This window comes from Gobio gobio, assembly GCF_949357685.1.
Source record: "Gobio gobio genome assembly, chromosome: 4".
NCBI classification, from domain to species: domain Eukaryota; kingdom Metazoa; phylum Chordata; class Actinopteri; order Cypriniformes; family Gobionidae; genus Gobio; species Gobio gobio.
Genome location: NC_137100.1, coordinates 51303052 through 51447230, shown reverse-complemented (window position 1 = coordinate 51447230; position 144179 = coordinate 51303052). Strand labels below are relative to the sequence as shown.

The 144179-nt window shown below is 40.2% G+C and overlaps 5 protein-coding genes across 9 annotated transcripts; 4 read left to right on the top strand and 1 right to left on the bottom strand.

Moving 5' to 3' along the window:
* The first annotated feature begins 6136 nt into the window (after positions 1-6136).
* LOC307124691 (chemerin-like receptor 1) lies at positions 6137-9834 on the top strand. 2 transcript variants are annotated; one of them, XR_013816288.1, is made up of 3 exons: positions 6137-6212; positions 6495-6674; positions 7293-9834. XR_013816288.1 is itself a non-coding variant. In XM_079814094.1 (2 exons), exon 2 carries the CDS (start codon positions 7303-7305, stop codon positions 8302-8304), a length of 1002 nt encoding a protein of 333 aa, XP_079670220.1. In that variant the 5' UTR covers positions 6495-6674; positions 7293-7302; the 3' UTR covers positions 8305-9833. The 2 variants fall into 2 exon arrangements, 1 of the variants encoding a protein (XP_079670220.1); XM_079814094.1 differs by lacking the exon at positions 6137-6212 and having other exon boundaries at positions 7293-9833.
* A 10459-nt stretch (positions 9835-20293) lies between these two features.
* cmklr1 (chemokine-like receptor 1) lies at positions 20294-23604 on the top strand. Its single transcript, XM_079814495.1, has 2 exons — positions 20294-20445; positions 20832-23604. The coding sequence occupies exon 2, from the start codon at positions 20851-20853 to the stop codon at positions 21910-21912; it is 1062 nt and encodes a 353-aa protein (XP_079670621.1). The 5' UTR covers positions 20294-20445; positions 20832-20850; the 3' UTR covers positions 21913-23604.
* A 31-nt stretch (positions 23605-23635) lies between these two features.
* Positions 23636-26212, top strand: LOC307124974 (chemerin-like receptor 1). The gene is made up of 2 exons (XM_079814496.1): positions 23636-23977; positions 24697-26212. Exon 2 carries the CDS (start codon positions 24731-24733, stop codon positions 25745-25747), a length of 1017 nt encoding a protein of 338 aa, XP_079670622.1. The 5' UTR covers positions 23636-23977; positions 24697-24730; the 3' UTR covers positions 25748-26212.
* An 11026-nt stretch (positions 26213-37238) lies between these two features.
* On the top strand, positions 37239-45958 carry LOC307125740 (chemerin-like receptor 1). The gene is made up of 2 exons (XM_079815820.1): positions 37239-37340; positions 44514-45958. The coding sequence occupies exon 2, from the start codon at positions 44540-44542 to the stop codon at positions 45482-45484; it is 945 nt and encodes a 314-aa protein (XP_079671946.1). The 5' UTR covers positions 37239-37340; positions 44514-44539; the 3' UTR covers positions 45485-45958.
* Positions 45959-52423: 6465 nt separating this feature from the next.
* On the bottom strand, positions 52424-130566 carry wscd2 (WSC domain containing 2). 4 transcript variants are annotated; one of them, XM_079815538.1, is made up of 12 exons: positions 130059-130511; positions 115875-115978; positions 87914-88028; positions 85355-86238; positions 75694-75723; positions 74411-74525; positions 64969-65153; positions 61348-61469; positions 61073-61247; positions 58384-58548; positions 58092-58292; positions 52424-54569 (listed from the first exon to the last, which is right to left on the bottom strand). In XM_079815538.1, the coding sequence occupies exons 4-12, from the start codon at positions 85779-85781 to the stop codon at positions 54217-54219; spliced, it is 1773 nt and encodes a 590-aa protein (XP_079671664.1). In that variant the 5' UTR covers positions 85782-86238; positions 87914-88028; positions 115875-115978; positions 130059-130511; the 3' UTR covers positions 52424-54216. The 4 variants fall into 4 exon arrangements, with proteins under 4 accessions (XP_079671664.1, XP_079671663.1, XP_079671666.1 ...); XM_079815537.1 differs by lacking the exon at positions 115875-115978 and having other exon boundaries at positions 130059-130566; XM_079815540.1 differs by lacking the exon at positions 75694-75723.
* Between the last annotated feature and the right edge of the window lie 13613 nt (positions 130567-144179).

Sequence of the window (144179 nt, the reverse complement as noted above, 5' to 3'; positions counted from 1 at the left end):
GAGAGAGATAATGAGCGAAGCATAAGGATGAGCGTGATGAGTGAGTGCGTGCGTGAATGACCACAAGAGGGAGACAGAGAAAAGAAAACCCAGGATCATAACAGTACCCCTCTCTCAACGAGCGCCACCCGGCGCTCCTAGGGGCACCTGCCGAGACCGGAGGAAATCAGAGATGAGGGAAGGATCCAGGACATCCCGGGAGGGAACCCAGCTTCTCTCCTCTGGACCGTATCCCTCCCAGTCAACCAGATACTGATGACCGCGTCCCCGACGGCGCATGTCCAGAATACGGCGAACCCTAAAAACGGGGATATCCTTAACCATACTAGGACCCTGAACAGGGCGGGAGGGCGAATGGCAGGCTTAACGCAAGAGACGTGAAACACAGGATGAATCCGACGTAATTTAGGCGGGAGGTGAAGCTTAACAACGACAGGATTAATCACCTTAGAAATGCGAAAAGGTCCGATAAAACGGGGCGACAACTTGCGTGAATCGGACTGGAGAGGTAAATTAGTAGTGGATAACCACACTCTCTGACCGCAAACGTAGCGAGGGCTCTTAATCCTGCGTTTATTAGCGGCAATGGTCATGCGCTTTCTAGCTCGACAAAGGGCGGACCGCACTCTTCTCCAGGTACGCTTACAACGACTAATAAAGGACTGTACGGAAGGAACGTTCGATTCAGAGTCCTGGGAAGCAAACAGCGGCGGCTGGTAACCGAGGCAACAATGGAAAGGGGACAGTCCGGTGACGGAGGATGGAAGCGAATTATGGGCGTACTCGGCCCAGGAAAGATGCTGGGACCAGGACGCAGGACTCTGGTGAGTGAAACTGCGCAGCATGCGGGCGATGATCTGATTGGTTCGTTCAGCCTGACCGTTAGTCTGGGGATGATAACCGGACGAGAGACTAACGGATGCCCCAATCAGACGACAAAACTCTTTCCAAAACTGAGACGAAAATTGAGGACCCCTATCTGAAACTATGTCAAAGGGAAGACCATGTAACCTGAAAACCTGATCGACCATGATCTGGGCGGTCTCCTTGGCAGAGGGGAGTTTAGCGAGAGGAATGAAATGGGCTGCTTTAGAAAAGCGGTCTACTACGGTAAGAATAACGGTATTACCTGCCGACGGAGGAAGCCCAGTGATGAAATCGAGAGCCAAGTGGGACCATGGACGCGAAGGCACCGGTAACGGCCGAAGCAGACCGGCTGGAGGAGAATTTCCAGCCTTAGTCTGCGCACACGTAACGCATGAAGAAACAAATCTACGCACATCACGCTCCAACGAGGGCCACCAGAAGCGCTGGCGGATGAACGCGAGTGTGCCCCGAACGCCAGGGTGAGCAGTCAATTTAGAAGTGTGTCCCCATCGAAGGACTGCCTGTCGTGAAGAAACGGGGACAAAAAGAAGTCCCTTAGGAACATTACGCGGAACGGTGGCTCGACCGAGAGAATGCTTAACCAACCTCTCTATTCCCCAAATAGACGCGCCAATTACCCGACCCGAGGGAATAATCTCCTCCGGTTCAGAAAGAGGAGCTGACTCGAAAAGACGAGACAACGTGTCCGGCTTGACGTTCTTGGACCCCGGGCGAAACGAGATAGTGAAATCGAACCGGGTGAAGAACAGAGCCCAGCGCGCTTGACGAGCGCTGAGTCTCTTAGCCCCACGGATGTATTCGAGGTTACGATGGTCAGTCCAGACCAGAAAAGGAACGGAAGAACCCTCCAACCACTGACGCCACTCGCCAAGCGCTAGCCGAATGGCAAGCAATTCACGATTACCGACGTCATAGTTTCGCTCAGCGGGGGAGAGACGGTGCGAAAAGAAAGCGCAGGGATGTATCTTACCGTCAGCGGCGGACCGCTGGGACAGAACAGCTCCAACTCCCACCTCGGAGGCGTCGACCTCGATAATAAACTGCATAGCAGGGTCGGGAGTCAGAAGAATCAGCGCGGTAGTGAAACGGGATTTCAGAACGTCAAAAGCTGACTGCGCTGCCTCTGTCCACTTGAATTGAGACTTAACTGACGTAAGAGCGGTAAGAGGAGCGGCCACTTGACTAAAACCAGGTATAAAACGGCGATAAAAATTGGCAAAACCCAGAAAACGTTGAAGCGCCAAACGAGACTCGGGAACGGGCCAATCAGTGACTGCCTGTACCTTAGCCGGGTCCATACTAATCCCCTCTGCCGAGATGACCGAACCCAGAAAAGTAACGGAGGAGGCGTGGAACGAGCACTTCTCAGCCTTGACAAACAGTCGATTCTCTAATAGCCGCTGAAGGACGCAGCGAACATGTTGGACGTGTACCTGGAGAGACGGTGAAAAAATCAAAATATCGTCTAAATAGACAAAAACGAAAACGTTGAGCATGTCCCGTAGGACGTCATTGACTAAGGCCTGAAAAACCGCGGGGGCGTTGACTAACCCGAAGGGAAGGACGCGATATTCAAAGTGTCCGAGGGGCGTGTTAAACGCGGTCTTCCATTCGTCCCCCTCCTTGATACGCACCAAATGGTAGGCGTTACACAAATCGAGCTTCGTAAAAACCCTAGCTCCCTGTAAGAGCTCGAAAGCCGATGACATCAGTGGCAATGGATAACGATTCTTGACAGTGATGTCATTCAGACCCCGGTAGTCTATACAGGGACGCAAGGAACCGTCCTTCTTCTTCACAAAGAAGAAGCCGGCTCCCGCAGGAGAAGAAGAGGGAACGATAGTCCCGGCGTTTAACGAACCGGACAAATAGCTCTCTAGCGCCTTACGCTCGGGAGCGGATAAAGAGTATAGTCTTCCCCGAGGAGGCGTGGCCCCCGGGAGAAGATCTATCTTACAATCATACGGGCGGTGAGGAGGAAGAGAAGTGGCCCGAGAACGACTGAATACCTCCCGTAAATCGTGATACTCCTCCGGCACCCCAGTTAGATCACCAGGCTCCTCCTGAAAAACAGTCACAGACGAGACAGGGGGAACAGCAGAAGACAAACAATCAACATGACATGACAATTTCCAAGACAAAATAGATCCCTCCGTCCAGTTAAGCTGGGGATTGTCGAGAACTAGCCAAGGATGGCCTAAAACCACCGGGGAAAAGGGAGACTGAAAAACGAAAAATGAAATAGTCTCACTATGATTACCAGAAACAGTAAGTGTCAATGGAACAGTTCTCCTCTGCACCCTAGGAAGGGCGCTACCATCGAGAGCGTACAGGGGGGTGGAGTCTTGTAAGTCAGAGAGAGGAATCCCATGTTCCAATGCCCACCTCTCATCAACGAAGTTCCCCTCCGCCCCAGAATCAACCAATGCTGAGCACGAAACTGACGAACCCCGCCAGCGCAGGTGCACAGGAAGAAACGTGCAGGAATTGGATGGACTGACCCTTGATGTAGCGCTCGTCAGTAACCCTCCGCCTACTGACGAGCGTTGGCCCTTTACCGGGCACCTGGAGACAAAGTGATCAGCGGCAGCACAGTACATGCAAAGGCGATTCATAATCCTGCGTTGACGTTCCCGAATGGAAATTCGAAGACCCCCAAGCTGCATTGGCTCGGGATCAGCGGGTGAAGGAAGTAACGACTCTCTCGGTGTGGAAAAGGGGAACAAAGAAGCCTCCAATCTGCGGGCCCTTCGTCGCACCTCGAACCGTCTCTCCACTCGCAGAGCCAGCTCGATCAGAGAATCCAGGTTATCCGGGACCTCCCGGGCAAGGAGGAGGTTTGTCCTTGACCTCCGAACACAGACCCTCGAGAAAGCGGGCTTGCAGGGCAGGACCGTTCCATCCACAGGTGGTAGCCAGAGTACGAAACTCAATCGAGTAATCAGTGACTGACCTCTTCCCCTGGCGCAGAGTGGACAGAAGGCGAGATGCCTCATCCCCGTGAGCAGAGCGATCAAAGACTCGGATCATCTCCTCTTTGAAAAGAGAAAAGTTCTGGATACAGTCTGTCTCAGCAGCCCAGTTAGCCGCCGCCCACTCTCGAGCCCGTCCGTCAAGGAGAGAGATAACGTAAGCCACCCTAGACCGTTCCTTGGCATAAGTCGAGGGCTGGAGAGAAAACACAACCTCGCATTGAGTGAGGAATGATCGGCATTGCGTTGGCTCACCCAAGTAGCACGGCGGGTTGTTGATGCGCGGCTCAGGCGGATCGCGACCACCAGCGGAACCCGTGGCCTCCTGGCGATAATAGTGGAGCTGCTGGGTCAGGTCAGAAAGCTGGGCGGTCAGGGAGTCCACAACACGTCCTGTGGCAGATAAATCCACTGCATGCTTGCCCAACAGGACACCCTGGAACTTGACGGCGTTTAGAACGGGATCGCTATTCGCCTGGTCCATACCTCTTGGTGGTCGGATTATTCTGTTATAAGGTAAGGATGAGGGGAAACCAGGGTTATAGCAATCAATAGTCTTTAATGGGTATGACCTCGTCCAAGGAAAAACATCAACGTAAATGTAGGCAACAGTCAGCGCCAAAACAGAATCAGCCAGCAAACTGGAAAACGGAAACACAAGTCCCACGAGGACCGAAGGTCTGGTACCCAGAGCTGCCTATAGCCAGGCAGAGATAGATCAGGCCGTTGAGCGGGTACAAGCCGTGGGTTGGGGTAGATCAGGTCAGAACGGGTCTCTCTGCAAACAGGCACAGCTCGATAATTCACAGTCTTTAAAGTACACGTACTCACAGCGCTTTAACGTATAACCACGTATAACCACGTAGAACGGACAGGACAAGACAGGAGATACGTAGAAGTCTCTAACACTCAGTGAAGGAATAATCCGACAACAAGTCCTAGAAGGGGAGGGAATAAGAAGCAGTACAATCAAGGGAACAGAGAGAACAGGTGGGGAAACGAATTGGACAAGGAGACACAGCTGAGAGAGATAATGAGCGAAGCATAAGGATGAGCGTGATGAGTGAGTGCGTGCGTGAATGACCACAAGAGGGAGACAGAGAAAGGAAAACCCAGGATCATAACATGGGAAGACTTGTGTTTAATTGATGCTTCCTCATCTGTTTATTTATTTTCACTTTTATTTATTTATTTTTCTCCAAACTCAAATTATGTAATGTTTCTCCGTCCCTGAACCTCTGGCTATGTTTTCTGGTTTATGGCTTCCCCTTTGCATATTGTAAGTGAATGTTTAATAAAAAAAAAAACAGAACCCAGTTAAAAATAAAATAAATAAATAATAAAAAAAAAAATTCTGTATTTTACGGGACGGGTGGCAACCCTAGTCTGACCTGCAGCACAAACCGTAACGTTAGCATCCTCAATGGAAACCGCCGCCGCCGATTCTCCGTCTTCAAGTTCATCCCCAGGATTTTCTTGTTCCTGAGGCTCTGTGACCACGAGTGTTGTGTCTGCACCTTCACAGTCTCGTTTCTCGTTTCAGGATGTGATTCAGAACGTGGACGTTTAGAGAGCAAAAACGATCCATTTTGGTGTAACGTTATTTTACTTTGCTAAAACTCGCTATCAAAAACAAGCTGAAATGAGTTAAGGTCAGAGGTTTGCGGGCGCCGAGCCCATTGGCCAAAGAAGATCACCTGTTTGGGCCTCATGTTATTTTAGACTAATATATATATAATTTTAAATTATTATTTAATTACTATTTTAAAAACATGAAAAAGAATATTCAAACATGACATTAAAATATAAATATAAAAAAATTACAGACATTTCTTGAGGGTGCTGGGCAGGTGCTATGGCTATTATAGGGGGAGCTGCAGCACCACCTAGCCCCCCCGCCGCCACTGGCTATTACGCAACTTCTGAAAGAGTAGCCTACTGAATCTCCTGATCAAAACAGAAGAAGTAGAAACAAGTGGGAAAAAAAGCATTGCATGTTGTAGTCATTGAAAAATAACTTTTTATTCAAAATGTTGAAACTTACCCACATTCGAGTGTTGATAAAAATGCATGAAGCTAGAATAAAACTTTTTTCTTTTTTTTCTTTTTTTTAAAGATGCCTGTTCTTTCTTTTGATAGGCATATATTGCATGTTCAGATATTCACAAAACAATACTGGGTCCATGAAAAGTTTGTGAAAATAAACAAAAATGCTGGTGGTGGCTGGGAACTTTTCTTCATTTTTTAATGGCGAGGAAAGAGTTAAATATTTATGAAACCAATAAAGCCCCACGCAATACAGTCAGCTCAGTTCTCACATGTACTTTGAAGAGGACAAAGTAAAACATAAAGGTAGGTTGCTTTTAATTCCTTACTGAAGCTGGACTTTTGGGAATCTTGGAATTTAACAAAGTGAATGTTGAATGGTTACATGTTTCCACATGTAACCTGGTGGTACTATTCCTACTATAACAACATGTAGCAACTTGTTATACAAGTGCAAGTCTCTCTCTTTTAAGCTTAGAACCACAAACGTACATGTCTACTTTTAGCATAAATTACAAGACATTTTAAATATGGTTACATAAAACTCCTTTTTCCACATGCGGTTGTGTAACAACATTAATCCCACAGGAACTGTTTGGATTTCTGGACCTTGTCCAAAGACCAAGACTTCCTGAAGCTCAAATTGCAGCCGACGTAAACAAACGTGTCCTGCAGCAGTCGAAAAGAAACTTTTACTTTCATATTCAGAGTTCTCTCAGATGGACACAGTCTTCTGATTTTCTTCATTCTGCACTGTTGCTGTCAAAGGTAAGAATATTTAGCAGAAAATATGCAGAAATCAAAATGCAAGAAGAAAATATGCAGAAATCAAAATGCAAGAATTTGTTTTGCAAAACATGCAGATGTAATTTGATTTCAAAAGTGGTGTGCAATAATTCACAAAAATATATATATATTTTTAACATGCATGCAGTGTTGTTTTACATATATTGCTCTTGTACTCCAATACATTTTTTTGTGTTATATTTGAATTACTAGAGTTTTTGCTGTTGACTTCCTATGGCTAAGATATTTCTATAAGATGGTATTTTATCCTTGAAGAAAGTGTAGAACAGGAAAATATTCCCTGTTTTCATTGGTGAGTCATTTGGAAAGTGAAAACTTTTTTTCCTTAAAGGAACAGTTCAGTCAAAAGTAAAAGTTCTGTTATTGCTCGGCCATGAACCTGTATGATGTTAATGTTTCTGCTGGGCATGAAAATAAAATCATCACACAGCTCTTTTACATGAAAATAGTTCATAGTGACACCTTCTGTAAAGCTTTTTGTCTGCACTATTCTTTTAAGAACAAAACAAAACATGAACAGAACCCTTCCCCTTCCAGGGCAGTGTATTCAGTGAAATAATCCATTTCATTTTGTTTCAGGATTTACAAGATGTCTGCAAATCACAGTAATGGGACCAATACAGACTATGATTATGTCATTCTAGAACTTCAAAGTGTAGACAATACAAGCAGTAAGCAGTACCAACATGAGATCAGGATGACCTACTTCATTTCATATTGTATTGTTCTCATCCTTGGTGTCACCCTCAACTTCATCGTCATTGTCATCAGCTGCCGGAAATACAAGAGTTTTCAGAAGGTTGCCATTTGGATTATGGCGTTGGCTGTAACACATTTAGTCTCCTGTACATCAGTTGTGTTTCAGCTTCTGTATGCTTACAATAACTTTGAATGGAATTACGGAAGTGCGAGCTGCAAGCTGTCATCCTATATCACCTACGGCAGTATGTTCTTCACGGCAACCATGCTGAGTCTCTGGAGCATTAAACCTATTATTTTAAAGATCATGTGCTCAAAAAAGAGCAATAATTGTAACATCATTCTGATTTCACTCTCTTGGACCATTGCAGCGGTCTTGGCATGTCCTTCGCTGTTTTCCAGAGAGGTCCGATATCTTCAGTGTATTGATGACTATGACTTTGATGATTCCAAAACAACTCAAGACGGGGCTATAAAGCTGAAGGCTGTCGTTGTCATGCGATTTCTCCTCGGGCTAGTTGTGCCAGCTTTGGTAATGTTTCTCAGCTGCTGTGTGACATCATCTCACACAAAAGAAAAATCTTGCAGGAAGCAGGCACAGATCATCTGTGCTATAAAGATTGCCTACTTTGTTTGCTGGGGCCCTCAAATCTTCTTAACTATGCTTCAAGCCACTGTAAGCGACAGCCTGGGTACAAATATGTCAGAATATGGACTTCCAGCAGCTACTGTACTAGCCGCAATCCATCTCTTTACCAGTCCACTCATCTATATGTTACTGGGATGCAGTTTTAAAATGAAGTGGATGGAGCATGACCCAGATCACAATGATAATAGGGTGTGTAAGGAGGGAAATGAGGCTCTTGCATTGAGGCTCTTGAGAGGGAAATGAGGCATCTTGAAGCAGTAGAAAAATAAAGTAACTCTAAAATACAAAAGCAAGGATTGCAAAATATACTGTCTACAAAAATCAGGTTCTATATATTGAAACTGAAAAGTGGACTGTTTCTTGTAACTGTAATCCGAACTCTGGAATGTCAAAACCAAGATTCTTCTTAAAATTAGCCTTGTATGGTCTAATTTAAATGCCACAGTCAGTACCGTCGCAAGGGTGCGACGCACCCAAGGGTGCGATGCACCAGGGCCTCGCGCAATAGTAAAGTGACATCTGACTTGATGATGTAAAGCCAATAGTTAAAGTTCATGTTTTTGTCCTTCAAAATACTATAATAGTTTAAAAAAAACAGCTAAAAATGTGTATAGTGATGCTTTATTATCCAGCTTGTTAAAAATGTATTATGCAGTAACTTGCAATAGCCTATGGAAACATAGTCCTTTCAAATTCTGATTTTGGCCGCCTCTAAAATTGGTCAAACCAGTACCATCGCAAGGGCTGTGTCTAGTGTGCGACTGCTCAGGGCCTCGCGCTTCACCAGGGCCTCGCGCAAAAGTAAAGTGACAGCTGACTTGATGATGTAAAGCAAATAGTTAAAGTTCATGTTTTTGTCCTTCAAAATACTATAATAGTTAAAAAAACATATCTAAAAATGTGTATCGTGAGGCTTTAATATCCAGCTTGTTAAAAATGTATTATGCAGTAACTTGCAATAGCCTATTTCTCTGTGCGTGAGACAGTGATTCATGCGCATGTCAGTCAGTGCCGCATCGCACGTCAAGTTCATAGAGCTTTATTCACAGTCCATTCAAATTCAGATTTTGGCCGAAATGGGTCAAAATATAGATATTACCTAAGAAGTTAAAGTAAATAGGCCTACGCTAGAAATGCACGCTCATTCAAGGATGTGCATTTATTGCATGGACGGAGAAAGCGCGGAAGCCTGCATTTAATCTGAAATGTTTTTTATTTAACACCATTAAAGTTAAATAAGCGTAGCATAACTATTACTCACTATTCGGAGCAAATAAATCCACATATTAAATATCCACATAAACAACAAATTGTTCGTCACTAGGGACTCGCACCCCCCTTGCGACAGGCCTGGCCACAGTTAAATGCTTCATTTGTTGAAGAACAACAACAAGTATACACTTACATGACTATTCTCTTATTGGTCTCATTCATTCTTACCAATCAAATCATTGCTAGAATAAGCATTGCTACGGAACACTATTAACCCAGTATATATTTCCTATTGTATACATGAATCAAGTTTATATAGCAACCTTTTGGCCATTGTTTTTCTGTGGAGGTTTTTTTATATTAATGGTGCATTTTAATATTGTTGCTGTGTTGTCATACTTTGTTTCTTTTATATTCAAATGTAACTATGTATAAACTTTGTATATCTAAACATGTTTATGGTGTAATGAATATAATACAAATGAATATATTATTATATCTTATGTTGTTTTTCAAATGAGGAAGCGAGAATATAGTTATCCAGAATAATAATGGGATACTAAATGTGCATCGGGACTCATTTATATGAAACATAAGCAGATTGATTTTGCACAAGAGTAGATTTAAATCTGATTACAGAGGATTTCATTCATGTGTTACATGAATGAGGCCCATGATGCAAGAAGCAGACACAGTTATACACACACTGTCACCTTGCAGTTGCTCTAAACGTGCATGGAATACAAAGTGTTTTAAAGCATTCAATATAGTGACAATTCATGTGGTAATCATCATAGCACTTCATAGCTTCTTTAATATATATATATTTATTAAATACCTATATGTAACATTTACATTATAGCTAGCTAGCATTAAAAAAAAAATACATTTGCTGAATAATTGCATTGCAAAAAGTGGGTTATGAATGTTGACATTTGCACCATGTGTTCTGCGGTGAGCACAACATTGCAAAAAGTGGGTTATGAATGTTGACATTTGCACCATGTGTTCTGCGGTGAGCACAACATTTCAAGAATGAACTTCTTTACTTCTATTATTAGGTTGTGTTTTGGGCAAAGTGTAATAACCACTATGGGACACTATGTTAAGCCAAACTTTTTGCTTGTCTTTTATCACGAATTGCAGTTCAGGGCAGAATAGAAATCGCTCCGAGGGGTAGGGTGGGGATGGGGGGTTATAAATCACTTTGAGGCCTCTGCTAGCTCCCTTGCATACAGTGTACAGGGGTACACTGATAGAACAGGGGTGTCCAACCCTGCTCCTGGAGGGCTGCCATCCTGCTGAGTTTAGCTCCAACCCTGATCAAACACACATGAAAAAAAATCTAACCAAAGTCTTCAGGATTACTTAGTATATGTTGTATTATAAATACAACAATTATACATACTGTATCATATATGATTGATTAGGGATGGAGCAAAACCCTGCATGACAGTGGAGTGAACCTCATTTGATTTTGTGAAGCTCAACAAACTTTTGCTGCACATCAGAACTATATTCTTTGGTTTAACACATTGTGATGAAAGATTAGGCAAGGCACATTTATTTATACAGCACATTTCGTACACAGTAGTAATTCAAAGTGCTTTACACAGAAAAGGAATTAAAATATTCATAAGAAATAAAAATATAACCTGAATCACCCCTATCTGAAGTGGAAGAATATGGAGAGTCAGGTTCGCGATTTTACTGCTTCTTGAAATATTTGTCAGGTAACTGTGCTTAAACAGTCCCTTGCAGACGAATTCCTGGACTAACTCCAGGGATAACTTTAAAAAATATTTGTCAGGTAACTGTGTTTAAACAGCAACACATCTATCCATCAGAGCGGATCTAAATAGATCTTTCTCACATTGGAGGGACTTCTTTTTAAAGAACCCACAGTGACACGGGTGTCACAAACACTGGTGATTATCTGGAAAGGTCTTTTTAAAGCAATATCCCTAAATTTCAACTCAGGAAGTCCCTAAGTAACATATAAGGAACACCCAGGTTCAGTCATGTGACGATTTGTGCATTTTTTGTTGCCATGGCAACATTTCCAAAATGGTGGTCTGTCTGGTTAGCACATGTTGCAGTGTGAGCAATTTTTTAATACACTTGTTTTTGTTACTAAAGGTATGTTTCAACCCATGCAACAATTCTAACATTTTAATAACTTATCATAGATTACACTTAACCTGATTTTAATACATTTCTTAAACAAATTGATATAAAACAAGTTACGAAAATATTGTGGTGACATATATGTCACATCGGGCTGTTAACCTTAAAACAGTTGGTGGAATTTTGATGTTATGTATTTGTCATATTAAGAAAAATATTAATGAGCTACTCAATTAATTTAGCAGATTCAATATTTTTTTTAGTGTTATATATTTTCTCTATGTTTTATATAAAATCTGGGACTATTAAACAGCACTGTTTAATATAATTGAAATATTGATTGGTATTGATCTGCGCATGATCTGCACCAAATGTCAGGAAATCATGCATACTTGGGAAAATGACAAAATGACAGCCTCGGGCTAGTTGTGCCAGCTTTGGTAATGTTTCTCAGCTGCTGTGTGACATCATCTCACACAAAATAAAAATCTTGCAGGAAGCAGGTACAGATCATCTGTGCTATAAAGATTGCCTACTTTGTTTGCTGGGGCCCTCAAATCTTCTTAACTATGCTTCAAGCCAAAGACGTAATGACAAAATGACAAAATGTTTTCAGACTCTACTAGCATGTCTACATTTCACTGACAACAATGATTCTTAAAATCAGCAAGCAGGGGATAAGTGTTGGAAGATCCGTCTATGGCTTGATATGTTTTGTTAATAATGTTTTTATAATATGCATAATTTTGATAAATGTTGTGGAAAAGAAAAGAAACAGAAAAAAAACTGCTATTTAGCAAAAAAATTATTAATTTTTTTTTTTAACTGAGAAATAAATGCCCAATGTGACATATATGTAACATAAAAAATGTATCATAAATGCTTAATGTCACATATGTGTAACATTACAGATCTTTCACAAGGAGGGGTTGTATTTCAAAAACAACTGCAGAAACATGTTACAAGTGGTCCATTAACCCTTTAAGATCTAAGGGTATTTTTACAATTAATTTTCCGCCTGGTGTTATGTACTAAAAAAGCTTGTAAAACATCAACCCTGTTGTGCACAGACAATTGACACACCTCTTTTTTTTCAAGACAAGTTGCTCTGTCAGTATATTTGTGTTGCATTGATGTCACCTGAATATAAAATAAGTTATGGGACCATAAAGACAAATGAAAACATAAAACGGAAATTGAATCACTCAAATATTTATTGAAAACACACACAAATAAATAAAAGCTAAGCATATTTCCTCTGGAAAACAGTTTGTTCAAGTCTTTGGAGTCCTGGAACTCAGGAATAAACATGATAACTTATACAGAACCAAAACTATTTACATTTTTCCAAAAAAAGTCCAGGCGCTTTTGGCCTCTTTGGATTTTGGATATTTACTGGTGCCAAGCCTCAAAACAGTTCCTATCAGGAACTTCTCCTCAAACTTTTTCCTCAAACTTTCTCCACAAAACTACTAAAAACTGCAGCGCCTCTCTCTCTCTCTCTATCCTCAACACTAGCCGTGCGGCTCTATCTCTCCACAATAACAGCTGTGGTTCATGCGTAATGACGCACACCAACCCACGTTGACGGATCAGCCGGTCATTGGTCAAACCCTCATCCAAAATGGCAGCTAGCATCGCGCTAGCGGCAAAAATGACAGAAAATGTATAAATTATGGACATCAAGTGGATATATCTTGGATGTAAGCGTTTTGATTTATTGCTGAACAACTCCAAAAAGATGCACATGTTCCAGGCTGGATAGAAAACCTTCTGTAAAGGCTACAAAGACACCAAAGACACCCCCGTGATGGCTAGCTCGTTAGCTTTCTGCTGGAAAAAACGGTAAGAAAATCGATAAAAGTTTCATGAAATAATATAGATATTTATCGGAGGTGCCGTGTGACGTCGTGGGCGATGCCGTCGGGCTCTGTTTTATATGCCCCATAATTTTCCTATAAGGATACATTGGTCCGGATTCTTATGGGTTAAAAATGTTCTGTTAAAAAAGATTAAAGGAATTTGGCCTTTGTGTTTCCTCATATTTATACTCCTCAATTCATGGATGGACAATTTCATGCTCCTAGTCACCCTGGTGTGCTAAAAAAAATAATTATGAATAGGAATATACTTCAGAGATATTTTACTCATAAGAATTTCTAGGGGTGCCAATAATTGTGGCCAAAATGCATTGGAGAAAAACACATGGGGTTACTTGACTTTAACCCTGTTCCCTGATAAAGCGGAATGAGATGCTGCATGAAGTATGCATATGGGAAACCATGGGCATCACTAGGCCCTTTTTAGGGGGGCTACAGCCCCCCCTAAATTTCTGCCCAGCCCCCCTAAACAAATGTGTGATTAACCTTTCAAACATATGAAACTGGCGGGAGGCTTCGGCTTCATTCCGTCTTTCAATCAGCGTGTTCTTCGATCCGTATTGGCGTCGAACAAAGCACATGTCAGAAGCAGAGGTGTGTGCGTTCATCTGAGCCTCATTGGTCTGTCACCGCTCGTCAATGTCAACATATTTGAGAAAACCAATCAAATCAGAGTAGGCGGGCTTTATGTACGCAAAGAAGCAGCTGCTTCTGTAAGTCAGAAATGATAAACAAATGACAAAAATATTCAGGCAAATTAAAAAACTTTTGTCTAATTTTGCCCTTTTTAATTGAAATAGGCCTATGTAATGTCATTTATAACATAATTAACAAACAAAAAATATTAACAAAGCCGTTCTTCAAATTAGGCATATCATATTAGGCATGAGACTAATAGGAATGAATGTGTGCATATTGAACATTTATATAATTCAATTTGTAGCATTCAATAAATAAAAAAGCTCAGCTTTTTTCAGCCTGTATTGGGCATAAGATTAGTAATGAATGTCTGCAAAATTTGAATTAATTTAATAAAATTAGTTACCTAGCTTTCCTGGTAGCCTTCAAAATGATTCATAAAACATAAATATATAAATATCAGTTAAACATATGTTTACTGTCTTCACTGACGAAAATGGAAAAACTTTATCAGTCATATCTGCCCACTGACATGGTTTTCAAGTTATTGTTATCAAATTTTTTGCCGTTCAGAACATTTTAAAATGCACATGTAGATCACGGAAATCAACATTTTCTCGGGAGATCAAGGAAGCCCCCGAATCCCCCTAAATATACCTCACATTTGGGATCTCAGTGATTATAAACCTGCCTACATTGTATGATTAAGGGATATTCAATATGGTAATGCAGAATAAGGCATTAATATATGAAGTAATAATAAACAGCCAATATCCTAATATGCATACTAATATGTAGTGATAGACCGATATATCGGCCAGCCGATATATCGGGCTGATATTTGCGATTTTTACGTGTATCGGCATCGGCCGATACAAGGCTGCTGCGTTGGCCGATATTTCTTTCCCTGCATTGTTTACAGACAGGCGTCCACAGGGCAGCTCTCACCGTCTTCAAACTGTCTTGCTCTCCCTCCCTCGTGCATATTAATCAAAATTAATTGAGAATTGACACAATGGTAAAAGGTCGAAAGAATGAAGTTTCATGTGGAGCATTGGGAGATTTTTTCCTGAACCGCTGGTGTTGCTCTACAAGAGATTAAGTTAAGTGCACCTATAACCATTAAATGACTAGTTTGTAAATAGTTTTAAAATTAAGTATAGTACAGTCAGCATACACTTTATTATGCTGTTTGCTTGTTGATACTGTGTGCAATAGTGTAATTATTTTTTTTATGCTTAAATATTTATTTTCAGAATTTATTTTCACCACTGAACTCTTTTTTTTTTCTTGTTCTACATCACCTATTTTTACTATTTGTTAAATATAGTTTTTTTTAGTTCAATAAATGTTCCTTTTTTAAATTGTAAATTTTAAATTGTTATCATCATGATCATTGTGTCATTTTTATGATGTAAATTGAGGGAGCAAAAGCAGTATCGGCTCAAGAAAATCGGCAGCCCGTATCGGTCATCGGCTAAGGCTGATGAAAAAAAATCGGTATCGGCATCGGCACAAAAAAATCCACATCGGTCGATCCCTACTAATATGATACTAGTTAATAGTGAGAATTGGACCCTAAACTAAAGTGTTACCATTTTTTTTTTCATACCCTCACTTGGGGGCTGAGCCCCCCTAAAATGAAAATCCTACAATTGCCTCTGTGGGAAACGTCTTTATCGTGGCCAGCTGTGAATAGTGTGTTTATGATGAGATGAGAATTGTATGCATGGACTTTTCTAACTCTGCGGGATACGGTGAATAAGCTAAAGTCCCAAAAAGTCGGCGTGTTCCTTTCAGTCAATCTCATGTCAATCTTGACTACCTATAGAGTAGTATTGCATCCTTCATATCTCCGAAAAGTCTTTAGTTTTATTATATTTATAAAAGAAAGACACGCTGTACCAAGTCTTTCTCAAACCATTGAGATCAATCAGATTTAGCCATACATATATGATCCAGAATCAGATCTAGAGGCTGAAATTTAACAGGAGAAGCAGCAACGATGACTACTGCTAGACGTCTCTATGGTATATACTGTAACTTATATACTTGCTTAGCGGCTTGTCATGCTCGCAAGTTTTACAACATTTTTGTGTATTTACTCATGGTTTATGAGGACATCATTTGGTTTAGTGTTTAGCAAATGGCTTTGCATGTCAGACTGGTGCATGTTTACATCGAAAAACAATGGAATAGTAGCACATTTGAATGAACGAATCGATAGCTAACAACACAAAGACATTTGAAGCAGTTTTACTCACCGCCTGCTTCCAACATACGACCGTGAACCTTAAAGGGTTAGTTCACCCAAAAATGAAAATTCTGTCATTAATTACTTACCGTCATGTCGTTCGACACCCATAAGACCTCCGTTCATCTTCGGAACACAAATGAAGATATTTTAGTTGAAATCCGATGGCTCAGAAAGGCCTCCATTGGCACAATGTACTTTACACTCTCAAGATCCATAAAAGGTACCAAAGACGTCGTTACAAAGTCCATCTCACTACAGTGGTTATACAATAATTTTATGAATCGACGAGAATAGTTTTTGTGCGTCAAGTCCGAGCTCGAAGCCCTCCCCCGGACAGCACGCCAAATATGCATTTAAATGTAAGTGTGAACTCGTGAAACGCACAAAAACTATCCTCGTCGACTGGGAATCCAAGTCTTTAACAGTGTAAAAAGCTCAGTATGCATGAAACAGCAACCCCCCCCAGTGCAGTGGTCTGTCGGGTACAGAGCCTTAACGCATGGTGCTCGGCCGCTCGCTCCCTCTAATGATATGCAGTGCCCCACCTCAGAGCGAGGGATCCGTCATGTATGGAGCACAAAGCCACTCAGTCAGTCGCACAATATAAGCAGCCCCCTGTCTCAAAGCGGCGGTCTGTCCTATATAAATGCTGCTTGTGTGAGGAAGTGTGCTGCGTATGCTACTGCTGGTGCTGCGCTATTCTTTCCCTTGGCCATAAAGATCAATGTGCAGTGCCTCTGCTCACACTGATAGCTAATACATATGCAAACTGATGCATTCACAACACTTTCTTCTGTGTTTTATTATTTCTAAGGCGCTCCACAGTCTGCATTTTATTAGTCCAGCATTGCTCGACAGTGTGTTGTAGGACGGTGTTCAAGACGCTGTCTTGGTCCTCTACCAGCTAGATGTCTGGTGTTTCAACTAGGTCTGGTACCCGGCCGAAGTGTACCAGACGTAGGTGTGCATTTGTAAAAATGCATTTGTTTATAATGAGAAAAACGTTTTCATTCATTTAACACCATTTTAACTGGTGATAATAACCATAATTTAATATTACATTTATTAAATAATTTTTTTATACTGTGATGCTGTGAAACTGATGCTGTCATATCGTGAAAATCTCATTCTATTACTGTTACGATTACGAACTGCTCTGAGACTCAAAGGTTAAGGATCCAAATGTAGCTTTATTGAAGGGTAATCCACAATCTTAGTCAAAAACAGGCAAAAGGTCATACACAGGCATTCAGTCCAATCAGGCAAGCAAAACAGGAGAGACAGGATAAAAGGGTAATCCAAGACCAAGAGACATGCAACCAGGGAAGAACGCTCAGAAATGCAGTGAAACACTAAACAATACTTCGCAATGAATGACTGAGATAACCAGGCTTATATAGGGTGAAGTGAACAGGGAAATGAGACACAGGTGTAAACAGTGAGTGCTAATGAGTCCGGGCAAAGGATAATGGGTAATGTAGTCTATGATAGAATGACAGTCCGGGTTGGAGTGCCCTCTGTTGGTGATCACGGGCACTCACACTGGTGAATTGTGAAAATTACAACCCTACACGGGAGAGTCCCCCACCCCCGCTGTTAAAGCTACACTGTGTGATATTTCCCTCCATCTAGCGGTGAAAAGGTATATGACCATCCAGTGAATATTAGTTTCTTTTCCTCTCAATTCCGATTTTGTTTTAACTCCTACAGTGGCCGATTTAGTCCAAGATTAACATGGCTTCCAGTTCGACCTCGTCCACATTCGACACGGTGCCATCGAGTGTTAAAACGCGAAAGGCAAAGCTTGAATTTACGGGTATGTCCCTCTTTGGCTAATGTACTTTCAAGATGGAGGGGGAACATGGCGACCGGCATTCGAACCCCTCACCCGTATGTATTTTCAATGGCATATTATAAACTTACGAGAATACTTTATTACTTGAAAGAAGTAAATATACATTAATGAGCACATATATTTTTGAAAGAACTAAGTGTTTTTAGCTAAGAATAAACTAAAAAATTTACACAGTGTAGCTTTAAAAAAAGTAACTCAGTAAATTTTACTCTGAGTACATTTTAAATGAAATACTTTTTACTTTTACCTGAGTAGATTTTTAGACTGGCAATTTTACTTGTACTTAAGTAAAATTGCAGTAATAGTACTTTTACTTGAGTAGAATATTTTGTTACTCTTTCCACCTCTGGTAAATGAACAGGATGCCACACAGTATGCCTAACGGGATATAAATAAAGAGCTAAAGTTAGCCATTGCTCAATGATGGTCTTAACAGTTAATATCTTTGACCATTTTAACCCTCTCTTGAAATTTGGATATTTGTAATACTGTCAGATAATCTATCTATCTATCTATCTATCTATCTATCTATCTATCTATCTATCTATCTATCTATCTATCTATCTATCTATCTATCTATCTATCTATCTATCTATCTATCTATCTATCTATCTATCTATCTATCTATCTATCTATCTATCTATCTATCTATCTATCTATCTATCTACCTACCTACCTACCTACCTACCTACCTACCTACCTACCTACCTACCTACCTACCTACCTACCTACCTACCTACCTACCTACCTACCTACCTACCATCCATCCATCCATCCATCCATCCATCCATCCATCCATCCATCCATCCATCCATCCATCCATCCATCCATCCATCCATCCATCCATCCATCCATCCATCACATAATTCATTAAATCCATACTTACTGATACCAAAATGTTTTCTTCCCAAAATAATGTCACTTTCCTGGTGAGGGTGAGCTGTCTCACATCAGCCCCGCAGCTCCTCCTCAACCTTCCCTCTGTGACGTGGATTCACCTAGGGCCTTCCGGCATTCGGCTCCTCCTGGACGGAGGTAACCCCTGGCTCCCCCTCCAGCCGCTGATCCCATCACTCCACCTCGGTCCGTTGTCCAGACTCCTCTGCCTTGGCTCCTTCCTCCCTTGGCTCCACCTGGGATCATTGGACTTTCGGCTCCACTGGGCTCCCTCGATCCTTTGGCTCCACTCCGGTCGGACGTCGCCTTGGACGCGCCACAGACTTGCCACATGTCCCCACCCCTACGGCTCTGTCTGGCTCCGCCCTCTTTCCAGCTCCATCTCGGCCCTCAGTAGGTCCGACTCCACCTCAACCCTCCAGTACAGTGGTTTCACCTCAAAGGGGTCTTCGCTACGGCTACGTTGTGGCCCCCAGGATCAGCGGTGTCACCTCGTTCCATCTGCTCGCCATCTTCGCCAAGGGCTGCACCACCTTCGGCTTCGGCTTCATCTCCATCTCCATCTCCATTGTCCATCCCCATGGTTTCATTGAGGGCTTCTCCGACTTTTCTGCCTCCTCTCGCGACGTTGCCGTGGGCCTCCTTCCTGGCTGGACTCTATGTCATCATCCTATGCTTCTGACTCCTCCATGGCTCCTCCCTCCCTTCCTCCACTTCCCCATGAACTGTTTTGCTGCCCTTGACTGTTTTCGTTCCTCTACTGTTCCTTGTCGTCTTCCAGAGCCTCCCTCCTCAGGACTGTTACATGCTCTGTTTAGGGCTTAGTGTCATTGTGTTTTATTTCTGTTTCATTGTGTTTTAGTTCTGTTCCATTGTGTTTTAGTTCTGTTTATTATGTGACCTAGTTTTCTACTGTGTTCCCTTGATTAATGATTCCGTTCACTTGTTGTTCTATTAATTATCTCATTTAGTCTGTGTACTGTGTATATATACTACCTGTTTTGTTCAGTTCTTTGTCCGGTCTCGTCTTTGTGTAGTGGATGTGTTTCTCCCATTATTCTGTGGATTATTGAATTAAAGACTGTTTCAGTGAATTCTTCATCTTTGTAAGCTTACTTAAATACTACAACCTGTGACAACTATTTAAATGAAATTATTATTTATGTCTGTGACCTCTGGGCTGTGACCTTCTACTCACCCTAACTCTTACCCATAGCTCAGCGTCAGATAACATCACTGAATTACGTCTGATCACTGTAGACGGCCAAAGCTTTGAGTTTGTTTGCCTATTCTCCAGAAGAACAAAATCAAGAAGTGAAAATAGGGGATCTTGTTGATGAGGAAAACAAAAACAGTTTTGGAAGTGTTTTGTGGAAGTATAGCACGTGCTGTCATGCACAATATTGCCCAAGAGAAGGAAAGGACACCAGTTCTTTATAAATGCAAAAGCAACACAGTTGTCAGATGTCAAATGGGTGCTGGTGAGGTAATGCTGGAAACTCTGTTTGCTGGCCAAGGTGAGAGACTGCTATTTATTGATAAGACTTGTGAACATTTACTCCAAACCACATTGAAATGTTTACCTTTGAATGTTTCTGTCCACAGAGACGCTTATAATTATTATAATATTTATATATTATATTGAATCTATGTATTTACATATTACAAGTTGTATTTTACTTTATTTATTTAGTTCTCAAATCTTTTGTTGCTAAACTAACTTATATTTTAGTTTTAAAAAGTTAACTTCACAAACTTTTAAACTGTGAAAATTTCCAAACATTTAGTTTGAAATGAAATTGCTGAGCAATGTTAATCTGGGAACACTGACTGTGTTATTACTAATATTAATACTTGAAGAACAATTTAACCAACAAATGATCTTTTTGTTGTCTTCTTACAGGGAATCAACGTAAATTACAATGGAGTTAGCAGATTTTCAATTGAACTATGATTCAACTATTGATTATGAACCTGGCATTGATTATGATAACTCCAGTAATATAACTTACGATGAAGTTTATTTCCACACAACAGTCCACACATGTTTCACTCAGGTTCTTTGCCTGTTGTTGCTGGTGATCAATGTGATTATCTGTTTGCTGGGCCTTGGAGGAAATGCGGTGGTTATCTGGATTGCAGGGTTTGGCATGAAGAAGTCCGTCAATACTACCTGGTACCTGAGCCTGGCTCTATCTGACTTCATATTCTGTGCCTGTTTGCCTTTTAACATTGCCTACGGTGTCACCTCGGACTGGATCTTCGGCCTCTTCATGTGCAAGTTCACGTCCTTTGTCATGTTCCTCAATATGTTCAGCAGCATCTTCCTCCTCGTCATCATCAGCATGGATCGCTGCATCGCCGTCATGTTTCCTGTTTGGGCACAGAATCACCGCACTATTGGAAAAGCATCTGTCTTAATTTTACTTGCATGGATCATCTCTGCAGCTTTAAGTATCCCTTCAATTGTATTCCGTGATGTCCAGAATCACCTGGGCACAAACCGATGCATGAACAACTACACGTCCAGCCAGTACAGCCACAAAATCATTGCAACGAGCCGCTTTGTTTTTGGATTTGTGATGCCGTTCATCCTTATCATATTTTGTTATTCTGTCATCATCCTCAGACTGAGAGCCACCCAAATGGCAAAGTCCAACAAACCATTTAAGATTATGACGGCTCTCATTCTGACCTTCTTCCTGTGCTGGCTGCCGTATCACACATTTGTGCTAATCGAACAAAATGAAACCTTCAACACTGAGGTCATTTCTATCGGACTGACCATTGGCACCACTGTTGCTGCTGCTAACAGCTTCCTAAACCCTGTTTTGTACGTCTTCATGGGCAATGACTTCAGGAAGAAGTTCAGGAGCTCCATCTTATCAAAGATCGAGAATGCTATTGGAGAAGATGGCCGAACGATCAGTCGCTACCTGTCTCGCTCTAGCTCAGTGGATGCAAGGGCATCTACTCATATCTAAAGAATAAACTGGAAGTAAGTTATTTTGCATTAGGGCCATCAATTTAATGCAGGGGTGTCAAACTTAGTTCCCGGAGGGCCACTGTCATGCAGAGTTTAGTTCCAAACATAATTAAACACAGCTGAACCAACTAGAAAAAAAAACTAAGGACCAGATTTTCTAACAGCTTGTGCCAGTGCAAGCCCTCTTTGTGCTTTAGCGCTGAAAAGGCATGGACACAGTTATTTTTGCAGCTGACCTTATTGCAGATGCATTTGTAGGAGTTTCCATTTCAGATGCAAAATTTATGAAGGAGAGTTTTAAAATTAATAAATCAACGTGATTTACTTAGGTTTGCGGTAGTCAATTTGCGAGAGTTGCCAGTCTTGTGGTAATTTCCTCTATTTAGTAAATCTGGCCCTTTATATACACTGTATTTAGTTGTGCACTGTTAGAAAAAAAATCGTCATAATCTGCTTACACGTTAAGTTTATATATTTCCTTTAATCAGAATCAGAAAGAGCTTTATTGCCAAGTATGTTTGCACACACACACACAAGGAATTTGTTTTGGTGACAGAAGTTTCCAGTACACAGAGACATATAAAGATAGTAAAATAAAAAATTATCTATTTTGTATTTATATATAAACTTGTATGTGCTATATACAAATATAATAGAATAGAATGAACAGAAAATGGAATAAGAGGTAAATACTTGGAATAAGAAGTAAATATAAGTGATATTGCACATATTATAGCACAGTGGGGAGAACATTAACTGTTCATGATTGCCTGGGGGAAGAAACTTTTCTTGTGCCTGGTTGTTCTGCTCAGTGCTCTGTAGTGCCGGCCAGAATGCAAAAGTTCAAAGAGAAGGTGGCTTGGATGTGAGGGATCCAGAGGGATTTCCAACCCTTTTCCTCACTCTGGATGGATATAGTTCTTGGAGGGTGGGCAGTGGAGCACCAATAATCCTCAGCAGTCTGAACCGTCCTCTGTAGTCTTCTTATGTCTGATTTTGTAACTGAGCAAAACCAGACAGTTAATGAAGCGCAGCCACAGAGGACAGACGCAATGGTGGATGATTAGAACTGCAGCAGCAGCGGCTGATGTGGCAACTTCCTCAGCTGGAGAAGGAAGTACAATCTTCCGGGCCTTTCAATGCGATCGACTTCAGGTCTTGAGAGACTACTAACCCTAAAACACAACATAGCCTAATGCAATGCATAATTTTGAATACAGGTAAAACATCTTTGAAAAATCACCACGGAACAGTACACAACGGTTTCAAGATGTGTTACCAGTTAGAACTTCTTAAAATCTTAAAATGTGGTGCAGCAACCAAAAATATCTGACCAAAATCATGTACATAGATCAAAAGACTGTGATAACCCTGCCTGTGTGAATGAAACCAAAGGGCAGACCAACATGATTTTAGGCCAGTCATATACCTATTGTAAACTACATGGAAATAAACAACATACTGACTTCTGATGCCACTTTTTTGTAATATATATTTACATGTTTGCCACAATAATGTAATGTCTATGAATTATCTTAATTTGAGGCCATCATTAGGCCAAATTAAACCATCATTATGCACAATGCAAATGGATTGCTGATGTAAGCAAGCATTCTTTAATCTTTATAACCATTTGTATGATGACTTAACTGAACATTTCTGTAACTAATAAACAGCATTGTTTGACTGCAATGATTGTGCTGTGAGCTTCTCAACATACCCCACTTCAGCATCCTCCCACAATGGTAAAGGCAGCAGAGTTTGACACATGTTGGCCTGTTCACTGAAATGGCGCTATATTCTCGGTTTTTAACCTCAAACCACCATATCGCTATAACTATCAGATGAACGCTTTGAAAAGGGTACTGGATAAGTGTGGCCGTCAGTCAACAGTCTCAGTTCTCAGAAATGAGTTTGCATCTTACAGAGGAACTAGGTGTTAAACAAATTTTTACAATAGCTCAGTCTGCCCTTAAATGAAAAAAAACAACCCACCAACAACCCAGCAGCAGAAGTACATATCTGAAGCATTGCAAACGGCAGTGTGAGGCTTTCTTCGTGAGGTAAGTTATTCTTTATAGATGTCATATGAGCCAGTGCATTAAAGATATATAAGATGTGCATTTGACCATGCGGTGAACACTGTACCGTTCTAATGACAGAAAGCAGTAAAGGAATTAAGATGCATGTGACTAATTCTATGCTGCAAAAGAATCAACTAAGATACTTTATGAATTCAAGATTGCAAAAACCTTTGCAGTTTCTAGATATCAGATATGACAAAGGAAGAAACGTAACATCCTCCTCACTTAACAAAGATACTTGTCAGTCATAATTTTTACATGTTGAAGTTTCAAAGTGAGTTAGTTGGATTTAAATTTGAATGCGAATAGCATGTCTCTTGTGTAAATTGTTGTATGGTTTAAACACTGAAATAGCTTCTTAAGTAACATATTAGGCCATTTCCTTCATACAAATAACCCATTGGAGGTAATTTAAAGTCACAAGGATAAACAGAAAGTGCAAAAAGTTTACATGAAAAAAATAAGGGAAGTGACCGGAGAATTCTGGAGGTGTTATGCTTTTTATTGGCATGCCAGAAAAGGGCTGATCAAAAAGAACTCCGTTTCATTAAGTAACCTGATGGAAATTGTTGGGAAATGCAGTTAATTGCAAACCAAGTGTCATGTTTTTGCTTAGCAACTGCATTCATTTTAAGATACATGCAAAATGGCTTTACTTTAAATATATTTGGATAAATTGCCTATTGCTTTCATTACAGAACTCAACTTTCTATTCAGTTCTAACAAGACATAATGGATTCAACTACAGAAGCAGATTATCCCGGGGACTACAATGATGTTTTAAAAGAGCTTGAAATTCACTCTGTGGATTTACCTGCTGGACACTGCAGACACGCAGCATGTGTAATCACAGTTATTTTTAATGTGATCATATTCCTTCTTGGCACCATTGGAAATGGAGCGGTGATCTGGATTGCTGGTTTTAAGATGAAGAAGTCCGTGAACACCACCTGGTACCTGAGCCTGGCTTTGTCTGACTTCATTTTCTGCTCTACTCTCCCTTTCATCATTAGCAGATTAGTTACGGACACCTGGATCTTTGGGCTCTTCATGTGCAAGTTCACCTCTTTTGTTACGACCCTCAATATGTACAGCAGCATTTTCATCCTGGTCATCATTAGTGTGGATCGCTGCATCACAGTCAAGTTTCCTGTCTGGGCCCAAAATCAACGCACTGTAAAGAAAGCTTCTGCAGTTATTGTGATGGCTTGGTTCGTGTCTGTTTTGCTCAGCATTCCATCTGCCAAATTCAGAGATATTACGAAAAATTCAACAACAGTCATCTGTTATGGCAACTATGAGCATCACCACACAACCGTCGTGTTCCTGCGCTTTACTTTTGGGTTTTTAATTCCACTCCTGGCCATTTCCACCTGTTACTCCATCCTGATCTGTAAACTTAAAGCAAACCAAATGTCCAAATCCACCAAGCCCTACAAGATCATGACAGTACTGATTACAACTTTTTTTGTCTGTTGGTTGCCATTTCACATTGTTTCTATTATAGAGTTGGAACAAAAAGAGCACGATCCTGTCTTTAACACGGCTGTACAAGTAACTGCTGCTCTTGCCACTGCAAACAGCTTTATAAACCCATTCCTCTATGCATTCATGGCTAAGGACATGAAAAAGAAATGCTATTCCTTTCTGTCAAAGATTGAGAGTGCCATTGATGAGGAGACCCGAAGCGCTTTCCAAAGAACTTCCATTACCAATTCTGTGGATAACAGAGTTTCCACTGTTGTCTGAAATTAAAACAATTCTTGGATAAAATATATTTCACTTTATTCGCTTCCAGGTCTGACTGGAGAATGCTGGCTTATAGAAAAGACTCAACATTAACAAGTTGTACAAACGGTTGTCTGTTGCATGTAACACAGCTGGAAATTCAAGAATAAATTAATGTAAATAGGCTCCAAAAAAGCTACTTTCTATAAAAGTTTTGTATATTAAAATGCCATTTTGCTTACTGATTTTGCAGAATTAAATCATTACTATTGAATCTTTACTGCATTTATCTTATCATTTGTGCATGTTACTGATCAACACATATACATAAATATATGGAGTGGGGCATCAAAGAATTTGGGAATTTATATATTATTGAATACATTGAGCATCATTTGAGCTAGATCAACAAATCTTGTCATGCTCCACGTCTCTCTGTTTTGCTAAAATATACATACAAAATATACAATAAAAAAAACTTGTTCTAACAATTTCCCTCTAGTGTTGGTAATTTTCTTAATTATATCACAGGCTGATAAGTAATTCAATCCATACACAAAACATTCAGAAAGATACTTCAGCTTTATTGTATTTTTATATGGTAAGTATAAAGTGATACTTTCTGTCTTTCAATACTTCCTGCTTAAAAGCTTTACAAATGTTTTTTTTCTTGGAAAGAAAAAAGAGGTGATTTGCAGTTTTACTTCAAAAACGCTTCCTAACACTAAAATAGTCAGGGATGCATGGATGCAGGGATGCAGCAGACTGCAACTCAAATGGTTGCAATGTGACAAAATATAAAGGTTCATTAGTTAACTACATTAGTTAACATGAACTAATAATGAACTGCACTTTTAAAGCATTTATTTATCATTGTTAAAGTTGATTTTAACATTTACTAATACTTTATTATAATCTTGTTAACACAGTTACCTTTGACACAGTTGAAAAAAATTCAACCGCCAGACCACTGGAGAACTCGAAAGTTGATCGCGGATCTATATATTTATTCACTCATGTGAAGAATCTCGCGACATAATATGTTTGACGCAAATTAATGCAAATATTGTTTACAAATAGTCCCAAAAAGATTATTTCCCAAATAGAAATAGACCTAGCTTTGAATTAGTCTATTATTTAAAATAAAATTAAAATCATTCATTATTTCATATTACATAATTTAATTTCTATGGGCTATATTTAAAAAAATAGAGTAGGCAAGAGAAGTCTATGTTCTGAAGAACTGTTCATGTTCAGAAGGAAAGCTCAAATTCAGAGGAACAGTTCATGTTCAGAAGAAACATTCACGTTGAAGAACTGTTAAAGGGGTGATGAACTGAGATATCAACTTTCCCTTGAGCTTTTGATATATAAAAGGTCATGGTAATAAAAGCATATCCTGTAAGTTTCAGAGCTGAAAACTTCCTTGTTAGTCAAAGAAAAGCTTTTATTGACACCAGGCCCAGAAAACGAGAGCTCTCAGAATATGCGGATCTCTTACATAATAGGACCTAGACGCCGCCTCTACAGATAAATATGCTTCTGTAGCCCCGCCCACCAACTCGTGAGCTAAGAATCGTCCCTGCGTAAGCTTCCTTCTGAACACACATGTGAGTAGGCTAAAACATGTCTTTTTATATGCGTTTGTTTTGCAAATCGATTACATACCTTAGCAAGCTGTCACAGGGTGGAGGTGGTGTTATTGAATTGGTTCACTTGTGATCGGACTTGTAACGTTATGGGCCAGGCGCGAGTGTGTGTGTCTCCGTCCGCCTGCGTGAGTGAGTGAGTGTGTGTGTGTGTCCACCTGCGCGAGTGAGTGAGTGTGTGTCCGTCCGCGCGAGTAAGTGAGTGAGTGTGTTTGTGTGTGTGTGTGTGTGTGTGTCCGCGCGAATGTGTGTGTGTGTCCATGTGAGTGAGTGTGTGTATGTTTGTGTGTGTGTGTGTGTGTGTGTGTCCGCGCGAGTGAGTGAGTGAGTGAGTGTGTTTGTGTGTGTGAGAGAGTGTGTGTGTGTGTGTGTGTGTGTCCGCCCGAGTGTGTGAGTGTGTGTGTGTGTCCATGCGAGTGAGTGAGTGTGTGTATGTGTGTGTGTGCGAGAGTGTGTGTGTGTGTGTGTGTGTGTGTGATTTAATCATTGTGTTTGTTGATATCTGGAGTCCTCTGAGCCAGAGTCCTGCACGGGTCAGATTTTGTAAACCTGCACCCGGAGTGCTTAAAACGGCATCTGACCCGTTTTCCGACAACAGCACTAAATAAAATCCGCACCCGACCCGACCCGCTTAAAATAGAACCGACACCCGACCCGCACCCGCAATAAAATCAGTTTAGCATATTACATTATAGACACACTTACAAAAATGTTTATTGCCAGCATACATAAATTATTACACAACCATTAACTTAAGGACAACTTCGGGACATTCTAAAACGCTTAACCTGGCTTAATGTAGGTAAGACACTGTTATTAAGAGACCAAACTCAGTAAACATAATACTAATAACGTATACTATATACAAAAAATCAGATGAGCCCAAAATTTGAACGCAACACGTTTAATTACACGTTAAGCGTTTTCCTCCCATAGAAAACCATTATAAGAAAACGCTTAATGTGGCTTAATGTAGGCTACTAAGACAGTGTTATTAAGAGACTAAACTCAGGAACCATAACAAAAATACTGTTCGATAGAACTGCGTGTGCTTGGTTTTGTTACCACAGTCAGCTGCGTGCTTCCTCAGCGATGAACTTCCACATTTGCGGTTATCTTTTCTTCAACTCCTCATGATCCATCTCGACGAGTGCAGGCAGAGCGCGCGCGGTTGTGATTCTCCTGGGAGGGCGCGCGCAGCACGGCCACAAATAAACTGATATGGATTTGAAATTATTTTATCAACTTGAAATACAGGCAAGGCATATTTTTGTATATACATATTTTTAGGAACACATCTACAATATACATGCATATATTTTTATATATAGGCCTATATTCGTTTGCACGTGACTGTTTAAAACCTGTGTTTAGACCCGTGTTCTCCCTTGTCCGACCCGAACCCGTATCCGACACAGCAGGATGTTTTTCACCCATTTCAGCAATATTCGCGGGTACCCGCACCCGTGCAGGACTCTGCTCTGAGCATTTCCCCCAGACGAATCCTGGGACTGAATATAGCTGAAGCTCTAATTAAATATGCAAATCTTATCCAATCCTAGCCGTGGGCGTTTACTTCCAAGTGTTCAGTGCGGAAACGCTGTTATTTTTTTATCCGGATTGCAGGTCCACTTTGTTCAGCCGTCCTAGGGACGGGGGAGTGTTGCAGTGCGTTTAACATACAACATGTTATATGCATGTGTGTATGAGACAGAGGGGAACACGGTCGCATTTGCAGCAGATATATGCTGCCCATCATAAATAAAAGCATGAGACAGACAGGGGTCGGAGGAGAAGACCGGGAAATGTGACATAATGGACAATATTCTGTATTTGCAGTACACGAGCCGCGGTTCAGCTGCACGAGACAAACACTGCCAGTGTGAATGCACAACGGGCGCGCGCGCGCGGCTCCCGCTGCACATTTCACGGAGGAAAGCTTCCACAATCATCGCAAGTTCAATGCAGGATTCGCACAACGGCTTGTCCTGAAAGATGGATTTAAAAACAGAAGCTGTTTACGGGCCACAACCTGTAAGTATGATTTATTTTTTGTCTATGTGTTTTCCTGTAATAGTTTGTATTGTTAATTGTACGTTGTAGCAAGGAAGTAAACAGATGACAACGCTGTTTGGCTCTGCAAACCAGTTTGTTAAATGCTCATTCATACCTAACGTTATCCGACAAACACTTAACGTTACAAACTTTTTTTAAATCTCAACAGCGAACTTGGAATTAGTGTAAATTATTCTTTGATTGGAGCTTTTATGTATTGTTTATCTACATGCTTGTTTATCTACGGGCATGCTAAACATGGTTCTGTGTTTGATTTGGCTACTAGTAAAGCCAATGTTTAGTGTTCGTTTTGGGTTAATAGTTCTTGTGACAGATATTAGGCTATAATCGTTCTAAAAATACAAAAGTAACAGTGCCATTCAGTAGCGATCACTATAGATCCGCAGTCTTTACTCTTGAGGACTGAACAGGTTGAACAGGTTCTGCTTGATCATCTTCACCAAAATGTTCTGGGTCCGATTCGGGCTTAAATAGGTATGGTTTTATTGACGCCATTGTTTATAATACCACCAAAGTACAGTCTACCGGTAAAGGTAAGGGGCGTGACATTTCTGAAAAACATGCACTAGACGGTTAGCGAATCACAACACACTGGGCCAGCTAACCAATCTGAGCCCATTGTGTATTTTTGAGGGACCAGCTTCATGGAACCCGGAAACCATCAGACCGTTTTTACAAGGAGGTAAAAAAAATTAAAAATAATGCAATTTTTTAAAAACGAAGCATGAACACATGTTACAGTGCACCCCACAAACACAATCAAGCCTTCGAAAGAATGTGTTTTACCACCCATTTAAATGATAAGCTGTTTTCCCACAAAAGCAATACATTCAGTGAAGTGAAGCCTCTACTCCAGTGGTGGCGAACCCTGGTCCTGGAGAGCGGTCATGGAGAGCAGAGTTTAGCTCCAACCCTGATAAAACTGATCCAGAGCCATAGAAAAAGAGAGTTGCGACACTCTTTGATCTCGCCACCACATGGTCACATGGTTCATCGAGCTCTCAATAGTTCCAAACAACTCTGCGCTGTCAATCTGTTTGAATAGGATTAAGCAGGATAGACCGCAGTTTCACTATATTTGCAGCAATTTCTGGTAAATGTTAACACAATATGTGCATCGACTTCGACTAGTTTCGACTTTGTTTGGAAACAAAGATGAAATTCTCAAGGTGAACGCATACCTTGAAGCTAGGGGTAAAACAACTAAAGATCAAGTCAGGAATCTAGGTGTGATTTTGGAGTCAGACCTGAGTTTCAGTAGTCATGTCAAAGCAATAACTAAATCAGCTTACTATCATCTCAAAAATATATCAAGAATTAAATGCTTTGTTTCCAGGCAAGACCTAGAGAAACTCGTTCATGCTTTTATCACCAGTAGGGTGGACTATTGTAATGGTCTTCTCACCGGCCTTCCCAAAAAGACCATTAGACAACTGCAGCTCATACAGAACGCTGCTGCCAGGATTCTGAGCAGAAACAGAAAATATGACCATATCACACCAGTCCAGTCTTTACACTGGCTTCCAGTTACATTTAGAATAGATTTTAAAGTATTATTACTGGTATATAAATCACTTAATAGCCTAGGACCTCAATACAAGGCAGATATGCTGATCGAATACAAACCCAACAGATCACTCAGATCAGTTAGAAATTCCAAGGGTTCACTCAAAGCAAGGAGCGTCTGCGTTTAGCTATTATGCCAGCCGTAGCTGGAACCAGCTTCCTGAACAGATCAGATGTGCTCCAACAGTAGCCACTTTCAAATCCAGACTCAAAACACATCTGTTTAACTATGCAGTTACTGAATGAGCTCTGTGCTTTGTCTGAACTGCTTGCACTTTAATTTATATGTTTAAATTTTATTTTATTTTTAATTATACTTTTTATTTTTATTTTTAATTATTCTTTATTTTGTTGAGGCTGTCTGGGTGGAAGAGGTTGAGAAACGGGGGAGCGATTAATCAAAATCTCGCCGGCGCGAGGACGATCCGTTTAGATCTACTCTGACGGATAGATCTGTATAGCCTTGGTGGTAAGAGGAAGGTGTAGATCCATTCTGATCGTCAAACAAAGTAGAGATAGCCCTGGTGTTCCTGTCCAGGAAGATTTGTCTGTAAGGGTAATGTTTAAATGTTTAACTTGACAAATATTTTTCTGAGTACTCCCTCCAGTGCAAAGAAGACCCATTTAGATCTGCTCTGACGGGTAAAACATCTAGAGAATGCTCTGACGGGTAAAACATCTAGAGAACGCCCTAAAGTTAGGCCAAGAAGGTTTGTCTGTAAGGGTACTGTCTAAACGCACAGTTACCTGACAAATATTTTTATAGTAAACCTGACTCTCCATTTTCTTCCACTCCAGAAATATTTCAGCATTTTTTTTATTTATTTTTTCACCTACGAATATTTTTATTTAATTTCTGTAAAGCACTTTGAATTGCCACTGTGTATGAAATGTGCTATACAAATAAACTTGCCTTGCCTTGCCTTTCTTTGCCTTGCCTTTCCTTGGAAGTCTATGGGAGTGTTGTAACTCTGAACTGATCTGCATGTAGCTTCCTTGTAACCCTTCAGACCTTGATTAACTTGTTCAGGTGTGTTTGATTAGGGTTGAAGCAAAACTCTGCAGGGCTGTGGCTGTCCAGGAACGTGGCTGTCCAGGACCGGAGTTCATCACCCCTGCTCTACTCCATTGACATTCATAAAAAAAAAAGGCCTCTTGTCTCCTTTCCTGTGTAACGCTGTGTTGCACTTTTTTTGCTAACCTTGAAGGCTTGCCTTATACTGCCTTCCTGTGCTACGAAAAATGTCCTTCCTGAAGTAGTGATTATGAGCTCATCGCATTCAAGTTATTTGTTGTCGGAAAGAATAGGAATCATGGAGGACACCAGGTTTATCCTTGCCTATTTATTGGGAAAATCTTATTAAAGCCAAAATTATATTTAGCGTCACGTTTATTGACAACCTTAAAAACATTCACCATGCTATCTAGATTATCAGCTTGCTGACGATGCATTTGCCAAAAGCATAGAAGGCCTAAGCTCACAAAGCTTTTGGGACACGCAGCCCTGTAATTTCAGTCAAATACAGGCTATATTCGCTGTGTGTAAAACAAACAATGTTTCAAATGGCTATCCATTTCTTTCTCATTCATGATATTCATTTATTAGCTGTTTTGAACTTGTTTATCATTTTGATAATAAAATGTATTTTATCACAGTTGTGTTGTGTGTCTTCCTAGTGTTGATAATACAGAATAAGCTCTACAGGTTAGTCTATATATCACAAATCCTTCAGATTGGTCAGATGGCCAATTTTTAACTAGGAAACCTGTATTTACAATAAGGCTGATAGCATGTGAAGGCAGCATTGCAGCTTTGGTGCAGCCCAATTTTTCTAACCATGCGTACTTGTATGCACAGTTAATACACGCAGCAAGAGAAACTGGTGGAATGACTTTAGTTTATTGTGTAATATATGTGTCACTTTGCTCACAGTCTGATTTCGGTTTGAGATCTCTTACCCAGTAGATAACTGCCCCAGAGCAGGTTAGCCGCGGAGCGTAAGTTGCCACTTTCTGAGCCACTTTCATGGTGCCTAAATCCCAGGGTTGACATTAACTAAACTGAAACATACCTGGCTATCCACCTAAACTGTCTATGCCCCAGCTTAACTGCTCTGTAGGTTACTGTCTATTGCAGACCAGTAGGGGTAGTGCGCATACATTGACCGCCTGTGTATGCGTACATCAAACAAGGGGGTAGGTTGGTTTGATGTGAACTTGAAATTGGTGGGGACATCCCCAGAAGCTGAGGATTCAGGAAATGAAGTGATGTTTTATTAACAAATTTAAGGAGGAGCACGTGCAGATAATTAAACCTAATTAAACACAAGTGGAGCACGCTCAGATAATTAAACCTATTTAAACACGAGTGGAGCACATCAAGCTAATCAATTTCATCAACAATAAGAGGTGTACATATACTGCAGATTTACCTTCTTTCGTTGACCATTTTTATTTTAGCATCCCTCCACCACCCTATCTCCTCACTTTGATTCTAATAAACTCTTATTAGACGTCAACACAATCCATAATACACTGAAAAAAATGATTATGGCCCGATTAAATTAAGCCTAATTATTTTGTGCTCGTTTAAATAATTTAAATTGAGTTTTTTTATTTTAATATAAAAAAATGAATTGGTTTTATGGGAATTGCATGTGTTTTTGTTTAAATTGAGATAAAATAAATTGATTGCGACCACTTACGATACATTTTTTTTAGTAAATTCAACAAATCATTTTTTTCAGTGTATAATACAGTCTAGTTCTAGACTATCTCTATCACGGGGGGATACTCTGGGTTCGGGCCAAAATTCCGAGTCTGGAGCCCTCCCCTGGACAGCTCGCAATATACGCATAATCTTTACTCTATTTAATTTGATGTAAGTGTGAACTCGTGAATAGGATAATGTATGAAGGTTTTTAGTCTATTCTGATCTTAACAATGTGTTAATTAATGAATTCTGTAATGTTACAGGTAACTAATAATGACAAGGAGGCAGTTTAACAGAGACTTAACTTTAACTCCTTTCATAGTGCAATGCAATTGTCAATCTCAATGTGTCTACTCTTTTGTCCCTTGCAATTCGAAGAACACATGTCTACGTCTTTCATTAACAGAAATGAATTGTTGGCATGTTTGTTTCACATCAATATTGTCCAGGCACACAGTAGTACGGTTAAGTCTCACTTGTGCCATGGTTGTTTTGAGTCATGTTTTCAGTCTCCTAAGAGCACTGAAACTTCTTTCAGACTCCGCTGATGAGACTGGGATGACTAAAAGCAGTCTGACAACTCAAATAGGCCTCTCACTTCAACAAGACCACCTTAGTGGAAAAAAACCTATACCAAAATGTATTTAAAATACATTTATTTCATAATATGTATCCTACAAATCCAATAACATTCTGATTATCATTTGAGACTTAATTATATAAAACTTTATTTGGAGTACTTCTTTATTGCACAATGCACATTTATCACACACTATCAGTAAGGATGATATCGCAGTAAAATAATTTTAGCACAAACAAATATACTTAAAGGACAACTCCGGTTAAAAATGAACCTAGGGGTAATTAACATAATGGTTACAGAGTAGATCGTTCTCTGGGATGCGTTTTCATGAAAATCGAACGTAAATAGTAACTAAAAACAGATTAGCTTATAACGCTAGTATATGGGGCACAGAATAAGTAAAATTAACAGCGTCACTGTGGCGTCGTGAACGCGGATTCAAACTAAACCGGAAGAGAAGACAATGCTTAATAAAGTCTTAGTTTTTGTTATTTTTAGACCAAAATGTATTGTCGACGTTTCAAAAGAGTCTAACTAACCAAATTATGTCACATATGGACTACTTTGATGATGTTTTCATTACCTTTCTGGACTTGGACAGCAAAGTGTGCTTACACTTACATTCAAAGGACTGAAAGCCCTTGGACTAAATCTAAAATATCTTAAACTGTGTTCCGAGGATGAACGGAGGTCTTACGGGTGTGGAACAACATTGGGGTGAGTCATTAATGGAAGAAATTTCATTTTTGGGTGAACTAACCCTTTAAGTATATTTCGGGTGAGCTTTCTTTGCCGCTTCGCACAACCAAATGAAAAAAACAAAGCCAATCGGATCAGCGATGTGGTTTCGGGAGGCAGGACTCTACTTGGATTTTTCATAGAACGCTCTTGAAAGATATTTTTAATCTAAATTAGGTGTTTCCTGGTTAAATAAAATAAGTAATGCATAAAAACCTCAAGACACAATAAGACAACAGTGGTTTTATATAAATATATTTACATTTTTATCGACATTATTGCTAGGGACACATCGTGGTCTCTGGATATTGGTAGGGACACGTAGCATAGGTCAAATGGAGTGTACTTTAAAACAGTGGTTCTCAAACTTTTTTGATCACGCCCCCTTTAAACCTTTAAAAAAATCTGGCAATGCCAAAATGAATCTGCAGCGGTCAGGCGGCACAATGGTCACGTCACGTGGTACAAGTGGTTGTGAGTTTACATGTTACACATTCTACGAAGACGTGAATGATTTTTACAAGTCAGAATCTCGTAATTATGGTAATTCTGACATGGAGTGAACGTACCTTATTATTATACTACTCTTTTGTTGGATGTGGACGGTCTTTAACTTTACAAAGATACTGTATTTGCTACTCGGATGAAAATAATGAAATATAGCTGTACTTTGTGAAGCAATTGGTTATGGTATTTATTCACTTATACAGTGAATCTATAAACACCTCTTTATTGCACTTGTTGTTTGGGGCCGTAAAAAATATTTGCACATGTGTAGCTTCTCATCCCAACTAAACTGTGCGTTCACACCGCCGGCGGCGAGAGCGTCAAAGTGGCCAGAAGGCATTCATTTTCAATGGGAGCCGGCAGCGAGCTCCGGCGAGAGTGGAGCGGCGCGTCTTGGGCGATTTGGGCATTGAGGAGAGTTGAAATCAGGTCAACTTTATGGTAATGAGCTATGACGTGCGGCAACCAATCGGAATGTAGAAGTGCTCCGCTTGAGAGGATTCCAGAGAGGCCTGTAAACTTTGGTTCTGACCACATTAGTTCCCCCAAAAAATGGAGGAGAGTGCTGCGTTCCAGTTCGTTTTTATTATGGCCTTCACTCGCTAACTTCCTCCGTCTTGTTCACTCGGGTGTGTGTCATTGCTTACATTGCATGAGTGCCCACAACTGGCAGAACCTTTGCAATGGACTGAACTGGAACATCCTGCAGCATTCTATATAGGTGTGTTTGGGTTGTTTTAAATGTTTTAAAAAAAATAATTAAAATATCATAGAGTTGTTTGTGGTGGGGTAAATTAAACGCGATATGTGGTGACGTCACAATCGTGTTGCATTGTGGTATATGAAGCTGCCTGAAGTGTACATATTAAGTAGACCCGCTCAAAATCGAGGGAGCGAGGGTCTGTCCATATAAGGCCCTGTCCCAAATGGCACCCTAAACCCTCACGGTCCGCACTTTCACGACGTAATGCCGTTTTGACTGCCGGGAAGAGGTCCGCTGCGTAACCCGCACCAGTGGCTCGGCAGAAGTGCGCATCGAGGGCGCATATCGACCTCAAAAGGGGCGCTCGCGAGCACCCTTCTGAGACCTAAAATGACAAATGGGACACCCTGCAGTCTTGTAGACTTAACGGACACGTGCACGCAGCGGCCATTGTAAGTCCAAAAGACCGAAAGTGCACATGAAGTGTGCCATTTGGGACAGGGCCAAAACTTCCCTCATCTACTTCACGAAGTGGAACGCACTTCAAAATGGCGACAGGGATTTCCCGAGGGGAAGTACTTAGGGAAGTTCGCAAGTGCATGTCTAAAAGTGGAGTGGAACGCAGCCGAGGTTGATCATTGCTGTGGCGGGTTTGATAAGAAGGCGTGTAACAGTATTTTTTATTCAACATTTTCACTCTAGAACGCTTGTTTTTCAGCGGGAATGCAATTCATTTGCTCAAAACAATGATATGACCAATTGCATTAATGCTGCACTTCAACCAGGACAGTTATTGTAATGTGGGCTGCACACAAATTAATGTTAATTAAAGACCAAGGCTAGCAAACGTCTCCTATAAACTGCATGTTGAAATTAGACTAGCACTTAACATGATTATTTGCTATGGCCCCTTTAAATAAAGTTTAAAAAAGACTAGGCATTCGATCTACGTCAGAACGTCAGGGTGGGATGGGATGGGATGGGGAGGGATATTTTGTAGTGATGGTTTTCCCCTAAGTTTGGCGGCCACCGTTGATTTCCCAAAACAGTGTTGCGGGTCTGCAGCTGGATACTATTGGGTAAGGAAGCCAGCAGTACATTTTATTTTCACTGTAGCATGACTTGTTGACTGATATATGCTGGTGTAATTGCATTGTTTGCCAGGGAGGCCCTATTTAACGCTTAAAGACCGAGACAGCCGCCTGTGGCTAAAAACAACTATCATTCTAAAGTGTTTAATAACTTTTAAACCGCTAATCCAATCTGTATGCTGTAAAATGCACCGTAAAGAGGAGAAGACTTCTTTTCAGAAGTCTCTTAGTACACTTGGTTGCAGCCTGCAGAGCCGCCTAAAACCGCCCCGCCCCATACCGATCGTCTTTCATAGGCATACATGATAGAAAATTGGTGATGGGCATTTCGGCTCTTTTGGCTCACAAACGGTTCTTTAAAAAATAAATGTTTTAACTATGACTTTGACTATGATAGGTGTGAAAACAATTCTAATTCAATTATTAAATGAAATCATACTCACAATGTCTCACAATTTCTTTAAAAATGCATTGATTTGTTAGTTGTAACACACATGGTTTAACACTTTCCACACATGCCAGGATGACCAAACTTATTTACTAGTTGCCATATCAAAACTATATAGAGAAAAATGGCACCAAAATTTTAAAAAATCTTTGGAAGATATCACTGAACATTTATTTAACCGTAGCAAAAGTTAATTTCTTACTTAAAGGGTTAGTTCACCCAAAAATGAAAATTCTGTCATTAATTACTCACCCTCATGTCGTTGGACACCCGTAAGACCTCCGTTCATATTCGGAACACAAATGAAGATATTTTAGTTGAAAGCTGATGGCTGAGAAAGGCTTCACACAGGCCTCCATTGGCATTCAGTACATTGACACTTCCAAGATCCATGAAAGGCACTTAAAACGTCGTTACAAAGTCTATCTCACCACAGTGGCTCTACAATAATCATATAATGTGACGACAATAGTTTTTGTGCGCAAAAAAAAATCAAAATAACACCTTTATCCAACTTGTTCTCGACTTCCGTGTGTGCCTCCACGACGCATGCGCGAGAATATGACGTTGCGCCGGTGCACCATTTTATGTTAACAAAACTCAATTTTTATTGCTTTGTGTTGTCATTGCTTTAAGTACACGGTAGTCAAAAATGTTGAGTTTGTTTACTTAAAAACATGTGACTCAAACTTAAAATTTTGAGGCAATTGATATCCAGCACGGTTTTAATCAGAAAAGCTGAATAAGTTATAAAATAGATTGTATGTTAAGTACTTTGACCTCCTGTGAGATTTACTCACACACAGACATCAAGAATCAGCCTATGAATCTCAACCATGGTGACACGCTTCATGCCGCAATGCATTATGGGAGCTATGGATGAGTTTCGCATGATGCACCCAGAATGCATTGCGGCATGAATCATGTCACCATTGTTGAGATTCATAGGCTGATTCTTGATGTATGTGTGTGAGTAAGTCACGCAGGAGTTAGAAGTGCTTATTGTGTGATGTGTTAAACCGGAGAACAAAACTTACGTACACGTTTTAAAAATCGTTTAGTTTATAGGCTACATTAAACTGATGACAATAAAAATACTATAAATACATAAATGTTGTCTTCCACTAACGCATTTCAGTTTGCCCCAATTAAATTGTTTTAATAGGCTATGGTTGTAATTTATTTGTTATGATTTACTTATTTGATTAAGCACTTTGAGATTTTATTGTATTTTAGCATGTGCTATATAAATTAAGTTTATTTTTAAATCATCTCTATTTGAAACAACAGAAATAACAGGACTTCATCATTCTTAGCATGTAATTACTTAATTATATTAAGTTGTACTTAATTTATGTTTTTAAGTTATGTTTACTTATTCACTAAAAAGTTCCATCTAATAAACAAATATTAGTTGAAATTACTCAAAAGGAAGACCATGTTACACCAACTTGAAATAATTAAGTTAGTAGAACTTTTTCTAAAACTTTGAGTATACACTACTTAATCTATTTAATTAACATGAACATTCGGGTTTACAGTGTAACGTTGAGCCAACGTCTCAAGCCAACATCATATTGACGTCAGATTCTAACATCATTAGATGTTGATCCTTTGTTGGTTATAGGTTGTGGTATTAACTAACCAAAATCTAACGTTGAGCCAACGTCTTGTTGGGGTAACAGCTTAGGACCCAGGACCAGTAGTGAAAAATGAAGACCAGGAGTCAGGAGTCAGATTAATTAAAGAAAATTTACTGAAGAATAGTTTGCAGTTTCATCAGCAGAAGCCAGCTCAAGAGGAGTTCGTAGGCCGCGCTCCCTCTAACAGTCTCCCCGCCTCCGTCTAACGTACATACAATTTTCTGAACAGTTATACTGTTTTCAAGGTCTAGACACGTCATTACTGCCATGTGGAATGATTCTGATTGGTTCTAACAACATGCAACGTAAGCAACTTTCCACACGTAGACAGATAGGAGCATATATCTCTAAAAATGCGTAGACTTGATGTCGCCCAGGCCCAGATTAGTCCCCAGTGACCTCGGAGGTCACAGAAAAGCGTCTAAAGGTCTGGCATCGCCTGCAGGAAGGCCCATATCCATTACTGGATCTGCACAAATCATACAACGCACACACACAATACTCCTGAGAATACCAGTTTCCATCAAGGTCGGGACATCTTAACTAACTATCAACAAAGCTGAATCTGCAAAACATGCTGATACTACATTTAGTACAGAAGTGACTTTATTCTATTCTATAAAGAAAGAAGATATATCAAAGAGGTACATTTTTCCCTGAGTCCCCAAAGAATCCCACAGATGTTACAGGGATGACCCCGGGGGTCGCTTTAGGAAGACATACAGTTAACACATGCTGAGCTCTTCTCACTTCAAACACCAAGGACATTTGCCTGTCAGCACATCTTGACACAGACATCAGAGCTGGATTCAAAAGCACAGAGCAACTAAAACACTACAATATTCAAAATCACTCCTTGAATATAGAGAACTGATTTATCAAATGTAGGACACTGTTATAACTTGATTATCATTCATTCTTATTTTAATATTGAACATAAAATCATTCTTGAAGGATATGTGTCTGATGAAGAGACAAGTGATGTTTGGCTTGACCCTTGACCCTTCAGTCTCAAGCCAACATCATATTGACGTCAGATTCTAACATCATTAGATGTTGATCCTTTGTTAGTAATAGGTTGTGGTATTAACTAACCAAAATCTAACATTGAGCCAACGTCTCAAGCCAACATCATATTGACGTCAGATTCTAACATCATTAGATGTTGATCCTTTGTTGCTTTTAGGTTGTGGTATTAACTAACCAAAATCTAATGTTGAGCCAACGTCTCAAGCCAACATCATATTGATGTCAGATTCTAACATCATTAGATGTTGATCCTTTGTATGTTTTAGGTTGTGGTATTAACTAACCAAAATCTAACGTTGAGCCAACGTCTCAAGCCAACATCATATTGACGTCAGATTCTAACATCATTAGATGTTGATCCTTTGTTGGTTATAGGTTGTGGTATTAACTAACCAAAATCTAACGTTGAGCCAACGTCTCAAGCCAACATCATATTGACGTCAGATTCTAACATCATTAGATGTTGATCCTTTGTTGGTTATAGGTTGTGGTATTAACTAACCAAAATCTAACGTTGAGCCAACGTCTCAAGCCAATGTCATATTAACGTCAGATTCTAACATCATTAGATGTTGATCCTTTGTTGGTTATAGGTTGTGGTATTAACTAACCAAAATCTAACGTTGAGCCAACGTCTCAAGCCAATGTCATATTAACGTCAGATTCTAACATCATTAGATGTTGATATTTTATTAGTTTTAGGTTGTGAAACTCTAACATGAACAGGAAACTCACACATCATTAGACGCTGATATTTTGTTTGTTGGTTCATCACACAACTATTTACAACACAACCAAGGAGGCTTTGCTTGAGTTGTTTCTCCGGATTTTGTTGTTTTTAAGAAGAAAAAAAAAACTAATTTTGTCTGTTTAGTATTGTCACCTTTTCCATTCTACATGGAGCTCACGCGTCCATTGTTTTCTCCCGTTGACTCATTTTTCATATAAGGATTTTTTTCTACTTGCCCTGCCAAAATTTTCACTGGCCCCACCACAAAAAAGTCATAAATAAAGTAAAATAAGCCCAGTATTGTTTTTGTTGTTTTTGATCCATGTAACCTTAATAAATAAGGTTATGACTCCAAAAACTACTAATTAGCCTAACTAATATATATTTTAAATATTGTTAAAGACAATCAGTAATAAAATAAGAACAAATAATCAAATTACGAGCAACAGCACAAATCAATACAGCAGAACAAACATACAAATGATGTAGGCTAATATAGGTCTAAACTAGATTTTCAGGTACACAAATAGTAAATTATTACTGCATAGTCTGCATTAAATTATATATCACTGCATATAGATATAGATTGACCCTTATTAAAAGTTATTCCGTCAAGAGTCGTGAGTGATTTTTTTTTTGTTATCTCTACAATATTTTCCACTTTCCATGTTATACGGTAGGGGGCGCTATTACACATCTCCTGAACGAGTACAGCATCTCTTGATTAAGGCCCCGTCCACACGAAGCCAGAACTTTCCCTATCCGATCTTTTTTTTTCTTCGTTTCAAGAAATATCGGAGTACACACGAGAGCATGAAAACGGCTCAAAACGATGTAGTATACATGCCAGGCCAGTATGTGGCACTGTAATTCTGCCACAGAAATACACTAAAAACGGAGAAGAAGAGTTGTGGCTAGAAGGGGTACGGCAACAGTCGGAGGTGAGGTAAAATCTCACAATAAAATAACAATAAATAAATTTGCTACTTACCAGATGTGTTTTATTAACGCATACACCTACCCCAACCCTAAACATACCCTTACAATAATGCAAATACAGTAATTAAACAACGCAGTATTGATGTGCGCATGCCCAGTGCCCGTAGTTGTATTCCTTCTAGTCTTCCCCTCGCAGGACGTGGTGTGATGACATCACCGTTTCACAAAATATACGGGTTGGCTGTATACACGAAACCGCAAGGGTGTCGTTTTCAGATTTATCCACTTTAGGATCCGGTTTCAAAAAATAGCGGTTTCAGTCTCCCAAAACGCTGGATCCGTGTGGATGAAACGCCAATACGATAAAAAATGTATACGTATACAGTGATACGCGTCTCCGTGTGGACGGGCCCTCAAACAGGCGAAGAAGAAGAAGCAGCAGCAACAACAACGATTACAGACTGGTGATATCACTGTGAAATATCCTAAACCATTGCTTTTGGTTCCATCTAATAATTGCTCAGTCAGTTGTTTGTTGTTTCTTCTCTTTTTCATGTACATATTCACAACAGACCTAAGTAAAGGTTTAGAGATTTTTAGGTTTTAGATTTTGGAATTGCATGTCATCACTTGTGTTGCCAGAAGATAAAAACCTGGCAATCTGGTTGACCCATGACCTTCCATCTAGCATCAGAGTAGAACCAGTGTGACATCTGCATTAGATATGACGAACCTGACAAAAACTATGACAACCGGTTCATAATGTGTTAAGTATAATTAATTATTTGGACATTTAAATTATTTTCTTTTTATATCCACAGGCTGATGACAAATGAGATAATGGCCAGTTTCAATATGAATGTAATGCAACGTCTGTCCAACGTTGGAGGTTGATATCAATCTGGTGTTGAGTTTAGAACCCAATGTCAGATTGACGTCAACAATCAACGTTGGACGGACGTTGCATTTTGTTTGAAAATGAAAATCGGGTTGATGTCAGAACCCAACGTCAGATTGACGTCAGAATCCAACATCAGATTGACGTCAGAACCCAACGTCAGATAGACGTCAACATCCAACGTTGGATGGACGTTGCATTTTGGTTGAAAATGAAAATCGGGTTGACGTCAGAACTCAACGTCAGATTGACGTCAACATCCAACGTTAGACAGACGTTGCATTTTGGTTGAAAATGAAAATCAGGTTGACGTCAGAACCCAACGTCAGATAGACGTCAACATCCAACGTTGGATGGACGTTGCATTTTGGTTGAAAATGAAAATCGGGTTGACGTCAGAACCCAACGTTAGATTGACGTCAGAACCCTACGTCAGATTGACGTCAGAACCCAACATCAGATTGACGTCAGAACCCAACGTCAGATAGATGTCAACATCCAACGTTAGACAGACGTTGCATTTTGGTTGAAAATGAAAATCGGGTTGACGTCAGAACCCAACGTCAGATTGACGTCAGAACCCAACGTCAGATTGACGTCAACATCCAACGTTAGAGAGACGTTGCATTTTGGTTGAAAATGAAAATCGGGTTGACGTCAGAACCCTACGTCAGATTGACGTCAGAATCCAACGTCAGATAGACGTCAACATCCAAGGTTGGATGGACGTTGAAATTTGGTTGAAAATGAAAATCGGGTTGACGTCAGAACCCAACGTTAGATTGACATCAGAACCAAACATCAGATAGACGTCAACATCCAACGTTGGACAGACGTTGCAATTTGGTTGAAAATAAAAATCGGGTTGACGTCAGAACCCAACGTCAATCTGATGTTGTGTTCTGACGTCAACCCGATTTTCATTTTCAACCAAAATGCAACGTCAACATCCAACGTTGGACAGACGTTGCAATTTGGTTGAAAATAAAAATCGGGTTGACGTCAGAACCCAACGTCAATCTGATGTGTTCTGACGTCAACCCGATTTTCATTTTCAACCAAAATGCAACGTCTATCCGACGTTGGGGTCCAACGTCAATCTGACGTCATATTGACGTCCAGTGCCTGCTGGGTAAAGGGTACAGACATTAAGCACAGCCAGACTTTTTGCATTTAATGATGTATATCTTAATTTAAATGCTTTTGTCATTTAAAATAAAATGAAATATTATTGTGTGAGAGATTAATATTTTATTTAACATAACTTTTTATACTCAAACCAATAACCTGTGCACTTAGATGTCTCAATGTAGATTTTGGTTAGCTTAATAGGTACGATTACCCTAAACTTCTGCATCCCTTGTGCGGTACTAGTGGCATGATGTTTTTGCTCGGCAACTGCATTAATTCTGAGAAATATGCTAAATTACTTCACTTACATATTTGGATCAATTGCCTATTGTTTTCATTACAGAACGTCCTATTCAGTAACAAGACATAATGGATTCAACTACAGAAGCAGATTATCCCGGTGACTACAATGATGTTTTAAAAGAGCTTGAAATTCACTCTGTGGATTTACCTGCTGGACACTGCAGACACGCAGCATGTGTAATCACAGTTATTTTTAATGTGATCATATTCCTTCTTGGCACCATTGGAAATGGAGTGGTGATCTGGATTGCTGGTTTTAAGATGAAGAAGTCCGTGAACACCACCTGGTACCTGAGCCTGGCTTTGTCTGACTTCATTTTCTGCTCTACTCTCCCTTTCATCATTAGCAGATTAGTTACGGACACCTGGATCTTTGGGCTCTTCATGTGCAAGTTCACCTCTTTCGTCATGACCCTCAATATGTACAGCAGCATTTTCATCCTGGTCATCATTAGTGTGGATCGCTGCATCACAGTCAAGTTTCCTGTCTGGGCCCAAAATCAACGCACTGTAAAGAAAGCTTCTGCAGTTATTGTGATGGCTTGGTTCGTGTCTGCTTTGCTCAGCATTCCATCTGCCAAATTCAGAGATATTACGAAAAATTCAACAACAGTCAAATGTTATAGCAACTATGAGCATCACCACACAACCGTCGTGTTCCTGCGCTTTACTTTTGGGTTGTTAATTCCGTTCCTGGCCATTTCCACCTGTTACTCCATCCTGATCTGTAAACTTGGAGCAAACCAAATGTCCAAATCCGCCAAGCCCTACAAGATCATGACCTTACTGATTACAGCCTTTTTTGTCTGTTGGTTGCCATTTCACATTGTTTCTATTATAGAGTTGGAACAAAAAGAGCACGATCCTGTCTTTAACACGGCTGTACAAGTAACTGCTGCTCTTGCCACTGCAAACAGCTTTATAAACCCATTCCTCTATGCATTCATGGCTAAGGACATGAATAAATGGTATTCCTTTCTGTCAAAGATTGAGAGTGCCATTGATGAGTAGACCCGAAGCGTTTTCCAAAGAACTTCCATTAACAATTCAGTGGATAAAATAAAAAAATAAAAAAAATTATTGAATAAAATATATTTCTTTTTATTCTCTTCTAAATCTGACTGGAGAATGCTGGCCTATAGAAAATAAATGTTTGTCTGTTGCATGTAACGCAGCTGAACAAGAGTATGAATGTAAATAGGTTCAATAAAAGTTATGTATATTAAAATGCCATTTTGCTTAACAATTTTGCAGAATTCTATAACCATTAAATCTTTACTACTTTTATCTTATCATTTGTGCATGTTACTGATCAACACATATACAGTACATTTATGGAGTGGGGCATAAAAGAATTTGGGAATTTATTGATTATTGAATGCATTGAGCATCATTTGAGCTAGATCAACACATCTTGTCATGCTTGTCTCTCTCTGTTTTTCTAAAATATACATAAAAATATACAATAAAAAAATCTTGTTCTAACAATTTCCCTCTAGTGTTGGTAATTTTCTTAATTATATGATATGCCTAAATAATTCAATACATACACAATATACATTCAGAAAGGCATTTCAGCTTTATTCCATTTTTAAGAATGATGCGATACTTTTAATACTTCCTGCTTATAAGCTCTACAAAAAATGTATTTGCTTTTATCTGGTAAAATATTTTTCTTGGTAACTCTTTAACATGTTGCTACATTTGCTCTTACTGTTGTTACATTTTGTATTTATAGAGGTGATTTGCGGTTTTTATTCAGAAACTAAATTAGTCAGGGATGCAGGGCTGCAAGTTCAGTGTTGAATTAGCAGTTTGGTTCAGACCGCTCAGTCATTTAGTTGCAGTCTGCAGCCCTGCATTTCTGATCATTTAGTATAGTGGTGGTTCATACATGTATGAGTAAAATGGTCTGACTGTCTAGAAAATAAATCCACATTTGAGATAGTACATGTATGTCAGTGAGTCATATGCTGTGTAATCTCAGTCTGTATATCTCAGTTGCCAATCAAGTGCTGTTCATATGGTAAATGGTAAATGGACTGCATTTATATAGCGCTTTTAACAGACCTACGGCCATCCAAAGCGCTTTACATTTTGCCTCACATTCACCCATTCACACACTCATTCATACACCGACGGCGGTGTCAGCCATGCAAGACGCCATCCAGCTCGTCGGGAGCACCTGGGGTTAGGTGTCTTGCTCATGTACACCTCGACACTTGGACAGGTGGAACCGGGGATCGAACCACCAACCTTCCGGTTTGTAGACAACCTACATGAACCACTGTGCCACTGCCACCCCTAAATATCACACTTCCCCATAACACACAAGACACGTAAAAGATCTCCTGACAGATTTGTGGTACCTCGGCTGCTCTGAAACTTTTAAGTATATATTTGTAATATCTAAAACGAGATTTAATTTTTCAGAAACTAAGTTTGTCCTTAGAGAGACATTGTAAGCTGAAAAACTGTTTTTGCAATTTCCTGAAAGAGTGGAAGTTACAAAACGTCTCGGTTACGTATGGTAACCCTCGTTCCCTGAAGGAGGGAACGGAGACGTACGTCGGACGTACCGACGAATTGGGATCACTTCTGGGAGCCCCTATCAGCTTCGAGCTATCTAGAACCGGCCAATGAACAATTGGCGTGCGAGATTTGCATCTCGCGCTCCGCCCCGCGCCGCGGGTATAAACAGGAAGCGAGAGCGAATGCACGCTGTTTTTCACTGAGGAGCCACACGTAGTGGCTCGACCTGCAGTGATGGTACAGCAACTGTGGCGACGGGACATACGTCTCCGTTCCCTCCTTCAGGGAACGAGGGTTACCATACGTAACCGAGACGTTCCCATTCAGTCGGTCACGTTCGACGTACGTCGGACGTACCGACGAATTGGGATCCCCTATGGAAAACGCCATAGTTACTACCACTTCCAGCGCCCAGCGATGAGCCCCACAGACCCCGATCTGATGCGGGCGGGTAGGTTCACGCAGGGAGAGTCAAAGCTGCTGTTCTGCAAGACCCACTCAGCTGACTGTATTGGATAACGCTGGGAAAGCGTGCCTGTGAAGGCAGCTGCGGAAGCCACATCATGCCCAGAGGGAGTTAACATGTGGAGAATACACGTATGGGCTGGCCGTGGGCAGCACAACATACGGAAGTCTCAGGGGTGGCCCCGGCCAATTAGGAGGGAGACAACACGTACCTGAGACGGCAGAGGAGCTCTGCCGAGGGAAGACACGGGCTCGCCGTAGGGAGCCGTACCGTGGAAGAATACACATATGGGACCGCCGTGGGGGTCACTACATACGGAACCCAGCCTAACACAAGTTCCACCAATGCATACGAGTGTTAGACCTGGCGTCGAACGCTCCGCCACGTCCGACTGCCGCGGGTTGCGGAGGACTCAACAGGGTTCGCCGTTCCGGGGAACTCGACTGGAGCAGAAAAGCGCACGCATCCGTACCATAGGGGAGGGAATGGCGCAGCAAGCCGACACTAGAACGGGTACTTCGGTGTTACTGACTATGGGAAGTGAGCACACAGGAAGACACCGGCTCTACACGGAGGCTATAGAATCTAGCGAACGTGTTAGGTGTCGCCCAGCCCGCAGCTCTACAAATGTCTGTCAGCGAGGCGCCACGAGCCAGCGCCCAGGAAGAGGCAACACCCCTAGTGGAGTGGGCTCTTAACCCGAGCGGGCAGGGCACGTCTTGGGACTGATAAGCCAAGACGATGGCATCCACTATCCAGTGGGCCATCCTCTGCTTGGAGACAGCCTTTCCCTTCTGCTGTCCTCCGTAACAGACGAAGAGCTGCTCTGAGGACCTGAAGCTTTGCGTTCTATCCACGTAAGTCCGGAGAGCACGGACGGGACAGAGAAAAGCTAGGGCTGGGTCTGCCTCCTCCGAAGGCAGCGCTTGCAGGCTCACCACTTGGTCCCGGAAGGGAGTAGTGGGAACCTTGGGCACGTATCCAGGCCGGGGTCTCATGATCACATGAGAGTTACCGGGCCCGAATTCCAGGCACGATTCGTCGACCGAAAATGCCTGCAGGTCCCCTACCCTCTTGATGGAGGCCAACGCAGTCAGGAGTATTGTCTTTAACGACAGAACTTTCAACTCAGCTGACTGCAGAGGCTCAAAAGGTTCTCTCTGTAGCGCAGTTAGCACCAGAGTTAAGTCCCAAGAGGGTATGGAGGGAGGACGAGGTGGATTTAATCTCCTCGCTCCCCTAAGGAACCTGACGATCAGATCGTGCTTACCTAGAGATTTTGCATCTACGAGCTCATGATTAGCGGCGATAGCGGCGACATAGACTTTGAGGGTGGAGGGAGACAGCCTTCGCTCCAACCCATCCTGTAGAAAGGTAAGCACAGATGCGATCGAACATCTTCGGGGGTCTTCTCGGCGAGAAGAGCACCAGTCGACGAACAGGTTCCACTTCAACGCATAGAGGCGCCTCGTAGAGGGGGCTCTAGCGGAAGTAATGGTGTCAACTACCGCTTGCGGTAGGTCACCTAGAACCTCCGCGTCCCGTCCAGGGACCAAACATGGAGTTTCCAGAGGTCCGGACGCGGGTGCCATAGGGTGCCCCGTCTCTGAATCAGGAGGTCCTGTCTCAGAGGAATGGGCCAGGGAGGTGCTGTCGCAAGGAGCACTAGTTCCGGGAACCAGGTCCGGTTGGGCCAATACGGAGCGACCAACAGGACCTGCTCCTCGTCCTCCCTGACTTTGCACAGAGTCTGCGCAAGAAGGCTCACTGGGGGAAACGCATACTTGCGTTCTTCCCGGGGCCAGCTGTGGGCCAGGGCATCCGACCCGAGGGTCCCCTCGGTCAAGGAATAAAACCGCTGACAGTGGCTCGTCTCTGGGGAGGAAAACAGGTCTACCTGTGCGGCCCCGAAACGACTCCAGATTAGCTGGACCGCCTGGGGATGGAGTCGCCATTCTCCCGGAAGTACCTGCTGACGTGACAGCTCGTCGGCCGCACGATTGAGCAGGCCCGGAATATGAACGGCACGAAGCGACCTCAGATGCTTCTGACTCCATAAGAGGAGATGGCGGGCGAGTTGCGACATGCGACGGGAGCGTAGACCACCCTGTTTGTTGATGTACGCTATGGCCGCAGTGTTGTCCGTCCGGACCAGAACGTGCTTGCCTCTGAGCGGCACTTTGAAGCGGCTGAGTGCAAGACGAACTGCTAACAACTCGAGGCAATTGATATGCCATTGCAGTTGAGGCCCCGTCCACAGACCCGAAACTGCAAGCCCGTTGTACGTGGCACCCCAACCCGTGGATGAGGCATCCGTGGAGACAACGGAGTGCCTGGACACTTGTTCTAGGGGAACTCCCGCCCGGAGAAACAGAGGGTCCGACCACGGGCCGAAGGTTTGGCGGCACCTCGGAGTCACTTGGACGCGGAGGGAACCGCTGTGCCACGCCCATCTCGGGACTCGATCGTGTAGCCAGCGTTGAAGCGGTCTCATATGAAGCAATCCGAGCGGCGTTACTGCGGCTGCGGATGCCATATGCCCCAGGAGCCTCTGAAAATGTTTCAGTGGAACCGCTGTCCTGCCTCTGAACGAATTCAGGCAGTTCAACACCGACTGGACGCGCTCCTCGGTGAGGCGCGCAGTCATGGCGACCGAGTCTATCTCCATACCGAGAAAAGAGATCCTCTGCGTGGGGCAGAGTTTGCTCTTCTCCCAGTTGACCCGAAGTCCCAACTGGCTGAGGTGACTGAGCACCTTGTCCCTGTGTTCGCACAACTGCTCTCGCGACTGGGCAAGAATCAGCCAGTCGTCGAGGTAGTTGAGGATGCGAACGCCATGCTCTCTCATGGGAGCAATGGCCGCCTCCGCAACCTTCGTAAAGACGCGGGGCGACAGGGACAGGCCGAAGGGTAAGACGCGGTACTGATATGCCCGTCCCTCGAACGCGAAGCGCAGAAAGGGCCGGTGTTGAGGGAGAATCGAGACATGAAAGTACGCGTCCTTCAGGTCGATCGCTGCAAACCAATCTCGGGGACGGATGCACCTGAAGATGCGCTTCTGCGTTAACATCGTGAACGGCAGCCTGTGAAGGGACCGGTTCAGGAATCGCAGGTCCAAGATCGGTCGTAACCCGCCGCCTTTCTTGGGTACAATGAAGTACGGGCTGTAGAACCCGGACCTCATATCGGCTTGAGGGACCGGCTCTATCGCGTCCTTCGCCAGTAGGACAGCGATTTCCGCCCTGAGCACGGGGGCGTTCGCCTCCACTACAGTCGTGAAGTGAACGCCCCTGAACTTGGGGGGACGCCAGGCGAACTGAATCGCATAGCCGAGTCTGATGGTACGGATGAGCCACCGAGACGGGCTGGGAAGCGCTAGCCAGGCTCCCAGACTCCGAGCAAGGGGGACCATCGGCACCACAGACGTACCCGCAGCGGGGCAGCGAGGCAGAACGCAGGGATCCGGCTCGGACGGCATGGGAGCGGCCCGAAGCGGGATCTGAGTGTGCTGTGCAACACTTACCTGCATCCGCGGAGGGGACGTGCGAGTGTGGGGAGGCCGCTTGTGTGCGTCCCGACCGCCGGCGTCCCCTGCTGGCGAAGGGAGAGGTACTTGAGGGTGGCGAGGCATGGGAGCGTCGACCACCGCCAAGCGCGCTCTCTTGGCACCCAGAGATATTGGAAACTGCTCTTTTATTGATGTTTTGGGTGCCGCTGGCACTGGGACCAGCGTCGGAACAGACAAACAAAAGATTTTCCCCCGGCCCTCCTCCGGGGGAAGGAGTGGTGCTGCAGCCATCTCCCTCAGAGCAGTTTCCTCCATCTCTGGGCGGCCCGTCTCAGGGTCGCTTGCGACGGCGCTTGCCACCTGGCTTGGCAGCGGCCTGAGCGGGCTGGACATCCTTCCCACGGCCGGCCCCACGCCGTCGGCTGGTGGAAGGCTGCTGCGGTGCCTTGGCGGGGGCGGAGGCGGCGGCGGGTGGACGTCCTCGGCGACGAGTAGTCGGAGGCGCTGCCGCCGGCGGCGGGGTGGAGGCAGCAGCGGGCCGCCGGGGCAGGATGTGCTTGATCGCCTCCGTCTGCTTCTGGGCGGCCGAGAACTGTTGGGCGAAGCTCTCGACCGCGTCGCCGAATAACCCAGCTGACGAGATGGGGGAGTCCAGGAACCGATATTTATCGGTCTCCCTCATGTCAGCCAGGTTAAGCCAGAGATGACGCTCCTGGACCACAAGCGTGGACATCGCCTGACCGATGGCACGGGCGGCGACTTTCGTCGCCCGGAGGGCGAGGTCCGTCGCCGTCCGGAGCTCCCGGAGGAGCTCTGGGTCAGGCCTACCCTCGTGCATGTCAAGGAGTGCCTGGGCCTGGTGGACCTGAAGCAACGCCATGCCATGCAAAGCGGACGCAGCCTGCCCGCAGGCCTTGTAAGCCTTCCCAGTCAGACTGGAAGAGAACTTACAGGCCCGGGACGGGAGACGCGGGTCACCTTTTGCTTTAAAAAGACCTTTCCAGATAACCACCAGTGTTTGTGACACCCGTGTCACTGTGGGTTCTTATGGGTTAACCCATAAGAACCCACAGTGACACGGGTGTCACAAACATTAAAGGTGAAGCGCACAATTTTTGAAGCATTAGCAACCAACAGAATTTCAGAAATGTTTTAGATTTTAAAAAAAAGTATGTAAAAAAGGGCACAATGTACTGTATAAATATGAAGGAATTTTCTGTATTGGTTTTTCACAGGTGTTTTACCTGTATTTTGAATTACACATTGCATTAGTTTGTGTTTTAAGGGTTAACGGAAATGTCTGTAAAATTACTGGATAATGTACTGGCAGAAAATTACCAGTACATTTTCCGTTTTTATTTTTTACAGTGTAGTCCCTCCCAATCCCTAAATAAATATAAATAAAACTAACTAAACACATAAATAAATGTTTTGCATCTGACAATTTGGGGCTTTACAATTTATTGACCAGGACATATGCATCAAGCACTAAACAAGAGCAAAAGCTTTCCACATATTCACGCAGTTCTCTGAGCTTACAATTATTAATACAAATCTTTAATTTCCTTTGCACTGCTGGCAATCACTCTCTGATTTTCTTATTTGGTAGAAATTCCTTACATTCATTCCATACAAAATACATTCAGAAAGACACTTCAGGTTTGTTCCTTTTTGAAATGAAAAGCATGTAATGCTCAAATTTAAAAGCCTTTTCAAAAATAGAGGTGATACTTTTCTGTCTTTTAAAGTAATTCTCCATGTGAGCATTACAAAAATATATATATGTATTTACATATATTGACTGTTATTTGTTAGGTCTCTAGCTGAAAAGCAGAAATGAACCCACAAGGTGCTTTTTTTTTGTCTTTTTTTTAGCACATTGCTTCATAATCTTTCGCCCCTGAATTCTAGATTATTTTATAGATTATAATTTTCTGTTCTGAATAAAAAACCTGCAATTAAAACACTGAAAACAAAGAACAATTCTAAACATTTCTACAGGGAACAAGTTAATCCAAAACCTGACATAGTTTGGGAGGAATTATTTGATTTTTGAGTCTTTTCAGGCTTGTCAAATAAGGAAATGGGAAGTTATTCAATGCACATTACATAGTGTTGGTGAAGAAGGGGGTTTTGCTTAAAGGGATAGATCATCCAAAAATGAAAAACTTGTCGTCATTTACTCTCCTTCATATCGTTCCAAATGTTTTTAAGAGCTGCATGTGTCATGTCTGTCAAAAACATAAAAAAAAAAATAACAACAGACTTTTCATCTTTGGTTAAACTACAGTATCCCTTTAATAGATTACTATAATTGTGGTGGAGAAAAGGAGTAAAGGGTCATTTATTGTGTTATTTTAAGCCATTTACAAGAAGCCCCCATTTCTTTTACTTTGTGAACACAAGATGAATAGTTTTTTTTGATTGCCCACTGCAAATATATCTCAAAACCTCAGTGAAAACCAAAAGGTAAATAATTTAACTTGAAGAAATGATCTCAACATAAAAGTGCTCTAAACACAAAGCAGAAACAGAAGAACTTGGTTGTTGCTTTCCTCTACTTCAAAAGCCCTATAAAGGACTATTTCTGCAATTCGCCTGCAAATCATTGAAGGCAGGTACCAGACAACATGTCCATGCATTTATCTTATACAAGTGATATAGCTTGAGGAGTTTTGTTGTCCATATATACCTATTTTACTGATCTGTTTTAAGAAGGCAATGTCCAGATGTTTTTAGGGAACAGGGAGCTGGGGTTCCGATGTTAAACATGAAATCGCTGTCCATATATTCCCATTGAAACTGAAGTGCTTAATGAATCATAGTGTAGTCCAGTAGTGGCAGGAAAAGCAAATTCAATGAAATACAGATGGGATGTGTCCGTCTAAACAGTCGACCCGGATGTCTTGGTGGCAACAGACACTTTCATAAAAAGCATGAACAGTCATTGCCCGTGATGACAAACTGAATTTGTGGTTACTGCACACTTAAATTAAACTAATGAAGATGGATCCATGGTGGTTAAACTTAAAGCCATGCTAACTGGAGCCAAATTGTTGTCTTACTATGAATTGTATCTTCAGATTATTCATGATAGGTCGAACAGTTTTTTTAGCAGTACTTTTGTGCAAACTGAATGGAGGATGATGATAAACAATTTCATATTCTAGGGAAATAGCTGCAAAAATGTTAAGGAAAAAACGTGTGTGGAAAAAAGCAAAAGTCAAGAGATGAGTATCATCTGGGCATGTACTCCTCAGGTACACCAGATAGGTTTCTCTTTCTGAGTGCCGTGTTCACAGTCTTAATAAGCCCGTCAATGGTGGCACGCATTTCAGGCGTGTAAGGGTCATATTCCAGCTTTCTGAGCCCAGAGCGTTTAAAGTTCCCATCTTTTTGTCCTTCCACACATAGCAGGCGGTCCTCTGACACTTCCAGGCCCAGAAAGATGACCATGTCTTTTAACTGAGAGAAAAGGTCCCGTTTTAAATTCTCAAAGTGCACTACTTGAACTTTCTTCCCATATCTCAGCCAGTCTAGTGTGTGGGATGCCCACCATGGAGCGTAGTTCTTCACAAACTCTGGCCACTCTGATTGAGAGAGAGGGAGAGAGAGAGAGTTTAACTTCTTGAAAAATAATATCTTACAACAAGCATGTCCAAACACGTTCCTGGAGGGCCACTGTCCTGCAGCGTTTAGCTCCAACTTGCCTCAACACATATTTGGTGTTATATTGCTAGTAAACGTACAGTAGGACTGCATTGTCTGCGGAATGTGCTGTACTGAATGAAAAATGTACGTGAATATCTCTATTAGCTGCAAATTACTAGTCACTGCAGGGCGCATAAAACTATATCTAAGATTACACTAAAAACCTTCACCTTTTACCCTCATCCATTAAAAAGCGTTATATCATCAGCAGTCATAAATACAATATAAGTCTAACCTGGCACTTCAACACTTCATTTTTAATTTTCATTAAACAACATATATTTATAATTAAATTATTCATTTTCTCTTTATTCATTAAAATGCATAATATCTGCGTCAAATGCACACATGCAGTTATAATAGTCATTAGAATTCAAGTCTTATCATAAAACCTGAAGGCCAAAGAAAGAAAACATTGGTATGTTTTACTTTCTTTAGACAATGTGCAATATCACTCAATATTACTATTAAATATATGGTGATGCCGTAAATGATTCCTACCTGTCGCGACATTCCCTTCTCTGCCTTCTCTCATAAAATAACCTTTTTATCATAGTAAAATCATCGTTCCCAACAAAAAATATAACATAAAAGCATAAAACATGTTAAACATTAGCGGACAGGCAGTCGATTTCCTCACAAAGTGGTTTATTCAGTGTAGTGAAGCCTCTTCACCATTGACATCCATTTTTTTTTAAATGGCCTCTGGTCTCCTTCCCTGCATACCAACAAAGACGCAGCATTAGCCGTTACGCTTTTTTGGCTGAAGGTTGCAGGCTTGCATTCCCAGTGGCTTTGTTTCTAGTATGCCTATAGCAAGACATTGATTAGCTGTTCAGGTGTGTTTAATTGAGGTTGGAGCTAAACTCTGTAGGACAGCGGCACTTCAGGAGCAAAATTAGACACCCCTTTCTTAGAGCAACATGCTGTCCCATGGTGCCTAAAGCTGGGCATACACTATGCGATTTCTGTGCGATTTCAGCAAGGTTACCTACTCACACTGTACGAGTAGATCGCATGCGATGTAAAGCCAAAGCTCACGGTTTATGTGCTCACACTGTGTGGTCCGATCGTCGAGCGCGACTTGTCTGCTCACACTGTACGAGTGAAATATGCACAAAAAAACCTATAATAGAGAGATAGCCTATCAAATACATCAGCTATCGATATCAAGAGCATTTACAATTTATGTATATAAATGAACATTATTATTAGGGTAGGCCTACTTTTATTATTAAATTGATATTACATTTAATGCCCCCGCGCAGGAATTATTAAAGGAATTATAGGCCTATAATTAAAATGATTATCAGTCTATAATATCCTATGTCATAACACTTCAATAATATTATCAGAAAGTAAGAGCAGCTTTATTTCAAAAACAACTTGTTTAACACGAAATGGGCCTATACTTCTCTTCTAATTTGTTTCACAATATGGGCCACAAGAGAAATATTAAGAATATAAATTAAGACAGTTATAGGCTACGTTATCAGCATATTTTAAAGAAGATGAATCTTGTCTCTGTGAGAATATGCGCCGAAAGCTCGTCAGATTTTACTTTCACTTTCACCACTGACTCGCCTTCATAATTTAAAACTAGAAAAGAAAAAAAATCTATATTGCGCCGTGACATTTTGTTATTATTTTCTTTTGTCAAATGATGGACAACGGTTCACATTTTTCCCATGATAATAAAATTAAGTAAATAGTAAATAATAGTAAATAAAATAATTTGTGAAAGTAAAACAAGTAAATTAATGTTCAAAGTTAAATGAATAAAAGAGGCACTGATAGGCTAAACACGGTGGTTTGAACGTCTTAGATTATCCATTTTACAACACGAACTGGAGGCAAGCAACAGTTTGCTAAATTGCTGCTATTTGATAACTGCCTACAGAACTTAAAGATCTCCCTCTTTTCGTTTTCTTTCTTGCTGCATTAAAGATGAAATGGTTCAACTTCTGCTTTCTCGCAGGAATGAGAAATAGAGCATTCAGTTCGTAGCTCTGCTTCAGCTGTTTAATAACCTCACGAGGAGCGACCAGAATTTCTGACATGCCAGAAATTCATCCGACCATCCGATTGCCGATCGGGAGAGGTTTGTCGCCTCTCGTTTCCCCCTGTACACTGCACGAACACCTCACGACAAACGACGCACGATAAAGCTGAAACTCGGCCCGACCCAAAAAAGAGTCGCACAAGTCAGAATTCGGAATCGGACGAAAATCGCACAGGGTATGCCCAGCTTAAGATTCTGTGCATTAGAAAACCTTTACACATCTGTAGACATGTGACAGCACTACACAAATGTAACAGACATCGGCAAACACAACTTGATGGTTTTGTGAAGGCTAGAATAGTGTAGCGGCATTACAATATTTTAAATCACTGACAGTGCTTTTCTGAAATGAAACGTTAAGCAAAAGTCAATTATACTGTGAACTGATGCACTTATTCATTTTCAAGTAATAGTACTTTTTCTGCTGATTATCATCAGCGGAGAGAAAGAAAAGCAATAGCTAACAAAGAGCTAATGTCTTTTTTCTCAAAGTGACTAAAATGTTCCCAATCATGATGAGAGAAGATGTAAAACAACTTAAGGATACAAAAAAGAAGAAGCAAAACATGCTGATTTTTTTTAGATGCTTCTGCTTTTTGGTTAGTGTGATGCATCAGAAAAGCACATCAACAAAAACAACAACTGAGGAACACGTTTTAGGAAAAGAGTTTTAAGAGGTTAAGAAAAACACGTGTCATTAAAATTTCAGAAACATAATAAAAAATGAAACAAGACAAAAAACAAGACACCAAAATGTCACAAGCATCTGCTTCTCTATGGGAAAAAAATATTGAAAAGAAGCAGAACAAAAAGCCAACGTTGCTTAAAAATGGACTTGGTTGGGGTAAAGGCTACTTTGCACAATATATTTACGGACTTTACCACTGTTCACAAACATTTTATCAATGCAAAATCATTTTTATAAAATTATTTAAACTTCAAGACAATTGAGTTTTGGTTTAATAGTTATAACCATTAACCATTCAAAAAGTAAACACTAGAAAAATGTATTTGGTGCCTAGTAACAAACTCATGTACCTAAAAATAAGCAGCAGGTTCCCGGAGGTTTCAGAGTTAAAAAGGGAAAATATTCTCAACAAAACCACATAAAAGACAGTCATGGCTTTTTCTGTCTGATGAGTGCATGCTCCCGACCACAGTACAGCAGATTTACCCTCAAATTGACGTCAACGGCAACAAAACAGAAGTTATTTTGACATACTTCCAAACTGGATTGAGACAGCAAATATAGCGATGAGCTCAGTGAAACGAAGTACTGTTTGTGTTGTGCACTAAGTAGAGCGATCACTAGGTTTTAGATAAAGCTTTCATCTCTCACCTTTCCCCCTCCAGTGAGCTTGAGAGGCAAATCCAATATGGCCACCATACTTTCGGTTAAATTCAGCCATGAGTGCTTTATAAGGGTTCCGGATCATAAGGATACTAGCATCAAAGGTATCAATCTCCTTCCTGCCACTCTCATGGGTCTTGATACATATGGTTCTCCCGCTGCGCCAGTGATCTCTCTCCCCTTTGAATCCTGCATATATGTCCAACAACAAGAGAGGAAGACCATGAGCAAGCAAAACAGAAATAAAATGGCTTCATGGAGAACTAAAAGTCAAGTTTACCTTTGTTGTACAATGAGCCATCAAAGTAGTAGCTCCCGGTGTAGTACCCTGTGGCCAGTTCAATAAGGTGACGGGCCCAGGTATTCCCCGCTCCTGGGAAACTAGCAAGTGCCATTAGGTGCTTGGAACGAGTGGGTAAAAAGCGCCGGTCCATACAGCGATTATCTGTAGAGATAAAGGAGGAAACACATCAGACACCAAATATGAGGAATTGTAGTGAAAAATATCCTTAGTCTCATTTAGGGATACCAGGATTCGGCCGAATATTGGGCTTTTTGAGAGGGTTCGGTTTCAAACCTCAGAATTTTTCTCCACCGAACCGAACCAAACCCTAGGCTTGCACTATGCTTGTAGCGCTGGTCGAACATAATGATGCCGCCTTTGAAAGTGAAAATGGAACTCATGAACAGAAAACGTGGCAGTAGGCTACTTTAAGTCAAAAGAAGGCGATTCAAGTCGAGCTACATGTTCAATTTGCAATGCCGATATGTCTCGTGGTGGCAAGGACCCTAAACAACAGCCGCTGTTAAAACATTTGTTTATGAAACATCCGAAAGAATACGAGTTGTGCATGAAGGAATCTACAGACAGCAGCCAAAATGTATTTTATTTTACCGTGCAAACAGCCGCATACAGATCAGATAAAATATAAATAAAAAGAATAAAATAAATAGGCCTACGCTAAATATTTTTCACTTAAATAATTACCAAATTAAGATGACAAAAGGAAAATACACTGAATCCGTAAGCTTTGAAGAACCGGAATCGTGTTTTTTTTTTTGTCAAATAAAAAAAAGCAGGCCTAGGCTACCTCAATCCACACCTTGTATGTTTGTTTTTTTTAAGTAACATGTCTAAGTGATGTGGGTTAGTCTGGAGCCCAGCCTGTTGACAGTTAAACCGCGGCAGAAACACCCTCTCAATCCTTCTGTCTCCGCAGCGCGCAAGCCTCTGCTGACAGCGCGCGCGCCTCCTGCGCTCTCCGTTGTGCTGTTCTTTGAAATGACAGAGGACGACTCGGGGAAATTTTTCTATAAACCATCAGGAAACAGCGGCGAGAAGAACATACGCGACAATGTTGACCTCGTAATGAAACCACACTACGAAAGGCTTCAGATGGCACTGATGTCCCGGGAATACAAGGATAACGCCTCGCTAGAGTGGCCAGTCTCGGGAAGCACTTTTCATTTGCTTACCACCAGTCAGGAGCTTGTACTACTGCTGTATTTTCTGTCTAAATGGTCCCACACAGTAAGCTTTTCCATTGCTTCATTTTGCGAGATATATCTGGTGTGTGGTTGCACATGTCGACGCGCTCCGTGAGTGAACAAATAACGCTATACAGCATATTTTTCTTAACCATGCATTAAAAAAACCAAACAAAAAAACGTTAAAAACCTTTAAACCGTTTAACTGATAGTATTAATCGGTCAAAGTTCTTACTTTATATATATATATATATGTATATATATATATATATATATATATATATATATATATATATATATATATACATATATATACAGACAGACAGACAGACAGACAGACAGACAGACAGACAGACAGACAGACAGACAGACAGACAGACAGACAGACAGACAGACAGACAGACAGACAGACAGACAGACAGACAGACAGACAGACAGACAGACAGACAGACAGACAGACAGACAGACAGACAGACAGACAGATAGATAGATAGATAGATAGATAGATAGATAGATAGATAGATAGATAGATAGATAGATAGATAGATAGATAGATAGATAGATAGATAGATAGATAGATAGATAGATAGATAGATAGATAAAAAACACAAAAATAATGGTCTTTAAATGATCACAGAATAATTCTGTAAAAGACTTGTAAACAAATTTAAATGGTTTGATAAACAGTGTGAAGGCTTATAATGCACATATTTTGACGAAGTGTTTTCTTGCTTAGATTTCAAGTTTGGTTTGGACCAATCATGATGATTATTCAGAATTTGAACCACAGAGCAGATGACTATCAGACGGAGCAGGAAATGAGATACGTTTGTACTTTGTGAAGGACAGGCCAGCGATAAGGGTATGGAAGGTGGGAATGATCCTAGGGGCCCTAATTTTTTATTTATACACATTACTTAATGAATGTTGGATTATGAAGTGTTACCAAATATTTATAGAAAGGGGCCAGTCTCTAAATGTCAAAATACACAGTTTCAAAAGTATAGCTACAAATGCAAACATTATGTGTCAAAACATGATTCTAGTGTGATAAAATGGCTTACTAACCTTATCTGTGTAAATCTTGCATCGTGCTTATCTTGCACAGCAGAGCAGTTGCATCATTTAAGTGTCGCAAGTGTGCATTTACTGAAATTATATCATGCACATGCATATATCTATATACATGTACTGTTTATACATCATGCATTTAGAGATAGCTACAATCGATTTAATATTTGACCACCCTTGAAAATAGGATTCACACTTTTTTTGCTCACTCTGACAACGAAAAGTAAGTGTGAATTTCGCAAATGTCTTTCTAAGTGATAAGCAGCTACAAAAGCAGTATTGGCGGGGCTATTTTTGTGCTTCTGTGACCTTACATGTTTGTTCTAGTCCTAAACAATCAAACCCATACTTGTGTGATGCCTGTGCATTGGCCTGAGCACACTGTTTTAGTACAAACAAGGTTATGTTACCTTGCACTTGGGTCTGGTACACTACAAAGAAGTCATTGTTTCCGCAGCTCTCAAAGTCTTCCCCTACACATCGCTGGAGACACATTTCCTCATCCTCACGCTCATGCAGAGTGAAGAGAGGAGTGGGAAACCCACAGTGACATTTTTCACCAGCCAGGGCAGCCAGAGAGAATTCCTATGCCAGACAAAGGAAGAGAATAATATAAGACAGACTTGCAAAAATACAATAGAATGAGAGACACCTGATGCACATCATGCATACTGTACATACTCACTTTCTCTGTGCATATGTCAACACACTTGTCCACTGACATGTTCTGAATAACAGCACTAGCGGGAAGCGCCAGGGTCACGTTATCTGGCCTCTTGAAACATCCCTTGAAGATGGCACTCCCATCTTAATAGCCAAATATACAAGAACATTATTTTTTTTAATGTAAAAACAACAAAAACAACCAAATTCTTGTATTTTCTCAAGGAACTATGAGGGTCGATTGCTTGAGGAAATATCCCCCACATGATGCTAGTGTGTTCTGGGTGGTTTCTGTGCGGTTGAGGTTTTTTTTATTTTTATCATGTCAGCTGTGAAACGGCTCTAAACACTGAGTCAGATTGAAAGCACGAAAAGGGTTGACTCATTAAAAAGAACAGTGTGTTCAATCGAATGTGCCGGACAAACTGACGCACAAACGCATACAGGGTTTGCTAATGCCAATACATACACGACACGCTGCTGTGTAAGACATGTAAAACATGCTGCTACTGTACAATATAGTTACATCAATTACCCGCAGCAGATCTATACAGGTGGAGCTAGGGAAGGTAGAGGATTTCTAAAAGCGCGCTGCATCAGATGTGTCCGAATGATGTGATTGCAAGCAGACTGAGTTAAGGACCTTTTAGCCTGCACCATCTAGAGTTTCATGACAGATTGAAAGAGACCCTGATACTGTTTTTTCATGTTTAATACTGTAAAGCTGTTTGCTTTTAAATATCTATTGTATAAAGTGGTACATAAATAAATGTGACGCGAGTGCCGAATGAGTGCAAACATCACTATGCTTGATTAAAGGGTTAGTTTACCCAAAAATGAAAATTCTGTCATTAATTTCTCACCCTCATGTCATTCCATATTTTGAACACAACTGAAGATATTTCTGATGAAATCCGAGGTTTCTGAACTACACATAGGCTGCAACGTCATTAAAACTTTCAAGGCTCACAAAGGTAGTAGAGGCATCGTTAAAATAGTCCATGTGACCAGTGGTTCAACCTTGTTATGAAGTGACGAGAATACTTTTTGTGCCCAATTTTTATCGATCGATTTGAACGATTTTAATCAACCAACAATCTCTTCTTTTCAACGTCATTCTCCTACGCTAATCACGTAGTAAAGACAGTGCAGCAGTTCCAGGTTCTACGTCACGTGCTGCTGTATGCTCGAACATGACCAGTCATTTACGCCGTCATCACCCGGGTGTTAATAACGCAAGCTCAGGTAAGACCTGAACACCACACGTTGCTATCTGTGTTTAAACTAAACTCATTTAAGCGTAGCCAATTTAAACATAACACAATGTTATTGTACATTTGATTGCTTTATTCAATTTCTGTACCTGAAAACTAATGTTAGACCCGTCTGAAAAAAACTGAAAAGCACTGTTTATTTTATTACTATCTTTGCTCTAAATTGTACTTATTTGCACCATTGCTTGTATTTAGATTATTTGTTCTTATTTTCTTAATTTTTATTTTACAGTAGTCCTTTTTCACTGAACACAGTAAATACCGAACCGTACCGAAACCGTGAACCTAAAACCGCAATACAAACCGAACCATGAGCAATATGAACCGTTACACCCCTAGTCTTTACTACCTTTCTGGGCTTTGAAAGTTCCAATGACGTTGCTGTCTATGTGTGGTTCAGAAACCTCTCGGATTTCATCAAAAATGTCGTAATTTTTGTTCCGAAGATGAACGACGGCCTTACTGGTTTGGAACGACATGAGGGTGAGTAATTAAGGACATAATTTTAATTTTTGTGTGAACTAACCCTTTAATTACTGTTTTCTCAACACTGTCATTTTTGTTGTGTGTTTATTTTGTTATCAAAAGGAAAGTGCGCAGCACATATTAACTCATTCATCTAAATGCCGTTCTCAGCAGCGTAGACTGCACCAGGATGTTCGCTAACAGTATACCGCTGCTTATGTATTTCAAACTTCTTTTTACCCCAAAGCAAAGAATGAAAAAAAAAACTTTGCTATGAGTAGATAAAAGACAGTGGGTTTGGAACCATGGCTCCTTCCTAAAATGTCGAGGACAGCTTTACTGATCAGCAATATAGTTAGGGTTAGAGGTAGGGGTGGGCTTTACAAGCAAGGTCCCAATAATGCATCATCCATTTAAGATTTTAATTAATGTAAGATATACACTAAATATGTTGTTTTCATTGCATACTCTTTTATAATGTGTTTCAATACAATGAGGAACAAATACTATCTGCCATTATAAATAGTACAAATATTAGTAGAAATAGTCTTTGCCAAAGCGATGTGGTCCCAACTTCTTAACTTAATAGATCAAAGTTGTTCCTTTTGTCACATAATCTCCCCTACGCACACGGATCCTGTCACATGAGAAAAGTGCTTAATCAGGACAGTTTTTTTTTTTTCAAACATGAGGCATAAGGAAAAGGGTGAGGATCATGCCATGAAAATAGATGGCGTGAGAAACAGCTAAACAATACTGGGAGTTTTCAAAGCTATACTAAACACACAAATTAATGAGAATGGGAAATTCTCAAATATGCATCAGATAGATAGAATCTTTCCTCAACCACAAATAGACATTATAAATCATTCACGAAAATCACTCCCCATGAAGATCAATGGTGGGGAGTAATTTGGCCTGTACTACCTTGCTGACATAAAAAAACAGCTTGAAGATAAACAAGACTGACAATTTCCAGCACAGTAAGTTATCATTTGCTAACATTAGAGCTAAATGTTTTTACAGCATTTATTAACCTTTGTTAATGTTAGTTAATAAAAATACAATTGTTCATTGATTGTTCATTTAATCCACAGTGCAAAACCAATGTTAACAACTTGATTTTAAAAATGCATTAGTAAGTGCATCATTATCTTATTAACATTAAGATTAGTACATACTGTAGAGGTATCGTTCATTGTTACTTTATGTCAACTAATGTAATAAATCCATGTTAACAAATTAAACCTAATTGTAAAGTCTCCTTTATGAAATGAGTTGGTCTTATTGATAAAAGCAGTTCTATCATGACACCTCTCGGAAGATTGTTAGCATGGTAATGGATATGACAATGTTAATGTATTTGGTCTTGGTGGAATAGATCTGCTACGCTGCTGCTGAATTGCTGCTGCTGTTGATTATTGCTGCTGCTGCAGAGCAAGTACAGGAACTTGCTACTGCCAATACATACGCCAATACGCTGCTGCACAAATAGCATATATCAATAACCCATAGCAGATCTATACAGGTGGAGCTGGTGAAGGTGGAGGGTTTTAGAGGAACTCTGAAGCACGCTGCAACTGCTATAGTGAATGGTAACCAGCCATTTAAGTGTGTTGAGCAACAAGCTCATTGGCTGCAGATGCACCGTGGACCAATCAGCTTGTGTCAAGTAGTTAACGCTGTAATTATCATCAGCTTGTGGTCAAGAAGTAATTATCATCAGCTTGCGTTAGAACCATCAGCCTGCGCCATCTAGAATATCAAGTCAGAACTATGTATTTATTTACACGTTTCCGCTTTCCTGAAAGTGACATCAAAATGTCGAGCCATATCCGTGAGCCTGTCTCATGTAAGCTTGCTGATGAACATGTGTAAGTGTATCTGTGTGTCAGGGTGCTCACATCGGCGGGCCGACTCCTGGCTCAGCTCCAGTCTGTATATGGACAGTCGATTAGGTCCTCCACAGAGGTTACTCTTCTCCCCTTTACACTCCATATTACATTCACTCTCTGACACGTTGGGCGCCTGGATCTTATGGCCACAGTAGCACTCGGCTCCAAACTCCAGACCCGCATAGAGATAACCCCTAATAACACAGGATAAAGAAAAGGGAAAAAAAACACACTTTATTATGCAATATAGTTCACTGCAATGTCAGGGCACTCGACTGCCACTGAATGATCTGACATGAGCTGTGATGCTCGTGAAGCAATGCAATATGAAGTCCTGCTCGTTATCCCATTTCATGATGCAAAATGTGCAAAAATATATGCAATATATATATATATATATATAATAATTTCACCATAAACAATACAACTCTGTAAAAATGCTGCATATATTTTCACTGCTTTATGATGTAGCCTAGTGTGTGTGTATATATATGTATGTTGGGTGTTAACTGAAAAGTCGTTTGTCGTTTCAAAAAGGGGTGCTTCATGAACTATAACATTTGTGCCTTTGAGCAGGCCACTTAATATCAGGCTGTTCAAGGGGAAGTGTAATACGTGCACCACAATTTCCTTTGAGGCATTCAGCAATGCACATCAGTGTGCATGTAGATACAGCTCTTGAGAACAGTAGAAAGAATGTGGTTTATTGTTCTGACACTTGGACCAACTCCCAGCAATGTTCCCTCCCTGAAATTCAGATCATACTGTTTGGCGTAAGAAATTGGTTTTGCGATACAGTTAATGCAATGTGCAGAGAGTATAATTTCCAAGAACTCTCTACAAAAATTTATTGTGAATATGAAATTCTATGGTTCAACAGAAGAGTAAATAATGACAAAATGTTCATTTTTGGGTCAACTATCCCTTTAACGTTCTCTCCAACTTTCAGCCTCCTCCTCTGTGCAGCTCTTTTCAGACCTTTCAAAAAATTTGAGAACTGTCCCAAGCTGAACCCCCAGTTTAAAGCTTCAAAACATCATTGTCCATAATACAGAGCCTGTCCTTTTAAACATGATTCTGGCAAACCTTCAGTTCACGAGACAGACAGGAACTTCCTCTTGACTCGTGAACAATCAACACTCGCTTTCGTCAATGTTAAATCTTCACTTGAAACTTATTTACAACAAAAATACATGCAAAACTGGCAAAATATACGTCCATCAGTTAACTTGTTCTTTTGAATGTGTAAGCACGGTCAATGATTGTTTCTGCTCCTTCATTAACTTATAGTGCACCAGTGCATTGGTACCATTTTACCTACAGGGAGCACAAACTCAAATCAACACATAATAAAAATAAATTTAAATAAAGAAATACATTTTAAAGAAAGTTCAATATAATACTTAAATTAGATTAAATAAACACCATAAACAAATAAATATACAGCTTTTTACAAACATAATGCATGTTGTCATATTTATAGGCCTTATTTTGATCAGAGGAGGAAAGAAAATAAAGGATTGTCTACTGTCTATGTGCTGTTCATGTAGACTCTGTAACTCCCACTCTTTCCTTTAAAGCAGTCCTGAAGGCAAAATTCCTTAGCATTTTTTTCTCCCTTTCTCTCTTTCTGTGGCTTTTACAAAGCACAGACGGATGTGATTTAGTGTGTTCATGTTAATAGGAATGTAGTGTTAAGAATAATTGCGAAGCAGGCAGGGTAGAGAAACTGAGGAAAGAGGAAGGAAACAAGAGTGCTAACAGGATAGAACGTAGCATTAAAAGTTCAACCAAAAATAATAATTTACTCACACTAATGTTGTTCCAAATCAGTGTCAAAACTGGAGGAATTTTGAATACATACATATATATATATATATATATTATATATATATTATATATAGTCACGGGGTGAAGAACCACTCGACAAGGCAGGCTTCGTGAAAAGGCCCCCGGAGGGTAGATTTATTTACAGTGAAATCAAACTGGTGAAAGAAGGTAAGCCGGTGCGTGATGGCTGGTGCTTTTAGTGCTCTTCAGTGCTCAATCCAAACGAAAAGTGGGTGTCCAAAACGTGCTCCAAGAGGTGGGCTGTCGGTCACTCGCTGCTTTCTGGGGAGAACAGAGAAAAAAGTTTAGACCAGTGTTTCAGTCGGCTCAAGACCTGAGTCTCCCTGTTTGCTCAGCATGTGCTGCTTATGTGGCTGTGGGCTGATTGGGAGCAGCTGTGACCGATCAGCCGGCGGTGAGGGTGTGCAGGTGTTTTGTGTTGGTTGCCAGGGCGACGCTGATTCCCCCCCCCCTAAGCGTCGTTCTGGTCCTGTGAACAAACGGAGACAGCAGGGGAGATGTAAAGGGAGGGTGGGGAATGACCCCTGACAGACCTGCATAAGCTGTCCAGATCCGTGAGAGGCCATCGGCGTTCGCGTTGGCGGCCCCGGCCCGATGTCGTACCTCAAAGTGGAAGTCCTGAAGTGCTAGGAACCAGCGAGTCACCCTGGCGTTGGTGTCCTTGGCGCGGGCCATCCATTGTAGGGGCGCGTGGTCTGTGACCAGGGTGAACTTGCTGCCTAGGAGGTAGTACCGGAGCTCCAGGACTGCCCACTTGATGGCCAGGGCTTTCTTCTCCACGGTGGCGTACTTCCTCTCGGCCGGGGACAGCTTACTGCTGATGTAAATGATCGGATGCTCCTCACCTTCCTGGATTTGGGACAGGACGGCTCCCAGTCCTGTGTCGGAGGCATCCGTCTGCAGCAGGAAGGGGCAGCTAAAGTCTGGAGCGCGGAGTACGGGCGAGGACGTAAGCGCTGCTTTGACCTGGGCAAAGGCTTCCTCGACCGATGGGGTCCAGCATACTTTCTCCGGCTGCCCCTTCCTGGTCAGGTCTGTCAGGGGGGCGGCTAAAGAGGAGAAGTTGGGGATAAAGCATCGATAATAACCCGCCAACCCCAAGAAGGCTCGTACCTGGGTCTTCGTCCGGGGTCTCGGGGCAGAGTGGATGGCCTCTACTTTCTTTTCCTGTGGCCGTATGAGGCCTCGGCTGACTTGGAAGCCCAGGTACTTGGCCTCGGAGAGGGCTAGGTGGCATTTGCGGGGGTTGGCGGTGAGTCCAGCTGCTCGGAGCTCCGAGAGCACCCTCCGCAGACGATCCAGATGTTCCTCCCATGCCTCGGAGTGGATCACCACGTCATCGATGTAGGCGGCTGCGTACGCCTGGTGGGGCCGCAGGATGATGTCCATCATCCTCTGGAACGTCGCGGGGGCCCCGTGCAGGCCAAAGGGAAGGGTCCGGTACTGCCAGTGGCCACTTGGGGTCGAGAAGGCAGTCTTCGGCTTAGCAGCTTCAGAGAGTGGCACCTGCCAATAGCCCTTGGTGAGGTCTAGGGTGCTGATGTACCGGGCCCTTCCGAGGTCCAGCAGCTCGTCGACCCGAGGCATGGGGTACCCGTCGAATTCAGAGACTTCGTTCAGGCAGCGGAAGTCGTTACAAAAGCGGAGGGTGCCATCCGGCTTTGGGACCATCACAATGGGGCTGGACCAGGGACTCCGGGATGGTTCAATTACCCCCAACTTCAGCATTTGTTGGATCTCATCCTCAATAGCCTGCCGACGAGCTTCCGGGATGCGGTAGGGCCGTTGCCTGACGATGACTCCTGGGGGTGTCTTGATGTTATGCTGGATCACGTTGGTCTGCCCGGGTTGGGAAGAGAACACATCCTGGAACTGACTGACCAGGTGCTGCAGCTCCGCCTTCTGGGCAGCCGAGAGATGAGGGTTGACGTCAACAACCACGGGATCGGTGAGACTCAAAGCAGCCAGCTGGTCCCGGGTCCCCACCCACTTCTTCAGGAGGTTGATATGATAGATAGATATGCCTGCCGTCGTCCAGGTTGCCTCAGCCGGTACATGACTGGTCCAATTCTTTCCAGTACCGTATATGGTCCTTTCCAGGAGGCCAGGAACTTGCAGGCAGAGCTGGGGACCAGTACCATGACGCGGTCTCCGGGCTGGAATTCCCGTGGTTGGGCTGCCCGGTCGTAGTGGCGTTGCTGCGCTTGCTGGGCCTTGCTGAGGTGTTCCCGGACCAATGGCATCACTCGATTGATCCGTTCTCTCATCTGTCGTACGTGTTCGATGATGGTGCGATGAGGGGCAGGCTGCTGCTCCCAAGCTTCCCTGGCGACGTCAAGGAGCCCACGTGGTTGACGGCTGAACAGGAGCTCAAAGGGGGTGAAGCGAGTTGAGGCCTGGGGAACTTTGCGGATCCCAAAGAGCACGTAGGGAATCATGAGGTCCCAATCCCGCTTATCCTCCGCCGCCACGCGTCTAAGCATCTGCTTGAGGGTCTGGTTGAATCTCTCTACAAGTCCGTCCGTCTGAGGGTGGTAGACCGCAGCAGCCTACAGAGATCCGCCATTAGCCGGGACATGAACGGGGTCCCCTGGTCAGTCAGGATCTCCGAGGGGAGGCCGACTCGGCTGGCCAGCAGAAACAGCTCCTGGGCGATGGACTTCGCGGTGGCCTTACGAAGGGGGACTGCTTCTGGGTACCGGGTGGCGTAGTCGACAATTACCAGGATGTGTTCGTGTCCGTGGGCAGACTTTGGCAACGGCCCCACTATGTCCATTCCTATCCGCTCGAAGGGCACCTCGATGATAGGCAGCGGGATGAGCGGGCTGGGGGGAGGGGTCCTGGGCAGGCTTGGCAGAACCGTTTCACTTCGGCCTCCAGGCCAGGCCAAAGGAAGCGGTCGCGGATGCGCTGAGTGGTGTTGGCCGCCCCGAGATGACCTGCCATGGGATGGAAATGCGCCAGCTCCAGGATGGTTTCGGTCTTAGCTCGGGGTACCAACAGCAATTTCTTCTCCTCCCCCCTCCGCTGAGCGACACAGTACAGCAGGCCATTCTCAACGACAAAATGCGGGAGAGGAAGGGGCCGTGGGAGGACGTCTTTTCCATCGACGACTCGCACCTGAGCCCAACAGAGCTTGAGCCGATCGTCCTCCCGCTGTTCCTTGGCGAATGAGCCCCCTCCAGCAGCCTGTTGGTAAATATCATAGAACAGATTAGTAGTCTGGGAGGGGGACTCACCATCTCTCCCACTGTCAGAGGCGAGCAGGGCCGGTCGGCGGCAGGGTCCACGAGGCCGTCTCCGTCTTAGACGGTTCCCTTCCGGGCTGGCAGGCTGAGTAGCAGCGTTGAGCAGTCTGTCGAAGCCGGGCCAATCCCTCCCAAGCAGTACGGCCACCGGCAGGTCCTTCACCAGGCCCGCCTCTACCGGACAGGTGCCTTGGGGTGACGAGATGGTGACTCTACGGGCCGGTACTTGGCGAGTGTCTCCGTGCACACAGGTAATCGGTAAGAAGGTCTTCTGGCCGCTTCGAGGGGCGCACAACCGCGACTGGATTAGGGTGACCGCACTGCCTGAGTCCATTAGGGCCCGGAAACGTTTCCCTTCCACCATCACTTCTGCTTCGGGGGCTCCCGATGGTACATGCTGGTGGACGATGCAACCTGCCAGCCATGCTCGCGGAGGTGATGGTGGTTCAGCGCTGGGCATGGGCTCATCTCGCGGTGGGGGAACCGTCGGCCTGCTGACTGGTCGCGGGGTCCCTTCGAGCGGGCGTCGCTCCTGGATGACTCTTTGGGGGAAAGGCGGCGGCCGGTCCCCGGCCTCGCGATGATGGACGGCATCCGCCAGCTCGATCGCCTCCACGAGTTCCAGGGTGTTGGTAGGGTTCCTCATCCCAACCGCTTGCCGATGAGCGCGGGGTAGAGCGCGGAGGAGTCGATCGACCACTACCCGTTCCGCTACCTGTACTGCGGTGGGGTTCCCCTCCAATAGCCAGTGATGCGCGATGCGGCTGAGCTCGGCTGCCTGGGCACGGGCTGGCACCCGGGGCTTGAATTCCCATTCGTGGAACTGCTGGGCGGCGCAGACCGGTGAGAGGCCGAGCCTCGCTAAAATTTCCCGCTTGACTTCGATATAGTTTTCGGCGATCTCAAGGGGAAGCGAGAAATAAGCCCGTTGGGCTTCTCCGGTGAGGAGGGGTGCCAGCGCACGCGCCCAATCATCCTCAGGCCATGCCTCACGTTGCGCGGTGTTTTCAAAGACCTGTAGGAAGGCTTCCACATCGTCATCAGCAGTCATCTTTGGCAGCAGGCGGGTTGCTTGGGCGCGAGGATCAGGTAGCGGAACGCGTTGGGCGGCGGCGGCCCGGATGGCGAAGAGCTCGTCCTCTGTCCTGCCCTGGTGAGTGGCGAGATGTTCCACTATCTGTTGCTGGCGGATGCTCACTTCTGCGAGGCGCTGTAATACCTCCTCCATTGCGGGGACGAGCGCGCCGCGTTCCCCAACACTGCGGTGTATAAACAGGAAGAGAGGGAAAAAAAAAAGGATTAGGGGGTGGGGCGGTGAACTTGCCGGTGATTCCTCACGAAAATGCCCACATTCTCCACCACTGTCACGGGGTGAAGAACCACTCGACAAGGCAGGCTTCGTGAAAAGGCCCCCGGAGGATAGATTTATTTACAGTGAAATCAAACTGGTGAAAGAAGGTAAGCTGGTGCGTGATGGCTGGTGCTTTAAGTGCTCTTCAGTGCTCAATCCAAACGAAAGTGGGTGTCCAAAACGTGCTCCAAGAGGTGGGCTGTCGGTCACTCGCTGCTTTCTGGGGAGAACAGAGGAAAAAGGTTAGAACAGCGTTTCAGTCGGCTCAAGACCTGAGTCTCCCTGTTTGCTCAGCATGTGCTGCTTATGTGGCTGTGGGCTGATTGGGAGCAGCTGTGACCGATCAGCCGGCGGTGAGGGTGTGCAGGTGTTTTGTGTTGGTTGCCAGGGCGACACTGATTCCTCCGAGGACGCTCGTCACAATATATATATATATATATATATATATATATATATATATATATATATATATATATATATATATATATATATATATATATATATATATATATATATATATATATATATATATATATATATATATATATATATATATATATCGTCGCTGTCCGATGAAAAACACGCAAGTCCATTTTGCCGATTTTGAGATTTTTCGACGGATTGAATGTCCAGGTTCATTTCCGTATACAGCATGCTTCACATATCTAAATGGCCAATGAAAAGTTGTGAAATCATGTCATCTGATTTTCACGTATATCCATTTGGTGTCAAAGCTGTCAATCACGCCGCGTATCTCCCGCCCTGTGGAAGCATCTCGCCGGTCTCGCCGGTCTCGTGAAGTTTCATCGAAGCTCAGCACTGGATAGCCGAAAGTACGACATTGAAGCTCTCCACAGTTTAGTTCTAATCTAGTTCTTCACAGATTAGTTTGCTTGCTAGTATGTAAATAAACTCGGTCTCATTGATAAGGCCATGTCCACACGAAGCCAGAACTTTCCCTATCCAATCTTTTTTTTCCCCTCGTTTCAAGAAATATCTGCGTACACACGAGAGCATGAAAACGGCTCAAAACGATGTAGTATACATGCCAGGCCAGTATGTGGCACTGTAATTCTGCCACAGAAATACACTAAAAACGGAGAAGAGTTGTGCTAGAAGGGGTACTGCAACAGTCGAAGGGTGAGGTAAAATCTCACAATAAAATAACAATAAATAAATTTGCTACTTACCAGATGTGTTTTATTAACGCACACACCTACCCCAACCCTAAACATACCCTTACAATAATGCAAATACAGTAATTAAACAACGCAGTATTGATGTGCGCATGCCCAGTGCCCGTAGTTGTATCCCCTTTAAGTCTTCAGTGATGACATCACCGTTTCACAAAATATACGGATTGGCTGGGTGTCGTTTTCAGATTTATCCACTTTAGGACCCGGTTTAAAAAAAATAGCGGTTTCAGTCTCCCAAAACGCCGGATCCGTGTGGACGAAACGCCAATACGATAAAAAATGTATACGTATACAGTGATCCGCGTCTCCGTGTGGACGGGCCCTAAGATTCAGCCTTTATTTTCTTAGTCAAACTGATCAAACTATAGCCTGTAATGCTACTGTCATGATTGTCACTAGAACATGCCTCACTCATACTGTTATCACCGCATGCCAGAGGCTGAGAATGTCCAGCACGTATTCCTCTGTCAATATGAAACGCGACTTGGCCATTCTAATTAATGATCGGAAGAACGCGTATCGACCACCGTTACTGTAAAATATGCACGTATGTCCATTTAAACTCAATTTTGGTCAAATGTGGATTATATCATTACACTGACAAGAATATGGTTACATGTAAAGATGCCGCACCAAGTATGACAACGCTACATTCAACTGTTTTTGAAATACGGTGTTTTTTTCACTTCCTGAAAAGTAAGCGTTTGGACATACGTGAGTTTCATCGGGCAGCGACGATATATATATGAGCCTAAATTTAAAAGTGAGAGTTCTAGAGTTCATATAAAGGATTTTCATGTTAAATCCTTATCCAGTAAAACACAAACATTTGAAAATGAATTCAATAAATATGCATGAAATTGAATTATTTTGATTTGAATTATAATGAGTTCAGTTACTTTTTTAAAGTACAGGAACTAGGAGTGTCCATTGATTAAAATATTCTTTGAAAGCAAAACTACTAGGGCCTTCGAATATTGTTGCAGACAACAATGGGAGTTGGGGAGTGGGGGGTGGGGGGACTTTTGGTCACTGATTAACCAACATAGTGCATGAGTCATACTAAACACCATTACACCCATGTTGTTTTGCAATAGCTTTTAGAGTGAGTTTCAATTTACAGTAATTCCACAGAAAAGAGCAATCGGTTAGTTCTTCAGTATTTCCCCTTTTGTGTTCCTAAGGAAAAAAAATCAGGTTTGGAAAGACATTCATTTCAGGGTGAACTAAGTTAACTAATGGTGAGCACACAAGCTGAAAATGAATGCGAGTACATGTTAAAGCACAAATCTTTGTGATCATCAGAGGAAACAGCATATCAGATAACTCTCCCCTCTGAGTAAATTAGAGGACAAGCAAACAAGATTAACTCAGGGACTTAGTGTAATGTGTTGTGTGTGTCAGTGAATGGGGCATTAACTGAAAGCAATTACATGTTTTTAATAACTCATAATGTGTATCTGTACATGATAACATGAGCATTTGTGTGGGTTGTGTTTGGGTGTGTAGGTGAGGTTTTTCCAACATTGTGGGGAGGAAATGTTCTCTTAAAGAATAGTAAAACTTGAAATCACGTGCATTATGGGGGACAGATATCTGCTAATGGCCATCAAGAAAACCGCTTAAACATACTTAATAATGTCTTAATGAAAGGTTTCTGTCATGGCACATTTATTTTGAGGTTAGAGCACAGAAAATATAATTATCTGAGTATATAAACAACAGCAGTCAAAAGAAATCCGTCATTGTGATGCAAATGTGTGAGCATACTCTTGGAGATACGTGGAGATAAAAAGTCGACATACCTCTCAGCGCAGTTGTCCTGGCAACGGAAGACAGTCATTTTTTTGTAGTCAAAAAAGGACACCCCTCTAAGAGCCCGTTTCTGTGTGTCATCAACATAGCAGCCGATGTACTTTGCTAAAAAAGAGAAAGGTAATGAAAACATTGTTAGTTCCAGTACCAGGATTTAGTGCTGATTTGAATCCTCTTGATGAATAAATCCTGTTGATTCATGAAATGAATTCAAGAAACATTCAAGGTTGTAAAGTACATTTCAAAATGACTAGTTGAAACGCAACACCATCTAGTGGCCAAACAGTGAAATCACAGCCAGATCTTGTCTGAATGCTCTGGATTAGGGAATTTTGAAAATGTATTTGTTCAGTTCAAATATTCACATTTTAAAAATGTAAAGTGTCAGATTAAACATGCTGAAACTGTATTACAACATTTTGAGAATAATGAGTTACTTAATATAAAAAGTATTATGAATGTTAAAGATTGTAAATAAGTTATTTATTATTCACACTAGTTAACACATGCATGATATTTAAGTCTCTAATAATTAAGTAGCTATAATTTGTGTGTATTTTAATGTTTATTCAGGTGCAACTGCATTGCTTGTTTTTGAAAACTGAGGGACAAGTCAAAATGGGATAAATCCACATTCTTTTAGCTTAATTTTCATAGAAGATCCAATTATAAATCTTCTGAAGAATTCATTGGAAAAAAAAAATACATTTTAACAATGTGCTAACAGTCTGGCATCACATATTGTAATATTATGATGGAACATTAAAAAAAACATCTAGTTTGGATGTGGCCACATAGTTCTGGACATTTTGTTCTGAAAACATTTACAGTCTGATGCACAGATGCATCATCTGCTCCATCAATCTCATCATTTGTGACACACACACACACACACACACACAAAATGACCCAAAATGCCCTGTTGCATGACATCCGTTCTTTCTCTGTAATCTCATCTCACTCTCCCCATTAGGATTGAATGTATTTTCTAATAGCCGAAATGAGCTGGCGAAGGGGGATTCTGTCATATACACATACCAACCAGTACAACATTATAGTAATTGCAATTGTCTAAAAAGCAGCGAGCAGGATGGTGAGCTGTGAGTTAATCGTATTGGCAGGCACAGAGGGCAAGCTCGGTAATCTGCTTTATCTACAAGTCAAGCTCCATTCACTCAACACTGTATTGCCATTCTGTGAAGCAGCTAAGTGCATGGATGAAACTCTCACTAGCAGCACGACGACAGAGTTAATGATGCTTTGCTGTACTCACATGATGAGCTCTCTGCATGAACCGTTTGCTCTGGATATATGAAAAGTAATGAAAAGGGGAACGGGGATGAGTTATAATAGTTTCGCATAATATATTTGAATAAACCTCAAAATCAAGCCTATAAGGGTATAAGGGTTTTTTACGCTTATAAATGCTTGCTTCTAACTTTAATATTTCCTATTTAATGTAGAAAGGATATGCTGTTTTCTTTGCTTTTGTGGGTCTGATATTTGTCTATTACTGCACTCTAAAAATGCTTGGCTATTTTATTTTTACCTACATGCTGGGTTCAGCTTGCTGGGTCATTTTTTAAATATTTTTACCCAGTGCTGGTTCATTTTTACTGTCAATACAAATGATGAACCCCTCCATAACTAAACGGCGCTGGGTCAGTGTACCCCACTGTTGGGTAATCTGTGCCAAACCGGTTAAAAATGGATCCTTTGTCAACGGTCATTTTGTGTTCTGCTCTGAGAGAAAACTTCCTGAGGGGAAAATTAGGTTTGTATTATTGTATTCCTATCAAATTATTACTGGACAAAGAGGAAAATGTTTGTAGTCTCACATTTTGCCTTTTTTGTTTACGACTTTACATACATGTCGCAGCTAATGTCTTCTTGGAACGCTATCCGAAGGACATGCCGGTGCCCCCGTGGAAGTTTCACGACCGTCAAACAGATGAGCGACCAGAGCTGAAACACAACGCGACATCCTGTCATATGTAACAAAGTTTCCGTGCGCTTCAGCGACTACTGCAGCTGTGGTCGTGCTATGCGTTTGACGGTTGAAACTTAAATGTCTGACAGACGAGATGGCACTAAAGCTGCAATTTTTCAAAAATTTCAAAAATATAAAATATTGACATTTAATGAATTGGAACAACCTACTGATACCAGTTTTTAACTCCCTTTTTAATTCCCAAAATTTTCCATTCAAGGACCCACCGAGAGGAGTAAAACCTATCTCAAGACACACCAAAATATTTGAGATTAGAAAACAACTGACAATACTGTAAACCTAATCTTAATCAAAAGTTTGATATGACAGAAACTGAGTATTTAATGTACATTTGTGTAGTACTATATGAGATGAAAATGACCCCATGATTTACTTGTCCTCAAGCCTTCCTAGGTGTATATGATATGACATTCTTCTTTCAGGTGAATACAATTGGAGTTATATTAAAAAATGTCCTGGCTAATCCAAGCTTTATAATGGCACTGAATGGGAGCCCAAAATTTGAAGACCAAAAAAGTGCATCCATCCATTATAAAAGCAAGCCACACGGTTTTGTGGGGTTAATAAAGGCCTTCTGAAGTAAATCAATGGGTTTTTGTAAGAAAAAAATCCATATTTAAAACTTTATAAAGTAAAATATCTAGCTTCCTCCAGACCGCCTTCCATTCAGCTTACAAATCTGTATTATTAATTAATAATAATACAGATACATTTTGTAGAGAAGAGCAGTGCTAGCTGTCTAAAAAATATTTACTGGATTAAAAGTGTGACAACTAGCCCCAGTCTCCCCTATATTAATATTATGAAATCTTCTTAGTCACAAACAGTGTAAAAGTGTCCTGAAGGAGGCAGAGTAGAGACAGGGACAACACATGTAAAAAGAAACATGACGTGACGCAAAAATGTATGATTTACTTAATGATTGTGATTAAACAAATCTATATAATAATGACTATATTACATTTAAAAAATAAATAAATAATAATAATAATATATATATCACATATATATATATAATTTAAATATCAAACAAATATAATAACTTCCCTTCCCTTTCTTTTTCTCTCATCGTGGAAAAGTGTCTCTGTGAGACTTAAGTCAATCGTTGATTTACTTCACTTTTTAAAATGATGCAAGGGTTTGATGTAGTTCAGACCACAAGGCTGATGTACTAACAGAGCTAATATAAGACAGAGTGACAGTCGTGCATTTCTAATACGTACTGTCACACCATCTGGTGCTGTTGATATCACAGATATCGTAGACTACAGTGAAGGATGTTGGGGTCCTGAGCTCATGTTTCTGTCCTTGACATCCGTTGAGTTTAATTAATTAGATGTGTGCCTTTACAACCACGAAGATTCAATCTCCACAATTATAATACAGTGGCTTCCTCTTTATCAGAGGTTGATTGCTAAAGCCATGCACATATGACTGTAAAAAGTGAAACGTGCAGTGTTTTACTAGAGGCCTACTTGAGAACCATCTGTTCAAACCTCACTATGGATAAAGGTAATGACCCGAGACTTACACAATCCACTAATTGGCTTTCTTTTGCCTTTTTGTGGGTTTCTATTGTATGAACTATAGTGAGTTAGCACAGAGACTTTTCTGTATGTAGTCCATCTTTCACAGAGAAATATGGTTTAATTTTGAACGGGCCCACATTGGCAATTCAATATTTTTCTTGTGGTGTAATGTTCACTATGATATAGGTATAGGGTGGCCATCCGTCCGGATTTTGGCCGGACAGTCCGGATTTTAAGCCCCCTGTCCAGCGCAGCCCCAAGCCGGACACTCATTTGTCCTCCTTTTTGGAGTTGCGCTGAATCGACCAAAAAAAAGCAGCCGCATAGTGTCTAATGCCGTAAGATCTCTGGTCAAACAAATGATTGGCTGAAAGCTGTGCCAAATAAATATCTGATGTATCACTAGTTAAAAATGTAAACAAGCCTCCACAGCGTGCTGGCTACGTCATATAACGTTAACATGCCGAAACGTCAGACCTCATTAATCCGGAATGGACAAAAGAGCACGAATTTATATCAAAAATCAGTAGAGACGCTTTTCATGGATTTTTCACTGTGTCGCTGTGAAGTGGACGTTAGTAGTCAAGGGAAAGCCGCCATTGACCGACATGCCAGCACGGAAAAAACATAAAAGTAACCGACGAGCCGCAGGTAGGCTACGTCTTCCCTTAGGTCATTTTTTCCGAGAAGCAACATCACCTCAGGATGACAAAATCTCCGCTGCAGAGCTTTGTAAAGTCTATCATGCAGTCAAGCATCACCAGCCATAAATAATGAATGCGAAAAAATATAAAAATATATATTTCAATTCTTAACAAAGAGCTGCCTGAGCTGCTGTCTTTCAAATTTTACTTTGGACTCAAGGAGGAAATGCAAAGTATGTGCACAGCACACCATGAACTATAACTATAACCATAACATTTTTAGTCAAAAGACTATGACTAATGACTATGAAATCAAAATTTGCTGTCAAAATTAACACTGCTCCCGTTTTATTCAAAGAATCTCTTAACTATATCACGTTTGCACTGTTAGTGAAGATGAAAGCATTCGTTAGTGTGTACAGAGATCACTGCTTTCATGCGCTCAGCATGTGTGTGATCGGCTACAATGATCATCACTGCAACCTTTCATGCCACAATCTTATTATAATGCCATAGATCTAAATGTAATGCAACACTTTTCACAATTAGTTAACCATGAGAGCTGTAATAGTAAAACCGCGCTAAAAAAGAGAGAGTAAAACTATTTCAAATGGAAAGACGTTAGCCAATCACAGCAGTGGATGTTTACACTGAAGTCTCACAGCAGACACACTCCCTAAAACGGAGCGTTCAGAGCAGAGGCTAAAATCAGGGTTGGAAAAATGCCTTTTATTTATAAATAAAAAAAGCATTCTAACATTTTACGTGCACCCCAGGAACCATCATAAAACAATTAAAAAATGCAGTTCATGACCCCTTTAAGTTGTTTCCAAAAAAATTTTTTTTTACTTTATATTCATCAAAGAATATTGAAATAAAATGTATCACAGTTTCCACAAAAATATTTAGCAGCACAAATATTTTCAACACTAATAAGAAATGTTTCTTAAGCACCAAATAAGAATATCAGAATGATTTCTGAAGGATCATGTGACTGACAAAAATTCTGCTTTGCCATCACAGGAATAAATTACATTTTAAAATATACTAAAATAGAAAACAGTAGTTATTTAAAATTGTAATAATATTTTTCAATATGACTGTTTTTACTGTATTTGTATTGTATTTGAATGCAGCCTTGGTGAGGCTTCTTTCAAAAACATAAAAAAATTGTTACCAACCACAAACTTTTGAACAGTAGTGTAGCTGTCATCATGTTATAGTTTTCGTTCTTGATGTGAATGGACCTTTAGGTATGATAATATCGAATCTTGATTCAAAAGTGAAACTCTGCGTCTGTTGGCCAGCCGTTTGACAAGCAGTCAAAAAAGCATAGCAATGTACAAATAACAGGCATGTTTCAGCTTTTTACATCAAAGACCTTCAGCAAACACCGTCGAACACACTTTCCTACTAAACCATGATGGAGGTCACATCATGCATATTTTATCGCATCACCATAAAGAAGAAGCTTTTATCTCAAAGATTAATGAACTGACTTTACAGTTATTTACAGGAATATTGGGGACTTGAGAAAGTCCGATTTTTAAATAAATAAATGTGAATAGTGATAGACTTCTTTATGATAACGATAAATGCTTTCATTGGAATCACTCAAATTAGCTTTTATTAAATGCATCAAGGATATTTTCTCTCTTTTATAAAAATATATTTAATTGTGTGCCTATACTGCTAAGCAATAATATTTTTAGAAGGGATTAAGTATCTGCTAAAGGCTATGAACTAACAACAGCTCTCAAATGTGCTACTCTAGCTTTAGAAAAAAACACACACATTCATTATTTATTTCAACAGTCAAAAAAGGGCACCTCATTCCTCCAGCTTACCGTTTTAAAGACACAGGCAGTTTGCCACTCCACTGAGCTTCAACCATGGCCTTCCTACCATGACTGTCTGTGACAACTGAACACTGACATACTGAATCATTCTCTTCTGATCTTGAAGGACCAATCAGCTCGTTCTAATCAATAACTGCTGCGTTCTGCTTCACATGGCACACAGTGTTCACTACACCCTGGGCACTTCATCTGACAAAAATAAGTCAATTTGGAATGCCCTGCAGCACTTGAGTCACAGATTAAGTCGGAGTATGATGATATAATATATTTATGTACATAATTATAAATATATCATAATTAATGTTTTATATAAGTGCATATAAATATTTATGCATATATTCTCTGGGAACTGCCCGTAACAAAAATGAACCGAAACTCAATAGGTTACTTGCCTCAGTCACAATAAGAAATATGTCTATAGAATGCTTGAAATGTGAACAAATATTCTCTGATTATGTAATCCGTATGAAACCAACGAGAGGTACAGAGGTAATCTACTCAAACGTAGATGTTTATAATGTATATGAGCGGTTCCCAGTGAAGAAAGGACAGGGCATAAGAGTGAAAATCTCACTATTTTCATTCAACTTTAATGTAAACTTTAATGAAAATCGATATTTTCATTAAAGTTCATAATTATTATATAAATGTTACTCTAGTCTAACAGCTGCACAAAATAACCATAGTTCGTGATTTATTTTCACGAATAAAAAAAACACCCCCACCCCCTGCTTTTTTCACAAATCGCACCCTGAATGTATATATGAGTGTGTGTGTGTGTGTGTGTGTGTGTGTGTGTGTGTAATATAATTATTAATGCAATTATTTAAAGCAGCACTAGGTAGGTTTTGCTCTCAGGGTCCCCCTACAGTTGGGAAACAGTATTGTCCTCTACTACTGTCGTAAACTGTCATTCTACATCAGTGGATGCGCACGTGCATTTGTTGACATGACAACCATGATAGCCCTGAACACTGCGGGAGGAGTTCACCTGTCTATGGAGTTCACATGCAGGTGTTCTGCTTGCGTCGCCTGTGAAATGTATTCATCCCAGGTACAGTGGCATATGTTTCAGCATATCATATGAATATAATTTCATGGGTTTTATTTTTTTCAAACGCCAAATGATAGCGATGCTCATGTTTACAAGCCAGCGTCATTATAGTAGCCTAGTCTATTGGTTACCGTTTTACAGAATCTATATGATACTTCAATTCAATGTTTGAGTGGTAGGTAATAACCATATATCGTCAATATTATAATATCAAGCTACCCTAGATGAATCTGCAAATTTGAAAAATCGATTTGCATTATAGCTTGAGGCAAGACAAATAAACCAATATCACAGACATGTTAGGTATCCTAAAATATGATTTTGTACGTCTTACGTATTTACTTGCAAGAATGTAGCCCCTCCTCCTCCAGCTCACGTCAACGAGCAAACGCTGGCCCAATGTTGATCCTCGTCCTGCCTTTAATCCGATCACTTTCTCGTTTCCTCTTTTTGCTTTCCTCCGACAAAACCTTTGCTTTCTTATTTTTCTGTGCTGCTTCGGCCATGACTATAACATTCGGCAAACAAATGATAGTTTGGCTCGCACGTCCGAATTTAAGGAAGTGGGGGTGGTGGTGGAAGTGACGTATATGCCTTAAAGCAGTCGAATTTTGTAGTTCTTTTTTTTCTCGGGTTACTACCCGAAACCCAAAGTTTAAAAGTACGATTAAAAACGATACAGACCCCGTCAGGCTATGGCAGACGTGTCATTCAACCTATTGTAAGTCGATGTATCATCACAAGAGGTTTGAAAATATATTATAAAGGTTGAAAAGTTACCTAGTGCTGCTTTAATAAAAAATAATATGTTATATATTTAAGTACATTTAATTAATCACACTTGAAACTCCTACATTCAATGACGATTGTGATGTTTAATAGGGAAACAAAAGTGAAATGGATGGAATGGAAATGGATTTAAAATGTGTAATGAGTTTTTTAGCTTTATGTAAACAACAGTCATGACAATGGCCTGTGATTTAACTGCAAACAGAAGCATTGAAAACATATCGGAGAAAACATATTTTTTTAAATCAAACTTCATGAAGTTCTTAAGGCTTGTTCACACCGGGACGATTTTTGCATGCGTTTATCGCCGACATTTAACGCCTCGTGACTAAACAAAGGGCGCCAATGTTAGTGTGCACACCAACGCGCAAAACACCAGGAGTAAAAGCGTCATTTTTTTAAAAAACGCCTCGGGTTCGTTTTTTTATTTTGACGCGGCGTAATATGTCTATAGTTTTGGCAAGCACGTAAATACTGTCTCTCTTCTTCTTCTGTGTGACAAGCGAGTGTCAGAAGCGTAAAGTGCCGCAGCACCACCTTGTGTACCGGGAGCGCATCTACTGAATGTGCACGTTCACTCGGCGCATCGCCGGTGGAAACTGCTTGGGTCTGAACACTCAAGACGCGCCGAAAAACGTCACGAAAAATGCTGGCGATAAGCGCGTGCGATATTCGTCCCGGTGTGTACAGGCCTTTAGCCTGGATGCCAGCCAAACTTAGCCCCGCCCACAACATTTGAGATCGGGAAGTTCGGTCAGGACTTGATCCATTGTGGAGCAACTATGCTCGAACCAGAGGTGTTCGGACCAATCAAATTGTCAGGGCGGGCTTTATACGATGATGGACAGATGATGAACTGTAATGTAATCATCCACGTCACCAAAGAGCGCTTGGGTTGAATTAGTTTACTAAACGGAGAACTTGTTCGCATATGCATTCACCTTTACTATTTCTCTCAAAAATGATGATCGTGTTGTACTCCGTGTATCCTTAAATTCTTTGTGTATCTCCGTGCATCTGTAAAATTAACAACACCGGCAAAGTTCGTTTACACTCATCTTCTTCTTCTACTTGCAGTGTGTGTGCAGTTGAGTTCTGTTGATAACTATGCATCGCTCAACACACGTCACTTTGCAACACACGTTACTCCATTGCTCTGATTGGTTGTAGGTCTATCCAATTGAGTGCTGAGGCATTTTCTTTCCTGGTTCGGTTGAAACATGCCCCATAATCACAGCCCAATGGAGAAGTATCAGACTTCCGGCTTCAAGTATGACGACGTCAGGCTATGAAGTTCTGAGGTTGTGTGCAATAACTGATGGGTAAGTTTCACTCTCCACTTCCTGTGAAGTGATATATCGATATATACAATTATTCCCTATGCTATTCGCAGTGCCCTTTCAGATTAAACACATATGGTATACAAGAAATCTCACCTAGGATAACCAGATTTCACCAGATTTTGCGGGGCACTATTGGGCAATTGAAACGCACTTAGTGTTTTCATAATATAAAGTTCCTCCTTTAAGACACTAAATTAAGACTCTCCACTGAGAGTGTCTGAGGTTGCTATCATGACAACGAGAACTGTGCTTTGTGGTTTGACACAAATGACAGAAGTGCAACATTAATCATTTCTTTTTTTTTAACACGCAAGCATGTGTGTCATGTCTGTGCGAGAATGTGTGACGTATTCTGTTAAATAAGGAAAATCCTGTGTATGAAAAGACCAGCACTGACAGCAGTGTGTTACAGACCCACTGAAGTGCCTTGAAACACACAGCATTATTCAATATGTTGATGCAATTTCCACTGAAACAGGAAGACAGGGCAGGACATATCGAACAGCTCCTCTCCTTATTGTCTCTAACCGTTTCTCCACCTAATCTCCTCCATATCGCTTTAAAATATAGCATTCATTGCAGAATTCAAATGGGTCAGATATGTTTTGTGGTCTGCGCCGACCTACGCAAATGATCCGCTTTGTGCTATCATGTCTCTGACCTGAGCAGACTGTGTGCACGCTTCGGTGGTTCACGTGACACTAACGTGAAGCCAGACTTCATCCATCCTAATGGAAAGCATATTTACACTGTCTGAACAGTTACCTATTCCCTATAGTGCACTATGTGCCATTCACTATATAGAAAATAGTAAATGAGTGAACAAGCGACTGATTTTAGCCACAGCTTCTGTGTCTATTTGGGGCGGGACACTTTAGATTCTAGAGAGAATTTGATTGGACAGAAAATCTGATGAGAGGCTTAAGTGCAGAGTGATGTCATTATAGTCATTGATCCATATTGGTGAAAGTGAGAGACAGTAAGTTTTGAATGCTTATATCTTCTAAATGCGAATTTTACTATTGTTTTGGAGCACACAAGCTTACAGAAAAAAAACCTTTGATTTCATGGGGACTTTAACCAAGGAGTCTTTCTGCTTAAGCGTTTAGTCATCAGAGAGACTATGCTTGTCAACTAGCTTCACGAGCTACATTGGCAGGTGAATGTCTTTGCTATGCTGGCTCACAAAACAAATTAAATAATAATCAGTGTTTTTGTCTTGTTTTCAAGTATCAATATCTGAACATCCTTTAAACAAGAAGATACTTTGTATAGTCTGTACAAGACGCAAATGAGCTGTTTAAACTAGAAGCGCAAAGCGAACGTTCTTTCAGTCTTTCATTTGTTCTGTTGTCACGCTTCTTGCTGAATTAACATTTTTTTTAAATAAGGGGGAGTTAAGACTAAGATTAAGACTGTCAAAAGATTAAGGCAAATTTGATTTCTCAAGTCATGACCCCTTTAAGGATGTTGGAATATTTTCTCTGATAACAAGACAAAAATATTGGTCGAGAATTTTTTTTTGCCATGTAGTACAACCAGGTTGTATTGGACATACAGAACATTGCTACTGGTTTGTCTAATAGTCTTGCTATACATTCTTCTCTAAGTTTTGCTTAACATCAGGTCACTATTTACCACTATAACTGGTTAAAGTTAAAACAGATGTTACGTTTTGGTGACATGGTGAGGAAAATGTTCCTACCTCTCCCATCATCCATCTCTTTGGTGGTTCTTCCTTTGGCTCCATGGCTCCAACTGCTGGTATGTTGGACTCCTCTTCCGGCCCACTCCGGTGCATCCTGTGCTCCATTTTCCTTCATCCATGGTGGTCCAAATCTCCGGGGGGTTCTCCGTGTTTCCTTAAACACCTTCCTTAGGAGCCCCAGACCATCAGAGGTAGAGCTCCCTCCACCTGTGCCGCCCCCACCTTCGGATATAAGTGGGTCACGGCCGCTTCCAGAGGCGCCAGTGGTGGAAGTATCGCTGGAGAAGCCGGAGTGGAGGAAAACAAGGCTGCCGGCGGTGAGGTAGAGGAGGATAAAGGTGAAAAAGCGTACTGGTTTACGCCGGAAATAGCGATGGATCTTCAGCAGCGTTCTGGCCATGATGGGCTCTCGAGCCACACGCATTGGCCTTTGATGTTGCACAGAAACATATAAAATTAGAGACAGCACCTTCCTAAAAAGGTCATTGTACTGCAAATCCCTTTGAACCACTAAAACGATTCCCTAACCATGACACAGTAGTTGTATAGGTGACAGTACTGATGTTTAACACAGTTTGTTCATCTGTCACGGACCTGAAGACACTTCCCCAGCTTTCCTTTGCAGCAGTATGCAGGAATGCGTCCGTGTGTCCGGTGTCTTTCTATGTCCTCGAAGAGGCAGCGACAGAAGAGAACGGTGCTACAGCAGAGGCCATGTTGTGAAAGACGAGTGGCAGTGAAGACTGAAAGATGATATTGCTGTGGCGACGCTTTCACTCCTGTTATCGGACTCTCGCTCTCCAGAGGCCTTGTTTCCCACCAAGCTGTCCGTCAATCAAAAGCAGCGCTGATTCATCCCTGACTCAGTGCTCACTCACAGACTGGAAAACATAAAATGACAGATACTGAACGAGAAGTAAATACTGATGAGGTCTCTGAGCAAAGAAAAGCACTATATCTGAAAGCGATTAAGGGCATAGAGCTAAAATTCAATAACACAGTGCAGCAGTATTACTCATGAACACCCAAACTATTAAACACAGAAGCGAGACTTTTAACTGCCCGGCTCTGCAGAGAGCAGAAATGTACCAACAAAAGCCTATACACATTTACGCAACAGCTACACTGAAAAAGACAGAGGCTGGTCATGTCTTAATTATGTCCAAAAGTTGTTTGGCTTGAGGATGTTTGTCTTTTTACAGATATTTCCAAATGACAAGGCTGCTATTTATAATTAAAATGTTCATCTTGTGCTTTAAAAAACATCTTTAGGGCATTAAAAGAGTAATTTAAAATGCATTTGTTCTTCTGTTGATCTCTTTGTTTCTCATAACAAAACTAGATCAAGGTTACATCAAGATCACATCTCATTAATTTGCTTCAAAGAATGAAACAACCAAAAAAAGTGTTTCACACAGAGGAAAAGAATCTTCAAAATGCATCGTTCAACATACAACATTTCAAAATGTTGCTTAGCACAGTATTAAGTAATAAGTAGCTTTCCAAACACTGCAGTTTTCCTAAATAAATAACTAAATAAATAAATCAAATATTTTAGTCTCGTTTTCCAGTAAAAAATATCTAAACATACTTAAAACAAGATCAATTCACTTGAGAGGGAAAAAATACAAAAGTAGCGTATTCAGATAATATATTTTAATACGTCTATTTCTCATACCTGGAAACCTGGAAACATCCCAACATCTTTAAAACAATGGTAGAGAAATCTACAAAATATATGAAGATTTATGCTAAAAACAAGCAAGGGGAAAATAAATTGCCATTTTGGTTTAACCATAAACCTCAGAAAAACAGTTAGATTTAAAAACAAGACTTTGTGTGTACTATTTGTGAATTCTGCTAAATATTTGTCTTGCTTAAATGATGTTTATACCTGACAATTTACTTGAGAAACAAAACTGCATAAGGTATTAAGACTTGTATTCAGAGAATATATCTTGAATACATGTTTATTTTTTAAATCCATTTGGAAAAGCTTGTACTATACATCTAAATGTAATCAAAAAGTGAGGTAAACACATTCGTTTAGGGTCCAATTCTCCCTATTAACTAGTTTGCTTATTAGCATGCACATTACAAGGACATTGGCTATTTATTAGTACTTATAAAGCACATATTATGCCTTATTCTGCATATTATACATCATACATACATTAGGAGTTAATTGAGGCAAAAGTTATAGTTAATCTAATCTAAAGTGTGACCAACAAGTCTTATTATCTGACACAATTTAGCTTTATGAGTAAATTAACTAGTTTAGATATTTTTACTATAAACAAGACAAAAAAAATGCAGTGAATAAATTGTAGAGCTAAACCAGATGGAAGTAGTCCATTCCCGTTCTCTCAAAGACCCCAGTGTCCACAGTGGGCAAAAACATTCAGGCAGAGTGTTTAAACAAGCAGTTATAATCAGCCTCATTCGGAGGGCAACGGAAATTTCCGTAGCTAACATCTCGCTACAGACTTTGCATGAATGTGCATGTGAGAGTGTGTGCGTGTGTTTGGGCATACAATGACCCAATATCACCGTTACCTGACCCTTGGGCTCCCACCTGCCGCAGTCAGAGCGGAGTCAGGCTGATGTTATCGTGACAACATTCTAAACCAGCAGCACACAGACTTCATTCAGCGTAGATATAGCTCAGTTCCTACAGAGAGGGGAGAAGAGAAGGGAAAGAGAGGGAAAATTCATTTAAATTCATGTTGCACACCAGGGTGTCAAGGATTTCACTAGTGTAAGCTCTTTATACTTTATTATTTTTTTTATTGCCCGAAGCAAATGTTTTTTAACTTTGTAGACCCAGGCTTTAAAAGTGCTTGTAAATGTGTTTTCTTGTGGTAAAACTCATAGACTTCTTGGAGACATATGGGCGTCTTTTAGTGACATAGTAAACAAGCAGTCAAGAGTGTAGACCAATTAAAATAAAGACACTAATAATAAACTATTAGACCTACGATCAAAGTCATTCAATATAAAGTACAATGTTAGGTTTTTACTGTAAATTATAAAACAGATACACTTGTAAAAAATAAAGATTTTCTCACTGTGAAATATTAATGGATCATGTTCATAGTTTAATATATGTTCATCATTTAATTACACTGATATCTGCACACCTCGTTATCATTTGGAGGACATTCTCAGGGTAGCATGATATTTCGAAATGGAAAAAAGTGGTTTGACCTCTACTTTGAGGTTTGACAGGACTGGAGTTCTTTGATGGATATTTTTTCACATTCACACCAAATAAGCCGAAAATGTTCAGTAAGAGAGACTCATGGGCAAACCATGTCAGAATTAATCTTGGCTGCTTGAGTTAAGGGCTATGACCTCAGGTTACAGTCCACAGGCTTTTCCATAAATACACACTCCATTACTGCTAGAGGGGGCAAGCCACTGCGCATCAGCACACATAGAGAGCCAAAGTGCCATTACAGGCCCTTCCTGCACATGCCCCATTGTAAATAAAAAAATACCACTGCTCTTGTGGGACCACCCACGCTGTCACTGTCGCATACAGACTGTAAACCTTCACCTTAACTCTGACTCTTTAAACAAGTGCAAAACCGCAGCAATTCCCATATATATATATATATATATATATATATATATAAATATATATATATATATATATATAGTTCTCAGTAAAAATAAATTTTTGAACCATACCGTTCTCCATCCGCGGTTCAGCATGCACTTGCACCGCGGTTCATCTCAAATCTGACGACGCATCATTTATTAAAATGCATCAATTAATCAAAAAACATGGACAAAACGGTCACTCTTTGTAAACTCTAAACATGACCAGTCATTTACGCCGTCATCACCTGGGTGTTGATAACGTGCGAGCTCAAGTGAGACAGCACACGTTATTATATGTTTAAACTTAACTAATTTAAGCCAATTTAAACATTAAAAAGCCAGAAGACACGAATGAGAATTATAGAGTTCTCTTTCAAGTCTTGCCCTCAAGACAAATTCACACAAAAATTATGTTAACGTGCCCATCTTGATGAGTATCCTAGCAGACATAGTCTGTTATGCCTTAAGTCAACTTATACAGTCGAGAAAGACAACACATGTGTACAGTATCAGTATTTGGGATCTGTGCATTTTGTCTTAAAGTGACAGCAGTCTTTACTGCTGTCTGTGCTTTAATGGTTTTCAAAACAACAAAAGACAAGGAAATCACTCACTGCTCTTCTTTGAATATCTTGATTGAATAATAAGGATTAATCTTTCATTTATACAGTCAAATATGCAACGTTATTGTACATTTGATTAGACCTATATGAAAAAGCTGAAAAGCACTGTTTATTTTATAAGTATGTTTTTGTATTTTCACTGTTGCTTGTATTTAGAAGGTTCGGTTTGTATCAGAGGCTTACGGTTTCACGGTGGATATACACACTACCATTTTGGGGTCAGTACTTTTTTTTTCAAGTTTTTTATTAATAATTTAATTCAGCAAAGATTGATTAAATTGAGAGTACAGCCTTTTACATTGTTACAAAAAATACAAATAAATCTGTTGAACTGAAGAATTTTGAAACATAATATCACAAGTTCCCACAAAATGACTAAGCAGCACAACCGTTTTCTCAGAAAAGTCTCTTGAGCAGAAAGTCAGCATATTAGAATGATTTCTGAAGGATAATGTGACACTGAAGACTAAAGTAATTATGCTGAAAATTCAGCTTTGCCATGGCAGGAATAAATCACATTATAAAATATATTTAAATACAAAAAAGTTATACAATAAATAAAACTGTACGGTTTTGAAAAACGTTAAACTGAAAATGTAGTTAAGTTAGCACCATTACCTTCAAAAACACTTTTATTTTATTTTAAACATAAAGAACATTTTTAGACCAGTGAGAAGTTTAAAATCCTTCACTTTTCCTGGATTCAAGCACTGGAAACAAGTGTAGTCTCAGAACTCTTTGTTTTCCCATTTGACTGATTGGGCAATAGAAGTAATAGAATCTCTGAGGTCAGGTGGGGAAAGACCATGGACTTTTCACACTCTCCACCAAAGCGGTTCACACGATGAGGAATTGTGTTTTGATGTTTGGTTCACATGCTAAACTGCCAGAAAATATCTGGGGGAAAAACTAGCCCATTATGTGTAAAAAAAAATCCACCCCAGAATCACAAAGACAAACATTTATAGTAAATTAAAGAAACATTTTCTTAAGGGAAACACAATTTTGATAAAGCAACAACAAATGTTTCTCATCATAAATTATGTAAGTGACTCTCTGCCCACATGTGATTGTGGTTAGGCCGCAGTTGCGGTTCTGCAAAAAAATACAGATGGATGTCAACAAATTGCCAAGAGATGTGGTTCTCTACCATTACAGGAGAGTGGGTGGGGTATATTTTGGTTTACATAGTTTGTTTTAATTGTCCATTTTAATATGAATTTTAATACTACATGGACATGAATGGACACATGCTGATTACTGGACTTTTTGCCTCGTGCATGATAAAACAGATGGAAAAAAAGTGTGTACTGGGAATCATGTTTTTTTTTCTTCTTCAAATATAGACAAAGTAACACTAATTTTACATACAGCACATTGAAAATTACATGAATATATGAGTGGCCAAGTGGATATAGTGTAGGGTACGTCTCCTGTCTGCATTAAATTAGCATGGACTGACCATCAGGCACAGAAAATAACATATTACTTGCATCACCTGACTGCTGCAGATTCATTTTGGCATAGATAGTGTTGGCATAGAAACGCATAAATCTGAGTCTGAGGACGTGAACACCTCTAGGTACAACATCACGGTTTGCCATCTCGTCTTTATTTTTTTATATTTTTATATTTTAATTTTTATATTTTTATTTTTATCTTATTTCCTATTTTTATCTTTTACTTGATTTATTTATAATTCTACTTATGTTAATACTTTTTATTCTAATTTTATTCTATTTCTATTTTAATTTCTTGTAACTGTTATTTGCACTGTCCATGGAGCGGACCTGTTTACATTTCACTGCCAGTTGTATATTGTGTATATAACTGTGTATGTGACAAATAAAACTCTTGAATCTTGAATCTTGTTTAACAGTTTAATTAAGAATGTATTAGATTATATTAGAACTATTAAACAAATATGGTAAACTAAGGAAGACAGAGAATGGGAGTGCTGTACGTTCAGGTGCTGGCATTCTCAGTGCTGTCGAAATAAAAGTCCCTCTTCCGACACATTGGACAAACAGAAAAAAGCCAAATATTGGATGATATATGGGCCTTGGCGAAATATCATTCTGCCACTACACCTCATTAAGTCAACACTCTTGAGTCTAGACTCATGGATGAGACTTTTGCAATGCACCACTCACATCCATTAGAAAACATCAACATTTACAGCTGTTGCTGTCATAAATCTTTCATTTTCCCCTATCAAACCTTCAAATGACAATAGGAAATTGTGATTGCTGAAATAAGCATCATGACACATGACAGAAGCTGATTCTTCAGCCTGAAAGAAGGGTGATTTAGTTATTTAGGATTTTTTTGAAGTAGAGATTGAAATTATACTGAGCACACATGAAAATATCTTTAGTTGAGTAAAAAAGCAGACATTCTCCAATCCCTGCCAATAGTTCAGAGCAGGACCTCGTGTAGTGTGTTAAAAAATGACAGCATCAGCATTTCCCCATTAAAGTGCCATGACCCCAGAACCACAGGGGCCCTTCTCTCTGCCTCTCTCTCACACTCTGCCTCCTCATGTTTTCTTTGTTCAGCAGCAATGGCTTTCACACCAGATTAGAGGTTGAATTCCACAGCTACCGTAATGATGTTTACATTAGAATCTACAGGCCTGCAGGCATCTTACCATCTTACCTGAGCATGTGTCAAGCTTTGACGAGCACTCACATTTGCAATGAATCTACTTGGCATTGCCTTTGTGTACTCAAACTCTGGTTTACTGTCACATTTTGACATATCAGACCATATTTTACTAACTATGTCAGTACGGTATATTTGATGTACCACAGATGGACCATACCTTTGCCTACGCAGGTGAAATTGTCAGCTCATCAGTAGAAATCAGTAGAAAACTACATTTTGTGCACATAATAAAAACATCCAAACATGATTTTATAAAAATAAATCCAGGTTCTTGAGCAGCTTGTTTGTTTTATACAGCATAAAAATAAATGCATTTAATGTTTAATGTGATTTCACCAAGTAAATTACAATGTGAAATTAATTTCCATTCACATACCAACTACAGACTACATTTTCCAGAGATAATCAGTATTATTCACTTCACCTGTCACTGGTTATAATGCTATACCTGATCAGTGTATACATCTTCGGAACGTGTAGGACCATAGAATGTTCATCCAATCATGGTATTCAATCCAAATGCAAAGACGTTATACTTGGAGCGGTTCGTGGCTTGAATTTATGCATTTCAATGACAACACTATCAACGGCAAAATAAATCTGCAGCAGTCAGGTGGTACAGGTCAGTGCTCTTTAAGTTGTTTATGCTCATTATTATTATTATGTTAGGTACTTTGAGATATGAGGTAGTTTAACACCGTCTCTTGTGACACTTTCATCTGCTCCCTGCTACATGTGTTCATGTGTTTTGAAGGAGGCGGGGCTTTGGGGAGCACGCTCAATGCTAGCTCACCATTGCTAGCCTCTCAGAAAATCACCTACCTTTAACATCATATCTCTAGACTGGATGAGTTCTCTATGGCTATAGCCGGTTTTAGGCACACAAAGGCTGCCTCACCCTGCCGTTTTCATGCGAGCCATTTTAATTAGAGGGATGTCTGATCTCTTAGCATGTGCCCGTTACTGGCTCTATGCCCAACTGCAATTAATTACTGGTGTGCCTGCTCAAATGATCTGGCAGCCAGATAACAATTTCTCAGTGAGATTCCACAGGGATTTCCTCTCCTCCGTTTGATCCTGCTACTGGGGTTTACACGCCACTTAAGGAAATTTTCTTGGGTGTAGCAGGTGAGAAAAGAAGTGGGTTATCTAAGCACTGAAGATCTCTTTGAGACTTCTTTGAAATCTTGACAAGTGAGTCTTTCCCCAATACCGTATACAGACTGCTGGTGCAGGGGCGCGGGAAGTGGGGGTGGTGCAGCACCCCCTGGTTTCAAAGGATTGCAAATGCAATGCAAATTTTTGTTCATTTACATTTATTCATTTTAGAATTGAATCATTTATTTGTAATAAACATTTTAAGTGGTCCATTAAAAAGTATTATTTATAAGTTGAATTATGTTTTTAAAACATACATGAGGTCATATTGTGACCGTTGCGGTGTGTGCATAGAAAGAGCGGTAATATTTCCTCCAGTGGAGAGAGAGCGCCTTTCTGGATATCCCATTCATTTCTGAAGCTCATTCCGCTCAGCACCGTGCGCTCAACCCAGAATGCCCTTTGTGACATGCTGGATCAAATATAGGCTATCTGAAATAGTTAGGGCTGCCCCTGACTAAAGGTTTTTCTTTTCTTCTTTCTAGTAGTTGTTCATTTAAGCCGTTGTTCACCCAGCGCCGCCGCCTCCATGTCATTGTCTGTTATAGGCTATTTGCTTATTATTTATTAAATCCGGGCAATTTGGTTGATAAAATATTTATTAAAATTAAGATACAATTTATACAAAATGAAATTCAATTTAAAGAAAGGCTTTCAACGAAACAAAAGTTATTGCAGTGTTATTTAACTTATTGAAGACCCCCGTCTTCTGACATAGGCTATTATGCATCTTATGTGTCCTGTTCACTTTTCAACGTACATTTAATAAAAAAAAAACATTATAATATTTAAACTGAAACTAAATACGTGTTTTAATGCTACAAGCAGTGTTGGGTGTAGCTAGTTACTAAGTAATTAGTTACTGTAATTTAATTACTTTTCCCTTGAAAAAGTAAAGAAAAGTAATTACTCTTATTTTTTCTGTAATTTAATTACAGTTACTTCTGATGTAATTGAACTAAATACTAAATACAATTATATATAATACAATGTAATTAACATCAACATTTAAAGTCTAACTTTAAAATGCATGTTTTTATGTATCCTTCTAACATTTGTTAGTTGGAAGTACCGAATCAGTGTTTACAAATGAGCGGAAGGAGGACCGTATCCACATATTCAAACGTATTTGCGCCTGCGTCTAGCGTTTTACGTGACGTCACGAGCGCGCATCACTGAACAGAAACAAGGCGAGCATTTGTGCTTATAAAACTTAAACTTTATTTATTTAAAAAAAATGGCAGATCGTTTCGCTAGATAAGACCCTTATTGATCGTCTGGTACCGTTTGATGTGGTTTAAAGCCCTTTTGAAGCTGTACTGAACCTCTCATTTGGACCTTGAACCGTTTGGGGTCTATTGACTTCCATTATATGGAGAAATATCCTGAAATGTTTTCATCAAAAATCTTCATTTCTTTTCGACTGAAGACATGGATATCTTGGATGACAAGGGGGTGAGTAAATTATAAGCAAAAGTTTATTTGAAAGTGAACTAATCCTTTAATACCACTAACAAGGCCCAAAAAAGCCTCACACTAACACGGTAGCATAACGAGGGTCCCTACATGCAAACCGAAGCATTGAGAACTTTGTAAGTGTACAAACAGTTTAATAAGAAGATACTTTATAAAGACAGCACATTACGCGTATACAGACAGGGAAAACAGTCTCGACAAAAAAATAATCTATGAAGTCGAAGTGAAATGTTTGATATTAATGCCTTTTAATATCAAACACGTCAAGCTCGTGATTTTCTTATGCGTCCATTCATTCGTCTCATCCTCATTATATAATGAAGAAACTTCTGTTCTGTCTCTTGCCAGATGTGATGCAGGGGAGCTTTGTAATTAATGTAAGTTTTTATTTTTTTATTTTAGCCTATGCAGTGCCACGTTTTCTTCACCACATTAAGACATCCTGTTATGTAGAAGACTTCTGGAATGTCTTCAGAGTTTTTCCTTATTGAAATTAATGTATTTTCACCAAATATCCTGTGTTGGAATTGACTTAGACAACACTTCCAACACTTAGACAAAGTAATGTGATAAAATGTCAACCCTGTTGACTGTGTTCTATTCTGCTTAATATATTTATGTTTTTAGTAATTTTTGTCTTTTGGGACAGTGAGAATTAATCAATTGTTACTACAATTTAAAATATTTAATTGGACCAACCTCAACGTTTCACTGTAAAACATTTCTCCAATTTAACATTTTCTAGTTACTGGTCACATCTAAATTTGTTAATTGGCCGAATTGAATTTCTGTGAATTAAATTGTATCAATTCACAGAAATTAAATTTGGTCAACTGAAAAATGTATAAAAAAAAAATGGAGAGGCCTGAAATTTTTTACAATGTTGGTTAATAAAATTTTTCCATTGGCTCAACATATTATTTCCAATTGAGCCCATGTTAACAGACTGTTGCCACAATGGATACAATTCAATTCACAGAAATTAAATTTGGCCAACTGAAAAATTTGGATGTGATCGTTCACTAGAAAATTTTGAATTGGAGAGGCCTTACATTTTTTACAGTGCAGCACAATAAGAGCATTGGGTTTTACAATGAAGCTAAACTGAGGGATTGGAGAGAAGTGCATCATTCACTGTAATCTTTGTAATATTACATAGTCCATTACCCTCAATCCTCATGCTTTTATTCATCTGGGGAAACAGAGGGAGGTATGGACAGAATGAAAGGGAGATAACAAAAATAGGTTGAAAGAACAGTAATCCCATCACATATGTGCAGTACAATAGCACTGATCTTGTGATATTCTATAATGTATGTGTAGCTGTGCATTTGGCATTGTTTGTTTGTCCTCAGTTCCCCTCACCAATAATACTCACTGGATTATGAGTCAAGTCATGCATATTGTATTAAAATGTGTGTAGAAATCATCAACTGTTGGGAGGCTGCACAGTTTTTTACCCCTAATGGATTCACATTCCTATCTATAGTTTGAACACTAAAGGATAACAAAACGAGTTTTGCCACGTCTACAAAAAGACAGAACAAAAATACACTGAACAAACCTAATAACCAATCTGACTTCCCCAACACAGGGGACATTCGGCTAACACTGTGTTACAAAAAAAATTAAGACAATTTCTTTGAACTGCTAAAAGAGGACCTTAAATTTGAGACATTTTTATTACAATAGTGATCGGAAAAGGTTTGCGACAATGTCCATTGTGAAAAGCTATATATGGGCCCTATTATACACCCGGTTCAATGCGGTGCCAGGCACGATGCAAGTGTTTTTTGCTAGTTTCAGCCCAACGCAGTAATCATTTTCACGTCATGTGCCACGTTTTTTAAATAGCAAATGCACTCACGCCCATCTGTTCGACCATGGGTGTGCTGGTCTGAAAACGAGGTGTTCAGGCGCATTTGTTGGCACGTTTACCTGGTCTTAAGTCAATAGCGCAGTATTTTTTGTGTTATTTAAAAGGGCATGTTAGTAATATGCACCTATAGGCAGGTGCACAACGTGCGTACACTCTGCTTGTTACACACACAGGGACGCACAGCAGCACACAAACATTTTTAAATATAAAAAATTAAAGGATTCTTCTCTGGAGAAGTGTTCAGTCTTTCCGCTCGCAAATTCCACCATGTAAATAGCGAATCCACCATGGTGCAAGTGCAACTGGCTTTTAAAGGAAATGGGAGATGAGACTCTGATTGGTTTATTGCACATTACGTCCAAAACACACCCATTACTCATTAAGAGAATAGGGGAAACCCTTTTAGACTATGCGTGTCAAACATTTTTCCCGTCGTTAAACTAGCAACTAGCAAAAGTGGATTCGGACATGCCCTAAGTGTACTTGCGGCATGCGCTTTAGACCATGCACTTAGTTCCCTTTCGTTCAGTCACTACGACGTACGTTAGTGACTAACGAATGGGGGTTTCGCCTAGAAGCCAATTACCTTCGAGGTGTTTAACAGCGCCCAACGGCGTGCCAATGCCATGGGCATGCGGAATTTGCATGCGTAACTCCGCCCCACCTCGTGGGTATATAAGGACGTACGCTAGCAACATCGCATTATGTTTCTGCTTTGGAGCCAAGAGAACCTCTTCACTCCTTCAAGCTTGCTAACTGAGTCTTTGTCAGCCTTCGAGACGAACAGCTTTCCAGAGGCGTTGGTGTCCCAGAAATTACATATATGATGATTTCTTAAGTATATGCATGCTCCCTATATTTCTTATGTTTGCGTGATGTAAGAGCCATCTTAAACGCTCAAAATGGCTCTGTATAGAAGATGCACATCTTTTATGTCTTTAAACCAAGGCATGTTTGATGTCTAAAGGTTCCTCTTTCTTTGTCTTAGTCAATGGTGTAAAGTAAATGGTAATGAGATGTACCGTTAGTATGTTTAGTCCTTTTGGAGTGAAACGTTACCAATTCTGGCTTCCAGCAAGAACATTCCATTGAGTAATAAAGTCTGAACAAAGAAACACTCTCCCGCCTGAAATTCACACCAACGATTGGTCATCTCAAGGAAGATGGGCGTAGGTTAAAGGATTTTAAAAGACAGTAACACTAGCATATCTTTGCTCTGTCAACTTGCAAGGACCCCGACGAGACAAATTTCCTTTTCCTCCCAAGCCGGCGCGGTCCAGCCAAGTTGTTGTTTCCTTTGAAGATCGACGCGCTCCGCGACAACAGCCAGCGGCGCGCTCCATCAGACCGAGGAACCTAGCTTGGACGAGGTGAACTTTCCCTTCCAAGACGCTCCCTTCCCAAACACCTTTAAAACTCCCGCGGACCAACTAAGCTCCGGAAAAAACAAACGGAGAGAACGCTTCAGCGCACGAACACTCACAAGGTGGGCTCGAGTCCTCTGAGGATGATGACTCGGCTGTGCTGCCGCCTTCGGGCGCGCCAGCATTGCCTGAGTCGGACCCAGAGCTGACAGCCATGTTGTCTCGGGCAGCCGCGAGTCTAGGGTTAGAGTGGAACCCTCCACCCTGTCCCGAACGCTCGCGGCTCGATGATTGGTTTTTGGGGAGCCCACGCTGACTCACGTCAGTCCCCGCCCCCAATACCTTTCTTTCCCGAGCTGCATGAGGAGATTGCCCGGTCCTGGAAGTCCCCGTTGTCTTCCCGTGATCGGTCTGCAGTCTCCTCCGCCTTCTCCACCCTTGATGGGGCCGCGGCCAAAGGGTACACTGGGGTCCCCCCGGTTGAACGTTCTGTTGCGATGCAACTGTGTCCGCAGAGCGCTTTAACGTGGCGTGGCGATCCTAAGCACCCCTCCAAAGCCTGTCGATTCACATCAACCTTGGTGGTGAAATCGCACAGAGCTGCAGGGCAGGCTGCCGCCTCTTTGCATGCCATGGCGATCCTCCAGGTCTACCAGGCCAGGATCCTCAGGGACATGCACGAGGGTGGAGTTGATCCGGGGCTCTTAGATGAGCTGCGTGCCGCCACCGACCTTGCTCTCCGGGCGACGAAGGTGACCGCACGCTCTCTGGGTCAAGTGATGTCCACAAACGTGGTCCAGGAGCGACACCTGTGGCTTAACCTGGCCGATATGCGGGACACCGAGCGGACACGTTTCCTCGATGCCCCCATATCCCAGGCTGGCCTCTTCGGCGGCGCGGTTGAAAACTTCGCCCAACAGTTTTCAACCGCCCAGAAGCACACTGAGGCTATTAAACATATACTGCCCCGGCGGCCAGCTGCTGCCTCCACCCAGCCGCCGGCACAGTCGCCTCAGCCTGCTTGCCGCCGAGGACGCCCTCCTAAGGCTCCAGAGGTGTCAAGTAACGAAGTACAAATACTTTGTTACCTTACTTAAGTAGAAATTTTGGGTATCTATACTTTACTGGAGTAATTCTTTTTCAGCCTACTTTTTACTTCTACTCCTTACATTTTCAAGCAATTATCTGTACTTTCTACTCCTTACATTTTAATAATAGCCTCGTTACTCCTATTCCATTTCGGCATGTTTTCATTCCAGCTTATCGTCAGGAAAAAAACTATCCAAATTAATCGCGCCATCTGGATAGAGTGAATTTGATTGTGGTTGGATGAGAAGGATAAACACAAACCATTCCGACACCCTATTGGGTTGTACGCGATCAATCACGCCTGCACCTGCAAAAATCACACACCATTTTGCCAGTAAGGGCGGGTTCTCGCCGACGAGCATGCACTTTCAGCCAATCAGCGATCAGCAGGCAGATGTGCTCATTCATGACTTTAGCTGGGTTTTTAGCGCGATAACTCGTAGCTGTATATTCCAGTGATCGCTATGACAGTGGCATAAATATACAGTAAGTTGTTTCTACAGTAAAGAGTGGGAGAGTGACTCAACTCTCAAACGTGAATTACACCTGTGACTCGAAGACTCTTTATAAATATAACCGTGACTCCGGTCCATCCTCATATACACACTTAGGACGTCTGCAACTAGCAACCCCGACATCTGCTGAAAGTGAAAGATGTTAACTTAAAATCAACGATTAATCTGTTCTGACTGTGCTAAGTGCATGATCCGTGTACTTCACGAAAGACATGCTGTAGTTTTGTCAAAGCAAAGTGCAACACAAAGGTAAGCGCATTGTTGTTATTTTTTGTTGGCAGATTATTGTACAGTATCAATGAATTACGCATTTTGGCAGTGGTGTGTGCATTGACATGTGAAATACCTGTTAATTACATTGCTTTTTCCAATCTCTATAGGCCTATTGGGCACTTTTTGCACATAAATTGGCTTCTTACTGTTGACATTGAAAATGATGCATGTGTTTTTCTGAGGGATTGCCGTTTTGACAGTTTCTACCAGGACATATACTATATAGTAATATTTGATCCGTTTTACTGGGAAATAGGTTTTTTTCATCAATGTTATGTTTTAAGGAGATAAAATGGTAACTTACTTATCAACCTTGATTGGTATGGCAATAAAATATCACATTATTTTGACAATTAAAGTTTTTTTTTTTTTTCTTGGAGTGACTAACTTAGTTGCCTATAAGTATTGTAAAGGTGCAAAAAGTCAAAATTCAGAGGCATGTTATCAATAACCGTTTTTTTTAATATAAATGTTCATTTGGTGAGTTTTTGGGCTGGAAATTGTCGACCCAATCTGGCAACACTGATCACACATTCAAATAATGGTTATTGATAACATCAACATTTTGACTTTTTGCACCTTTACAATATTTATAGGCAACTAGTCATCAAATCTTCCGCTCCATGAAACATGTTAATGCTCAGTAGTACACATATGGTTCTTTAATGTATTTGCATTGTCCTAAAATGCGTTCATTTTCAATGGGAATATATGCGGCTGAAACGCATAGTGCATCTAAAAATTTTCAACATTAACTTTTTCATATAACATTACAGTCATTATGGCCTTTAGAAAAATGTTTTTTGAGGAGGTGGGGTATTCCCTGTGGCGTGGCCTAATCTTTTGTCCTTAAAGGGATACTTCACCCAAAAATGAAAATTCTGTCATAATTTACTCACCCTCAAGTTGTTCCAACCGGTATGAGTTTCTTTGTTCTGAAGATATTTAGAAGAATGTTTGTAACCAAGCAGATTATATGCAACCATTGACTGCTATAGCATTTTCCCCTACTATGGAAGTCAATGGTTGCTATATCTGCTTGGTTACAAACATTCTTCTAAATATCTTCAGAAAAAAGAAACTCATACAGGTTTGGAACAACTTGAGGGTGAGTAAATGATGACAGAATTTTCATTTTTGGGTGAACTATCCCTTTAATGGCATTTTTTCCCCTTACATTACTTTTACTTTTATACTTTAAGTAGTTTTGAAACCAGTACTTTTACACTTTTACTTGAGTAAAACGAGTTGATACTTCAACTTCTACAGAAGTCTTTTTAAACCCTAGTATCTATACTTCTACTTGAGTAATGAATGTGAATACTTTTGACACCTCTGTAAGGCTCCCGCCTCTCCCGCCCGGTCCAAGCAGCAGCCATCACCCGGGCCGGGCCGGGTCGGAAGCCGTAGGAAGGCGTCCCAGTCCCCTGAGGTCGCACAGCGCCCCGCAGCCGTTAACCGCACCCCCACACCGGGACGCCCAACAGCCTCCCTTGTCCGGGTCGGTAACGCTGCATCGCTGCCCCACACCGGGTACGTCTGTAGTCCGAATGACCCCGCTAGTGCAGTTCCTGGGAGCCTGGCTTCAGATTCCAGGGCTGTCCCGCTGGGTCGCGAAGACAATCAGGCGCGGCTACGCGATTCAGTTCGCGCAGGCTCCTCCCTGCTTCCGGGGAGTCCGCTTTACTATGGTCGGGGCCAATGCCCCTGTCATGCGAGCGGAGGTTGCCACACTACTGGCGAAGGGTGCGATCGAGCCTGTCCCTCCAGCCAAGATGAAGTCCGGGTTCTACAGCCCCTAATTCATTGTACCCAAAAAGACCAGTGGGTTAAGACCAATCCTGGACCTGCGCATCTTGAACCGTTACCTACACAGGCTTCCGTTCAAGATGTTGACAGCGAAACGCCTTTTCGGATGCGTTCGTCCCGGCGATTGGTTTGCAGCGATCGACCGAAAGGACGCCTACTTTCATGTCTCCATCCTACCTCGACACAGACCGTTCCTACGGTTTGCTTTCGAGGGGTGGGCATACCAGTACGCGGTCCTCCCATTCGGGCTATCTCTGTCCCCTCGCGTCTTTACGAAGATTGCCAAGGCAGCCCTTGCGCCCCTCCGGCAGCATGGGGTTCGCATCCTGAACTACCTCGATGACTGGCTCATAATGAGTCACTCTCGAGAGCAGGTTTGCGAACACAGAGATCTGGTTCTCCACCACTTAGCCCGTCTGGGCCTTCGGGTCAACTGGGAGAAGAGCAAACTTTGCCCCGTGCAGAGGATCTCTTTTCTCGGTATGGAGATCGACTCGGTCACCATGTGCGCGCAGCTTACGAGCGAGTGCGCGCAGTCTCTGCTGACTTGCCTCCGTCAAATCGAGAGCAAGAGTGCGGTTCCACTGAAACATTTTCAGAGGCTCCTGGGGCATATGGCATCTGCAGCCGCGGTGACGCTGCTCGGATTGCTACATATGAGACCGCTTCAGCCCTGGCTACGCGATCGAGTCCCGAGATGGGCATGGCGGTCTGGCACACTCCGGGTCCAAGTAACCCGGGCCTGCTTACAGACACTCACTCCGTGGTCGAACCTCAGCTTTCTACGGACCGGTGTGTCCTTAGAACGAGTTTCCAGGCATATTGTTGTATCAACAGATGCCTCCACCACAGGCTGGGGTGCCATGTGCAATGGATAAGCAGCCGCGGGCTCCTGGACAGAACCCCAGGGCCTTCTGCATGTCAATTGCCTCGAGTTGCTGGCAGTACGGTTCGCCCTGCACCGCTTCCGAGCGTTGCTGAGGGGTCAACACGTACTTGTCCAGACAGACAACACGGCCACTGTAGCGTACATCAACCACCAGGGCGGTCTACGCTCCCGTCGTATGTCTCAAATCGCCCGCCATCTCGTCCTATGGAGTCAGAAGCACCTGAGGTCCCTTCGTGCTATCCACATCCCGGGAGAACTGAACCGTGCAGCCGACGAGCTCTCACGGATTCAGCCACTTCCTGGAGAATGGAGACTCCATCCCCAGACGGTCCAGCTGATTTGGGAACAGTTCGGCGACGTATAGGTAGATCTGTTTGCCTCCCACGACTCTTCCCACTGCAGCCTGTACTATTCCCTGACCGAGGGCACATTCGGCACGGATGCACTGGCGCACAGCTGGCCCCAGGGCCTACGCTTATATGCGTTTCCCCCAGTGAGCCTTCTCGCACGAGTATTGTGCAAGATCAGGGAGGACAAGGAGCAGGTCATGTTGGTCGCCCCGTATTGGCACGGCCAGACCTAGAATTCGGGCCGGCTAACTCTCACGTGATCCTGAGACCCCGGCCTGGATATGTGCCCAAGGTTCCTACCACTCCCTTCAGAGATCAGGTAGTGAACCTGCAAGCGCTGCCTTTGGAGGAGGCAGACCCAGCCTTGGCATTGCTCTATCCAGTACGCGCTCTCCGCGCTTACGTAGACATGACGCAGTGTTTTAGGACCTAAGACCAGCTCTTTGTCTGTTATGGTGGAGAGCGGAAGGGAAGAGCTCTCTCAAAGCAGAGGTTGTCGCACTGGATAGTGGACACCATTGTTTTGGCTTACCAGCAGCAAGGTCGACCATGTCCCCTTGGTGTGAGGGCACACTCCACCCGGAGTGTGGCCTCCTCTTGGGCTCTAGCGCATGGCGCCTCGCTAACAGACATCTGCAGAGCTGCAGGCTGGGCGACACCTAACACATTCGCCAGATTCTACAATCTCCGAGTGGAGCCAGTGTCCGACTATGTACTCGCCCCCCCGAGGGGCCGGTAATGGACCAGGCTCTGGTGTCTTCGCTTGCTCGCCACTCCACTCCACGGACTGGATACGTGCGATATTCTCCTCAGATGAGCTCCACGAGAGCCCTGAGCTCCTCCAGCACTGTCGACGCCGACATCAGTTCAGTCTGCCCTTTCGAGCCCAGACCCTCATGTCCGGCCAGGTGCCCCGTGTGCATGGTTCCCCTCCGGCGACCCCCACATGAGTATTTCCACTGTAAGCCTCCTCAGTGAGCAGGTGTCTTTCCCTTGGCAAGCCCCTGCCACCCCTAGGGTTAAAAATCCACCTTCGGCTGGTACCCTAGAGTTTCCCATATGCAGCCCACAGCGGGTCATATGTGTACTCTCTAAGTCCTCCCCACGGGTAGGCATCATTGGCATTCCCTCACTGGGATATGCTTCCCAGTGTACCTTGGTAATCCTGTGATAAGTGGGAGTCCTACGGCCTTAAGTGGCGGGATCTCACACTTTCGCAGGGCACTGGATGACAGCTGAGTGGCGCGGTTATATTGGAACCCCCATTCGTTAGTCACTAACGTACGTCGTAGTGACTGAACGAAAGGGAACGTCTCGGTTACGTATGTAACCCTCGTTCCCTGAGGAGGGAACGGAGACGTACGTTCCTCTGCCACATCAGCTGTGCTGCTGGAACGCGGAGTTCAGATCTTGGCTCCGCAGCAGATACATAATGCGATGTTGCTAGCGTACTTCCTTATATACCCACGAGGTGGGGCGGAGTTACGCATACAAATTCCGCATGCCCATGGCATTGGCACGCCATTGGGTGCTGTTAAACACCTCGAAGGTAATTGGCTTCTAGGCGAAACCCCCATTCGTTAGTCACTAGCGTACGTCTCCGTTCCCTCCTCAGGGAACGAGGGTTACATACGTAACCGAGACGATCATTAATACATTTAATTTTAAAATATAATAAAATAAAAAAAGTTATTTTAAATTGTAATAATATTTTACAATGTAACTGTTTTTGCTGTACATGAGCAAACAACTGCAGCCTTGGTAAGCATAGGAGACTTCTCTTAAAAACATTTTTTTAATCTTACCGACCCCACATTTTTGAATAGTAGTTTATATGATACTGTATGCGTCATGCAAGGTGAACTTTATCTATCTAAAAGGCCTAGCAAATAGAGCTTTTGATGCATTTCTTTGTGGCCTTCATCTTAGACCCCTGCAGACAGAAAAGTTAGTGAATAAATATAGAAATATCTGACCTATAGCATGATTGCTATGCACCCAAGTAATAGCTGTATTTCAAAAATAACTGACCTGAAACTCTCATGCTATTCCAATTAAGATAGTGAGCAGCACAGTGGTTTGGGCCATTGAACTGATTAGATGTTTTGCTGTTATTCTCATTGTCCAATGAAGCCTCACATAAGCATGGACTGGACTTAAAGGTAACACTTTACAATAAGGTCTCATTTGGTAACATTAGCAAATACATTAGCTAATATGAACTAACAATAAGAAATGTTATGTTTTGTTAATTGTAGTTAATAAAAATAAATGTTTTGCTCATTGTGCATTAAGTAATGTTAACAGATGCAATATTTGATATTAAAAACATATTGGTAACACTTAATAATAATAATGCTTCATATGTCACCATTAGTTAACTACATTAGTTAACATGAATTAACAATTATACACTTCTACAGAATGTATTAATCTTAGTAACTGTAAATATCAACATACGCTAGTGTTAAATAGTTGTATCTGTTAACATTAGTAATGCACTGTGAATTAACATGAACATGAATATTTACATGAATAAAAGTTAATAAATGCTGTAAGAAATTTTTGCTCAGTGTTAGTTAATTAATTTGCTAATGTTAACAAATGAGACCTTGTTGTAAAGTGTAGCCAATGTATTATTCATTGTTTAAATACTGTAGAAGTATTGTTGATTGTTAATTCATTGTAACTAATGTAGTTAACAAATTTTAACCAAATGAATCCTTATTTTAAAGTATTGCTGCCTTAAACATTTTACGACAACTGCCCAGAGGAATGTTTTTTTTAACCAATACTTATTACTGCTATTCATATCAGTCATACAACGCATTTAACTCCTAGAACAAAAATTGTTTTTATTACAGAGATTGATGCAAGCTGAATCAATGTACTAAATATGTATATCAAGAGATAAGCTGAATAAGGCAACTCAAGCACGCACACACTCACAGCAGAGTTTGCTACGGCAGTGTTTCCTGTGTCACCTTCGGCCAACAGCGTCATTAATTAACTTAGAGGAACAGTCTGTTTTTCCACACTATAGCCAAGCCGGAAAAACGCTTCACTGATTTTTCCTCAGAGGAGTGTGGCTCTCCCTTCCTGGACGTTGGTTCCAAACCCCAGTGATTTCCCATTCTTTACAACTCATACAAACTACATACAAAATTACCGTATTCATTTTTTAATAGGTTCAAAAAAGCTAATTTGGGTGTAATCTGGACTTCATATGCTTATAATATTGGAATAATACATCCTTGGTACACAGTAATAGCACAAATTAAAAGCACACAATACAAACACACAAGCATGCCCATCAACAGGACTTCTGCCACACACTGACCTCTGCATATCTGAGCCGGAGAGGGAGAGGGAGAGGGAGAGGGAGAGGGAGAGGGAGAGGGAGAGGGAGAGGGAGAGGGAGAGGGAGAGGGAGAGGGAGAGGGAGAGGGAGAGGGAGAGGGAGAGGGAGAGGGAGAGGGAGAGGGAGAGGGAGAGGGAGAGGGAGAGGGAGAGGGAGAGGGAGAGGGAGGAGGAGAGGGAGAGGGAGAGGGAGAGGGAGAGGGAGAGGGAGAGGGAGAGGGAGAGGGAGAGGGAGAGGGAGAGGGAGAGGGAGAGGGAGAGGAGGAGAGGGAGAGGAGGAGAGGGAGAGGGAGAGGGAGAGGGAGAGGGAGAGGGAGAGGGAGAGGGAGAGGGAGAGGGAGAGGGAGAGGGAGAGGGAGAGGGAGAGGGAGAGGGAGAGGGAGAGGGAGAGGGAGAGGGAGAGGGAGAGGGAGAGGGAGAGGGAGAGGGAGCAACAGGCCAGTGATTAGTTTTATATTTGAGCCAGGCCAGAGGATGGATTTTGTTATCTGACAAATGTCAGTCAAACCTCCACCCACACAGACCACCAGATCAGAGCCAAGAACCTTCTGCCTTGATACAGATCAATTCACAGCATAGCGCCAGTGCAATCCAGCACTGTAAAAAAAAATATTGTTGGTTTAATTAAATTAAGTTAAATTAAGTTAATTAAAATAAAATATTTTAGTTAATGCAACAAAGGAGATTTGTTTTACACAGAAACTCAAAATATTATGTTATCTGAACCACATTAATTACCTACGTTGATTTGACAAAAGAAAAAAATTGTGATAAATCATGAAAATATATTTTTTACAGTGTATGACTCTTCTGCTATACAAAAACAAATCAATGTACAAATCTCAGTTTGTTCAACTCAGTTCAATTAAGTTTGAAATTACTTCAAACCAGTCCACTGGAAAAAAAAAAAAACATTCTATAATATATTATCATATCACCCATACAGAAAATAAAATACAGAAAATAAAATAAATATCAACCATACATAACATTTTAATACAGAAAATAAAATAAAACAAGTCACTGAAAGAGTACAGGTATAGTAAAAGCTCTTGGCATGATTCAGATTAAAAAGTATTTTATAGGCATATAATAATATATGTATATTTATCTTTAAATGTTTTTTAAATGCATATAACACATATATATATATATATATATATACACACTGTATATATATATATATATATATATATATATATATACACACTGTATGTATATATATATATATATATATATATATATATATATATATATATATATATATATATATATATATATATATATACACACTGTATATATATATATACACACTGTATATATATATATATATATATATATTAGGGCTGGGCAAATTAATCGCGGGCGATTCATTTTTTCAGCTTAATGCATTAAAATATTTAACGCAAATAACACAGCGTCCGTTTTTATAACCATTAACCATGATCACGCTTCTATTCATGTAAATGCTTCCAAGCGCGACAAGACACAAGAGAACGCGCTGTATGTCACTATCCTGTCTGTGTGGCTGCGTCTCATGTCAGCTAATCGAGGGACACTCTGACACACACACACACACACACTCGACGCACAGACAGACGTCAGTCTCCTGCTCACATCGAGTTCTCTTTTGCTCTTGAACAAACAATAACAACAACACAGAGAATTTTGAGTATTCTCATATTAGGAGTCTTAAATTAGTTAAATAACGTCTTAAATTAACTTAAAGAGTTGTGAGGAAATGAAATGCGCGGGACAGCGCATCAGATCCACGTCATGTTCGTCATGTTCGCCTGTCATTAATGTTCATCAAAGAACAACAGGAACAGAGAAAATTGTAGCTTTAATGATGATTAATCTATATTTAATTTATTATTTATGCAGTTAAGAAAGGTGTTTGATAACTATTACATTTCTGTATATGTCTAACAGGGAATGCTACAGGTAAAATAACATTTATTATAATGGGTTTATGTAAAGATTGTTTTAAGTTCACTTAAATTAAAAGTTAAAAGTCAGTCAAACCTCCACCCACACAGACCACCAGATCAGAGCCAAGAACCTTCTGCCTTGATACAGATCAATTCACAGCATAGCGCCAGTGCAATCCAGCACTGTAAAAAAAAATATTGTTGGTTTAATTAAATTAAGTTAAATTAAGTTAATTAAAATAAAATATTTTAGTTAATGCAACAAAGGAGATTTGTTTTACACAGAAACTCAAAATATTATGTTATCTGAACCACATTAATTACCTACGTTGATTTGACAAAAGAAAAAAATTGTGATAAATCATGAAAATATATTTTTTACAGTGTATGACTCTTCTGCTATACAAAAACAAATCAATGTACAAATCTCAGTTTGTTCAACTCAGTTCAATTAAGTTTGAAATTACTTCAAACCAGTCCACTGGAAAAAAAAAAAAACATTCTATAATATATTATCATATCACCCATACAGAAAATAAAATACAGAAAATAAAATAAATATCAACCATACATAACATTTTAATACAGAAAATAAAATAAAACAAGTCACTGAAAGAGTACAGGTATAGTAAAAGCTCTTGGCATGATTCAGATTAAAAAGTATTTTATAGGCATATAATAATATATGTATATTTATCTTTAAATGTTTTTTAAATGCATATAACACATATATATATATATATATATATATATATATATATATATATATATATATATATATATATATATATATATATATATATATATACACACACTGTATATATATATATATATATATATATATATATATATATACACACTGTATATATATATATATATACACACTGTATATATATATATATATATATATATATTAGGGCTGGGCAAATTAATCGCGGGCGATTCATTTTTTCAGCTTAATGCATTAAAATATTTAACGCAAATAACACAGCGTCCGTTTTTATAACCATTAACCATGATCACGCTTCTATTCATGTAAATGCTTCCAAGCGCGACAAGACACAAGAGAACGCGCTGTATGTCACTATCCTGTCTGTGTGGCTGCGTCTCATGTCAGCTAATCGAGGGACACTCTGACACACACACACACACACACTCGACGCACAGACAGACGTCAGTCTCCTGCTCACATCGAGTTCTCTTTTGCTCTTGAACAAACAATATCAACAACACAGAGAATTTTGAGTATTCTCATATTAGGAGTCTTAAATTAGTTAAATAACGTCTTAAATTAACTTAAAGAGTTGTGAGGAAATGAAATGCGCGGGACAGCGCATCAGATCCACGTCATGTTCGTCATGTTCGCCTGTCATTAATGTTCATCAAAGAACAACAGGAACAGAGAAAATTGTAGCTTTAATGATGATTAATCTATATTTAATTTATTATTTATGCAGTTAAGAAAGGTGTTTGATAACTATTACATTTCTGTATATGTCTAACAGGGAATGCTACAGGTAAAATAACATTTATTATAATGGGTTTATGTAAAGATTGTTTTAAGTTCACTTAAATTAAAAGTTGTTTTTTTAAAGCCTAATAAATGAAATTGGGAGCTTTCAGTTATACTGTAATGTAACGTTGTTAATGTTTCATAGAGACATCAGTGATACTGGCCTTCATTCATAAAAAGATGCCATTACAACACATATTTAAAATATGCTGTCTCTAAATTGTTTCTACATTAATTTGGAGAGTAACTGAAATTATTACAATATAAAAATATTAAAAACTTGTGATTAATCGCGATTAATTACAGAATTTTTTTGATTAATTAGTTGTTGTTTTTTTATCGATTCCCAGCACTAATATATATATATATATATATATATATATATATATATATATATATATATATATATATATATATATATATATATATATATATATATATATATATATATATATATATATATATATATATATATATATATATATATATATATATATATATATATATATATATATATATATATTAGTGTGTGTGTGTGTGTGGGCATGTTTTCGTGAAATATCAGGACACAAATGTGTATAATGACATGGGTATGACATAGGTATTACAAAAAGAGGGTGAAATATGAGGACGTTCCCCATGTCCTCACTTTTCAAAATGCTTATAAATCACACAGAACAAGTTTTTTTTCACAGAAAGTGAACTGCACAGTCTCCTGTGAGGGCTAGGTTTAGGGGCAGGGGCAGTGTAAGGGGATAGAAAATACGGTTTGTATGGTATAAAAACCATTACGCCTATGGAATGTCCTCACATTTCACAAAAACAAACATGTGTGTGTGTGTGTGTATATAACATTAAGTCTGATAACAACTAATAAGCATGCAAATAATTTGTACATTTATGTAATTGGTTTATTAGTCGAAAAAACATAATTATATGCTTAAAGTTAAATGATACTGTATTCTAAATGAGCATAAGACACAAAGCAGTCAAATGTGACATCTAAACTTTACAGTAAACTGACAGCGAGACACAATAATCCTGTCTGTCTTTTACTCCTAAAGCCTCTTAGTCTAGACTGACTCATTGCAACAGGTTGAGAGAAAACCAGACTTAACCCTGTAAAATAACTAAATCTCCCCCTCAAGCAAATTATGAAGATAGCCAAAATATGTATGATTTCATTAATTTGAGAAAATACGATATTGGTACACCAATGGCTGAAGTGATCATTTCATATGCATCTAAATTTTTTACACAAAATCGTGCTATATTAGTAATTATTTATATTTTCTCACCTCCCACCCAAATTATTTCCGTGTCCGTTGAAGAGAAGAGAAGAGGAGAAAAAAGATGAGGAGAAAAAAGATGAGTATAAGTGTAATACCCTTCATTTCAGCTACAGCTCTTGGGATAGTCTCATTAGAGAACAGCAGGAAGAACACACAATTTGGCTCTTGATGTGAGTCAGGAGAACACTCAAATCCTTCCAGAGTTTAGAGACAGAGAACCAAGAAACAAATAAAGAAGGCTTTTATCATTTGAGTCTTTCGATGCTATTGGGTACACCCAAAAGTGAAGATTCTCTCATCATTTCCTCACCTTCATGTCGTTCCTTTTTTTGTGAAACACAAAAGGAGAAATTCTGAAAGGAATGAACTGGTCTTTTTTTCATGCAGATACAATGAACAGGAACTGAAGCTGTCAAACTTCAAAAGGACACAAAATAACTATAAAGATATAATAGTTTTGTGTGTCACTGTTCACTGAAAATCGAATGGCATTACTCTACCTCTCCTTAACAACTGAGAGAAGAAACAATCTCCAATTCATGAACAAATTATTCTTTTGAGTCTGATCTTTTCAATGAACCTATTGATCTGATTCACAAATCAGACTGAACAAGCAATTTCTAGACTTTCATCATCAGTACTTACTGAGTCATTGTCAAGCTTCACATGTAATAATTTGCAAGATCTGTTTCCTACAATGGATTGTAGGTAAATATCCATCTTCAGTGCTGTTTTTGTTATCTTTATAATAAAATATCCTGTCACTATTATGGTGTGAAATGGCAATAACTGTTTGAATAAATCTGAATCAGACCTTTTTTCTTACCTTAGGTCAAAAGCTTGATTCATTCGCAATCTGGCATCATTAAACGGCTGATAGAAAACACATGACATGATTATTAAAATATTACCAGGGTATAGCAGTATTTCAGTAAAAAGGTTCTAGTGATACCCCTGGAATGATCGTCGACTCAACGATCTGGTCTTAGTGGGAGAGATTATCATTCATCTATTGCGTGACATATTGGTCTGTTTCTCACACTATGCTATATAATGACTTCAGAAGTAACTGAATACGTATAATACACTTCTAAGGTGCTTTTATGATGCTTTTTCAACCTATTCTGAAGCTTGAAAGCACCCGATTCATTTTAACTGCATAGGAAAGAGTCAGCAATTTCCCTTTTTGTATTCCACAACAGGAAAGGCCATCAAACAGGTTTGAAATGACACGAGGGAGATATAATTATTTTTTCATCAATTATCCCTTTAATGCAATTGATGAAGAGGCATAGACCAAAAAAAAAAGGGAAAAAAAGTGCTCGAAGGCTATGTGGCTTTGCGTACATGCACACAAAAAGACGTCTGTCAGCGCCTGTGAGTGGGTATGCGCTGCAAATGTCCTTGTTGCTGAGCGCCTGCATGCAGCACTGAAGTTTCCGTTCTTCCTTTCAGAAACCATTCTGAATATGAATAAAAAATGAGCTGAGAGAGCAAGAAAAAAAGAGTCTACGAAAGAGAGCGAGAACAAGACAAAGAGCTGGTGAGTCTTGAGAGAGTGGGCGGAAGATAAATTGCAGAAGTAGGGTGAACTACAAGAAGAACGGAAGAACACAAACGGGAGGGGCGAAGGAGAAGAAAGGTGCCTGCATGAGAAAGAAATGACTGCGGGTTCCTTTGAGAGATGTGGCAGAAAGCTTGCTGTTGCTAAAATGCTTTTATATAAAATATTCAGCTGAAGAAATGTATTTATACATAACACAACCTCAGATGTCTAATATAAGTTCAACTCTGATCTAATAACACTGATCTAAATGGGATTTATAACCATGAAGTCAAGTTGTCAGATCAGCCCATTTTGGCCACTTTGGCTTATTATCCTTGCTGTGTTTATTCAGCAGGTTTATTCAACAATGGTGAAATGATACGATTCCTCTTGACAACAGAATAATCACGATTGTTCGTACCCATTACGTCACTAAAAGCCAGACCCCCCACCTGACATGCAGGAATAGATGTTGACATTCCTAATGTGCCTGACAGCATTGTTTAAGCTCTCCTCTTTGGCAGGAGCAAAGTGCTTGATGATGTCCAAAGTAAACGCATTCTACGGAGATATGAGAAATGCCTCATACCAGTGTAGACTCATTAGACCTCAGACACACTGCCACCACAGAGGTTTACATTTTTTGTAGTCTCAATTGAGTAAATCTAAAATCCTGTTTAAAAAACACTGTGTAAATGCTGCTAAACAGAGTGCTACTGACTGTTATTTGAATATGGTGACATGGGATGAAACAAATGCCGACTGCAGGATGAGCTGTGCAGGATGAGTTTATTTTTTACCTTGAATCTTAATGTAGCCCTTATTTATGAATAAGGACTGTTAATGGCAAGGGCACATTTGGGGGGCTTAAGCCGTCAACCTAAGGATAAGCTGTTGTGGCTTTGAAGTACCATTCAAAAGTTTAACATGATTAACATGTTTTTTTGGGAGCTAGATAATAGCGAAATTGACAAGCGTAAACCTTAGTAAATCACCTTGCATGATTCATTTAAATGCTCTCCTCCCATAAATTTTGCATCTGAAAGGGAAACTCCAACAAGTGCATATGCAACAAGGTCTGCCGCAAAAATAACTGTTAACCTTTTCAGCGATCATTTTTCACTGCATGAAAGTAAATCCTGACAGTAGATTAACGCCAAAAAAGAGTTTGCGTTGTTCGCATTTTTAAAAGAAATGAATACGTTTATTCAGCTAGGATGAAATTGGTCAAAAGTGACAGTTAAGACATTTAAAATCATACAAAACTTGAATTAAATGCTGTTCTTTTGAACTTGTCAAAGCATCCTAAAAAAGTTTCCACAAAAATATTAAGCAGCCCAAGTTTTAAACATTGAAAATAATAAGAATTTTTTCTTGAGCGCCAAATCAGCATATTAGAATGATTTTTGGAGGATCGTGTGACACTGAAGAAGACTGAAGTAATGGCTAATAAAAAATCCAGCTGTCATCATAGGACGGACTAAAATATACACTCAAATTTAAAAAAAGCTATTTTAAATTGAAATAATATTTCACAATTACAGTTTTTACTGTATTTTTGAACAAATAAATGCAGCATTGTGATTGTGGTGTGGTTGACGAGCGAGAGACATGGGAGGAGCGAGCGAGATCGGTGTGCATGATTGAGAATGAGCGTCACCTGCGAGGCACACCGGGTCTCGAGTCCTTCACTGGTGTCGCTTGTCCATATATGCCTCCGTGCTCCCTCATGAGAGGACTCGAGACCGGTGTGCCTCACAGGTGATGCTCATTCTCAATCATGCACACCGATCTCGCTCGCTCCTCCCATGTCTCTCGCTCGTCAACCTCGCCACAGTGATATTTCAAAACATTTTTAAAATCTTACAGAACCCAAACTTTTGAAAGGTATATCTTGACTTAAGTGTGAGAAGTTCTTCATTAACAGTGGTGTATTTGGTTGGCAGGGTTGGCAAAATTCCGACCTCAAGAATTAGTTCCCTTTCAATTCAATTGGCCACACTCCACAGCAGAATTTGAATGACAGGAAGAATTTACTGAATTCTAGGGATGCACTGAATATTCGGCAACCGAAATTATTAGTCCGAAAATAGCAAAAATTGCACTTTCGGTGTTCGGCCGAATAAGTGAAAAGACCGAATAAATTTTACCGAACAATGAGGTTTTTGATGACGCGATCAAATATAGCGACCAGGTCTTCTAAATGCAGCAATGCAGCAGATGTCGGAAGTGTGGAAGCATATCGCCTTGTTTATACTTTCGTCTGGCTCCGCAGCGCGAGCCTCCGCTGACTGCGCGCATGCCTCGTCCGCTTGGCACTCTGCGATGACGTCATTTTTGTCGCGCGCACCAGGTATAAACCAGGCTTAAAGAAGGCTTTAAAGTGTCAGAGAAAGACGCAGAAATGGCAGTTTGCAGACACTGTTCTGATGAATTGTCTAAGCGCCCTCAAATGCAAACAAGAGCACCCTCAGTTGAGACTGTAATAATATATTGGCAAATGCTCCAGTGCATATTTGTGTCTGTAGAATGTCAAATGTACCCATTCACAACGTGTTTCTGCAGCGGTGACATAGTTATCTCTTGTACGCAATGGCCATTATAGTTTAAGTTAGTCAGACTCCACTTACTGCTCAAACCACCAGAGTTTTTATTCAGTGCTGAGCTATACATAACATATACATATACTATACATAGGCTTGCATAACCTCTCATGAACAAACAAACAAAATTTGATTATGATTTGATTGATACCTGTAGATATAATAGGCCAAAGATAAGATAAGATGGCCAACTAAAAATATTTTTATTTTACTTTTTTTTTTTGTGGTTGTTATATTGTGCTTTGTTTGTATAATGCCTTCTGGAATGCTAAAAATGTTCAGTGTTAAATAAATATTTTTAAATTGTGGTTTTGTAAAAAAAAAAAAAAAAAAAGTATTTTATTTTCAAACAAGGCAAAAAAGTAAAAATGCTAATTTATGCAATGTTGAAAAAAATGGCAAAATAAATGAAAAAATAAATAAATAGAAAAACTACGTTCGGTATTCGGCTTCGGCCAAGTGTTTTATTATTATTCAGCTTTGGCCAAGAATTTTAATTTCAGTGCATCCCTAATGAATTCAATTATATGAATTACGTAAAATTTCAATGCTCAATTCTAAATGGTGCCCAAACCTGTTGATTGCATTTTTTGATTTCACTGGAATGGATAGAATTCAGATGAGAGGTGTGGAGCACTCGTCTGAGACAGCTAGGTGCGCATTGGACTCCTCCAATGACTAAAAAGAAAGAAAAAAAACTTTAACGTTTATTAACGACTTGTAAGGTGAAGATTCAGATATCTACAGCCACTGCTTTCAGTAAACCTGAGAGAGATCACATCGCAGCTCTTTAGGGAGGCCGAGATTAATGATATGCCCCCTAAATAGGGTCTTGCAACCTATTTTTGGCAATATTTCAAACAAAAGTGAATCTGTATAAAAGCAGTATTCGTGTCAAGTCAGCAAAACAAGTAAAAGCACTCTTGCTTATGTATGCAAATTACTGTAACATTTGTAAAAGCAAAAATGCCCTTAAGGACATTGTGAACAGTTTACATCATCAAATCACTCAATGTTTTGTGCTGCCCCCAATTTAAGTGACCCACAACCTCCCAATAATGCTCTTACTCAGTCTAAATTACATTCAGTTAACAGGGTTAATTATTTTCAGTGTTTTTGGTTGTTTTGGTTTGGACTTGATCCTGCTCCATTAGCAGGTGATTACCGGGTGCATAATGAATGCATTAATAAAGCAAACACCGCATACGGAGGGGGAAAAAAGACAGAGGAAAGCCTAAAACAGCAGCAGTCTGTTTATCTTTCTCGTTCACTCTCACTGAATCATCTCCCTCAGAGTGCATTAATTACACCAGAATAGGAATTAATTTCAAGGAATTAAGCATAATACGGCTAAATTCCACGGATCGGGAAAGCTCTGTGTGCATTACAGTGCAAGTGGATCTTCCAGTCCTTCCCGTCTCATTTATTTCCTTCCATTCCCGCCATTGCATTCTATTGTTACACGTAATGTGTTGCACACTATTCGATTTCATTCCATTATACAAAGTGCCATTCCTAGCCATTTACTTCCATTCATTTTCATTCTGTTCTATTCCATTCCATTGGTGAAAGTTGATCTCACATTGCCGCCATTGTGGTTGGTAATTTCATCCAACATCCTGATTGGATTGAAAGTGGGGAGTGAACATTGGCAGGACCCCAGAGTGTGGTGGCCCTGTGTACGGCCACCCTCTCAGGTTCGCACACACCCACAAAGGCCGTCCTTTGAGCTGACTGAAGAGTTCACTGTCGAACAAGCACAGGTCTGCCATTCCCAGTGGGTAATTATTGCTTGCTGCAAGCCTACTGACATTGTGAATGTTATCTCAAGACCACTTTTAAGTCACTATTATTCTCGTTCGGTCTCCCTTTCAGGAGCGTCTTTCTCAGGGTCCTCTGTGTCTCTCACACACAATCAGTTCTTCATTATCCCAGCCCTGGGTCTCATTCAGATACCAGTCTACCCTTCAATAAAGAGACTGAAAAAGAGTGTGAAATGGCCGTCTTACTGAAGGATATCTGAAAAAGCGATGGTTTGTAACTAACTGAATTAGTTAATGAATCTACAGATTTCAATTAACCAAATTCATCAATTCACATAATATCAACCACTAGTCTCTCAAACAAAGCTGCTTCATATAGACTTCTCTATGGACAAGTACTTTATTTATTTATTTTACAGTCCTTGAAACTCTTTGCTGGAAAAATGACACTTTCTCACCCATTTGCTAAATCACATGAACAATTCAAGATCATTACCAAGTGTTCAAGGCCCCCGAGGAAGCTGTCTGCATTAGTCAGGTCTCCATCACGAAGAGCAGACCAAAAGACTGACCTTGAATAATAGCCATGACACCATTAGTGCACCATTATAAATCTCTAACTGTCAGCAGCCAGCCTCTTTATCTTTGTTATGTGCGATAAAGTCAAAAAGCCTATAATTAGCCTGGCCAAGGTCCCATTAATTCCTGTTTGAACTTTATGAACCACTATGCATAGCTTGTTTTGTCTTCTGCAATTCCTTATATTAACTATATTGTGATGTATACCATTACGTTCACATAAAATGACTGCGAATGTGATGTTTCGGTCAGACTGCCCAGCCCACCCCTAGATCTTTACAGGGTCACTATACACTATACACACATTGTTTTATCTTCTGCAAATCCCTATATTAACTATATTTTGATGTACACCAGGGCCGTAGCCACCATAGACATTAAGGGGGACTAGTCCTCCTGAATAATTAGAAATGGCCAAAATGTTATACACCGCTCTGTTCGTTGCTAGGGTGACAAAAGTAAAATGTTATATTTTTAGGTTGGTCTGCCTCAGCAGTCTAGCAGTGCTAGTAAATGTCAGAATAAGTGAGATGGCCAGTCAAATCAAAGAAGGCATGGCTTACTCTTAATGTAAATTCCAAAGCGACACTTTAGCAGTGAAAGAGTGCGTCGTAATATGCAAGTAGCTAAAAACGTTCAGCGACCAACTGTAACATCAAGTGATGCAAACTACTTGACGTTTTTTATGAAATTTCACCATTTTGAATTGAAAATATGACATTATGTAAATCATAAGTGAATTTGACGTGACCAGAAACGTTTTGCATTTTTACATATTAGGCAGACAAAATGAAAGTGAATGTGTGCATATTTAAAGGGGCCATATGATGCGATTTCTTGTTTTCCTTTCTCTTTAGTGTGTTATGTAGCTGTTTGTGCATGTATAAGATCTGCAGAGTTACAAAGCTCAAAGTCTCAAACTCAAAGAGATAAAATGTAAGGCTCTTTTATAAGAGTTATAAGAGTTGTAAAAGTTAAAGCTCAGCCCCACCTTCCTAAAATGCTTAATTCAAACACGCCCCCCACAAATCTACATCAGTATGTGGGGGCATAGTTTCATAACACCATCCAAATGTATACACAAAGAAAGAAGGCGTAAATTTTATTCTCGCTGTAGTATTGTTGCCGCCCTTGCCACCATGTCGTGGAGATGTTGTGTTTTTCGTTGGCCTCCCAAAAAAGGGGACAATTAGAAAACAGTGGTTAAGCTTTATTTACAACACCGTTCCAGAACAGTACAACCCAAATATTTGACTGTGTGCTGCGCATTTTTTGGAGGACTGTTTCTAACACCTGGGAGAGCACAAAGGCTGATTCTAAAAAGTGGGGCAATTCCATCTTTGCAAGTACAGTCTGGCTCTTCTGACTCACAGACACAGCCTGTAAGTATGTTTTAAATTTTTTAAGAATTTGCTACCAACTGTTCAAACGCGAGTTTTGAGCAGTATAGAGTGGCGCTTGTTTATCGTTTCTACGATAACAAATGCAAATTTACCAATCTGATACGTTCTGGTCCAGTCGGGCTGGCAAAGTTGATCTATCAGCTTGGTCATCTGCAGTTTCCGGATCAGATTTAAGCTCGAACTGATAAGGTAAGACCAACATTATCATCTTTCAATATTGCTTCGGGAGCTGATGTTCCAAATATGATAAGGAGCGTGACATTTCTGTCACACACGGGCCAATCACATGCACTGGATCGCTGGCTTTTCAGAATGATGAGCTTTGTAAAAATCGACGCGTTTCAGAAAGGAGGGGCTTAGAGAAGCAACAATAATGTACAGTATGTCTAAAATAATGACTTTTGAACCTAAAACCGCATAAGCACATTGCATTAAACCAAATACACAAAAGAATGTTCTTTTTAGAACCGTCATATGACCCAGGGATGGAAATTCACTTTTTTGTCCACCGGCCACTGTGGCTGGTGGATTTCAAAATCGACCAGCCACTTTCTTGTTTTTAACCGACAATGTGTAACTGCATGTAAAAATTAATACTACAAGCTCTACAATACTTAAGCAGTTTATTTAAACTCAAGTCTCAATGAAATACTGACATTTTCTCTTTTTCTCTTGTACACACACAAACCATGAACTGATATACATTTCATTAAATGAGTAGGGCAGTTTGGATGATTCGTGGTCTTTTATGGCTTCCAGTTTTAGGTTTTTAGTCCCAACAATGAAACTATTAGTTTTGGCATCTTCTGAAGCGTGTTGACGACATATACCGAGCAGAACATTGTCAGATTTGTCTCGTCGTAAACTAACCAATCGCGGGACTCCCCATTGTCTGGTTGTCTCCATCGTTTTAAAAAATAAAACTCTTTGTCCACTGGCTCCTCCTGAGATGTTTTCTCTGCAGACCTCTTAACGCCTGCGATGTACCGCCACTTTTTTTTTTAAGGTGTGCCTCCTCTAAAAGTGTCCGCCGTCCAGGTGAAACAGTATGCTATTTTTATTTACCCGCCACGGTGGCCGGTAGGTGAAGCGAGTTTACCCGCTACAACACAAAATCACCCGCATTTGGCTGGTGGCGGGTGCTAATTTCCATCCCTGATATGACCCCTTTAAAAAAAAACAGTTTACTTCATAACTACAATAATAATACAAACTACAAAACATTTTACTTTAGAACTGGAACTTTTACCGTTCTTATTTCTTTTTCTTCATTTCCTTAAATCCCTTTAATCCTTTAAAATACACCAATAAAACCAATAAGACATGGTTATGGCCTTGATGTACACCATTAAATTGACATAAATTGACTAAAAATGAGAGAATTTGCTCGTACTGTCCACCCCTGTATGTTTATGTGCCCTTCTACTTTTTAGTCTCACTTCTGAACTACCACCTCCAGTGTGCCAATCCATTCTTTTAGATCTAAAACAGCAAGATTCTCTGTCCCCCCCACAGAGTGCTTTAAAATGGTCATTAATCAAACCGACCTAAAGTTCATCATCCATGCAGTAAAAAAAAAAAAAAAAATGAGTCATGGCTTAGAGTTGTAAAAGGTTGACAAAACATAGACACAGAAGCATCTGGAGGACAGCTTTCAAACACCCCCTGCTCACACCTTCACAAGAACACATACACAAACCTCTCCAGACTGCACCCTGTAGTTCATTCCAGTGAGCATGTGAAAGTTCTTATGTATCAGTCACAGAGGATTTAAAACATATGGCCAGATGTTTTATTTTTTACGTATCATGTTTTGAAACCAAAGCTAATTAAGAAGCAAAACATTAGAAGAACTGGCCTGACTGCTAACTGATTTATTCATAAAAATGCATGAGGTATGTGTAAATTATGTAAGCTATAACATTCATAACATACATGTAACATCCAGTCAGCCCATCATTATTGTAAAAAATAAACCTCGATGAGTGGTAAGTGATCAGGACTTCAACATTCATTTAAGATGAAATTAATTGAATATGTTACCAATGAGCGCTATGAGAGATATGAAAGATAATGCAAGAAATTGGTTAGCAGGGACAACTGCCAATTATATATTAACTTAATGAAATATTATACATTTACAAAGCTGCATAAGTATAGCAAACTAACATCCAAAAAAGAAAAGAAAAAAAATCAGGGCGCCGACCAAGGGAAAAAAAGAAGAAAAAAAGAAAGAAAATATTGCTCTGTTCTCTCATATCCCACCACCTGTCCAAACAGCGATTACTTGAGTATTATTTACTGAAAAAGCCCAGTGTTGCTGATAATCCGGGACTAAGCTGAAAATCTGGCTGAGATGTATACGGCTGCTCTGCAGTCAACCCATTCTTCAGGCTTTCCTTGTAACAGATAAAAAAAAAAGCTCAATAGATTATCTTTTCTCTATGGATGAAATCAGATAGAGGAAATAACATCACAAAGTCTTATTTTCAGCCCTAATTGTTTGTTGATAATGCTGTCAGAATGAGTGAGTGTGGTGAATAACAGCTATAGTTAATGGACAAGTGAGCCATTTTCACATCACTAGTTTTCAAACAGGTTTGCCAAAAAATCCTACTGTCCTACCACTGGTCGAGCAAACAGCCCTGTGAGGTGCTAAGGATGTCGTAATCACATAGGAAAGGTCACCCCAGACATAGGCAGAAGTACCGCCCCCGTGTTTACAAGCGCTCATGCGAAGACTAATGCAAACGCCCATATAGCAAAAAAAAAAAAAGGTAAAACAACGATATCGGGCGATTTTGAAGTTGCAAATTGAGTGTTTTTGGTAAAGGCCGTTTGTATAGACGTGTCATAATATGAAGACCATGCCCACCGGGGGGAAAACAAACCAACCGTCTCCATTGACTTTGCATTGCGTGAGGCTGCCTCCTTGTAATTTCGGACTTATAACAAAAAACAGAACAATGTCTAAAAGCTGATATGTGACAAAGTAAGTATACAGCAAACAAGCTAAACAAAACCCAGAACTAAAAAAACAGAAGTTTTTATAAGCTGTTGACCCAAAAAACGAGCTTATAAGAACACAAAAGTGGATACAGGCCATTGAGACAGAGCGCGACACGTTACACTGAGAACTACACCCACTGGAGGGGAACGTGATCAGAGACAGGAAATATAATATATAAAAGTGACATTTGGATATTTGACTTAACAGTGTCAGTGTTTACTGCACACATAGGCATACTGAGGCAAACTGAGTGTCAGGATCCCAAAACTGACTGACCCATTCTTCCTGCTGAAGCTTCACGTTTTATTGCCTCTATCCCCTTTTGTGTCCTTAAACGCTCGTATTTTGGGTCGACAGCTTATAAAAACTTATTTCTGTGTTTTTTAGCTTGTTTGCGGTACACCTTGTCACATATCAGCTTTTAGACATGTTCTGTTTTTTGTCATAAGTCCGAAATGACAAGGAGGCAGCCTCACGCAATGCAAAGTCAATGGAGAGCGTTGGATTGTTTCCCCCCCTTGTGTGGGCGTGGCCTAAATACGCTCTGTCTCTATTAGTCTTCACATGAGCGCTTTGTAAACACGGGGGTGGTACTTCTGCCTACGTCTAGCGTGATCTTTCCGACGTGATTATTTCATCCTTAGCATCTCGCAGAGCTGCGCAAGATGAGCAATTTAGGTTAAAAAGTAAATTCATTTTTATTTCATTTTTTAAATGATGATCGTTTCGCTAGATAAGACCCTATTCCTCGTCTGGGATCACGCAGTGAGTCTCTGAAGTCTCTGGAGTCTCTGAAGCCCTTCGAGCGCTTTGAAACTGCATTGATTTTGACCTTCAACATTTTGATTGCAATTGAAAACCATTATGAAGAATCCTGGAATGTTTTCTTCAAAAAACGTAATTTCTTTTCGACTGAAGAAAGAAAGACATGAACATCTTGGATGAGATGGGGGTGAGTAAATTATCAGGATATTTTCATTTTGGGGTGAACTAATCCTTTAAATTGCAGTCTACGGAGGGGCCTGAGAGCTCTTGGATTTCATCAAAAATATCCTAATTTGTGTTTCAAAGATGAACGAAGGTCTTACGAGTTTGGAACGACATGAGGGTGAGTAATTGATGACAGTAATTACATTTTTGGGTGAACTAACCCTTTAAGCTGGAATAGGAAAAAAGTATTTTACCATCTGAAAAATAACACATTTTCTGGAGATTCTGAACGGCCAGTAAACTCAAGCAGAAAGTGCCAGTAAAGTAAAGCTGTTGAATTTTTAAATTAAAACCCATTTTCTGTGCCAAGCATTAACAACAGATTTATGCTTATGCTGGCATGACTGCACATCCTCTGACAGCCCAGGCATCTTAAATGCAAACATCACTTACTGCGACTCAAGAGTTCAACTCAAAAAGCTTAGTGTGATCTTCCTCAAGATGATTTCATCTCACAGTGATGCTGTGCCTCAGCGATTGGTCAAGCAAAGGACAGGGATGATCAAAGAAAATAATAACACTTCCACAGCCCCTCCCTTGAACTTTGAAGATACAATAAATGCAATATCTGAAGTTAATATCCATGTAGCCAACAATTCAAGCTCTGTTCCAAAACATAGTGAGCATCATATAAGCACAATCACGAAGTGAAGGCGGTTCCAAAGGTTCACAAAATAATTATGGTATAACCTATTTTTTGGGCTAATTCTAAGGCAGTGTTCTTCATGGGTAAAGAAGACAGTTCTAAAATGCATTAGTGAAAATGTCAATTATACAGTAAATATATTACTGTGCCCAAAGCCGCATACTGTATATATTATGCACTACATTTGGTTTGAAACTTGCTTCATGACCGTTAAAAAAGTATGTTTTATATAGCATGAATGCGTGTAGTTTGAAAGAAATTCGAATGTGCTATATTTGCCATGTTGTCATTGTCAATGTCATCTCCCATGGCCTGATGGAATAAAATGAAATTTTTAGCATAAGTTCTGCCGGGAAGACTTAATTGTCACGTCACTTCAACTTTTTTATCTATCCAATCACATTCTAATACTTGGGTATAAAAGATTGGTAACTACTCATGTCTGAGTTCGCAGATGCTGACGCTCCAATTCACCGCCATCCTCCCCACCACCTCCAAGTCAAATCCTTCCCTACATCCACCCCACCACCACCAGGATGGTCTCTTCCATACCTCACGGGGGGGTCGGCTGCGCCTCTGCCTTCGTCTTCAGGCAGGATATGCAGAGTCCGGACCCTCAGATTGCGAGCTACGGACGGGGCCTATGCCAAAGTACTTTATTGCTTGCTGGGTTGTTAATAAATGGATAATTGTCACAGTATTTATTCTCCCGAGTCTTTCTGTTAGAAGTGTTGATTAGTTGCACACTTCATAATCTCACCAGAAGTGGTATGGCCACCAGATACTTTTCGCAAACTATTTTATGAATACTGTGAATTCAGACATACTACTCAGCTCGGATATTGTTTTTCACCTATTTTATGGAAGTATGCATATTTGGACGCTGGGCATATGTTTCTTCATCTTAAGCAAGGAAATCTCATGATGAAACATTTTTAAGACATGCATATTTGTATGCAGGCCAAAACACAAATCTGCAGCAATGCTATCAACTTCAACTCTGCCAAGGTCAAGAAGAAAGTTCAGCGATAGACGGTAAGTCTTCAGCTCATAAAGAACACTCAGCACACTGATAACAGAAAAATTAAGAGTAAAGTGATGAATAAAGTACAGCGAAAGCCATAAAGGATAAATCAAGGAGAAACCTTTGGAAGTATCACAGAGCTCAGGGGACAATTGTTAAAAACAAGATATATGATCTTTTATTATCTTTCTAATTTTGTCCAGAGACTTGCTGTTGGAAAACAAACTCTGTTAGGAACTGAATGGTAGTGTAGCCCTGTTAATATCTGCTATTAACTCTTTCCCCGCCAGCATTTTTATTTGAATTTTTAAAGTTGGCTGTTCCTCGCCAGCTTTTTTGATTATTTTCAAAAAAATTCCATTCAGTAACGTTAGGCAGTTTTGATTTATATGCCTTTTAATGCAATGTTGATCACGTTATTTTACATATGCATATGGTTACATATGCTATCGCTTGTATCTGCATCTTCTTAGCTTGTGTTTTGATCAGGAGATTCAGTACTCTTTCAGAACATGCATAATAGCCCCCCTACCTTATAACAGTGAAAACACAGAAAGCCGTAAAAACTTGTCTTTGGCGGGGAAGTGCTTTCTCATAAAAGACGAGATAACTCATCAATGGTGAGGAAACAGTTAACATCAGTCTCTAATGACCCGATTAGTGGTCAGCGCTAAATACAGGTGTAAACAGTCTTGAAAACTCTGTCAGTCCTGTATATTTATTCATTGAATGACTTTTTTAACGGATGGCAGCTATTGTAATTCCAATGTTATACAAAGCGTATTGAAAACTAAGATGTGACATGTCTACCCATAAAATAAACCATTTATTATAATGGCAAATAGCCCAATTTAGAAAAATTGGCTTAAATTCAGTTTGTCTCCAATCTTGCTGAGACACATCATGATAGTGTAGCCCTGTCTGTTCCACATTTGGCTTCAGACATATGGATAAAGTTCAATATGACATCCAATGTGCACTCAGCAATTACAACCCCCCAGGAAAAGCAGATTGATTTCCTCTACTGGATTGTAAAATTCTGATTTAGTTCCTTACCTAACTGTGGAACACTTTCAGGCCAGATATATGCTACCAGTTGATTTCTGAGCAGTAGATCAGAACTGAATAATTAGTTCAGTGAATAATAGGTTCAGGGCTGAATAGGCAAAGAACTGCAATACGAGCAACAGCAGTTGATCACAAATTAAAATAAAATGTAGCAGTGTGATATTTAACACAATGACTGGTGATTAAAGTCTGAATTCTAAATACATATTAGACTTTAATTGACTGCTTTAAATTAATTAAGCGCCCTTGATTAATTGAGAGTACCTGACGCTGAGACAAAACCTGAAATATGACATCGACATGAGATTGCATGTACCAACTATTGTACCAACTAAATGTCCAAGTATGAAATGAAGATAATAGACACATCTTTAAAGGGGGGGGGGGGGGGGGGGGGGGGGGGTAACACACACAGTTTCAGCCAATCAGCCAATGTTAATGTGAGTACCTATAGAGTAGTACTGCGTCCTTCATATCTCGAAGAATCTTTAGTTTTATCATATTTATAAAAGACAGATACGCTGTACCGATTTTTTCCAAAAAAAAACAGCCAAACTCGTGGAGGAGTGCAGTGGGCGGAGCTAAAGAGAGCGCACAAACACACACACACACACACACACACACGCACATGCACAATACATCCTGGAGGGCCCTGATAACTTTCTATTCAATATATGTCCGTGTTGTTAACATTATATGCACTTACGTGCTGATTGCCAACAAAACACAGACATTTGATGCAGTTTCACTCACCGGTTTCGACTTGTGACAGGGAAAAAACAAACAGACTTGCAAAACTCCGTTGCTGCTCCAGAAAAACAAACTGCATCCACTGTTTAACGCTGGGTTATTTGGGAAGCTGAGCAATCTTTCCCTCACAACCAGAAACACACTTCTTTAGTGACATTGTTGATTTTGTGGTCTAAAAACAAAATGCCAGCACTTTCGACGGCTTCCGTAACCCGGATGCGCACATCAATGAGCTTCGTCCAGGTTACGGAAGCCGTCGGCAGTGCTGGCATTTTGGTTTTTAGACCACGAAATCAACAATGTCACTAAAGAAATGTGACTTATTTAGTCACACCAGTTATTTAGTGACTTATTTAGTCACATGCATTCTGACTTATTTAAAGAGTTGAATTCTCATGAATGATTTGGACGTAAGACAGAGCTTTTCTGTGAGCCAAATACACTCCTTCCGGATTCTAATACGATTTGGAAAACAAATTTTTGAGTATGGGCCTGTGTGAGGTCATAATAGGCAGAATTGCTTCTCCCGGATGAGCGCATGCGAATTCAACTCTTTAAAAGTGTAAATAAGTCAGTCGGTGTGTGAATGAGTGAATGTGAGGCAATGTGTAAAGTGCTTTGGATGGCCATTGGTCTGTTAAAAGCGCTATATAAATGCAGTAAAAAATAAAATAAAAAAATAAATTAAAAAAAAATAAGTCAGAATGCATGAAATAGCATTAGACCGCCAACACAGAATTTTCCATTATTTGTGAGAAAACTCTTCCCTGCCAAACACAGATTTTCCATGTTTCCGTGTTTTCACTGTTAGACGCTAGGGGTAGCTATTACGCATCTTCTGAATGAGTACAGAATCTCCTGATCAAAACATAGGCGAAGAAGACGCAAAAAAACAAGTGATCGTATGCAAGCAGATGCATATGTAAAATAATGTGATCATCAACATTGAACATCATATAAATCAAAACTGCCTAATGTTACTGAATGAAATGTTGACCCAGAACGAGCTATAGGACTGTGCAAGCTGCAGGGGTGTGGATGGATGGACTCGATCTACTCCATCTGTGTTTGATCATCGCTCTGAATCTGATCTGGATGTAGTCTTTGACAAAAACATGATTTTCTCAGCTTTTTGTTCTAAATGTTGCTTTTTTTCCTGAAACTTACCCATATTTAAGTGTTGATAAAAAAGGAACGCATGAAGCTAGAATAAACCATTTTTGTTTAAAAGCAGAGGGTCTGCTATTTCTTTTGATACGTTGCATGTTCAGATATTCATACAACAAAATATTCTATGGGCCATTACATTTTTTTTGAAAATGATCAAAAACCCTGGCGGTGGCTGGCAACTTTTTTTTTAATCGCTGCCGGGGAAAGAGTTAAAAGATGTAGGAATGCAATACTGAAATCCTGAAAAAACATCAAGTATGAAGTATTGATAAATTTGAACTGTTTTAGATTCTTTTAAATGCACGTTCTGAATGGAAGGAATCTTCAGATAAAAATGTAGTGCTCTACTTTGAAAATAGAGCACCCAGTTTATGACAGAAGGTCTTACAGTCTCACTGATCTGGTCATTGAAATGACATGTGCAAACATCCAACATCTCCTAAAGACTCTGGTAAATCTGGCGCTTTTTGTCCGATAACAAGTCACATGGAACACACAGTCTCCGATCAGAGGAGTTTCATAACCAGATACACAGACTAATTAATCTCACACGCCACTGAACGCATAAAAAATAACAGCCCAGAGCACTGAATCTATGATGAACACAACCGATTAGCACAACGCAGCCTTGCAGCTGGTCAGTTACGTAAAAAAACAACAACTCTTATATCTAATATAGAAATTCTAAAATTCCAGAACAACATTAGTATATATGAAACAAGCTCATATAAAGCACCAACCTTTGTTCTCTTATGCAAACTAAAATACCCCCCAGCTGTTTGAAGATTCATGTCGGCTTCATTACTTCTCTCCATTTTATCTTTGCTGGTTTGGTTTGGCACTCCTTTGGAGCATGAAAAAGTTATCTTTAACAATGGTCTGCATAGAAAATGCTTTTCAAAAATGGCATATTAACAGAGAGTGATTGATTCAATTATAGATGTGTTTTAGCACTTAAACAGCACTAGTACGAAGATAGACAGAGAGGCTAAAAGAGAGGAGAACCATCTTACATTTCAGGATAAAAAAATAAATCAATGTTCTAGTAGAATCTGGGAATATGTGTTAAGAGAGTATGAAGAGGGTAACTCACTATAGCAACCGCATCTCAGTGACTGAGAATGAACAGAATCATAAAACACACACTGTGCTGCTAATTTGCAGAGACGGATTTTAGACAGTAGTGAGTTATTAAACCTTACACAACCGCTCTCAAATTAGTTACAGACACACGCAAGACATCCAGACGCTTGTAAATGTTAAAGGGCCCACTTGCTTTTGGAGTTGAGAACTCTCTATGATATTGGAAGTTCTGTAACTGGCTCTTGAGAATATTTAATACCAATATTATTAGGTTCATGAGACACAAAGAGTTCAACTCCTTGTTCTGAACATTCCACAGATTTAGAGTACCTGATAATAAAGGGATTTCTTCAACATTAGCACCAGAGATCATACAAAGCAGTGCCGATGTCAAAACACTGATCCTGTTACAGCAACAAAGACTTATGAATTATGTCATTATGAATAAATACATTTATGGGCCTTATGGGTAGAGTGTCAGTTCAGAGGACGAGTACAATTTTTCCTTTGAAACATAAGTTAGCATACAGGCAACAGTGAAATGTATGTCTAAGCTCAGAGATATGCTGATAGAAGGTGAAAATGCTCAGAAACCAGCCTATGCCATATTTTAAAGTTAAATAATCTAATATGCCATATCTACAGTATATTGGGACCCTGATTTTACAAAATAATTTTTGTATTATATGCAATACTGGGGATGTTGGCGATTATTTTCAGATGTTTTGGCAATGCCCCTATATTTTGGTTCTTCGGAACTACAGCTAAAAACAACACTTATTTTACGGCAAAGGTTTTAATGGCTTGACAACGCTTTAAAAATATTATTTTAATGCACTGTATGTAGCTTTTTAATGCATCTATAAAAATATTCTGAGTTCTATGCTATGGAGTATTTCATGGCATTTAAATCTAAAGCAATAAAAACATGTTAGAGGAATAACACACATCTGACTGTCAGACAGTCACAGAGGTATCCTGCAGTGTGACTTGATGTAGATACTTCATCTAAAAAAAACATAATACAACATTTTCTAATATTATTGTAGTCTATTATGCATTCGGTTTAATACACCTAAAGGGAGGTTAAAATGAATAAAATGAAGATACTAATAAAAAAACAGTAGACTAAGTTGACGGTGCAACATAGCTGACATATAAACTCTGAAGATGCGGACTCCAATTCACTTTGTTCCTAAAACGTCACCCTCAATCAGTCTCTTACACTCATGTCGTCTGGCGGCATGATAAACTTGTATACTGACGGCTTACCTGACTGTAAGGTCTTTTCAGTAGCTTTGAATTGAGCAGGGCAGAAACTACGGAACCCCTTGAGAGTAAATTCGCATCCAAATGCTCTGTGCGTCTCTTCCACTGTGGTAATTGATCGAAGAACCAGGCGCCTGGAGGCGCACACAATGAATACGTCTGCAAATGATTGTCTGGTTGATTATTTGCTCAGTGATCAGCGTGGTTTTCCATGCCCCGCTGAGTTTTCCAATCCCAGTTATTCCCGATCACAGCTGCCGCAGAATCCTTACGCGCTGTCTTTTACATCGTCGCGCGCTCAGAGCCGCACGCGCGCACCCACAACGCGGCCACATAGTACCTGCTATTCCTTTTTCTAGAGAAGATTCAGAAGGTGTCCTGTCCGTTAGATTGTTCTCAGGAGACCCGTCTGTCTCTTCTCTCGTACAGGGCGCGTGTCTCACATCCCGTCGGTTCACAGCAACAGCAGCAGGCGCGCGTCAGCTTGCGCTCCGCACCGCCCGACAGCACTGCCTAGAGTTCTCACACAGACACAGCATGAGACACCTTTTTAAATAAATAAATCGAGATTAAATGAATAAAACGCGACCTCTCGAACAGTCTACATTGTGCTCTTTTGTAAAAACACTATGACAGGAAAGCAAAAATAGCCTACTCAGTAAATGCACATGGCATAGTCTATGTGAACTCGAAGAGGTAGGCTAATCATTTTGTATATGATATAGGCTACGTTTCTAACGACAATCATGTTATTTGTATTCGGTAATAAACTGCATTTGTAAGTAATCCAGAACTGGCCATACATGCACAAAACTACAACTGCCTGGGGTAAAATATTTTAGAAGATTTGCATAGGCCTATGCAGGCTATATAAGAAACACAAGAGGGCCAAGCCGGCCTAACGAAAAGCACACGTTTTAAAACACAGCACTGCGGCGTAACTTTAACATTAAGTTAAACAAATTAGTTAATAAATGTATTTCTAGGCTAATCTATGGCCTACATTACACTTTTTAGGTTTATATTACACTTTTTTGACTACTTTCTGATTATTAGGCTATGCCAAGCCTTTTGACCTAACTTGTTTATAGGCTAATATTAATTTGAATCGTACAATTATATTGATAAACTGAAACATTGATATCAACACCATGAAGTGCATTAAACATTACATAAGGTGATCGGGCACACAGGCCTATACGTGCTCGCCACAGGCTGTGTCCGAAACCTGGAAAATGTGTCCATTTTAAATATTTGTTTAGTTCTCACCAAAGCTCTCTCTATTTTGCTGTAGGATACATCATTAGACTGTTACACTGTTTAAGTCTGTCCGAAAATCAGTTTCGTGAGTACCTTTCATGCACAAACAGGCAACCAGTCAGCTGCCTTGGTTTTCGGACGCAGCCACAGTCTTCACTCCTTTTGATAGTCTGTAGGCTACATCGAGTCGTAGTTGAATCTTTTCAATGACTCACGTCTGAATCAATTGAACCAGTTCGCCGAATTCTCGGTTTCAGCGGTTCATCGGACATATCGCGCAACTCATTTACGTTTATTCATTTAGCAGATGCTTTTATCAAATCGGCTAATAAAATGTGGCTAGTGTAACAGAGCAGTTTGTTTGTTTATTTATTTGTTTATACACACAATTATTTATATATTTATCCATTTATAAATGCATATACATGAGTAATTTACAGTGGTGTAAAGTATTTGAGTAAATTGAGTCTAGGGGGCCTACATTTATGAATAAGTAAATGTACTTTTTACTCCAGTAGGCTACATTTGTGAGTAGGCCTAACACATTACATTTTGCATGGCACCTAACTTTTTCCACAGCAGTTTGTTTCTGCTATAAAGAAGCGATATCGCCATCTAATGGCATTGAAGTTGGCCTACTATATCTTGTGTTTTTTGCCTTTACTTGTCAACAAGGCAAATTTTCGGGAATGCGAGTGCATTAGTTAATGAATCTCAGGTGTTTGATTTATGAGATGATGAGGTCATGACTGCAGCCCGTGATGAGACAGAAACCAGCACATCCAGTGCAAGTAGATTTTGGGATATTGGTTTACTTATGGGCTTTTTAACTGAGACTTAAGAGTTTGTAGACATTTAAGATGCTGTTGTGTTGACCTTAATTTATTGCAATATTGAGGTATTCCGTTTGATTTAATTTTAGAAAATAAACATGATTTCTCATCTTACAAATCAATTGTTTCTTATTTTCACTGGCATGTCTGTTAGATGTTGAGCACTAATGCTAGACTGGGTGAGTTCGCCCTGCAACTCAGTCTGGAAACCTGTACATTAATTTCTACTGCTTCTGTTACACTTTTGCGGGAACCAATCACAGACTGGCTTATCCTCCTGGCGGGTTTAACACGATGACGGATAGAGAAGCGATGGATTGATGCTCGTTGATCACGCCTCTTGTGCAGTAGAAAATACAGAGCAGACTCCCCAGACCAATGTTCAATCTTAAATTGAGCTTGGTCTGGTGATAGCCAGACAACACTAATGCATCTTTGAGTCTACATTCAGTAAAATACTTAAGTACTGTTAAAATCAGATACTTTAAGACTTTTACTCAAGTTGTATAGGAATTGGTGACTTATAACTTGTAATGGAGTAATTTTCACTGAAATGTGTCTGTACTTTTACTCAAGTATGGTTTTCAGGTACTCTTTGCACCTCTGATTATTTAATTCCTTATCATTTCAACAGGTTTGCTCCTCCAGTACTGAGAACCTTTTGACGTGTCTGATTAATAATACGTTAATAACCAGTAACTCAGCTGATAGTGGGCCTTCTTGAAGTGAACCGAACATTTGAATGATGGGACAACATGTTACCATGTACCTTCAGCTTTTATCCATACATTTTCTTAATCAATAGCCAATAGCCCCCTTTTATCGCTTTATACAATATAGTTTCAAAGCAGCTTTACAGTGATCAACATGAAAATAATGATTCAATGATGCAAACAGAGTTCATTTCTGCATCTCTAAAAAGAAAAAAGTGTCATTGTTCAGCTGAAGTCAGTTCAGTGTTGATTCAGTTCCGCTGTAAGACCATCAATTATTAAATTAGTTCAATTCGGCTATAGAGCAGCTCTGCAGAAAACAGTGATGTCATCGTCCAGCTCAGCTCAGTTCTCACCAAATAGTGTAGTCCAGTCAGATCAGTAATATTGTTGAATAGTCCCAAAACCAAACAAGCCAGAGGTTCCAAACTCCATCAGAACAGAATGGAAAAAAAACATTGGAAGAAACCAAGCTCAGCTGTGGGGGGGGGGGCAAAACAAAGCAACATGGTGGTTTATTTCCAGGAAGTCAGAATGTGGTCTTCTATATATCAGCATCTGATTGAGGATTCTTTAGCTCTCTGATGACAATTCACATGCTTTGTAACTGTTCCCCTGCCAGCTCATTGGGATGAATGAAACTTTATCCCTTCTGATCCAAGGCTGATCTCATCCTTCTGAAGACATTTCTTGCCCACAGACCCCCGACTCAAAGGGGAATACAGAGACTTCATGCAATATTTCCTCTATAAGCTCTATTCATGCCATGCACTGAATAAAGCTTCTGTCTGGTTTATCCATTTGTATGTTGTGCTGTATGACTAATTTGGTAAGGGTCCAGTTCTGACAATGATCAGACAATAATGGATTTAAAAAAAACACAGATTGTCATTTTTGACATGTAAAACTTCCTGAAATGCATGCATGCAAATGTGTCTTCCAGTTCAAGTGATATCAAATCGGGCATAATATTAAAACATTTCTACCATTTGTGTTTATGTATCACCTAATAACTGCTAAACAGTTATTTTTTTCTTGTAATGTGATGATTCATGTTGATCAGACATTTTAGCTGAAAGCATCTTGCTGCCAGCTGACCCTCTGTACCGCTTTAGTAGTAAAATGCAGTATAGGGTGCAGGGCTGTTTTGGAGGATGAATGATTCTACTGGTAAGTGTAGAAGCAAAGCAAATTCACCTTCATCACCATCTAGGAGGAAGGGGGTAGAGAGAGGGTTTGAGATTGGTTTCTTCTGGCTGTTGGGCCCCAAGTGACTGTCAGGTCTAATCACTGTCCTGCACTTTTAAGGGTTAGAAAAAAGTGAACCCAACCTGCAGGCCAGAGATGGGGCCTCTCTGCTCTTCTTCAATCGAAAAAATCATGTGGGCCAGACAGATCTTTTGCTCCCTCAAACCATGGTGAATGCATTCTTATTGTGGAGTCACTGGTTTGTCGACCAAACATGTACAATTGCATTACTTTTAAGCATTTTCCAAATTACTTGGAAAACATTTCTCATTAAAGTTCATATAAGGCCTTAATATCAGTGTAATGGGGGAATAAACACATTGACAATTCACTATAGACACAATATTTTAGTGTAGGCTTTTTTTAAAGGCACAATATGTAAGATTTTTGGATTCAAATATCCAAAAACACATAGAACAATATTATATATTTTGTTGACTTGTGTACTTATATTATCCCAAATGTTTCCAAGAATGTTTAAATCCTGAGAAATATGCAATTTTAACCAGGACACGGACTGTGTGTGCGCCGCCTATCAATGACATTACACCCGCGTTACCCTCGATTTCCATCGCTTTAATATATTATGTGTTTTATTAGACAGGTGAGCAACCATTTGGAAACATAGCTAGTTAGTCTTATTGTTTAAATCTCGTTATCATGATTTACCGCGAGTACCATGTTTTACCATGTCTAATATCGATCTAGCTTACTGCAGTGTGCAACAATTGTCTCAAAGTAGCCGCTGAGCAAACACACAGAGTAGCATTATAACATAACTTTCAACACACTCAAATAATGCATCTAATAGGATAAAACAGTGCGGCGTATGCATGACAGGAAAAAGCAGATGCGGTTGTCTGCGGCATAATAAAAGCCCTGCGAAATCCAGGGGTCATCAAACTACACCTTTGTTTTGAATAAGTGACCTCTAGTGGCGAATAATTACATATTGTGGCTTCAAGCAAATAAATTAGTTAAAAAATTCTCACCCCCTTTTTTAAAAGCTGTTATCGATTCGCCACATGATGAAAAAAAAATAACAGGAAGAAAGATCCTACATTGTCCTAAGAATTTCTGAATATCTACGAATCTCTGAATATCTTATAAACAACGAACTACTTGTAACGGCGGGTGTTAGAAGTGCACAATAGCCTTTAATCAATCCAAACAGAACACCCAGGAGATAAACATGAAACAACCACTTTGATGCAAACGATATCAGGGATTATACTCTGAGAACACAATCAAAAGAGAAACAGAACAGGGCTAAATCCGAAATTGCCCCCTAAACCCCTTAGACACTATTCCCTATACTTTAGTCCACTAAAACAGTTCACTTGAAGGAGTGAATGAAAACGAGTGAGTGAATTCAGACAGCTGCTGTGTGTACATCGGCTCTACACTCGCTATTGCGGTGCATTGTGGGACTGAATGAGTGCACTCAATAACGTCCACTATGGTTTTGGACAACACTACAAATGGCTGTCCCCTCAAATAGTGCCCTAGGGGGCGATTTCGGATTCGGCCCAGGTGTGTGGAATCAAGAACTATGGAAACTAGTTAACAAACATTGGAATATTAACTAGAAACTAAGTGGCCTTATACATGATACCGCTTTCAACTAAAAACGGAAGACTTTTTATGCATTAATTTACAGGACGACAGCGTTTTGGTGGCCTGAAAATGCAAACTTAAAAAAAAAACAGGTTTCAAAGTGCAAGTTTTTGAAAATGACACCCCTATCATCACCGTGTAAACTACAAAAACGCGAATCTGTGAAAACAGTGACCTCATGCACATGCAGGCTATTACGTGTTTAATCTATAGACTTTTTTTTTCTTTTTGAAAATGAAAGGATACATATATTAACTGTAAGAAATAAGGGGGGCATACGGACATTATCACGTGGTTATAAGAACTACACAGAACAACACAATATAACATTTTGTCATCATGAAAAATTAAAGGTTCCTTACAACAAACTCAAGGATAATATGTTTACGAAGCATTTGCGTTTAAAGGTTTAGACATTTTCTTAAAGGAAGTAAAAATTTACTTTTTTTATCAAAGGAGAACATTCTAAAATTGGGCTTACAGTGAATGTTTCTGGCTTCTGAAGATGAAATTTACCCAGAAGACAAAGTAATGCAGTATTTTCAAGATTAACATCCGTGGAATGAAAATTGGATAATTAAAACAAGATTAGGCTATGTAGGCTAATTTGTTTCTATAGGCATGTGCGTTTGGCTCGAGGGCACTGTAGTAAAAGAATGCATAGAAGGTGCGTAGTCTTTCTTTACAAAGTGACATCGCCAAATAGCCTACTTGTCTGGCATGCATAATTAGTCGTTTTCGCGGATCCTTGAACGGGGATCGTTTTGTTTGCGTTTTTAGCACATTGTTTTCGTGTAAACATACCCTAAGGACAACGGGAACAGAGTGAAAACGAAACTAAGGGTGCGTTTACACGACAACGATGAACTAAAAACGTAAAAGTGATCCCGTTTCACACCGATCTGTGAAAACAACATATGGAGGAACGCGACCGGGGCCAAATATCTTTATACGAAACGCGTGACTTTTGACCGTGTCAACACGCACTGTTTGTCCGCGTCAACGCGACAACATGCACAGCAGCCAATTAAATTGTTGTATTTGAGACTATATTTGCATATGTGACGTGATGGTATGTATGGCTCTGGTTGGTATATGGTATACGTATACAAACATCAGATGTCATGTTTATTCATGAAGGATGTCGTAATGGAATGCTGGTATGCACGTATGCAAACATCAGATGTTATAATTGTTCACGAGGGATAATGCATTGGTATGTTGTGTGTGATGTCAGCCTTATGTCATGATTTGTCATGCTTTTTTAAGTTGTTAATGTTGGTCATTATGGTGGTACTTGGAGAGCCAAATATTTTCTGAGGTGCTACTTGGTATAAAAAGTTTGTGAACCACTGATCTATATGTTTTAACTGGTCATTGCATGCTCTGGAAGTTTTTTTTGTATTTAAGTTAAATTATATGACAAATATGTTTATTTACTATTAAAATTATGGATCCAGCAGCAATTTAGGTAAATAAACTGCATGTATATAATGATATGTATATTTTTAAATATGCAGGAAATGTTTAAAGGTTAAATATTAAAATAGGCCTAGTGAAATTTCATGACAAAAAAAGACAAAATTATTGCTAAGCATTTTTGTTATGGAAAAAGGCACGGCAATACCAAAACCCATATCAAAAGCTCTTCCCAACTGTGAAACATGGTTTAATGCTGCTTTGAAGTCATGAATTTTCTTGAACAATTTACAGGGGAATTTCAGGACAGCAGTTCATGTCTTCAACCTTTAGAGAGGTTATGTGATGCAACAAGACAATGAACCAAAGCACACAAATAAATCAAGTAAAACATATAGTTTACATACCAAAATTATTTTTTCCACCCTGCACTGTGAATGATTTCTAAATGGCTATTAATCATAAATGTGAGAAGTACAATTGTTTGTATGTTAATAGTTAAGTCAGATTGTGTTTTTCTGTAATTGTCATTTAAATTGAGCTAACACCACATTTTATGAATTATCAATGCAGATTTTCAAGAGGTGGTTTCCTGGACAGGGTTTAAATTTTGCCAAGAGTAGGCCTTAATCTAATAGTTAATCGTGAGTTAAAAAATTGTTGCCTGGAACAAAGATTAAGCACAGATTACTAACACCTGGACTATGAGTCCTGAACTAAAATAAACATGATTCATTTACAGTTTTATCTAATTGCTTACACACAATTTCTAAAAATATGGCTCAATTTCTTGTAACTCTACACACAAAACACACAATATGCAAAACATCAGACATCTCTTGCAAAAGCAACACTTTGTGCAAAATTATTTTAACTCTTCCAAAAATTTTATTTTTGCATATAACTACACACAAATATGCACAATTGAGGCATTTTACAGTTTAACTGAAATCAACTGAACTGAATCAACACTAAAGTCACTTGAGCTGAATATTGACACTATATTGGCATGTAAGAGCCGCTTTACAGCAAAATTTGTTTTGAATTTGTTACTGAAGCTGCTATAAAACAATATATTTTGTTGTATGCATATTATTACTGAATAAATATGCATAAATTACTGAACATCTGTTTGTTAGTAATCTGTACTTAATCTGTGTTTCAGAAAGCCATTTTTAAAAACACGATTAAGCAGATTAAGGCCTACTCCTGTCTTAATTTAAACCCTGTCTGGGAAACTGCCCCAAAAAGGAGTGCACAAAGTTATTCTTGTCTCTATAACTTATGGCTTCCTAAAGACACGTTTATGGGTAAATAAAATATTAATAATATAAATAAAATGAATATCAAAACATATTTTAAATATAATGAAGTCATTTTATTATAGCACTCATCAGATGTTCCTGGAAACAAAACAGAGACAGAACAGTATAAACAAACTATACAAAAAACTAAACACCAAATTACAAAAACATTATTATGTGAAAGTGAATAAAGTTGTGTGTGTGTGTGTGTGTGTGTGTGTGTGTGTTTTCAGTTATAAATATGTGCTGCGTAAATTAGCCTATATATACTTTTAGAAATTATATATAGCCTAACTTTAAAAAACAAACAATAACCCATATAGATAAATTATAATAATTGTATAATATGGAGCATTTACTTACATTGTAACATTAGGCTACTTTACTCTAGCACAGTATCAGTTAAGCAATTAATTAATATTTTATATTAATATGTATGTAGCCTAGGCTACATCTAAAGGTAAGAAAAATATTACACTTCGACATGTACAGAATGTGCGCCTTAAGAAACACGTTGTAAAACTGTGCGTCTTTACACATACTAAAGTAGCGCGACGACAACTGATGCCTTAACACGACTAGAATATGCGTGTCTACACATTCAAAAGAAACACGTAAAAAATTGCCGCGTTGACGCGGACAAACAGTGCGTGTTGACACAGTCAAAAGTCACGCGTTTCGTATAAAGAGATTTGGCCCCGGTCGCGTTCCATACATGCCAGCAGTGAGCAACGTCACATAAAGGGATAGTTCATACAAAAATGTCACCTCAAAATTAGCCCATGATTTACTCACCCTCAAGCCATCCTAGGTGTATATGACATTCTTCTTTCAGACAGATACAGACCGCCTTCCGATTTCAACTGAAGAAGAAAGTGTAAAGCCTCTCGCAATTCAAAACGCTTACATCATACGTCGTGTCAGTTACGTTTTATCCGTAAGTTGAAAATGGTCTGGTGGAAGCTTAAATATGGATATTTTTAAACCCATCGCTTTGCTTCAGAAGGCCTTTATTAACCCCCAAGAGCCGTATGGATTACTTTTATAATGGATGGATACAATCTTTTGGGCTTCAAATTTCGGGCTGCCATATACTGCTATTATAAAACTTGGATTAGCCAGGACATGTTTTCAACGCCGATTGTATTAGTCTGAATATATATACACATGGCTTGAGGGTGAGGAAATCATGGGGTAATTTTCATTTTTGGGTGAACTATCCCTTTAATATAGATATACACCGTTAATTCTGAAGAATGAAACGCAGCGCCTGAAAGGCTAACTTCCGTTGTAATATCATTGCGCCGCTGCACCCATGGTACGGCAGCAAAGTTCCATGATTATTACGCAGCAAAGAGAGTATAGTTCCTAGCCACATCAGTCTAGAAAATCGCAACTTTTCATTTTACGTCGATCTGTACACGATGTAACTATACACATCATAACATGTAAATAGGAAAATGTTGGCGTTATTTTGTCACTTATTGAGCAGGAGGCTATAGCTGGAGCCTTTCACCTCCGGTCTTTGTGCTAAACTAGGCTAGCGGTGAGACAGTGGTGATCAGACAGAGTTATGGCACGCATGGAGATGAGAAAGGTATGCATGGACTTATCTAACTCTGGGGGATACGGTGAATAAGCTTAAGTCCCAAAAAGTCAGCGTGTTCCTTTAAAGCATTAATTCACTACATGTTGATACATTTATCTATCATAAGATATGACATCTCTATAAGATATCTTCATATTATATCTTGAAAGATAAATATATTGGTCAAACTTTACAATAAGGTGTCAGGCGTAGGATGTGTATGTTAAATGGGTTGGGGGTGGTTAGGTGAAACTGTAGGTTGTGGGGGGCCCTTTTGGAAGTCTGCTAAGGGCCCCCAAAATGCTAGGGCCGGCCCTGGGTGTTGTATTTGTATCGGCGATTAACCATATGGATGGATGATAACAGCCTTCTGAGCCTAGTAGGCGCAGCAGGCCCCTCCTGGCCCATACCTATGAGCTGATAACCACTGATAAAGCCCATTCAAACGAGTGATAACATTCGAAGCGGGTGGTTCAGTATATCTGTTTTTTGTTTTTGTTTTCCCCCAGAACATGTTTTCAAGCGTGAGTCCTCATCTAATGATAGCTACATGAGATCATATTTAAAGCTGTTTTTCTTTTCGTGTGGTTTTATGATTTATATCCTTTTGCACAAGTTATCAAATATCAGAAATACAAAAATATATATATATATTTTGCTCAAACGACTGATATTTAATGTTTCATGCCACATTGGATAATTTACGGTCAGCTTTTATTTAATAAAAAAAAAAACAAGGATATTTTTAGACACGGCAATAACAATCAACATTTATTAGTCAGAAAAGTCTGTTGAGAAACATTTTTCAACTTGGCACTCACAGAAAACGACAGAAAAAAGTAAGGTGTGAATTATTGAAGGCACATGCAGAATTTATTAGCAGCCAGATGAATAAATAACGAGATTCTCTTAAACTCTTGCCTTTAATCCAAAGCCCCCAACAGAACTAGAAATATCCAGTATGTGATTTCTATCAGGCAGGAGCATGGAGGAGTTTGAGTTCTGGAATGTAGTTAGATCTCATTATCAAAATTCAGGAAACGCTCATTGTTTGGCTCACAGAACCAGATCAGCTTTTATTAGGCAAATCATTCCGTGATGGCTATGGATTCAATCCACGAGGGATTGGAACCCGGAGTTTCAAGATTCTAGTCAGCACTTTCCTCTTTCCTCTCTTCAGATATCGTAAACTCTCTTGAGATTAAAGACTTCAGTTGCAGTGAATACTGCAGTGACTAAATGATTTAGAAAAGTGAGGGCATTATAAGTTTTCTCAAAAATGTTCCACATGCCAACAACATTTATATTTCCTCTAGGTTTAAATAAGCTTTAAACTTTGTGCCTCGTTCATGTACACGAGCAGAACTAATTTATGTGTAAATTACTCGTAAAACCATTCAAACACAACTGACGATTTACATAATATTTGGTTCGCAAATGTTTTAATTTTAAATTTGTTCTGCTTGAGTTTCATGAATAAGGCCCATTGACAGCCAGCCACACTTTTCTATGCCTCTTTATTTCAACACATATGTGCCTTTATTTGCCATATGGTAATGCTTCAAAGTTCCCACTGTTCCCACAGCATTTATAAAAACGGTCACTGCAATTATTATTGACTGACTACAAGGTAGAAATTTCAGGCCATGACCCTCGAGGGCACTGGTAATTTAAAATGAGGGCTATTATGGATGAACAAAGGCCAATAGATTGGTTCAAAGACTCAAAAAGGATTATTTTAATAAGAGACACCCTACACCACTAAACTATTAATCGCCTCTTTATTTGTGAATAGACAATAAGTACTCTCTCTCTCTCTCTCTCTCTCTCTCTCTCTCTCTCTCTCTCTCTCTCTCTCTCTCTCTCTCACACACACACTATGGTAAATAATAATTTTTGAGAGAGAGAGAGAGAGAAAGAGCGAGAGAGAGAGAGAGTATGGGTTATACAGTTAAACCAAAAATTATTTAGACACCAGATATAATTTTTTACTAGTGGGTGCAGGACAATAGTTCATTTATGTAAGTGAGGATAGCAAAAGAAAGTAAACTGTGGCATATTATACCCAAAAATTCTTCATACAGTGCATGGACTACCAGTAAAATTGATACAAATTTGGGACCAGAATTATTCAGACAATTTGACCTGACCATGTGTTGCTTAAGTGTTTTTTCTTAAATGGCTAATGCAACCTTTTACATCACAGACCGAACAAAATTAAGCATTGCTTGGTCATTGGTTGACCTAAATTGTTATTATCTAATTGTGTACTTAAATTTAACAGCGGACAGCTGATTGGTTTATTGTAATCCATTACATACCTTTCTATCAAAGTTATCTGACATTATCAAGATGAATTTGTTCTGACTGACACAATTTAAATTAGTTCTTGTCATATTTTATTATAGCGAATAAACTGTGATAATGTGAGAAAATGTTGAAGGTGTCTGAATAAATTTTGGTTTGACTGTATGTGTAAATGTCCTCAATCAAGTTAAAAGGTTGCCATTGGTTGCCATCATATTGCAAACCCTATTGTAGATTCGTGAGGTGAATAATTAGACGTATACTGACACTACACTTCTGAAATTAATACTTTTATTCAACAAGGATGTACATATATATATATATTTTATTATTATTATGTATGAATATATATGTATTTTTTTTTTTTTTTTTTTTTTTTTATGAGTTCCACTACTGTTATTATTATCATTATTATCAATGTTATCTATTATTATTATTGATATTACTATTGCCGTCAACACAACTTATCACCATCTTTAGTATCATTATTGTATTAGTACTGTTATTATTATTACTGATATTACTGTTGCCGTCATCACAAAATATTATTATCATTATTATTATACATGCTATTACTATTTAAATACTTCTACTATTACTATTATTATCTGTCATTGCTGCTTATTTTTCATTGCTGTTATTATTACTGCTGTTTTATTGTTGTTTTTGTGTTTTGTTGTTGTGTTCTGTGTTTTCACTCTATGTTGTAAGTTTTGCACTCCTAATAAAAAAAAAAGAGTATTGCAATAAAAAAACAAAACAAAAACAAGGACATGGACACATTAAATAGATCAAAGTGAATAAAGACTTTTAATAATGTTACAAAAGATTTTTGTTTCAAATAAATGCTGTACTATTGAACTTTCTATTCATCAAAGAATCCTGAAAAGATGTATTACTGTTTCCACCAAAAATATTAAAAGGGTCATGGCATGAGAAATCAAATTTTCCTTTTTTTTTTTACATATGAGTTTTTTTTACCATCAAAACATCCTGCAAGTTTCATATAGCTTAAAACTTCGTCCTCATTATAAACAAAGCATATATTTAATCTAGCCCCAAAAAACAGATCGTTCTGATATTGCAAGATCTGTGACATCACACGGGCAAATACATTTGCATAAGACTGCCCCCAGAGCAAGACATCGACGAATAGTTGTATATCATCACAATATAGGCCCCGCCCACTGGCATTGCTTCGTGTCTAAAGCAAATAGAACCCATCAATCACTCGCATTTTTATCACTTGCAATAGCAAGTGGGTGTTGGTCCAGTTTCCTATGAAATTATGTTAGCCAATCATAACAGCGGCCGTTTACTGACAAGCCTTAAAGGAGCCGCCCCTTTAAAAAATAATGTTTTTTCCACAAATATATTTGTTTTGTGCGTGTGTGTGTGTGTTCATGTTTTTCTATCCCGGTGGGCACTTCAACCTCAATGCACACCGACTTATGGGAACGCGTGTCACCGTGGGGACCGAAATTGAGGTCCCCAAGAGGAAACAAGCTTTTGTATAAATCATACAGAATGAGTTTTTGAAAATGTAAAATGCAGAAAGTTTTCTGTTATGGGTAGATTTAGGGTTAGTGTAAGGGAATAGAAGTTTGTACAGTATTAAAACCATTATATCTATGGAGAGACCCCACAAAGATCGCGCATCAGACGTATGTGTGTGCATGCGTGTATGCAAAAAAAACGTAACATTATAAGTAAACCTCAAGGAACATAATAATACATGTGACTTTTGGGTTTTGGTTTAGCTTCACCAAGCACTAGTGCAGGCCCTTTTATTGTATATGTGTAAACAGCTCAATAACCATTTTATAAGGCTTAAT

Coding starts and splice junctions, on each gene's coding strand:
- cmklr1 (XM_079814495.1), top strand. CDS start 20,851: ATGGAGTTAGCAGATTTTCAATTGAACTATGATTCAACTATTGATTAT.
- wscd2 (XM_079815537.1), bottom strand. CDS start 85,781: ATGCGTGTGGCTCGAGAGCCCATCATGGCCAGAACGCTGCTGAAGATC. Junction 74,526..75,693: donor TCATGCAGAGAGCTCATCAT/GTGAGTACAGCA, acceptor TCTCTTTTTTAG/CAAAGTACATCGGCTGCTAT. Junction 58,293..58,383: donor TGGCTCATTGTACAACAAAG/GTAAACTTGACT, acceptor ACATATATGCAG/GATTCAAAGGGGAGAGAGAT.
- LOC307125740 (XM_079815820.1), top strand. CDS start 44,540: ATGGATTCAACTACAGAAGCAGATTATCCCGGTGACTACAATGATGTT.
- LOC307124974 (XM_079814496.1), top strand. CDS start 24,731: ATGGATTCAACTACAGAAGCAGATTATCCCGGGGACTACAATGATGTT.
- LOC307124691 (XM_079814094.1), top strand. CDS start 7,303: ATGTCTGCAAATCACAGTAATGGGACCAATACAGACTATGATTATGTC.